Genomic DNA, 137,541 nt, shown 5'->3' on the forward strand with positions numbered 1-137,541 from the left:
CGTATTCTAAGTAGTCGCTGCAAAAGAGCTAACTGATCTGGGCCTTGACGCATTGTTTCTGTAAGAAAAATAACATCTTGAAACGAGCGATAGATTGCATAGCCAGCAAAGTTGATTGTCGAATCATCGTGTTTTGGTGGCTGATGTAGATCCAAAGCACGAATTGGTCCAAGCTGACCAAGGTCACCAAAGAAATTGACAGCTGGTACACCACCATAATAATTATCAAAGTCTCCCGTAGCCTCCCTTAATCTTTGGCTGCACCAGGCCACAAGAAGCTTCGACTGCATGCTACGTTCATCAATATTAAGTTGAAATAATTTCAGTTCATTGTTTTCATGCATACCTGTATACTTTCTCAGCTTTCTTAGAGATACATCACCCAACGGATAGTCAGAAAGCTGGACAGAATTTAAATTCTTATCTTTTTTCAGTTTGTGTGGTGGTGGAGTAATTGAATGTATAGTGCGACCATTAGGTATGAGGACTGATGCTGCACCAGTTGGGGCCAAGTTCATAACAGCAGAATTTCGCTTAAAAATACGCCGAACGATTCTGGTGAGCGCAGTAATGATGAATGTTTTCCCAACACCAGCTGTTTCTTGTATTAATAAACGTAATGGCTGGGTACCTGTTGGCAAAGTTCCTTTTGCAACTTGCAATAAATGCTGAAGATTTATACCAATGACTGTTCTCTGTAATTCATTAGCATTTAAGATGTTTATTTGGGGTAAGGTACAATCATCAGCCAGCTGCAATTCATTTCTTTCTGCTTCTTCAGATATAGATTGTAACCATGTGTCAGCATTAATTGGCCATTGACTACCAAAACTTTGAATTGCATAATTATTCCAATCAAATGTAGGCCCTCCATTGGGAAGAACTTGTTGTACATCCGGCTCATTGATATCAGCAACATGATGCCTTGCAATATCTCTCATTATCGCTCTGCCTATGTTCATTTGTGCAATGACTGAATTTTGGGAACTTTGAGAACTTGCATCTGTATAATTTTAAATTTATCCGTTTAAGGATATTCACGTTATGATAAGTTTTATTTATCTCATTTGTACCTATTCAATTCATTTTGAATTGCTTTAATATTTATTTTTTAGTGTTGTGTTCTGTCGCTGTTGTATTTTTCTGCCTTTTACGGTCAATGTTTTTAGGAAATTCTTGCAAAAAGGGGGATTTTGCTTTTTTGAAAAATCTCCAGAGGGTTGCAACCTCTAACTATAGTAGAACCAGCTGTCATTAGACAAGAAATATCATTACAGCTAGCTGTTTTGTCACCTCATCATCAATTGTGATGATTGACATGAAGACTGATTATCGGTTTCATTATTGATTACACGAGTGTGACTTTGTTTTCTCTCACTCTTTTTATCGAATGATTGTTTAGCCTCCTTCAATGCATCTATTAATATAGGGGGACAGTTTTCAGTTTGAACAAAGGAAGCCAAAGCAGCAGCAAATGACTCATGTTGTCCCTTCAATTCTTCAGTATTTTGCCACGTTCCAACAAAAAATATAACGAGCATAGCTTTTGCATAGTCCTCAGTAACAGGCCAAACAGGTTTTGTAGATATTCCTGTAAAAACTGGCACGTGATCTACTTTGCAGGTACAATTACATTTCTTGCTCCAGTTCCATAATGATATTTCTGGCTCAGTTTCTCTACGCTTATCGCTCAAGTATTTATCCAATGTGCTATTCTTTGTAACGGTTCCATCTTCACCAGACGTATCCAATGCTCGGAAGCCACTGATACCAATGTATCGAAAATTCCTGGTACATCTAGTCAAACGGCCACCACTATTAATAAAATCTGCCGCAGCACCTGGTACATCTACTAGACCAGCAATTTTTTGAAGTAGTCGTTGAGCCAAATTTTTAACAGTGCTTCCATCAGCAGTGTTTTCAATGAGATGCCGATAAACATGTACCAAATCTTCAGTTGAGGCTGCCCCCTTGCAAGCATAACCAGCAATGTATTTTTGAAGAGCCAGAAGATCCTGATCGATAATGACTTGACTGTCACAATTTGCTAGCCAACTAAGCAGACGTGTTTTAACATGCATCATTAGGCGAGGATGATCGCGTGGTCCCTCATATCTAGGATGTTCCCCTTTTGTTATGACAGCATGAAAAGGATGAATCTCTTTGCCACTTGTTTTTTTGGTTTGTGGATCAAGATCACCAAAATGAAAACGACAGTTCTTTTTTGGAGCAGTATCCTTTTCCTTATTATTCTTACGACGATAACGCAAACAACTGCAATTACAATTATGGAGACCTATTCTATTAACAAGATAAGTATGTTGCTCTCTTATACCACCTTCATGGTTAGCGACATCTGCAAGTTCTTGCGCCAATGGGTTATGGTCTGGAGGAGCTTGACTCCCTTCTGGTGTTGGCCATTGATTTTTGTTTGGAACCCAAGTTCTAATTCCAGAGGTATCTATAATTTCATTCCCCCCAGCAGGATGCAGTGAAGTAAATATGGGTGAAAAAATGTCATCACTGTCTTCATTTGTGGTTTGCAACCAATTTTGAAGTTCTTGTGCAGCAGTTTGGGATGCTTGTGAGTCAGGTACATCATTCGACAATCCATCCATGATTGTTTTGACCTTTTGAGCGTGTTTAGAGGACGATATAATTGCGTGACCATGTATCTCACCTCGACCTTTAGCGAATTCATATCGCCACCAACTATCATTATATTGAAACACTTTCTTGTTGACTGTGGCAAAGTAATTTATAGTCCTTGCATCAAAATACTGTGTGACGATATGAAGATTTTGTAGAATCATTTCCCGCTTGAATTTGCTGTCGTTTTCCATTTGTTGCCGCACAGTATCTTCGTTTAAATTGTTTATTAAGGCATGATACTTAATAAGTAATTCATGTAATGGTTTCCAATGGAATTCTGCACAACTGTTGGTATCAAAATAGCCCGGTAAATCGCCAAACTCCTTTCGTCTGAAAAACAATAGAGCATCCACTTTTTTTTTTTGGTCTCTCCAGTATGGATCAGTATTCACCAGGTTTTTTCCAATACTAATAATTTTTCGTGGAACTGAATCATCGTCATTTTGTAAATTATCTCTCAGTTCAGCAATTGTGAGATGTGCATCATTTAATTGTTGGGAAACAAGAAAGCTACCCTGCTGTAGTGCTTGCATTCGTAAGCTCATATTCAATAAGAAAAATTTTAAGTATGGATGACGCGCTACACGATTATCAGAACAATAATATATATGCTCGATGTATTCTTCAAAGTTAATTTTACTCAACCTTGGAACCGTTAAGTCACAATTTCCATTAATAAAAACAGTTGGGTATGCCATAGTAAAAAAAACAGGAGTTTTTAATTCTCGAATAGGCTGCTCTCGTGTATATTCCAAATTTGCATTCGCAATTGTGCCATGTTCAAGAGCTTGATTAACTGCATCCTCAGAGCCCAAGAGCTTCTGCAGTATTGTTCGCAACTCTTTGTCAGCATCTTTAGATTCAAGTGGACAAACTAAACCAGAACGGGTTATACTTTCATCATCTTGAGGTAAGTTTTCCAGAAATTGATTTTCAGCAGGACCCTTGTCTTCCTCTGGTATAATATGTGGCATTTCAACAACAGGCAAGCCAGGTAATTCAGAACGCATCTCTGGTAAATTTTGAATGCGGTCATATTTTATCGAAACATCCTTATAGTACTCATTCGGTAGGAACTGAAAGTAGCGTCCTTTTAAAGGTTTGTCAATGTGATCAGAGCCATTGTATAGATGTTCACTATTAGTATCTGGATATTCAGTGCCACCTTCTGGGTATCCAAAACACAGCCCTCGTAATGCATTTTCAACTTTACCCCTTTGCACAGTATACTGTTGAACTGAATTTCGAGTTCCTTTTTTTTTAATGACCACTATTCCAACCTGAGATGGTAACGATGGCAATTCTTTAGCAATTTGCATTCTCTGAGGAAAACTGATACAATGTCCTTTTGATGCAAGCATGCCATATCGCAGGAGGTGTATATTCATGATAACAGTGATACGACGAATCAATGCTACTTCCAGTATGGTCAAATTTTGAAGATATGGTGGTACCGGTAAAAAATGCATATCGTTATGGCGGATGTTATCGTGTAATGGGCCCAAATCATCATCATCAACTGACAGTATACCGGAAAATCTAGCAGGTGTTGTTACATTCTTTTTAAAACGACTAAGGCTCTCCCGATGACACCTGTCACACCTTTCATCGCTGAAAATTTTCCAAGGCTTTACCGTAATTGGTTTTGTTTCATTTTCTGCAGTAGGACTGATAGGGGGAGTAGCATGAAATACTGGCCGGGTTTCACGACAAGTTTTACAGGTTGCCAAGCTATGTAACTTCTCACCTTCCTCAAACTGTATTACAGCTGCCACAACATCAGGATTTTGATGAATGGTGGAGGTTTCATTTCCATAAATTTGATCTTGGTCAGTGGTCTGGTTGTCTGTGACAATTGTAGGCACTGACTGTGTGGTTGGTAAATTATTCACCTGGTTGTGTGTAATAATTGGAAGTGTATTAGGTGGCGGGGCACATGTACGTTTACAGGCAGGTGGTTTTTTCAAATTAGCATTTTTCTGCTTATCCATGGCTGTTTTAGAAACGGTTTTTTTGCAGCTATAACTTATTCGCCTGTGTCTGTTTATTGTTTCGATACTTGTTTCATTAACTTTAGGTTCTTCGTATTTAATATTTAACTGAAGACACTTTAGCTTTAAAGCAGGTTCTTTATTATAATTTGGCTTGGGTTTAGGCTTGGGTTTAGGCTTGGATTTAGGCTTAACTCTTGTTGGTATTATAGCAGTAGACATATAAGATTTCATTATTTTCTCTACTAGGAGGTCTTGATTTTGATTCAAAGTAGTAACTTTCTTTTCACCAGGTTTTTGATTGGTTATATTTTCAGGATATTTCGATGATAAACGAGGAATTTTTTTAGATGGACTAAGTGGCGTGGATGATGGAACAGAAGGATTGCTCACATTGTCATCAAAGACCAAGGATTGGTAGTGATTTTCATTAACCCTTCCAAGCAAAATAAAAGCACCAGCAGTGGTACCATCAGTCAATAGATGTGCCATTTGTTGTTCACCAGCAATATTATGTGTTTCATCATGAGTAGGACTAATAAGGGTATATGGGTGCATTGCAGTACTGGTATCAGATGTTATTAAAATGTTGACACCCAGCATTATTGAAGCAGCTCGTATAAAAATTTCTACAACATCAACAGTAGACCTTGACTGAATTTGTAAGTCGCGTTCCCACTCTTCAGGACTTATTGATAAAAAGTCTCTGTTATTTTGAAAAATGCTTAAGTTACTATTTTTGCGAACAAATTTGACCACGGCTGCTCGTAGTTGGAGGTGATTTTGAAAGTGTAGTTCAGGGGAGACAATTTGTCTGATCTCAGGACGATTAAGTTGTTGTACTACTGCTCTATAAAAGCAGTTGCCATCCCCTATTGTCAATTCTCGATATGTTATATTTGACAGACCAATACTTCTAGCATAAGCAACTATATGATCAGCAGAATTTGGCTGATTTAGAAGATGGGTGGCATAAGATTCCTGTAGCGATATTTGGAAGTCAATATCGTTGTTATTAAAGGGTCCAGGATTGCTTTCAACGTCACCAGATAACAATAACATTAATTTCAAAGATGCAAGATTGATATTACAGCTGAGACAACACATGAAAATTACTGAAATAAAAAGTTTCAAAAAACTATTGAAGTTGTTATTATCCACCTTGTCAAAAAGCATTTCTGCATGGTTGTGCAAATTCATTGTTTCATTGTCGAAGCAGCTGAAAGTTAACAGCTTCCTGCAAAGTTTTGTTCCGTTCAGTATCATCTTGCGGGAGACCACGCAATAAACAGGCGTCACGAAATGTTTCAGCAACTTTGCGAATGACAGTCTGTAAGTCTTTAAAAGAAGTTGCACCAGATTTATGCAACAGCAATATTCGTAAATAAAAAAGCTCACCTGCGCGAGGACTTGCACTATACATTCTGGACATAATTCTACCATGACCGCCTTGTCTTGATTTCCAAACTTTGTTTTTATTGAAAACAAAACAAAGAAGAATGTCTGGATACATATATTGGCGAGTATCATGATTCTCTGCATTTAACACAAACCAAGCTATTAATTTTGTAGCCTGATCTGCAGCTCTGTCCAGAACTTCTTCAGCCTGTCCTTGCTGAAAATAAACAAAATGGTTATTTGGCATGTGCACTGGCAATCTATGGACAACATGAGATTGTTGGTGCATGTTAAATTCAAATATAGCCACGTGGCAAGAAACGGTAGCAGCGTTGAAAATTAGTCTATCGCATCTGTGTTTCAATAAGCGGACTCTGACATACTTAATTTTAGCAGGGTTTAATTTCGCAAAAACACCTTTTGTACAAACAACCAAATTTCCATTTCTAAAAAAATTTGCCGAAATCAGAAATTTTTAGGATAGTGTGGTAAGCTGTAAATTTATTGAGCAGAATCAAATATTGTACTTAACACACTCGATATTACACTGGATTTCCGTTGCAGATCAGGGAAAAGTAACATGAATTAAGGTAACGCAAGATCGATAATTAAAATTAACAGGTTTGTTTTAACAGAAGAGTCAAGAAAATATTTTCACTGTAATAAATATAAACAAAATAGAGAGAAACCTTACCTACGTTCGTAGTTTTAACAAAAGACTCGAGTAAGAATTACGTAGTTTTAATAGAAGACTTGAGCAAGAAAATGTGTTCACTCTAATAAGTTATAAACAAAATAGAAAGAAACCTAAATAGCTATGTACGTAGTATTGTTAACAGATGACTTGAGCAAGAAAATGTTATCACTCTGAGTAAATAATAAACAGGTTCTTTTCGTGAATAAATACCAATTTACTTAGTCTTTGCCATGATTTATTATATTTACAAGGTCAAGTTTAATGTTTTAAGTAAAATTCACATTTTCTAGAAGCAGAACGTCCTCTTCTAGCTTGTCGGTATTATTGATGTATTTCTCCACGACTGAACAATCAAAATAACGGTCAGGTGTAATGGTAAGTGTCACCTGTTTATCATCTTTTGCGAGTTCAATTGTCCCTTGAAAACCAGTAGGACATGATCTCAGAAGCATTTTTCTGCTGCACTTAAATTGCAAATTTTTCTCCAGGGACCACATCTACTTAGTTATTGCAACTATCTTTGGTGCATAGTACGTACAGTGAAACCGATATCTTTAAAATATCGGGGCAGCACAAAATGGAATCTTTTTTTTTTCTTCAGCTGTTCATGCTGAAGAAAGTTGGACACATTAACATCATCCCAATTCAAATTAACGCTATCTTTGACTTCTTCTATTGTTGTGGAATGAGTCATGGATAGTTTCAGACCATGATAATTTTTAATTGCTAGCAATGGGAATTGGTACCATAATTTTTCTTTAATTTGGTTTATGAAATTATCCCAGACTGTTAAGCAGATGGTATCTGTGGTATCCATGAGCACGCATTCACGCAGAATAATTTTTCTCGGAAAGTTCAAAGTAGATTTTTCTTGTTTTTCATTGATCCATTTCACACATCCTGTAACAATGAAGTCTTGAACACTTTTTCTCTATAATAATAGCCGTATTCCGTCTGTCCGTTCGTGCATCCAAAGCGACTTGTGTTAACCGCGCACGAAATTGCGCATAGCCCTTTGATCTTTTTGCTACGCTATTTTAAAATTTTATTTTAATTTGTCTTTTGCGTAGTAACTACGGCCAAAGTTGCGGACAATTACTTTGCGTTGTCTATTTCATTGAAAATGTTTTAATTATTCGCGCCTTTTTAAGGAAATTAACAGAAACAAGTGTTTAGTAATGGGAGAACAATAAATTGTAGATTTTGTAAGTGATTTTTTATTTGTTCTAAACATGAATGTGAAATTTATTTTGTAAATTTTGTTTCATCTTCAAACCATTTATATTTTTAATGACAACAATAAACCTGGATGTGCTTATTTTTTTGCTGAAACTTATTGTTTTTTAAACTGAACAAAAAGTGTAAGAAAATGTCAAACTTAGTTTTTTAAAAGCTATTTGCAGGGAGGAGCCTCTTTTTTACATCAAACTCAGGCCGTAAAAATGCACAAATTATTGTTAAATATATGAATTTTACGAGAAAGCAGCGTAACACTACTTCCGATAAACTATACTATAAAAAATAAAAAAGTGTAGTTTACACTGCGTCCGTGTATATTTCCAGAGACCATGACTACTGCAGAGTAATTTCATAACAGATGCGCGAAATAATTTCATAACAGATGCGCGAAATATTTTCATTAACAGATGCGCGAAATATTTTCATTAACAGATGGACTAAATATTTTTATTAACAGATGCGCGAAATAATTACGTCAGCTAATTCCCGTGGATTGTTCCACGGGTTAACGACTAGTTCTTTCATATTCTTTGTAGGTGTATCTACCACATCGTCCATTTTGAAATTAACATTGCAAAAAGCTTCAAAAAATTTTCTGCCTCTATTGGAATTGAAAGTTTCCAGTTTCCATTGCTGATATCTTTGTAAATGTCAGTGGCACGCCAAGGGACTTTTTGGCAATAATGAATTTCGGTGTGATACCTGTGTTTGAATTTGACATGACACGAATCGTTGTGTAATCATCCACATTGGTTTTCAGCTTTACATTGAAGTATTGATTACCAGACTTCGCAGTACTTAATTTAGTCACATGAATGATGTAACCGGCACAATCTGTGAAAAGAAAGGGACCTGGTTTAATAGAATGACAATAGAATGAAATTTGCAAAATTGTATTTTCTAGGGGGAATTTTTCAGTATGTAAGACCTGAAAGAGGTATATGGCGTGAAGGATCGTTCAAGGTTGAATGTTTGTGTGAATCCATTTCGTCCTGGGCAACTTCAAGTTTTATTGAACATTTAGGATCTAAAATATTTTTCCCAGCCTGATAAGGATTCTTAGAGAAAGCCCTGCGTGCATTCGAGATTTTCCAACGTTTTTTCCTTTTCCGCTCACCTCCGCGAAGTAACCTTAACTTGGCCATTATATCATCTAAAAGGTTTTGCATGTTGCTTTTCTCAACTGGGTCAGATGTGCTCTTAAGAGTTCGGTGTAGATTGTTCTGATGCTGCGTAAAGCTCTCCTGTTCAAACCTGATAGATTGTGCTGGGAAAGTGACCTTACACCAAACAGGTAAGACGCATGGTAGTAAATTGTTGATTCCAACAGCTCCACTTTTTTGACAATGGGTAAGAGCCTAGAAGATTGTGGAAAACTGCATCATCAAGGGAATTCCACAATTTTGTGTCAATTGACTTCGGCCAAGCAATAGTTTGTTTTCATTTCATAGTGCTAAGATGGTCAGGTTCTGTTGATTGCTGAGAAAGAACACTGTGGGAGTTATCCGGGTTAGCTTTCAGCAGCCGAGACTTTTCAGTGGAATCAACAGCTAGCACATCTTGCAAAACAACTTTACACGATTTCAATGTCCAATGCTTAGTGGAAGGGAGTAACGAAGAATCACAGGTAGCAGGAAGGACAAAGGAGTTAGTAATAACGAAATCGATATCCGGAGGGGTAGTCCTAATACGGTCAGGGTCTATCTCGTTGGGGGTATTATTGTTTAAAAAATGTAACTCTGTTGTAGACCATAAAAATCCCACGGGCCGGCCTAAGCTTTGTCGGAGCGACAGATAACAATTGGGTTGGGGCTGCCAACTTTTACGCGGGCTAAGCAGGCATGTTTTTCATGCCATCCTACGACTCTACCTATTGACCCCTTGCGTGACAGTACTATCTGTCTATTGCTGAATACTTCACTTATAACTGGTGACTGACAATAGGGAGTGTGATGTTACATGTAACAGAAAAATAACAGAAAAACAACACACATACATACACACACAAAACAAAATGAGCAAATAAATAAGAAAATAATTTACAAAGAGGTGGCAAGCCACCGCAATGATGAACTCAACCTGGTCTTTGGAAATAAGCTAGAGGTTGTACTCCTCTAGAGAAAATGCCTCTAAAAACACAATTCTCCCTTTTTACAAATTAATTTATGAAGTTTCTCTATCTAATTTCACAAAACTAGAGTAAAGATTTTCTGTTTTCATTAGGAAATTGTTAAAGGGAAACTAAGGTCAAAAAAAAATGTTGTTAAAAAAAAATTAAGAACGTTGTATAACATCTAAATAAACCATTGAAAAAAAATTAACTCTTAATTTTCATTATTTAGGCTGTTTTAGCCCATTAAAGTTCTAAGGTTTTCTGAAATTAACCGTGTACTCCATTCACGGTTCCTCGTGAACCATACAGAATTATGACGTATGAGCCGCGAGACTCAAAATCACTTAGACATGGATAGCAGCGAAGAAAGTAGTTGTGCTAGTGAACATAGCGAAGTATATAGTTCTGAAACAGATGAAAGTATTTGCAAAGGGTGTTATGATAACGAACCTGAATATACTGAAAGTCAGTTGAAAAACATTTGTTCATCAAAAACTGCGAATGATATTTCAGACGACGACGAAGATGAGGATTTAGACTCAAGCAGGTTAGAAAACTTACATTGGTGTAAGTGTAAAAAATGTGATATACACGAGTTAATGACTGTTGAAGAATGCAAGTGTTGTTTGGAGTTTACAACTTTACTGGGAGAAAAGCTGGAAGAGAATACATGTATTACCTTGCATAAAGATTTTATTATTCTTTGTTTAAATCGCACGTATTAGAGACAGCAAGCATTAGACATCGCAGATATCAAAATAATTTCAAGGATATAAAATCTTTTCAAAACAAGTAAGCTTATTATTCTACCTTTCAAAACAAATATAAAATATTACTTCATATGCGAAAAAAAAATGCGTTCTTTATCTACATAAAAGTTCGTTTACTGAATGTGAGTCAAAGAATATTTAAAAATATATATACAACATTTTGTAAGGCCTAGGTTCCACAACAACAAAACATATTATATTCTTTTTAGACAACTACGCTTTTCAGCATACAGACAATATACGGCTTGGGTGCATTACTATGAAACACTGGGAAAAGGATGTAGAGTTGTTATACCGGCATGCGTTGTGAAAAAAATTCGTGAAAGTTTCCCAGAAAAAGATGGAAAATATACAGAAAATATACAAGCCAAATTTCCTTGTTCTTATAAAAAAAAGTGTATAACAAACAAATCAAATCTACTTAGAAAATCGTTTTACTTTTTTATTTTTTTCAAGAGTGGTGCCGAACCTTTTCCTTTAGAAACTTGTATAGTTGAGGTGGCAATGATTTTTTTTGTTGTAGGAGACTGGCACGAATAAGTACAATATTTTGCTGATTTACCAGGTGAATCAAATCTTCCATCACCAAGAATGGCGTTGTCCGTACCATTTGATTCAAGACGCGCTTCTTTGATGCATTCTTGGAATTGTTTGTTGACAGTTGGAATAACAAGTGTTCTCTGTATAGAATAAAATGTTGTGTGATTGATGAAATTCATTCCAGCAAATTCTAATGGCTTTCGTATCCTATCATATGTTTCACCAGAAAAGAAAATTGTCGCAGACAATAGCAAATTAAATGCTGGTAGTTTCCCGAGTAGAGGCTGGGTATTCCATTTGAAGACATGAGTGTGCAGCAAACATGTGAATTTACAATGCATACTTGTGCCGACATGGCTTTTTTCAACGGTGACTGAGGAGTTGCATTCAGGACATCGAACAAAACTAAATAGTTGTTCCAACATGCTTTCGTAAACTACAAACTTTTTTGCTTTTATAAGATCTATTTTATCCTCCTCCATGTCGTCTTCAGTTGAGCAATTACCAGGCACATATTCTTTATCCTCCCCAATGGCGTCTTCTAACTGACTACTGTCTGCTGTAAGCGATAGAGAAGTGATAGATATATCTGTGGTAGTTTCCAAAATGTTTACATTATTTACTTCAAAAATGTTCTTTTTGGGAGTTGACGTAGCTTTAACATTTAATTTGTAAGTGGGGTCCAGTTGACAGGTATCTGGTGAATATATCTCTGGGAATTGGGCGCTAAAATCATTTCTTTCTTCACATCCTGTTTGAGCTGCAACATTTGAAACGGCGTTTCTAATACAACACTGAATTCCAATGTCTTTGAAACGCTGTTCAATAGACTAAAATAAAAAAAAAATTACACTTGGATACATCTTTCAATGTCACCAACCTTGTTTCCAGGATTTATATTCTTACCTCATTTTCATTAGAACAAAGATCAATTGTTAGCCCAAGTTGGTTTGTACTTGAATTTTCCGTGACGCATGATGATGTCGGTAATGTCTGTGAAAGTGTGGTTTCTTTGTTTTCACTAAGTAACTTCTTTACGGTCTAGAATAAAAAAATGAAGTGTAGATCAACCCTTATATTTTTCTTCGAAGTCCAGCCAGGTGCGCATGAAAACTTAACCTGGTTTTCATTAACATTGATAACAAAAATAACATATGATAATAAAAAGTAATACCATTCGTGCATTTTTCCAAATTTTATTAAGAATTTTTCATGGAAATTTTTATAAAATTTCCACTTGTTTTCACTACTTAAAAAAAATTACGAAACACATTTATATTTTAATAACAATATAGAAACCAGGCTATCTAATTAAATATGTTCGCTAAAAGAGTTGTACCAGAAAAGGTTGAAATTAAAAAACATGATTTTTGTAACTCACATGTAGGCATTCTTCCTGCATTTTTCTTTTTAAAGATGAATCACGTTTTAATACGGTAGTGCCATCCATGTTAATAGATTCGTAAGTTTCGTGTTTAAAAATAGTTGGAACTGCTCCACAAAGTAGCTCTTTCCGTTTCGATGGTATCCCCGTTAGACGTCCTTTTAAATCATCTTTTATGCAGTCAGGATGGAAGTGGTCTTCACATACAACTTTATTTTTCCCAAATGGAAATGTTTCTACATTCAATCCAGTACCAATATTATGCAACCATTGTGCTGCGCGAAAGTTCTCAGTTGTATTCACTGGCTTTGGGATCATGAAAAAACTTTTTTTAGTAGTTACTCTCCCAGTGGTTTGCGAACATCCATATGCCAGGCAACTTGGCATTTTGAGTAGTAAAGACAAAATGTACAATTATAGTTAAGAAGTAAAATTCATCTTTTATGTCTTCATACATCAAATCAGGCGAACCTTATAGTATGGTTTTACTTACTCACTCGCGGATCATACGTCATTGCTCTCCATCGTAGAGTTTTTTATGTACTCTAACGGAGATGTAAATAATAACCTTTTTACACTAAAATCCTCATAAAAATACATTTTTTTTGAAAAAAAATTTAAGGTATCTTTTTTAAATAGTATAATAAACGTTTTTATGAAAAAAAAATTTTTGACCTTAGTTTCCCTTTAAAACTGCATCATTCAATTTCCAACATTTCCTTATATTCCTCGACATCGCCTTGTCCTCTTCCCCTGAAAAGTCTTGCATCTGTTCTCAAATCTGCCAAAATCAGTGGGCATCTGTTACTAAGAGATTCTGTCGACCCTTGTGTGTCTAAGTGCGTACCAGATTTAAAAGCTGGAAATTGGAAAATTAGTGAGGCAGTTCTTTCGGCGGATAGTCATCTCAATTTCAAAAGGATTTTAGGTTTGCATCAGACTGGTCGAGCTGGCTTAGGGCTCTTAGACCACAAAAATATACCACCGAAAGGCACTTATACTTACCGAAAGCTTGTTTTCAATATCATTGAAAAAAATGAAAATATCTACCATGCCAGAGCTGTACAGTTGCATTTGCAAGGCAATTGCACAAAATAGTGCTCTTATGTGAAAAATGATTTATCTTGGAGAACAATTCTTTCACTGCCACAATATCTAACTTCCTTTTGTATAGGGGCAACCTACGACACCCTTCCCTCTCCAACCAATCTTGTGAGATGGGGAATTGAGAAAGACAAAGTTGCATTCTGTGCAAGAAACCATCCTCAAATATCTCTCACATATTGGGTGCATGTAAGACCTCCCTTACACAGGGTAGATACACATACCGTCATGACTCGGTTTTAATAGTTTTGGTTAAGGCATTAAAAGAGTTTTTGGTATCATATAAGGTTTTCAAGTGCAACAAAATTAATTTTATTCCGGCCGGTCATACAAAGTGTCCAGGCCTTCTTCACCTTGCTTCCGATTGAAAAATACTGTCAGATTTAGATTCCGTTTTAGTTGTTCCACCATACATTGCAATAACACAACTACGCCCAGATTTTAATATATATATATATATATATATATATATATATATATATATATATATATATATATATATATATATATATATATATATATATATATATATATATATATATATATATATATATATATATATATATATATATATATATATATATATATATATATATATATATATATATATATATATATATATATATATATATATATATATATATATATATATATATATATATATATATATATTCACAGGTGGATACATTGCAATGATAGAGCAGTAATTTTCTGTGATAACCGCCTTATTAACAGTCACGAGTCATATGTTTTCTTTTTAGAAGAGCTGAGGTAAGAATATTTTAACGAGTCAGCAAGGGGACTTGACTACACTCAGTCTTGTCTTTGGACAGTGACGACTCCACTTATTACCCCAGTCAAAAATAAAACAAAATCAAATAAAAATTAAGTTAGCAAGGGGGTTTGATCAAACTAGGTCTTGTCTTTGGAGAGTGACGACTCCACTTATTACCCCAGTTAAAAAAAAATATTAGCAGGGGGGTTTGATCACACATGATCTTGTCTTTGGAGAGTTACGACTCCAGTTATTACCTGAGTTAAAAACAAAGAATAGCACAGTTGAACAGAAAGTGGTCAAAGTTTACTTTAGGAAGATAGGGATGTCTAGTTTCTGCTGATGACCTTCCGCGGACCTCTTCGAGGTGACCCAGCTAGACATCCAGGGTACTTAGGTACAGAAATATGGATCGAAACCTACCTGACCTTAGTTAAAGTTCTGTTCATCTTTTCAAATGTGTTGTGTCTTTTTTTTTAATTAATTGTGCTTTTAGAGGCATTTTCTCTAGAGGAGTACAACCTCTAGCTTATTTCCAAAGACCTAACTGGTTGAGTTCATCATTGCGGTGGCTTGCCACCTCTTTGTAAATTATTTTCTCTATGACTGCTTGTGGAGCTGTTGGTGATGAAATAAACAGCGTCCTTTTTGCTGGAGATGGCGACCAAGCACCAGGAGATGGCAGATTGTCTGTTTACCGGTGTTGTTGGTTTTTCTAGTTCCGATACTTTTGTATCTCTCTTTATAGTTTTTACTGGGATTTTTGTGTTGACACTCATTTTAACAACTAGAGAAGAAAAGACAGTCACATAAAACATTAACATATCAGGGAGACATGTGGATGAGGATAATTGGCATAATCAATTGAAACAATTTATTTCAGTTTCATTAACGGTTCACATTTAATTGAATTCAGTATTCAGACTAGTATTCAGGGACTTCCTTCCCTAGCAACCCACCACCCTGCATAACTTTATTAAAAGAAATAAAAAGAAAACAATATTCTTAACTTAACTTTTTGCTCAAAACTGCCTTTATTTGTTTATTTTCTGCCCAATCCTAATATCAATAGCCTCGTGATCTGTAAAAAATACACTTTTGACAAACACTTGCACATCATATTTTAAAAAAAGATTTATTTACATAAACATGGTCTAAAATCGATCCAGCTATGTGTGTTGGCTCTGTAACTAATTGGTTATATTCACCTAAAATGTGATCCAGTTGTGAATTAGGTTTGAGGTTGAAGTCTCCCATGATGAAATCAATTTCATTAGCAATACTAAGATATTGGACAAACTCATAGAATGTTCTTATTTCACAATCAGATTTTCTGTATAAAAGTAATACATTGATATCAATAATATTTGTGGTAATCTTGAAAATTGATGCACCATTTACTTGAAACTCTTTTTCTAAGTTGCAATCAATGTTGCAATATGCTGCAATGCTGGAGTACTTATGAGAACTGTTATTGCACAGGATTGTAAATTTTCAATGGATACATCAGTCTGTTCATTGTCTGTTAATTGAGTTACTGTGCGGAGAATAAGGTCCTTTTCTAGAAAACGAAGATCTGCCTTGATATAGGCATAGTTGATAGACAAAAACCCTGGTTTAGAAATTTCGAGTTTCTCATTCATATCTTATTCAGAACGTTATTCTATTGTTCTTTTTTCTGACCGTGCACAACTCAATATCACATTGCGCATATTAAGCAAAGTTTCATAAGAAGTTGAGAATAGTATATCATTAAAGTTATTATTTTTATGATATAGAAGTATTTTTTAACAAATAAAATGTTTTCGTATAATGAAAAGAGTTATGTGTTATAATGTTACAAAAAAATTAAAACGTAAAGTCCAGCTATTCTCGCATAATTACAAAAAATGTTAAGGGAAAAATGTTTTCGATTTTTCTCGACTGTTCATATATATAATTTAATAACGTGAATAAATTCATTTTTGTGTCTAGGAAACAAGATTATCATGCTTAAGTAAGTGCGGAAATAATAATACTATAACCTATTCCCACATGTAGCTACTGCATTTCGAAATCGCGATGTGCTATAAATCAGTGTGTCAGAACAAAAATTTGTTACCAACATTTGCTATAGGGTAATAGTAAAAACAAATAAAAAGAAAATATAAACCGAAAAGCTTCTGGTAATTTTAACTTCTGTGTTTTTATTTGTTTTTACTAGAACAAAAATTGATTTTCAAGTATCGAGATGCGATAAAATGCCAGGAGATAATTGTTCTATAGTTGGATGTCATACTATTCGAAGAGAAAAGGGGTAGGGATATTTAATTTGCCCTCCGCGAAAGTTAATAGTAAAGAATAGAGAAGGGAGTGGCTGAATGTGATAACAAAAGGTAGGGAGCGCAATGAGAATTTTAAGCTGTAGATAAAAAAACGATCGAGTTAACAACTGCGAAAGATACTTTCATGCGAAAGATATAATTACATGTAAGTAGCGTACCTTGAAAAATTACGAAACATATCATGCGGACCGAAATATAAACTCTTTTTATAATAATATAATATAATAGAATAATTGTAGACTCAGAATCATACAAATTCTAAGATTATTTACTCAGACTCAATAGCCTCAGGATAGAGGCTGTCTAAATTCTTTTTGCAGGAATCAGCTACAATACAAGAAAATCTCTGAACAGTTATGATTGACAAACCGACTTTTTCATTATTTACTGCTGTAGTTTCAACCTACCTTTACTCTTGCAACGTTTTTCTCAAATTCCGCACATAAACGAACCTGGTTCAATCTATAAATGAATAAGAAATTAGCTGGATCTTTTTAAAAACTACAGTTTTATTAACAGAAGTCAGATAAAGTTTTGCTAGCTAGCTTGCTAAGCGTGAATTTATGATAATGCATTTTCTTAAAAATTACAAAAAGTACTTACATTTTCTGCGATAGATTCTTTCATCTTCTGGTATTTCATTTTCTTCTAAAAACTCTAAAATTTCATCAAAATTGTCGTCTAAATAGTAAAAAGTTTCTTCTATATGCAATGTTTTCTCTTGTCGCTCTGCCATTTTTGAATCAGCGTGCACGGTTAGCTTAAAAATGCGCACTTTCAACATCAGCAAAAAATTGATCTTTGGCCCTTTGAAGTTTACCGATTTTCTAAACCAGGGTTTTTGTCCATCAAATATGATATCGGCAACATGTTTACGTAAAGATCTTACGTTGCACAACATCATAGATAATACTTTACTACTTCCATCAAAATGTTCATTGTCTGTTATAAGATTGTGATTTTCCCGCAAATATAGGTATTCATTTTTAACTCTTTCATCAGCAGAAATTGCTTTGTTGCTGAATGTTCCAGTTAAAAATAATCCTTTAAAAGCAGGGACATGGCTAAGAGCAACTTCTGACCACTGTTAAATGATTTTTGTTTAAATAAATCAAAACTCACAACAACTTTGTTTAAACTGAGACCTTTAACTTTATGTACTGCGCATGCCCATGATAATGCAAAAGGAAATTGTGTGCGTTTGATTACAGATGCTGCTTCCTTTTTAGAATATGTTTTTACATCTACTGTGTTGCGTTCAACAGGTACAGCATCAAATCTTCCAGCCATTGGATCAGCTGTGTTTTTTATTATGACCAGCATTTACAGAATCAAAATTTACATAAACCGCTTTAACGTTGTTGTTTTGCCATTGACTGTGAGTAATAGTTCCAATTTGGCCATTGATCAATTTATCCGGTATATCAACATTAGAGGTATGTAACTGAAAAGTGAGTTCATTAGTTTGGCTTTAGCTCAAATTCAATATTTCGTCATAGACATGTTTTGGCACACCTTTTGGAACCTGATCAATGGCCTTGATCTCAACAATTTGATTAATAACTTTCAGTATCATGACGCATTGTGCAGTCTTGCTGGTTCATTTTCTGCAAAAATATGAAGAGCGTCTATTGGATAGTTTTCACTCTTTCTACTCGGGCAACTTACGGACAGTCTCCAAATATTTCGGGAAAAGCACGAGTATACCGCGTTTTATCATAATCTTCTAACGCGTTTTGCTATCTGACGTGTTTTTTGTCGTTTCAAATTGTGAAGAAGACAGGAAGGTGCCGTCATTTTTAAAAATGTATTTTTGTGTTGTTTTTGTGTTGACAGAAGTGGTTGGTTGTATATTTGGCTATCAAGGTATTTGTGATTACACAGAAAAACCAAGGTTGGTCATTATTTTTTATTTATTCTGTATATTTGAACTTTCCTAACTTGGCTATAGCTAGCTAGCTTTAGACAGAATTATATATATAGATAGTTAGCTAGCTATAAACTCTTCGTGTAGTTCTTAGATTACTGCAAATTACTTAGCTAAATAGTTGTGGGTCCTACCTCTGTACAAAAGAGTAGCTTAATTAGAAAAGCATTTTAGCTAGTATTCTTTTGCGTTAGATTGCACAAAATCTGCCACAAAACTGATTGTAAAAGATGATCGTTTTCGAGACTGTTTCGACATACAAAACGAGCTGTTAATTTTAGACTTTTGTAACTTAGAAAGTCAAGCTAATGATGTTGAAAAAGTTTAGTACTTGAGACAAAAACAACATCTCAAATTAATTTGAACTAATCTGATTTAGCTAGCTATATATATTTTCCATTTATAAAAAACTTTTTTTTTTCAAAAGAAACTTCGAACGTTTTTAAACTATAGCTAGCTAGCTATATTCTTCTAAGTTTTGCATATACAACATTATTGTGTATAAAGCCAGTCAAAGAAACAAATACTTAGATATGTTTTTAAGAATATTAATTTCCTTCTTATACCTAGTAATATATATAGTACTAGTCGATAAGGCCGGTGAAAAAATCAACTCAGAAGGAAAAAAATATTCTTTAAGGTGTTTTGCTGTCGTCAGCATAGCATATACAAAAATATTTTTTTGAAATTTGTTTACACGTTGCTTCCAATGTGCAGAGCTTGAAATGCTCATCAAAATAAAGAAAAGGAGATATAAGGGTTTAAAAATTTTGCTGATGTCAGCAATGGCCAGTCAAACCCCCCAAATTTCTGTTTTAGAAATTTGAATACCTGTTGCCTTTAACGTATAGGTCTTTAAAAGCTGATCAAGAAAATGTATCGGATCATGTACTTTTGACAAACGGTTACGGAGATATGGTGGTTTAAATGATTTTTGATGACGTCATCAACCTGTCCATTCCGAAACGGATTCGGGGACCCAGGTTTGGAAAAATTACCCAAATTGGTCATAGATGGTCCCTATTTACCCACGCAGTGAAAAATCATTGACGTCACCACCTCGTTTCGAAGTTATTTGGCCTCAAAGTTTTCAAAGCAAAGGTGCACTGCAATGGTTTCAATAATCTAATATACGATATTGACGTTAAAGTAGTGTTATTGACGTATTTTCCTTTGGTGTTGAGTCAGTTATTTCGATAGCTTGTGTTTTTGACAGTTCTTCCGTTCTACTAATCTCTTTCAATTTTTCAAGTGTGAGATTTTCTTGCTTAAAAAACCTTTTCTTTTAGGCGGATGAGCGACATGTAAATATAAATTAATCACGGACTTCGCTTGTTGCATTTTCGCCAAAATCACATGTTTTAGCCAGAGATTTCAATCGAGTAACATTATTAATGGTTTACTCAGTTCAGGAAATTAAAGCATTCCAATTACTCACTCTGATGATATCTCTTGTGCAATGAACAGTCTACTGTAAAAGTCTGGGTATTTTCTCATTTCTGTTTCTCATGTCTCCAAACCTCGTTTAAATTCATCCAACATCACTTTTGGTTTGTTAAATAGGAAATGAACCATAATGTCTTGAGTAGGGAGGATTCGATTCTTATCCTGAAAAATCAAAAATTTTATTTAATAACCCTTATGTATATATAATATATATCTCTTATAATAATACAGAGAATTCCATATTTTTCAACTAAATTTCAAAGTATTCATATAAGTATATGGACATAGAAAACACTTTTAGAATTCTTTATCTTCTTACTTTTAAAAGATAATCTTGTGCATGGTTATTTGGTACATTGCACCATGAATGTCTCACACCAAGTACTGGTCAATTGCTCTGGAAAGGTTTCCTATACCAATGCCAGTTTGAACAATGGAATGTGCAACAATTTTGCCAGCTGTTTCTAATAAATCACTGCCTGCAATTACTGGATTATAGCATATAACTGCGACTGCGTTTTGATCAATAAACAAAGGTGAAAGCCCTTCTGCACCATCTTCAAAGGCACGAAATATATCGGAATAAAATTCTCTCTTAACACCATCTGCATCTACTCCTGCTTATTTTTTTACACGTAGTGTATAATAAGCATCAAAGTCATGGTGTTTATAATATGCCAAAGCGTCAGTTAAAATGTATTCAGCTTCTACTGTCAAACGCTTTGGACAATCATGTAAAATTTATTTTGCAATTTACTTAGTGATTCATTAAGGCTGCTGCAATGATTATTATTCACGTCATCTTTTTCTTCAGCATTAAACAAATCATTTACCAATTCTTCAAACTCATTTGTAGAAGAAAAATCCTCAGTACTATAAGAATTGCAATTTTCTTGAGGTTCAGCAGCTTATGAGTCTTTAGAGCAACGGGGCATCATGCTATCAGTATCAAGAGCACTACAATGGCCAGTTAAAACCTCAGTATTATCTCTAGTAGCTTGTTCTTCACTGTTTGGTGTTGTCAATGGAAACTTTTATCTAAATAACTTTCTCGATTTTTCTTGAATAGCCATTTCATTATCTTCTGGATTAACATCCAAGTAAACGTTTGCTAATATTATTTCCTCTCGTAATCAACTTTTATCAGATTTGTGCTCCTCTTCATCCAAATGAGCAACGAGAATTACGAGATCTTAGGCTTCGCTAATTTTGTAGGTTTACTTTATTTTTTAGTCGATAATGATGATTAGGTAATCTTTTTGCCTTTTTAACTCTTTTAGAAAATTGAATTGGCGGGGACGCTGAAAGAAAATAGCCAGCTTTATATGCCTACATAACTCAGCCTTTCTAATACAAATAATGTTGATTCAAAAATCAGAGGCACACACAGATGGTATATACTTCGCTTCAAATTTTTTCCTGTAATTAGCAGATTATTTTTGATCATTATCTCTTATCTAAACTAGAAAAGACTTACGTTCTGATAATGTGCTAGCTTCTGTAGCACCATTGTGCCCTCCTGCTTTCTATTCTGTGTTGTTGTTGTGAGAGTGAAAAAGTTCTGTTGTTGTTGATGATTGTAGATTCAACTGTGACGTAGCGTTGCTTATAAGTTGTTGTGTTCTTCCACATATATTTGAAGTTCTTTGTTGGTGCTGGCATATACACTGTGAAAACATGTTGCTTTGATTGGCCGCCATTTTGATAAAGTTATTCATCAAGCAAAATAGTAAACAACACCAGGACCCACGCCCTAAGTCTAAACAATGAGTTTAAAGTCTGAATTTGTGCGAAGTCTGAAGTCTGAATAGACACTCTGAAGTTTGAATTTGTTAGTCTGAAGTCTGAAATTCTGTAAAGTCTGAAGTCTGAAGAATCACCCTAAAGTCTGAGTTTTATAAGTCTGGATATTGCACCATTTGAGCCGCCATATCTTGCTCCCTTTTTTGTTATAAAACTCGTGGCCAATTGTTATGTATTTATTATCACAAACAGAGAGAGGAAGAGCATACAGTAGTTCAACATAACAAAATAGATCTTTTCAAAAAAAACAAATTTGCTCTATACAAAGAAATACAGTGTGTATTTTACAGAACCAATATTTGATATAGCGACATAACAATACGATGTACTGAATTGTTAGTAAATTAACTTGTATTTCAGGGTTTAATGTTATTTACTGGTATATTTTATTCAGTTTGAATATTTGAACAATAATAAATCCTAAGTTTCCATGGATTTTGTTCTTGTTACAAACACATTCACCTGCAAAAAGTTGCAACATGAACAACCATTAGTCAGAATTTTTTTTCTCACCAAAATGTCTTCCCTTAACACTATTCGGTGCGGTTCTCCACTAACGGTTTTTTTTAATAATTCCTTTATGTTATGTTTGATTGCTATGATACTGACTGAGTTTCACTATTTATGTATTAGACACCTGTGTGCCAAATGTTTTGGTCCCATACCTCTTAGGGGCTTTGAAATTGGCTATTACTCGAAACTACCCCTAAAAATCTGTATGAAATACTTATAATCAAAAAAATATAATAACTCTCTTTAGGATTATTCTTAGAACTTGAAACTTACAGCACAACTTTGTTTCATCAAGTAAAATTCTTCTGTACATTATTCCGATTTCCCCATTTTTTCGAATTTTACCCGAAAATCGGGAAAAATCGGAATTTTTAGAATTTTTTAGGCGAACCTTGTAAGAACCGGAATATATGTTAAAAAACTTTTATTTGGCTTGTAGAAACTTCAAACAGAAAGTGAAAATTCACTCTAGAACTAAAGGAACTGAATTTTAACTTGACAGTGGTATTTTGTTTAAATTTCAAGCTTTCGTTATAATACCGCATAGGGTTAAGGTATTTTTTCAAATGCTAATTGACTATTTGTCTTTATGCATTGTTTATTATTGTTTTGAAATATGGTGCGTCTTTGCGACTCCTGTTTATTGTCATTGTATTTTTTTTAAGAGAATCCTTGTAAGAAGTGAAGTTTTTGATACCATGCAGAATCTTCAGAATCTGTATAATCACTAACCACTCGTCATTACACAAGTTTTATGACAACAGCTAACTGTTTTGTCACTTCATTATCAACTTTAGATAGTTATAACAATAACGTAGTTCTACATACTCCACAACTCAAGAATTTATGTGGCTAATCCAGACTGGTATCACTGGGTGCCACATTAGACTCACCAGTAAACACGGCAACAAAAAGAGCACAAACATGTCTCTGGCAAAAGGTATCGTTCGCGGTATTTATATGGTACAAGTTCTACAGTTTTTCCGTTACCAGGGAGATTCACATTTAATAGCGTTAACTCCTTGGACGGTTTGATAACAGAGAACTGTCCAAACGTACGTAATGAATGAGGAAGTATATAACAATGCGCGTTTGATGAAATTATCTGCTTGTGGCGTGTAACAGTAGGTTAATCAAGAAAATAATCAGGGAATTTCCAAGCGTCCTAACTACTGTGTTAGAGCATGATGCAAACGACGTTATTGAATTTTACTTTTAATGAAATCTTGCGTGAAATAAAGAGTTCCAACGAATTTAAAGGGGGGAAAACAATATATGAACTTTCTTTATTTCTTTTAGTTTAAACATTTTCACAGGAACACAAAAAATATCGTCTTTTTAAGTGCGAAACGTTGTGTACATGTTTCTTTTATAAAATGCGAACAGACAACTATTAAATTTTTTTGGAAAGTTTCTTAATTTCTATACAAAAAAAAAGATTAAATAATGCCTTCGTTTTTTATTCATCATTTAAAATTGTGTCTTTTTCGTTGAAATCGTCAATTTTCAGTTAGTTTTTCGACAGACTAACCTACACGATATTCGTCTGTTTGTAATTTCTCAACAACATGTGGTAAAAGAGATGTCTTCTTTCGAGATATATTTACTACCGCCGTAGCTATACAAGTTTTTTTCAACTTAAGGTCACGTCGTATAAAAACAAAACATATTTACAAACATGGCCAATTATCTTGTTATGGCAGGTGATAATACCTAAAGATGTTTTTGGAAGACGTGCACAACTCAATTTCACATTGCGCATATTAATCAAAGTTTCATAAGAAGTTTAGAATAGTAATCATTAAAGCAGCGACCGCGGCGCGATTTGTAAAGTGGTCGGACCACATAATATAGTGACTAAGGAGGCGGCACCTTGGTTGGCGCCGACGGGCCGAGAAAATTTTTACTATAAAGACCCTTCAGATTGGCTAAAACAAGCATCTTTAGCTATAAGCTACAGCAGAAATGTATGTCAAAATAAACTCTTTGCAGAGGAATAATAATTTTTTCTCACAGAATATCAATAAAAATCTATTTTACATTTTTCATAAAAAGTAATAAAAACGTTACAAATCGCTTTCTGTAAAAATACCAAAAACATTTTGCCTAGATGGATGAGCCCTTACAAACTCATTGGCAATATCTATTAAAGAAATCGTATCTAAGATTTCCTTGTGTACGTTCAACAATGACAAATCGTTGAACCTTTTCTGATTCATGCTAGAACGTATCCAGGTTTTCAACCGTCTCATCGTAGAAAATGATCGTTCCGGAGTAGCGGATGTAGCTCCCATTGTTAAAACCAATCGTATGATGATGACTACATTTTTTATCAATTTTCGTTTTTCGGTTGATAACGACTGTACAACATCTACCACATCGCTGAAGTTGACAGGACTGGATTCACGAAAGATAGTTGGTAGCAACTCTAATTCACACAACAACGATTGATCGTCAAAGTCATCACAGAAACTTGCATTAACGGTCTTCATTTCTTCTTCGGCTCCAATTCTTTACCGCTGATTGCTGACATTTTTTCTTTCTGAAGTGTTATGGACAGATTATCTGTGTGAGCATAAAGCTTGCGTCCTATATTCAGACCAAAATAGAATGAAAATGACTCCATCTGCTTTTTACACCCATTAATCCTCGACTTCGTTTCAGCGTCTAGCTTCTCATTTACACTCTCGTTCCACAACGCCATCAGTGGTTCGTAGTTTTCGATGATCTTCTTGAAACAGTTCGCCCGAATTGTCCACCTTGTTGTACTCAGCTTATCCAGCTTTCCTGCATGTTTATCAGTTCCTAGGGTTCCTTCAACATTTGCAGTCAGCTTACCAAACATGTTCTCCCGTTTCGGTGAATACTTCACTAAAACACAAATTTCACCAGCAGTTCCCATTGTATCTCGGAGGATCTGACACTCTTTAGTCATCGATTTGACAGCAAGGCTTAAGGAATGTCCTTGGCAATGGGTCGCGATGGCTTTTGGCTGCTCCTCTTTGATAATGGCCCCATTATGTTGCTTGCCCCGTCATAGGTTTGGCCTCGACAATCAGATAGGTTCAATGAGCACCTCAGCAAAATATCTTTGATGGCCTTGACGATAGTTGCGCTTCGAGTATTGTCAAAAGCCCAAAAAATCTTCATTCACATTTAAATCGTCATTCGCTGATCGTACACAAAACGAAAGTTGTTCGGCATTACTTACATCAGTGCTCTCATCTGCCATCATAGAATAAAACCTGCGCTCTCGAACGGTATCTAACTTTTTCCGCAATGCTTGAGAAGCCATCAAATTCAAGAGTTCATTTTGCACATCATGGTGATTGTACTTATGTCCAATTTTTCCATTGATATGATCCATTACGCTTGAATCTCTACTTCCGAGGAGATAAAGAAGTTGGGTGAAGTTGTCATTGTTATCGTCTCCTTGAAGAGCAATGCCTTGTCGGCCAAGGTAGCGTAAACATCTAATGACATCAAGGAGGTACTTTCGTTCAACCTGTCTCTCGTCGGTGAGAATGTTGTCCATCAACTCGCCAACGTCTGCACAGTGTGGTAGAACCAAGTGCTACGAGGAAGCGGTTTTGTGGCATGATGAGCTTTGATGACCTCGGAAACTATCAAGAGCATTCTTCCAATTTGAAAATCCTTTTAAGGTGAAGGCTGTGTCCTTGTTTGTTTGATCCTTCAAGTTTCCACGCTTTTCTTGAGTATGGCAATAGAAACACACCACAGCATGTGCGCTAAAACAATAAAAAAGATATTTAGTTGGATGCATTATCAAAAATATAAAATTAATGATTGAAATGATAGTCCGTTTAATTTATAATATGAAAAAATAAAAAGACGCTTACTTTTCAGCATAGTGTAACCAAGGAAAATCTTTAGTCCAATGTGCTTGGAAGCTTCGTTCTCTAGTGCCATATTTTTTCTTAGGAAATGGATAAGTAGCAGGAGGATGGAAAGGTTTATCGGTAGTTATTTCAATTTTTGTCTCTGATACTTCGTTTACATTATGTACGTTGATGGATGTTTGATTTGTAGTAGTTTTGTTAGTATCATCCTTAGAATTTTTAAAATACTTTGTCAACTTATTTTAATTCATTTTTATGCAGAAAATAATCTCCTGTGTTTTTAAATACTCAGTTGCGTGTTTTCACTTTTTCACAATCAATGCGCAATGTAATGTCTTCATATTTCATAGTAATGGAAAAGGTGAAAAAGAAAAGTTTTGCCTTTGTTATAGTTCAATTGTTTATTTTAATTATACAGAAAGACCGTTAATGTAATGCTATTTTATTTGGAACAAGAACTCTCAAATCAGAATGTTCTAGCTAAAAAAAATTATTACTTTTTATGATATAGACGTGTTTTTTAACAAATAAAATGTTTTCGTTATAATGAAGCGAGTTATGTCTTATAATTTTACAAAAAAATTAAAACGTAAAGTCCAGCTATTCTCGCATAATCGCAAAACATGTTAAGGGAAAAATATTTTCGATTTTTCTCGACTCATATATAATTTAATAACTTGAATAAATTCATTTTTGTGTCTAGGACACAAGATTATCATGCTTAAGTAAGTGCGGAAATAATAATACTATAACCTGTTCCCACATGTAGCTACTGCATTTCGAAATCGCGATGTGCTATAAATCAGTGTATCAGAACAAAAATTTATTATCAACATTTGCTATAGGGTAATATTAAAAACAAATAAAAAGAAAATATAAACCGAAAAGCTTCTGGTAATTTTAACTTCTGTGTTTTTATTTGTTTTTACTAGAACAAAAATTGATTTTCAAGTATCGAGATGCGATAAAATGCCAGGAGATAATTGTTCTATAGTTGGATGTCATACTATTCGAAGAGAAAAGGGGTAGGGATATTTAATTTGCCCTCCGCGAAAGTTAATAGTAAAGAATAGAGAAGGGAGTGGCTGAATGTGATAACAAAAGGTAGGGAGCGCAATGAGAATTTTAAGCTGTAGATAAAAAAACGATCGAGTTTACAACTGCGAAAGATATTTTCATGCGAAAGATATAATTACATGTAAGTAGCGTACCTTGAAAAATTACGAAACATATCATGCGGACCGAAATATAAACTCTTTTTATAATAATATAATATAATAGAATAATTGTAGACTCAGAATCATACAAATTCTAAGATTATTTACTCAGACTGCATTTTCTTAAAAATTACAAAAAGTACTTACATTTTCTGCGATAGATTCTTTCATCTTCTGGTATTTCATTTTCTTCTAAAAACTCTAAAATTTCATCAAAATTGTCGTCTAAATAGTAAAAAGTTTCTTCTATATGCAATGTTTTCTCTTGTCGCTCTGCCATTTTTGAATCAGTGTGCACGGTTAGCTTAAAAATGCGCACTTTCAACATCAGCAAAAAATTGATCTTTGGCCCTTTGAAGTTTACCGATTTTCTAAACCAGGGTTTTTGTCCATCAAATATGATATCGGCAACATGTTTACGTAAAGATCTTACGTTGCACAACATCATAGATAATACTTTACTACTTCTATCAAAATGTTCATTGTCTGTTATAAGATTGTGATTTTTCCGCAAATATAGGTATTCATTTTTAACTCTTTCATCAGCAGAAATTGCTTTGTTGCTGAATGTTCCAGTTAAAAATAATCCTTTAAAAGCAGTGACATGGCTAAGAGCAACTTCTGACCACTGTTAAATGATTTTTGTTTAAATAAATCAAAACTCACAACAACTTTGTGAAAACTGAGACCTTTAACTTTATGTACTGCGCATGCCCATGATAATGCAAAAGGAAATTGTGTGCGTTTGATTACAGGTGCTGCTTCCTTTTTAGAATATGTTTTTATATCTACCGTTATGCGTTCAACAGGTACAGCATCAAATCTTCCAGCCATTGGATCAGCTGTGTTTTTTATTATGACCAGCATTTACAGAATCAAAATTTACATAAACCGCTTTAACGTTGTTGTTTTGCCATTGAATGTGAGTAATAGTTCCAATTTGGCAATTGATCAATTTATCCGGTATATCTACATTAGAGGTAAGTAACTGAAAAGTGAGTTCATTGGTTCGGCTTTGACTCAAATTCAATATCTTATCATAGACATGTTTTGGCACACCTTTTGGAAGCTGATCAGTTGCCTTGATCTCAACAATTTGATTATCAACTTTCTTTATCATGAAGGCATTGTGCAGCCTTGCTAATTCATTGGATAAAATTGTATTCTTTGCCATAGTAGGATTATTATATAAAAGAACATATAAAATTTACAATAAACTACACGAAGCTTTTCGTGAATAAAACTTTACATCGTCAGGTAAGTAATAGCTACTGCTAATACAATAAAGCCATTATAATCAAAGGACTGTGAATAATGAGATGAGTAGAATAGAAAATAAAAATAAATTCACGTCGTAATAAGAAATTATATTTTTACGTCACGCCGTTATGGAAAAGTAATAATCTTTTAGATTCAACTTGTTCGTTAAGAACAGGACTTAACGACTTTATATAGAATGCCTCCAAAATTCTCCGCCTTAAACAGTTTTTCGGAGCGCAACTTAAAATTTTCCAACAAAAAGAGTGTCCATCATTCGCGACAACATGATTAGCTGGTTCGGACTTCGAAGACATTTTGTTATGTTCAGACCATCGTGTTTGCGCAATTCGTACTGTTTCACCGATGTAGTTCAAAACGCATGAACAAGTACCTTCGTAGATGACGCATGCTAAGTGCTTTATTTTGTCTTTCAACGGAAAGAGAGACTGGATTTTCTTAGTGCTCCAGAGCACAATGAAAATGAAAATTCTCATTTGTGCAACGATTTAAGTTATTAATAAAACTATTTACGTCTTCTTCATTTTGTTGGCAGTAAGGTAAGGTGAAATAATTCTTTGTTCTTAAAAACTCTTCCTTATCTTTGTTGAAATCTCTTATCACACTATAGACAAAACCATGCCAGCCAGCTTTCTTTAATGTATTCAATTTCTTCTTGAAAATAATCAGAAATTTTATAGGTTCTGTTTAAGTCACCTGGAATCGAATTACGTTTGTAGCGTTTCGGTACAGCCATTCCCAGTGTATAGTTTGTTTTCTTTTCTATGAACTTTCGTTTTGAAACCGTTGCCAAAGTGAATAATTTCAGTATCCAGGAAACGAGGGGGGTCTATCTCCATTGTCAGCTTTATGTTTGGGTGATAATTATTAAGAGACTCAGAAAGAGTATCGGGCACATCTTTTTTACGTTTCGCACAAGTGTCGTCGACATAGCGGTTGTAGAGAGCTGGTTTTACAAGATCAACCACATCTTTTTCCATCTTATTCATGTATATATTGGAAAATACAACAGATATAGGGCCACCCATAATTTGCGGGGACGCTGAAAGAAAATAGCCAGCTTTATATGCCTACATAACTCAGCCTTTCTAATACAAATAATGTTGATTCAAAAATCAGAGGCATTTTTTGTTGTAATCAGGAGATTATTTTTGATCATTATCTCTTATCTAAACTAGAAAAGACTTACGTTCTGATAATGTGCTAGCTTCTGTAGCACCATTGTGCCCTCCTGCTTTCTATTCTGTGTTGTTGTTGTGAGAGTGAAAAAGTTCTGTTGTTGTTGATGATTGTAGATTCAACTGTGACGTAGCGTTGCTTATAAGTTGGTGTGTTCTTTTACATATATTTGAAGTTCTTTGTTGGTGCTTGCATATACACTGTGAAAACATGTTGCTTTGATTGTACGCCATTTTGATAAAGATATTCATCAAGCAAAATAGTAAACAACACCAGGACCCACGCCCTAAGTCTGAACAATGAGTCTAAAGTCTGAATTTGTGCGAAGTCGGAAGTCTAAATAGACACTCTCAAGTCTGAATTTGTTAGTCTGAAGTCTGAAGTCTGAAGAATCACTCTAAATTCTGAATTTTATAAGTCTGGATATTGCACCATTTGAGCTGCCATATCTTGCTCCCTTTTTTGTTCTAAAACTCGTGGCTAATTGTTATGTATTTATTATCACCAACAGAGAGAGAAAGAGCATACAGTAGTTTAACATAACAAAATAGATCTTTTCAAAAAAAACAAATTTGCTCTATACAAAGAAATACAGTGTGTATTTTACAGAACCAATATTTGATATAGCGACATAACAATACGATGTACTGAATTGTTAGTAAATTAACTTGTATTTCAGGGTTTAATGTTATTTACTGGTATATTTTATTCAGTTTGAATATTTGAACAATAATAAATCGTAAGTTTCAATGGATTTTGTTCTTGTTACAAACACATTCACCTGCAAAAAGTTGCAACATGAACAACCATTAGTTAGAATTTTTTTTCTCACCAAAATGTCTTCCCTTAACACTATTCGGTGCGGTTCTCCACTAACGGTTTTTTTTAATAATTCCTTTATATTATGTTTGATTGCTATGATACTGACTGAGTTTCACTATTTATGTATTAGACACCTGTGTGCCAAATGTTTTGGTCCCATACCTCTTAGGGGCTTTGAAATTGGCTATTACTCGAAACTACCCCTAAAAATCTGTATGAAATACTTATAATCAAAAAAATATAATAACTCTCCTTAGGATTATTCTTAGAACTTGAAACGTACAACACAACTTTGTTTTATCAAGTAAAATTCTTCTGTATATTATTCCGATTTCCCCATTTTTTCGAATTTTACCCGAAAATCGGGAAAAATCGGAATTTTTAGAATTTTTTAGGCGAACCTTGTAAGAACCGGAATATATGTTAAAAAACTTTTATTTGGCTTGTAGAAACTTCAAACAGAAAGTGAAAATTCACTCTAGAACTAAAGGAACTGAATTTTAACTTGACAGTGGTATTTTGATCAAATTTCAAGCTTTCGTTGTAATATGTTCAAAAAACCCCGGACCGCATAGGGTTAAGGTATTTTTTCAAATGCTAATTGACTATTTGTCTTTATGCATTGTTTATTATTGTTTTGAAATATGGCGCGTCTTTGCGACTCCTGTTTATTGTCATTGTATTTTTTTTAAGAGAATCCTTGTAAAAAGTGAAGTTTTTGATACCATGCAGAATCTTCAGAGGGTTACAATCTGTATAATCACTAACCACTCGTCATCACACAAGTTTTACGACAACAGCCAACTGTTTTGTCACTTCATTATCAACTTTAGATAGTTATAACAATAACGCAGTTCTACATACGCCACAACTCAAGAATTTATGTCGCTAATCCAGACTGGTATCACTAGGTGCCACATTAGACTCGCCAGTAAACACGGCAACAAAAAGAGCACAAACATGTCTCTGGCAAAAGGTATCATTCGCGGTTATTTATATGGTACAAGCTCTACAGTTTCGCCGTTACCAGGGAGATTCACATTAAATAGCGTTAACTCCTTGGACGGTTTGATAACAGAGAACTGTCCAAATGTACGTAATGAATGAGGAAGTATATAACAATGCGCGTTTGATGAAATTATCTGCTTGTGGTGTGTAACAGTACGTTAATCAAGAAAATAATCAGGGAATTTCCAAGCGTCTTAACTACTGTGTTAGAGTATGATGCAAACGACGTTATTAAATTTTACTTTTAATGAAATCTTGCGTGAAATAAAGAGTTCCTACGAATTTAAAGGGGGGAAAACAATATGAACTTTCTTTAATTCTTTTAGTTTAAACATTTTCACAGGAACACAAAAAATATATCGTCTTTTTAAGTGCGAAACGTTGTGTACATGTTTCTTTTATAAAATGCGAACAGCCAACTATTAAATTTTTTTGGAAAGTTTCTTAATTTCTATACAAAAAAAAAAAGATTAAATAATGCCTTCGTTTTTTATTCATCATTTAAAATTGTGTCTTTTTCGTTGAATCGTCAATTTTCAATTAGTTTTTCGACAGACTAACCTGCTCGATATTCGTCTGTTTGTAATTTCTCAACAACATGTGGTAAAAGAGATGTCTTCTTTCGAGATATATTTACTATCGCCATAGCTATACAAGTTTTTTTCAACTTAAGGTCACGTCGTATAAAAACAAAACATATTTACAAACATGGTCAATTATCTTGTTATGGCAGGTGATAATACCTAAAAATGTTTTTGGAAGACGTCTAGCCAGTTTCTTATAAAGTGATTTCTTATAAACAAAAGTGTACTAACTAAAGCTCGTGAGCTTGTATTAAAACGCAAATGTGTCCTACAAGAATGGAAATTTTAGCCTCTCTGAGCACCGACACGGGAGTCGTCGTGTGTTCGAATCTCATCTTGGTAACTATTTTTACTTTTTTTTTCTTTTTTCTTTTTTAAAAAGATAAGACAAGTTTTCAAAACACTTGTTTAACTAACTAGTAAATAAAGGTGTTTCCACCAAACTTTTTAAAAGTGAATGTAGGCAGAATTAACTGAATTAATGAATTTCGCAAATTTTGGGGTTTGTGGGTTTGTGGTCTTTCTTCTTCCTGTCAGTCAGTTCACCCAAGACGGACCCATCGAAAATTAAAAGTTCAAGGGATTTTCCGTTCAGGAAGGTCTCACAAATCAATTTTTAAAAATAAGTGTGTAACAAATATTATTGCGTATCTGAATAGTAAAATATGTCGTGTCTAACTTCGTAACAAAAATCCCAATTTGATAGACGGCTTTTTGTAAACTTTATTCGCGAGGTTGTTTGCGTATATCATACGTCTTGTTTCTTTTTAAAAAGATAAGTGTTCCAAAGCTTTATTCAACTAACTGGTAAAGTAAAGGTGTTTCCAAGAAAGTTTTCAAAAGTGAATGTATGCAGAAATAAGGTCTTCCCAAATGCCTAAAAAGTAGTCTGCAAAAAATAAAATTTCCACAACAATACGTAACAGAAAAACGAAGACGCTCCACTATATATAAATAATGGCGAGAACGAAATTCTTTTCGCTACGCTAATGACACGCCAACATAGAGAAATATGATTTCGGAAACACTTCGAAAGAACATAATTTTTCTGATTCCGTTCTTGTTATTTGTCTCCGCGCCATAAGTGCACAGGATTCTTTTTACCGAAGTTTGCTGTTTGTGACAATTCTGGTAATATTTTTTAAACTGCAGTTATTTCTTTTTCGAACAATTAAGATTTACTTGTATATTATTTTTTTATTTTGCTTTTTCTCACTGAGTGACTTTCTTATACCCCGTTGTTTTTTTTGTTTGGTTTTTTTTTTTTTTGGGAGGGGGGGTACTGAATTACTGAATTTCGCAGATTTTAGGTGGGACTTGTGGTCTTTCTTCTTCCTGTCAGTCAGTTTACCCCAGACTGACCCATCGAAAATTGACTTTTTGAAGAATTTTCCGTTCAAGAAGATCTCACAAATCAATTTTGAAAAATAATTGCGTAGTGCGTAACAAATATTATTGCCTATTTGAATAGCAAAATATGTCGTGTCTAACTTCGTAACAAAAACACAATTTGATAGACAGTTTTTTGTAAACTTTATTCGCGAGGTTGTTTGCGTATATCATACGTCTTGTTTTCTTTGATTAAGCGACGGTGGTTCTAAATGTTATCCCATGATTTAATTTTTACAATTGTAAATTTAAAATGGCAGGACAATTTCTTCTTAGATAATTGCCCATCCCCCTTCTCACCCAGGATAATCCTGACGTAATCTCCCCAAGAGAGACAGGGTCGAGCGAAACGGCAACTCCAGGACCCTGACAAAAACTACCCCTGGATAATTGTGCTCCCAGCCAATTAGGCTCATCTCTTTAATAATATCTGTATTCCGTCTGTCTGTTTGTGTGCAAGAAAAACGTTGTGTTACGAAAACACGAAATGCGATATATAAAGGACGGGTGACACCGTGGATTTTTCCACGGGCTACCGACAAGTCTCTTTAATAATAGCCGTATTTTTTCTGTCTCTGCGCGGACCCCCTGCTGAGTTACAAAATCGTGCTACGGAAATACGAATATCAAATGCGATATATTTTTATCCACTTTATTGCCACGGGTAAATCTGTCTCTGCGCAAAATGGTACCGCAAGTAGCGAGGAACACAAAATGTGGTATTAAAGAACGGACGAGTGGATTTACCACGGGCCACTGACTAGTTCATTATAACACTCGATCAGCAAAAAGTTATATGAAGAAACAATAGCAAATTGCTTCAAAATTCCAGTAATATAAATATAATATATATGTATCCATGGAAACGCTTACTTACTGTAACATTTTAACTTTTAATTTGTACAAAATATACACTCTGATGATGTCTACTGGAATGTGTAGACGAATATATATTTTTCAAAGAAAATCGTTTAACATCCCTCTGATTTTTACAATGATTAAGCTTCTGGTTATTTTATTTATATTCAAGTTCTATGCCCGAAATGATATTTTCCAACATAATTTTGGCTTTTTCAGGAGTTATTAGGCCTACATCGGCTATATTTTAGTCTTACTAACTGGTTTTTTTTCGATGTATTTTTCAAAATTTATGGAATGTCGGATAAATACTTTTATCTGACGAAATATATCTCTGATTCAGCCCTGAAATTTATGTGATGCTTCTGAGCACGATTAAATTTCACTTAGACAAATATCGTCAACCCTAATCATTCCGTGCTATAGGGGGGCGAGTGTCTCGCCTGTGAAGGGTAGAAACACCCCACCTCACCAACTTTACTTGTGTTGGGTTATGTGTGTTCCAACTTGATGTGTGTCACATGACAATTAAGAAATTTTTGCTGACGTAAGCATTCTTTTTTAAAAATCCAGTTTTCACAGATCTTTGTTTGCCATATATTTTTTATTTGCTTAAAAATATTCAAACTTAAGTAGAACATCGGAAGGACAATAACGGCCTTGGGCGTAAATAGTAGCAAGTTAATAGTAATAGTAGTAGTAGTTAGTAGCAAGGGGCGTAAAGTGGTTGATCTATCTACAATCCACATAAAGACCTAAAATAAAGAAAATACCATGTGGACTTTTATTCAGGCCCGGCGAATTAGTTTTGAAAGGGAGTAGTCTAAACCATATAATGACTTCCTAGTCACCTTGGGGGACTCTACTTTGGCTTAAAATGATTTAAATTCATTTGTTATGAAGCTATTATATTTATGAAAATTCGAAGTTAAATGCCTTTATACTAATTATCACTGAGAACGAAATGAAATAATAAGTAAAACCAAAATTACTTCCCTCTCATCTGGTGCTTTTTATCATTTATTTATTTATTTATTTATTTATTTATTTATTTATTTATTTATTTATTTATTTATTTATTTATTTATTTATTTATTTATTTATTTATTTATTTATTTATTTATAATTAAAATAACTAAAATTAACAAATCTTTTCGAAATAGGCTCGTTGGTAAAAACGTTGGTACAGAGTTTCGTTTGGTGTAGAATTTAAACTAAATAATAAATATATGTGTATTATAATTAGCGCAAGTTTGAATTACTCCTCAAAGCAAGGTAAAAATGCGAAAAAAAGTAAAATGTGACCAGACAACATATAAATGTTGTTAAGGCACAGAATCATCCTGTTTGTAACAGTTTTTTTGAGCAGCACTTTTTGGGCGCAGTTTAATTGCCATGTTTTCCCCATTAACGAACATTTTCACATAACGAATTAATACGAATAAGGTACCCGCTAAGCCACTTTTTTACAAGACTGATATATAAGATTATTTGATCCATCTATTGTTTATTTTGCGTGTTCAAAGGTAAACATAAATATTTTTTCTGATCAATGATTATCTACTTAACATAGACAAAATGGCACGCTATAAATTTACTATTCCAGAAATAATCTAAATATTTTTTTATGTGGCGCGTGGCCTTGTGTTTATGGAGTTCGCTTCGTAATCACAAGGTCCGTGGAGTCCACAGCGCGGGCATGTTTTGCAAGCGCCTTTGCCACAGCTACGGGTCAACCCATGCCATGTGAGGGAAATTGGGTAGAAAATGCCGGTGTAAACTTAATGTATGCATTCTGAAACAATTTAATTTTGTGGAAAAGATTTGTAAAATTTAAAAAAAACACAGCTTAAAACCTGTTTTTACTTAAGGCGATTCCCCTAGAAAAAAGCTATATCGCAGAGGATTGTCTTTTCTGAAGATACTTGGTGAGGATATCATAGTATGTGGCGGGACGACAAAATTAATTCAAAAATTTCATTGATTGGTTGCCATGGTTACCCGTTGCTAGAAGAGGTATAGGCAAAATATGACATTTTGCTGCTCGACGCCTAGCCAAATAACTGAATAACATGCGTTATTTAAAGCGCCTTTTTGGCCGCTTTTGTTCCTCAAGGGTCACGTTTATGGATTGAGTGAAGCGCATTTTCGCAAGGCTGACTTGTCTTCCGGAGTACTGATGCGTTATTTTTTGGACGACAGAAAAGCTAAAACAGGGCGAAACAGGCAATATCTCGACAAAATAACTGAAAGACAAAACTCCGATTTGAAAATAGGTTTCATTTAAACAGTACGTGGTACTAATGCCTGCATCGACAGAAGAAGTTGTAAAGCGTGTGTGCTTCGATCTTGAGAATTCTTGTTTCGCGTGGATTCCGAGCTTAAACGGCAAAAAACTTGTTTAAAAATTATTTATGGACATTCTTGACTTGAGTCTAATTGATGACGAGTAAACTCTGACGAGGTCACTTCGGAGCATGCATCGATAAGACAGCTTTCTGACTGCGTTTGGAATACCACATTTAATATTCAGAACTGTCATATATTGCCTTAGGAGGCCCTAAGTATCATCTAGCTATTGCGAAGAATTAAACATCGAGAGAGGGGCAAGAAAGCCGTCTAAAAATGCAAAAATGGTTGCTATGGGCGTTGCTATGCATCTATATTTGCCGTCGGTTGAAAAAAGTGCCAGAATGCGCAATACAAACCTAAATTTGTCATAAGCACTACTTGCCACGGTATTCTAAGATGAATTTGCTGTCAGAAAACAGCTAAAAGACAATTCTTGAAATTTAGAATTTTTTTCTAGGGGACCGCCTTAACAACATTGTTTTATTTTACGAGAAAAGTTCCCGTAAAAGTTCAAAAATTAATCGTAACGCCAGGCTGAGCGCTTAGTACTGGCCATTCAGCATATCCGTATGGCCGTAATACCCTTATCTATAAAAATTTTATCTCAACTTTGGTTTAAAAAAAAATACAGGAAAAAGCCTGTTGTTACCCCATCCAGCTAAAACAATAACGGAGTAATTTTATTTGTAAAATAAGTTTTCATGACAATAATAAAAGGTATAGCTACCTTACTGCATTTAGCATAAGAATACTAATTAAGAATTTCTGGGTACCGCGGATCGAATCCCGCTCGCTGCTTGGCAGTATGTTAGTGATGACTAAAGTAGTTCTTCTTCAATATGACTTACACGCATTATACTCGCCTGTCATGATCAGAGGTCTGATCGGGCTGTTGAGAATGAAATACGGATGTGCTATGATAAATATTCACCTACATGTAAAAACACCATCCGGATAAACTATCTGAGTTCATCATTAACATATTGCTGCACGTAGTGTAGTGGGTTCGTCTGCGGCTCACAGTTCTCGGGACCGCAGGTCGAAACCCGCTCGCTGCTGGGCAGTATGTTAGTGATCAGCAAAGTAGTTCTTCTTCACTAAGAATTTCAGTGTAGTTAAACTGCATTTGATTACTTTTAAATTAAAGCCACATATAAAAACACAACTAGTTGGATAGTCACAAAAAAAAGAAATTTGACTAGGATAAGGAGCTCTTATACCTTGCTAACTGAATAACAAATTTAAAAGATTAGCAATAATTTAGACTACAAACCTTCAAAATGGACACTATTACATTAGATCGTCCACCAAGCACGCCCGTCATTGATAGAACTTACGGAGGGTGACGGAGGTTCATAATTGAAATGACGTTCATATTTCACGATTTTTAAATTTTGTTTTTTGTTTTTGATAACACGCGTATTTTTTTAAAAAAACGTTAACTGTAACTATTTTTTTTTTAATTAATGAAAAAATAAAATAAATAGCACACTAACATATAACAAAATGAAATGATGCGTATACGGATAGTCCATCAAATTCAAAACACACCTTTTTTTTCCCTTGCTTTTCTCTTCCACCTCTTTGCTACTAATGATGAACATCCTAGGTTTCTTGATGGTTTGGTCTAAGAAAGTCTATATTATTATTAATTATTATACTGCTAAATTCGAAGTCCGTTAATTCGAACAGTTTTTTTCGATCCACCGGCTAAAAAACGCTCGCTAACTCGAACATTTGCGCACTCATAATCCAATATTGTAATAAAAATAAAGACTTTTTTTTACATTAATAGTGGTCTATAATTTCTTTAACTTTTTAATAAATTCTACATTTCCAGTAAAATGGAGTTTACAAGGTACCTGGAGTTTAACTTTAAACATTGTAACATATTCTTCTAGTCCTCAGTAAAGAATTTTGAGAAAATATATCCGAATTCTAATTTCTTCCCTATTATCTGATAATTCGAACACTCGCTTGGGTTAACAGGCAACCTCATTGTTTAAAGAAAAAATCTTCCAAAGCTAGCCGTTGACTTTTGACTAATGGTTATTTCATACGCAATTCATTTTGTGTTTTCGTCTTTGCCGATATAAGTCAAATAATTAGACTGCATTCTTGAAATTTGACGATGTCACGTCATGATCGTTTTTGGCGTAACAGCGACATTTTGTTGCTAGGGCTTGTTGCTAGGGCGGACTCCATCCAGTGAATAGAAAAACAACTTTATGTTAATTAAAAAACATTTTTATCTTTTCAAAAGATGTGAATAAACAATTACGTGTGTGAAGTTTCTAGCAAAATACTTTATTTATAAAATCTAAATAAGAAAATATCCTAAAAAAAGAGAATAAAAATTTGTTTTGTATATTAGGAGCCTAAGTTATATAGCCGGATTTTCACTCGGACAGAACGTAATAGATATAGTGCTAGCTTTTAATTGGTCAATTTCCTAATTTTTCATTTTTATCTGAATATTTTTAACCAATTAGCTTAATTCTCATCAGAACAACCAATCAGGGCGAAGCAAAAAAACTTACTAACCAATCAGGTTCTGTTCTATGAGTGAAAATGAGGCTTGATAATTTGCTTTCTCTATACCTGTCTGTACTTTTTAAACTAAAGCGAAGTGTTGGAAAAGTTCCTCTCTCTTAGTATATCGAGGTGTCGTGGCGAAAAAGCTTACAAAAATTCAAAGAGTGAAACATCACCGTGTTGTTACCGTCTTTAAAACAATTAAAAGAACGCGCTTGGCAGAAATTGCAAAAGTTACAACCGATATACAGCTAGCTAGCAATGTGTGTATGACAGTGCAAAAAATTTAAAAAATGCACATTAATAAAAGGGAAATAATTTTTTTGCGAGTAGTAATTTTCGCGAGTTTAAATAAGTTTATTTCGCAAATTAATATAAAATAGTTTCCTCATAAATTCAAATGCATGCTCAGAAAAAGTAAGGCATGGAAATTTAAATATAAAACCATCAATTTTCACGAAGTGCACTTTTAAAAAAAAATATATCAAACACAAAATTTCGCAAATTTCAATTTTAGCGAAAATTAATTCCCTTAAAATGACAATCATAAATAATCAAGCCTAGGCACACTAATCCAAACTAATTAAGCCGTTAGAAAGCTAGTCACTAACATTGTTAATGTTAAAAAACCTTACCCTTTTTATACTAATTCTTCTTGAATTCGCGCAGTAAGTTGATTCCCTAACCGTTGCAGTCACATTCTTTTTTCGCTTTTTTTGATCCTGCGCGAAAATTAATAGGCGCAAAAATTAGTATAAAAAAGGAATTAAGTATCTACCAAGTCTAAATAGTTACCGACAACAGCATACATAAGATTTTGTTCAAACGCCCACATCCAAAAGATTTTTAAACGCTAAAACACAGCCACTATATCCTAAGTATATTTCTTTTTGTTTCGATAAATATCTCTTTTTTCTTTCGCTTTTTTTTATAAATACCCAAAGACCAACATAAAATCACCAAGCATGTTATTCTCTTCCAGTTACCACGCGCTGGAAATGAATAAATCCCAGAATGTTCCTTTAGTTCGGCAAATTATGCACAACCAGGTAGTCATGGTAATACATCATAATGGCCATAGGCTGGCCGATTATCAGAGACAGCCACACGACTATGTTACCCCACGGGTTCTTCATGTAAGATGTCATCACAGCCAGTGGAACTTGCATAAGCATTGACATGAAAGCCCAGGGTTTTAACATTCTTAGTGGAATGCTCACGATGTACTAGAAAAGACAAAATACAAATGTTAAAAAATAAAGAAATTAAAATCTAAAGAAAATTATCTACTAGTGCAAGTAATTTTACTTGGTTTCAAATGGATGTGTCATCTTAGAATGAATCCAATGTGAGATTACCCTACTGCTCCTACCTTCCGGGTACTAATTTTCGCGAAGGGTATCTTGAGGTATTTCTATTTCACAACTTTGGCCAAAATCCGCAAAAAAACTACGTGCGAAAAATTAGTGACATTTTAGGCAATCTTTAGCAAATTTATTCAATACAAATGGTAATGAACTTTTGTTGTAACAAAAAAGTATTGTAAAGGCGGGTATTCACTGAACCGGAATTGGTCGAAACGAGAATTACTTCCTACTTTTGCATCGATCAACTCCACAATTTTCGTTTAACTCGTCTCAAGGTGTTTAGCTAGCGCACAAGGAGTCTACAATATTCTTTAAAAAACCTAAAAAAATCGTCAGATAAAAAGAAAGTTGAATTTCTTTCATACCTCGTGAAAGAAAGCACTGATGAAAAACACAAACAAACTGGCTTGTATCTTGGTGTAGCCATTGCGAAGAAGTGGAGCATAAACATGTCTAAAAGTTAAGAAAAACAAAGCTGATACAAAACGTCTGGGAGAACTATGCTGCTGTAATTTGATAAAAACGTAAGCTGATGCGAAATTTCTGAGAGAACAGTGTGGTTATCATCCGATAAGAAAACATACCTTTTTGCCCATCTGTGGATTGGTATATTCCAATTTTGCCAAAAATAGGTGATGTTTGGTGAATTCCTAAAACACACGAATTTTCATATTGAGCGATGCCTGTTGGTTGAAACGTGCTGTAATCCACTGCGCCGTCTGTTTTAATGAGGCACATTTGTTAGGACTCCTCGCATTGTTATTGATATGGCTGGTTTAAAAGCTAACCTTATTTTGATGTTGTTTCCTAATGTTTGAAAAGTGCCTTTTTCTAGACTCTGTAGGAAGCAAATTGGCATCACAGCAAAGGCGGAATGCTAAAATGTTGTTTGTTAGCCAGAACTCGTAATAACTCAACTTTATAGATATTATATGAAAGATAATTAAATTCCCCACCCGGCAGTGCCCAGGTTCACGTACGTTGCGGTAGCAGGTAGGCAGAAATCGGGTTCAAAATCGAGTCAAAGAGCTAAGGGGGGGGGCTATTTTTGCAATAAGCAAGTGAAGGAAATCTAAGGGGAGCAAGAAATTATCCCACTCATCCAGGGTCTGGCATAAGAAGCTACTCCAGTAAAGGTAATTTCGGTTTAAGAATACATACCACCAGTCTTTATAAAACGTGCGATCACCAAAATAAATGAGTTCCGACACAATGTTGAGAAAACTGTGAAAATACGCGTAGAAAAACATCAACCACAGAAAATGATTCGGAATCTAAAAACAGAAAATATGTTTTCAAATATTGGATTAAAAATCGAACGGTTTGTTTTAAAATACACCCAAACTCTCAAAGACAAGAATTAGATTGCTATTTGTAAATCCTGTTGGTTGAATTAAATTTCCAATATTTCTGATTTAACGTAGCCAGTATTTTTAAAGATAAACATCTCTTTAGTCTATTCGCGATAGGGCTAACTGTGTCGAAAATCAGTACTTGCACCTTTTTAAGCACCTGAGTAAGTCTAGCATGAAAAATCACAAAATGAACTTACAGCCAACTTCATAATTCTTTCGAAAAAACGAGGAAAATCCAATTCCTAGAAGGAAAAAGTAAACATAACACTTCATGCAGCCTCCACGTTCTAAGTAGCACTCACATTTCGGTTAAAAGCAAAAATACGATATTCTAGCAACCCTTTCACCAAAATTTTCTCTCCACCGTTGAGTCAAAAGCTAAATATGCTAAATAAACCTTTCGTCAGTGCACCAACCAAAAAGAAAGGTATTGGATATCGCCCTGAAGAAGAAGACAGGAAAGAAAATAAATCATTATACAATGACGTTACCTGGAAAGGCTTCAAAGAATGTATGACAGTTGGAACAATCCACTAAATAAAAGCAAAAAAGAAGTTTCAATTACAAGCAGAATGAACGGTAAATCCAAAAAAAACCTCTATTGGCCTAATAACACGTTTATGAGTTTATAAAAAGTCAATCAGATAGTTAAAAAATGCATACGAATACATTGATTGAAATAAACGAGGTGATGCATTTGCTGCCTCGCCTAATCCTGACTCCTTAATAAGAATTTACATCCAGATTTTTATAATTACAAATTGTTAGATGAACTATACAGGGAGAACGTAAGTCCAAAATACTTTTTATATATGCACCTACCTGTTGGCCAAGAGCAAGAATCAAAGCATTGAGAAATAGCTACAAAAAATATACAGATAAAATTAACAGGCACAAATTCTCTGTACAGTGTTTAACCGTATTTTATCATTATTAATCACATGGATTTGACATAAAAGATCATCATCAGACACGATTTGAGAAAAAATACACAAACAGATGTCTGTTCGGCGTTGTTACGTAGTCGATAGATGTAAAAACTCAACTTACTGCTTCCAATATTCTCCTCACTAAGAATCGAATTCTTATTTTTGATGTTCGTGGAAAATTCAGTTCATAGCAATATGTGGGCGCCACAACAAAATAGTACATATCTAAATAATTCAAATAAAATAGCGAATAACATATGAGATATTTTTACGTTGAGAGATTTTCGCATTTTCACGTATTTTGCTACAAAATAACATACATGCGAAATTTCAATTAGGCTTTTAACCGCGTAATTCGGTTCTTCTATTAAATTTCTAATCTTTAAATCAAAATTATGATAATCTTTGTGTCATTTTACCTCCGTTAACCCTGAATTTTGCAAGATGAAAATTCTCTTTGTTTTTTCTAAAAATTTCTCCGTCGGTAAGGTACGCTTCTAGCTTTTATTGGCAGCAGTTTCTAACAAATCTCGGTCTCGCATTTTACTGTAAAAAGATCTCAGAAATACGTCAGCCCTCCCACATTGAGGACTGGAGAAGTTTTTTTTCTGACTATCACAATCTGAACGTGCTAGACAGATATGAATTAAAACTTAATTTGACCTCACCTGCTTGTGTGAGATTATTTGGATAGACAACAGGTCCAACAGGTTTTAAATCTGGATCTAAAGAAAACAGCTCAAAGTACATGCTTTTGTGGATACATGACCAAAAAAGTAGGATTTTATTATTTATTTTAACAAAATTAAGAAGCATATACAATAAATATCTGGGTATGACCATGCCATGTCAAGTATTAGGCAACAAAAGTCTGAACAGAAGTTGATGTTTTTATAATCGCGTAAGTCATCACATTTGAAAGTCATTTAATATTTTACTGCATAAGTCACAAACAAAAAAAAAAACACAAAAAAAGCAGAATGCAATATTCGATTTTACCTTTTTGACGTTTCACAATCTTTTCTTCTCTGCACCATCTATTCACTGCCATATAGGATATAAGTTTTAAAAAGATGGAAGTATACCAACATAGAGCGACAGTCGCAAACCCTACAACAAATAACAATAAATAAATTAAAATTTTCCACCTTATGCTTTAACAGACCTTGTGATAAACATCACAGATTGGGAAAAGATCTGGGAATGCACTGGCTAATTGTTGTATCACCAATGAGAGGGAGGTTGACAATTCTGTCCACGGTCAGACTGTCAATAAGCTAGCAAGAAACAAGCAAAGCAAAAATTGTTGTGGATAGACCCCTTACTGCTGATCAATGCATGGTTAAGAAGTGATAGAACCTTTACATAACAGAAGGAGGAAGTATGTTTCAAACATGACACTTCGTATATAAAGGCAAGATCTGTTATACTTTACAAGAGATAAGTACAAAGAGATGTTGATTGATCATTCTTAAAAACATATTAAAATGAAGGAACACATACATGGTAGCGGTTTGAAAATTACAACCACAATAGTCGGTATCACAATTATGCATGCAAGGTTAAACACATGAAGTATAAAACCTGTCCGCTCAGAAATCTTTTCCTGTAAAAGAGAAATAAGGAAAAGATTGGCGAACATATGACAATACAGTTAAACAACAACAAATATGCTGACAGCAAAGCCAATTCTTGAACTTTTCCTTACATATTTCGTATTTTTTAACAGTACTTATAAAGTGAAGAAACAATTAAATGGAGGTGATGCTCACAGGCCTTAAGGAAAGCATACTGGTTTAAAATTCTTTTTTTTTTGTTGAATAGAATTGTATTAAGCATGGGTTAATCATTGGGGTTATAAGGTAGAGTGTGGAACAGGCTGTGGGTAACCATGACACATATTTTTGCACGATACAAAGCTGTCTTTTGTTTGAGGATAGGCTGCAGGTTAGTTAGATAAGAATAATTTCCATCTCTTTCATAATGTTCGACTATACTGGATGCAATGATCAGTTAAACTTTCGGGAGTGAAAATTGGGAAAATGTCAAACTATTTTTCTGCGAATGGTTTTGTACTTGTTAAGAATATTTATACCTTTTCAAGACTTTTTTCCACGTAAAAGGCAATTTGTATAAATATATTGGAAGCTAAAATAAAGCAGTACAGTTTTATTAACAAAAAACTATAATCATTAATTATACTGAACGATTAAAAGATTACCACCATGCAGGGATAAAGAAGGGAACATACCTAGCACTAATGTAGTTGATGGCCAACTGTATGGCTGTTCCATGAAAAGAAAAATAACCTGAGGATCCACCAAAACGCCATATCTGAAGTACAACATTGCATATAGCATGTAAGTGATCTTTCAAATTGATACCAGAAAATTATAATATCACAAATCTTAATATTAGGATTTGTGATATTGCCTTAAGAGGCTAAAAACACAAGCCAAGTCTATAGCCAGACTTGTTAAGTTAACATGATTCTTTTTTACAACCAAAAGAGGTCTCGTTATGTGGATTGTGAAAAGATTTTATAATATTTTACAAAAGCAATCTATAAAACAAATTTTAATTTAAAATTTTTTTTAAAAAATGTAAATAAATTCTACTTTTACCAAAGAATGACTAAAAAAGTCACACAAGAATTTAAAAAATTATTAGTTAAATTTTTTTCGCATTTTGATTGGTTAATGTACATAAAGTATACGATTGATTAATTATCTTCATGAACCTTTTTTTTTCAAGTCAAGTTTTTTATTCACTATTTTTCGAAATAACGTGCCTCAACAAAAAAGTGCTTTAATTGCAACTAAAATTGCATTAAAACAAAGAAAACAAAGTCGACTTACTTTAATACATTATTTAATGCTACTCGGAAATTTGATAACACCTAAAAGTGATGCAACAACAAACTAAATAAACACTTCCAAAAAAACACATTTTAAGCAACATGCACATATACTGAAGATATACTTTAGGGGAAGAAACTGTTGTACTTTATCTTTATAACAAAATTTTTTGGTGGGGAAAATACTTTCCCAGTTCTATGAAATTAAACGTTTTTGCAGAAAAAGAACTTTTGCAGTTCAGGAAAGTGACGAATTTTCCCATAGAAAAAATTTTAGTCCTCACAGAAGTGCTATATATACAACTAATTTCAAGGATCTTGAGCAGTGGCATTCTAAAAGCCCAATTTTAATTGAAACTATTTTGGGAAATTTTTCAGTTTGCCAAAAACAAAGAGTCAATTTTGGAATATAAATCTAGAGGTCAAGTTGTTTTCTCCAGTATTCCACATTGTTTTAAAACCTATATTTCTTTTAAACTAAACTATATATATAGACATGGTGACTTGAGATTATGCTTAGTAACCAAACTCCTAGACACGCTATATTTGTCTGAACTGTCCCAAAATGTTTGTAATTCTGACAAAATCGATATTGGAGACCAAAGTCAATGACACATTCAGACTTGTATATTATACTAAAAAAAGATGCTTGATATTCAACTTCCTCACATAAGGAGGGAAAAATAAAGTTTGTAAAAAAGCAGATACAGTAAATATAACATAATGAAACAACAAAACAGCCTTAAACTTACCAATAAAAGCAGGCATAAATTTATAACTCCTCTGTAGTTATCAAATCCGGAAGAACTTGAGAATAAGGAAGGACTGGTGTGATGCACACTAAAAGAATATAATAGAAAAATAAAACAATTTTGTTTCAAAAAACATCCATAGTTCAGAAAAAACCATTTTTAAATAATGTCATATCAGTCCTGTCTGTACAACTGAGGATATGCTATAGGGTGTTTCAACAAAATGTGTACATATTAAAATAACATGGTGATTAAATTTCTAACTTCTTACCCTAGATTCAGAAAAATGTTACCAATTTTGAATTTTGGTATTCTGGTTTCTACTGAAACATTCAGTGGCGGACAAATTACTTTTCTGTCTCTGGTATGGAAACTTTTCCTACTTTATTTTTGTAGGTAACACAAAACAAAAAATGTACAGAATCATAAATAAATAGAAATTTGTTTTGACCATCAGACTTTGTAAAAAGTACTTCCAAGCCATATGTATGTTTCATAGAAGCAAAAGGTGCAACCGTAATGTGTTCTCACATGCAGTACATTTATTACCAGCAACCTCAGTCTGAAGTATTGTTTAAGGATATTTCACTGAGAAATATATCTTGGTCTTATAAAAATTCATATCAAGCCCTGTTTTCCAACAAAGGGCATGTATATTATAACACACGTGTATTATACGTCTCAGAGTTTCAGAATTTATTATCAAGGGTTGTAAATCTATGTAAATCTTGACTGATATTAAATTAATTTCTTCTTGCAAGTCTACCTAATAGGTTTGTTTTTGCTTTTGGTTTTACTCATTGTTGCTAATAAGATACAGTGAAATTTAAGTAGCTACTATAGAGATACAATAGTAGCATGTAATCTCATTTTTTATCAATTTAAGTTTTTTATTATTAATGTTTTTGTCATCATTAATTAAGTCTTCTTGTATTAAAAAGATATAAAAGGGTTAACTTAAATTGCAGCATAAGAAGATTCGACTTTCAACCGCTCACACAAATTAATTTGCACAAGCGTTTCTAATCAAATGTAGATTACTCAGACAGAGAAGTTTATAATTAAAAACAGATTTTAATGGTCGTTCAGCATTTACGTTTTTCTTAATACTGTAATAAATATTACTTAAAGTATAGTCTGATGAAGACCTCCAATACTGTAAGGAGGTCGAAATCATTCAAAGAGTCGTTCATGTCTGCAATTTAGGGCTCACGGAGTAAATTTTACTGACAAAAACTGCTAGACTGAGATCATTAAGATTTAAGCATAGGATATTTATATAACATAAAATCTGATTGAATAAAACTATGTACAAAACATATATGCATATATATTAAAAGTTAAAAAAAACATTAGAAATAGTGCTAAACTAGTTGTTAGCCCATGGAAAAATCCATGGGTTCGCCCATGTATTTAATATAGATGAAAATCAATCAAATGTTAAAAATTCAAGATTAACAAGCAATACTGAACATATATTGATTTTCTTTGCCTCATTCTCACATTAATTACATTTTTGCTTTGTAATCTGCAAAAACAATTCGAAATTTTGAAAATATTCAGATTTCCTCTGAAATAATCTTTTCCGAAGTAAACTTAGTCAAACACAAACAATATGACCAACACTAAGGAGCAATCAGATACAGTTAATCATAGTGCTGTGTTTTTCCTGCGCACAGAAACAGAGGTTACTTTCCGCTTAGTTTGTTTACATTTTTACCTCCATTTCTGCGCGTGCATTGGGCATTACGTAATCACTTACGTAATGCCCAATTACGTGATTCCATCTATTAAAAACTGGGCTTGAGAAGAGGGTGCCAATAAGCCGCAAACGCCCGCATATATACGGGCAAGTTTGTGCCACTTTTTGAATTAAATTGACAGTTGTCCGCCGAAACCGCTCGCACTTTCCCGAACAAGCCCGGAACATTGCCCAAATGCAACACCTTTTAACATAACATGGCTGACGATAGTTGAAATAATGCGTTTGAAGAGAAAGGAGTTAATAAAGTTTATATATAAGTTATTTATCAGGTAAATCTTATCAAAAAATCATAAAAAAACAGTTCTTTTAAGAACTTCGCTACCACATAGTAAGTTCATTTTAATTTTTATACTTTTTAAAAAAATTCTTCGAGAGTCATTTGTGGTGAATCTTCTTTTTTTTCGGGCATTGTTTGGGACTATGCAGGTTTTTTCAGGCAAGTACCTGATTTTTTTCAAAACACCGAAAACACCCACACTTTTTACGGCGTATGCCGCTTATCGGCACCCTCGTGGGTTGAGTTCAAATCTTTAAAACGTAATTTTGGGATATAGATAGATAAAGAGTTATATATTTTATATGGCTAATTAATTAGTTCCAGGGTGAGTCTTCCAAGATTTATCTGAATGTGTGTATCTCACTAATGGAAATCTGCTAAAAGAGTGGGGGGAGGGGTCTGAATCTTAGTAAAAATATCCCGCTAGCAGGGCCCAACATTTTTTTGAAGGCCCCTAACCATTAATTGGAATGCACTTTTTGCTAGCGGCTTGCCTCCTAGTTAAAATACAAAAAGTGTCATCTCATGAGGCATGTTTTACTCTATTGAGAAATGGGACTCACTTGATCAGGTATAATACCAGCTTAGTTCCAATTTTTCTCTTAGTTAAAATTTTAATTAAATGGCACTTCGCTAACACAAGTCATTAGATTTTTGCCACTATGTTTTTATATATAGGAAGTGGATGATTTAATAATGTGTATAGTAAGTTATGCCAGGACTGCAGTGGCACAAGTTATTTTGTTAAAAGTATATTAAAAAAATAAAGTTAACCTTTTTAATTTGTTAAATAAATTCAGTTTTCTCTCCAACTTAGCTTCCGATTTCTGCTTCTGTATTTGCTTTTTTACATATCCATTTGAGGCACTTGAAGCACCAACACTCATGCTTCTTCCCATTTTGTTACTTCTATCGTCTTCTTTATATTCATTATTATGGCTGAATGACTTCTGGCGTTTTAAACTGGCCATAGTGAGATGCGGTCTGGTACGCTTTCGTTTTCGGAATGTTTAGAAATACAGAAAATACATTTTGTACTTCGACCTGGATAACAAAATATCGGTAGTTTCTTTGCGTATCTTTATCTGATATATGATTTGATGTGGTGTATACCGGCAGATTTTTTTTACTTTTGATATAAATCAGTGCCGTAATAACTGGGGGAGGCAGGGGGCACAGCCCCCCCCTTCCCTAATAATTTTCCTACTGAAAAAAAGAAAGAAAGAAAGAAAGAAAGAAAGAGAGAGAAGAAAAAAGAGAGAAAGATTTAGTGTCATTTCTTCAAAAGTTAGATAACCCAGGAAAGCTACTTTTGTGTGTGACGTTATAAAAGTTGGAATGCCTGCTACAAATGCATTTAGCAAACAATGTTTTTCAGCTTTGAACCGCATTTTCTAAAAAGTGCCAGCACCCCGTAAAATTTCTAGTGTTCTTATCGTTTTTTAAATTATTGTAGTCGTGTAATGTAAATATGTATATATGTCTTTCTACCTTTTGGTTTCTGATGGAAATTTTTATCTACATTTTGAATCCAATAAAACAATGCAACTTTTCTAAATTACAAAAATATCGAAACTTTCATCGTGATTTTTAACTATAAGATCGATGACGCCTTGAATGGTATTTTCCGTCAATAGAGGTGCAAAATTTAAAAATTTCTGGGTAGTCACTATATACTAGCTTTTAATATAAAATGTATGATGTAAAAAAGAAGATGGCAGGAGACAAGCCCCTTGAGTGAGCAAAACATTTACAGTCACTTGATATTCGCTACTCTTAAATATAAAATAAAGTAATAGTATATAATAATTCATTATAATAAGGTAAACTTTTCTTGCATTTTGATTGGTTAATCTACATAAAGTATACGCTATATTTTAATTTTCTACCAGAAATCAATTTCACAGTGCAAAGGTTTATATGTTTACTTTGATTGGCTGAATAGCGTGCGTATTTCTAAGTTATTGTTTTCCTAAAAAAGAGATTTATAACGCCTTGAAGGACTTGTTTGGTTCGATTATTCAAAATAGAGAAATTTATCACGAATTGTATTACACAGTCAAATAATCCTGCAATATTTTTATTTGCTGCTGAACAAAGAAATTTATGAACCGTGACAGAGATTGAACATTAACAACCGAGTATACCAAATACAAAGATTTTTATGATAAACTAGTTATCGAACTCTTTCTCCAAACATATCGCCATATTTTTGGTTTTTAAATTTTCTTAATGCTTCACTCACCTAAGTCTCGTGAAACGAGAATATAAAAAACTCAAAAGAATTATGTTATTACTACGACATAAAAAGTCACAATGTTATTATTTAAAAATATCTTGTGTTGTGACGTGTAGAAGTTCCAATTTCTTCACAGCTTTAAAAAAATTGAATGAAATTATTTATTCTCGTCCCGAGGGTTTGTTGACAATGTCAAAGCCGCTAAGGCTTACTTGACGGCTACTGTCAAAAAGGCAAAAGCCCCTGGGGACGAGGTTGTGAAAATATATTTTATGTTCTTCCACTTAAGAAAACATGCCACAGAAAAGGTCCTCCTGGACTAATCACAAATGTGTACAATATTTTTGATATGGTTGACCCTGGGCGCTTATTTAAGAGGGCGGGACATACTGCAGAGGCCGAGGATGGGAAGGTGTTTTCAAGGAAGTAAGTTTTGAGCAAAATATGCTAAACCCGACATTTTTACTGTCAGTTAATGTTGTTTCAACTTATTTTATACATTCCAATAGTAAGTTTGTCTTGCCAATTATTGTCATACCGTCTCTGCTTTAGAACAATTCATTCAACAACAACATAAACAAGAACCATCATGTTGAAAGAAAGTTGTGTCATTTCTTTTCCATGTCATGTGTTTTTCAGCCTCTAAGCGTCAAAAATGAAAAGTGTATTTTTGATCTCTTTCTTTCACTTTCAGCTTGGTAATAGTTAAATTTGCGACTCCTCGAAAATATTGTTCTGCGCTACTTCAGATATATTCATCAGGTATATACATTTCGTAAGGGACGTCTAACCAGAAGTATATGGCATCAAAACTGTGATTTGACAATGCTAAACCATTCAGTGCCAGAATCGCTTTGAAGGGCCTCTTTTGTAAATGACTTTTAAAAGTTTTTTTTCTTTAAAGTGACCATAAAAATTGGTGGCTGGGTCCACGAGCGAAAAAAAATTGTGCTGCTCAATAAATTTTAAACGTGGTATATCAACTCCTATATCAGTAAAGCTTATGTATGTTCACAATACATGGTAATAAAAATAACGTACCATTGCATCTATCTTCCTTAGTAAATTGTTCGCCGTGCTAATCCAATAAAACATTCAAAAGAAATTTAGTCAGTTTCATATGTTTAAAAAAACTTGAAGTTTTTTTGGAATTTTGTTCTGCGGTGCTGTTCGATTCTTCTTCTTTTGTTGTGGCGTATCTATATTGATGGTGAATACACCAACGATGCGCCTGGACTCAGCCGTTTTAAATTCCGAAATTCCGAATTAGGACCTTGAGCCGGGAAACGTGAAAACAAGCATTGTGCTGAAGCTGTTATCTGTCCTGCCGTTTTGTTGCTCTGCTGTTTGGCATTTGGTGTCAATCCTCTCTTCCTATATAGCTATATACAGGTCATTTCATTCAGTAGGTTAGTTTCTGGTTTTGTTTTTGTTCTTATTATTTATATGGCTGCCTAAATCAGTCCGAATACATTGTCCTGCAGGAATGGAAGTTTTTGCCTCTCTGAGCACTGACACGGGAGTTAGACTGAATTACTGAATTTCGCAAATTTTAGGTGGGGCTTGTGGTCTTTCTTGTTCCTGTCAGTCAGTTTACCCCAGACTGACCCATCGAAAATTGACTTTTCGAGGAATTTTCAATTCTAGAAGATCTCACAAATCAATTTTGAAAAATAACTGCGTAGTGCGTAACAAATATTATTGCCTATCTGAATAGCAAAATATTTTATATTGTCTAGCTCAGCTAAGTAAAGAACAAAAACAAGGACCATAGCCCTGCCGCTGGAACCATTAACTCCTTGCCAGGCGTATAGATGGATTCCAGCATGAAGTCATTTGTTTACTTTTTAGTTGTAAGCTCTTTAGCTCAGGCATTTGTGTGACAGAAAAAATGATGCTAGGATTTGTTGAAGAGGTTTTTTCCTGTGGATTTTTTCTCACAGAAACACTGATGAGATTATAAACAATTATTAAGTGTAGATTGTTGCTATTTTATTTATTTGAATTCATCCAACTTCCTAAGAATCCCTTCGTGGGATGGATAATTACTTTGCTTCACCTAGTGCCCCCATCTTTTTTCCTGCCACGCAAATGTTAAAGCTAAAAGAGATTACCACTGAAAATGCAAACAATGGAATTGTTTATATATATCAGGCCTATCAATAAGGGCCAAGTGATCGCTTTGCACATGCAAAGATGCTCTCGACTCTCAGTACTGTGATAATAGTTGAGCCATCAACTGTTCTTCCAGTTCCACACAAAGGTTGGCTAGCTGAGCAAATTTAATTTCTGAACTTGATACTCTAAGTTTGTTTTTCTTTTAATGGAACTTATTTCAGTTTCAAATTTGAAAAAGGAATTTGAAACAAAATAATGCCTATAATTATATTGCCTGTTCCGCTTGTAAGTGCAGTTGTGTAGACTTGCATCATCCTCATCTCATTGGCATTCACCTCTGCACAAGTAAAGGATTGCATGGCTAGGTATCAACTGTAATCCGCAGTTAAGCCGGTTTTCCACTAGGCGGATTATTCCGTGCGGAGCGTTCAGCGCAGAGGATATTTTCCGTCTCGCAGAACGCATTTTATTTTTCCACTAAGCACGGCGCCATTATGCAAACAACACCATGATGCAAACAACACCATGAAGTTCAGTGGCCGATTAGTTCTTCTTAAAAAAGTTAAACTATTGAAATTGTTGGCATTAGAAAATAATAGGAAATATAAAAAAAGATTCTGGATACGCCAAATTTACCAAGAACGAAAGCAGAAGGGGGAGTTTCATTTACTGATACAGGATTTGAAGCTATATGATCATCAACTGTTTTTCCAATACTTTCGTATGTCTCCTTCTGATTTGGAAACGTTACTGTCTTGGGTAGCTCCCCTTGTTGTAAAGAAAGAAACAAGAATGCGAGAATCGATCAAACCAAGTGAAAGATTATGTGTTACTATGAGATACTTAGTTACTGGAGATGCACAAGTGACAATTGCCTCAAACTTTCGAATGAGCCCAACTGTTGTAGGAAGGATTATCCCTGAAACATGTAGGGCCATATGGGATGCTCTGTCTGACAAAAACTATCTTAAACCTCCAAACTCCCCAGAAGAATGGCAACATGTAGCCCAGGAATTTTATAAAAAATGGAACTTTCCAAATTGCTTGGGCAATCGATGGAAAGCATGTTGTGATGCAGGCCCCAGCAAGATCAGGTTCAGCATTCTTTAATTATAAAAAGCAACACAGTATTGTGCTTATGGCAGTGTGCAGTGCACTTTATAAATTTCTAATGGTAGATATTGGAGATACAGGAAGACAAAGTGATGGTAGTGTGTATGGGAACAGCAATCTTGGTTATAGCATTGAGAATAATCTACTTAATATTCCAAAAGCATCAAAACTACCACAGTCAAATCGTGTGTTGCCTTTTACTTTCATAGGTGATGATGCTTTTGGGCTGAAACCTCACATGATGAAACCGTACCCACTTCAAAACTTGGCAAAAGAAAAGCGAGTATTCAACTATAGGCTCTCAAGAGCGCGGCGAGTAGTAGAAAATGTATTTGGAATTGCTGCAAGCCGCTTTCGAATTCTTCGCCGACCCATCATAAGTAAAGTTGACAAAGTTGTATTAATAACTAAAGCAGTGGTGGCATTACATAACTACTTAATGACTGTTTCCAATGCAAATAATACTTATAATTACTGCCCAGAAAACTATGTTGATAGAGGAAGCCAAAACAATATTATTCCAGGTGAATGGAGAAAAGACTCTAAAAGTATCAGTGGTATTCAGGACAGTTCAAACAATTATTCAAAACAGGCAGCCTTAATTCGGGATGAATTTAAATGCTATTTCAACAATAAAGGAGCAGTAGAATGGCAGTGGGATATTGTCAATAGTACAGGACAAAATAAAAACTGAATAATTTATGTCAACATGTATAGAAAATGTACATCCATACAAATACTGTAAAAAATGTTATGTTATATAAAAAATGTTAAAGAGAAAATTAGTTTCATTCACATGCCTCATCAAACTCAATTTCAAACAACAGCTGCGAAATCTTAATTTTTGCCATTTTGTTCTTCTTGGCAGATAATTTTCTTAAAGTGGGCACTAGGCTACGGCAAAAAAGACTATCTTCACATTCCTCTTTATCACCAGCTTTTAATTCTTTCTCTATTGCATCCAACTCTTTCAAAATTCTATTTCCTTCTGCATTCTCACTACGTTTTCTTTTCTCCCGCTTTGCCGTGACAGTAGCGCTGCCACTGTCCGTAATTTTGTTCAAAATCATAGGAGATTGTGGTGGTGTGAACAAATCTACATCAGGGGGTTGATCAACGCTTTCCTTTGATCACGTTTGTTCTGTATTTTCTTTACTCTGTATCCGTACATTGCTTTCAGTTGGGAAGTTCATAGGTGCTCTTTCATAAAGAAAGGACATCTGTTCAAAATAGTTACATTTTGGTAACGACGAAGCAGCTGCACCTGATTTTGTCATCCTTGTTCTTCTGTCGAGACATTTTTTCAGGTTGTCTTTTAAATATTTTAGTTGTTTTTGAAGGAATTCGCCTACAAATAATAAAAAGCCATATATATATACACGGTATATATTTAATATCAGATTCCAAAAATTATGTGATTTTACTTTCTTTCTGAAAATAAAAACAACAGCAAATATATATGTAGCTATGAGATAGTAGGGGTTTACTTACAATCTTTTTGAAATATTCTTGCCAATTCTTGCAATGCATTATTTTTGATGTTTCTGTCTTTGTAATCAGTGGAATAAGTGTTCCATAGACATGGAAATTTCCGAACCTACAAATGTTTTAAAAATAGTTATTTGACTATGGCAAACAAAAAAACAGATAACCAAGTTTAGCTTTAGAAAAATAAACTAGCTAGCTAGCTAAGCTCTACTTACTTCCTCTATAAACAATTCTTTGTCAAATTCTGTAACTTGACTCTCTACTGGCGTGCATGACATCAAAATCTGACTAGATTCTGCGAAAGACATCTTATTTCCCTTTTTCTTGTCACAATGGTTCACAATGATGCATTCACAGCTACTGCTTCGCTATTTCCTTTCAGCTTTCAGCTATTTTAAATTTTATGTAAAACACACGAAATCAAGCATTTTGATTGGCTCGCGGAATTTACAGTGGCGGAAAAGTCGAGTCCGGTTCAACTTTTAATTCCGCGCGTACCGGAACGCCTTTGGCAGAATTTTCACAAGAACAACAATGGCCGCTCCGCTCCACACGGAATAATCTGCCTAGTGGAAAACCCGCTTTACCACCTGTGAAGGGGCTTTGTTGATGACATCTTAGGCTACCAAATTTTTTTATCTGGGTCAGGAGTTAGTGGATTAGGTATAGGATCTATAGGTTGACTTAAGAGTGCATTTTTCTGAGGAAAGTATAAACAATGGGATTTTAGAAGTAACAATATTACAATCGTCAACGTTGTAATCATTAGCAGCTGTTCATGATTTACATATAAATATTTTTGTTCCACAAGTAATTATTGTTTGTCCCATTCAACATGATCTAGACTGTGTTCTGAAATCAAATTTCTCTGCACAAAGTCTGTCCATTTTCCCTTCTGACAAGCTGAAAAGTTATTGTTATAGTTTTAATAACAATTTTATTGCAACTTATAGGCAAGAAGAAGTATGGTTTTGCAAGATGCTGTTTTCACCTTTCTTCAAGAATTAGTTGTCAAGTCTGGGATCGATAAGGACAAAATACTTGAATGTGTACAAGTTAAAAACTTTGCCTCTGGTGACATAGCTAGTAACCATGACGCAGTTACAGTAAAACTAAAAGAAAATGTCCCAGATATCAATTTGTTTTTAAAGTTTTGCAAAGAAGGCTCAGTGCCAGAATTGTTCAATATTGAAATTTCAACATTTGACAAGGAAGTGGAATTTTATGAAAGGATTTTACCGGCCCTATGTAAATTCGAAGCAGATAAAAAGAAAACTGTGAAGGGAAATGCATCTCTTGCTAATATGTTTTTCAAGTTCTATGGCAGTGGATATGTGAAAGAGAGCTTCTATGTTACACTAGAATGTTTTAGTCCAGATAGTTTTTATGTAACAGCTAAGCATGAATTTCACAGTCCAGAACAAATCAACTCTGTCTTGAAGTCATTAGCTGTGTTTCATTCAACATCCTACTGTATGAAACATCAGTGTAACATCGACTTTTTAAAAGAATACCCTCTCCTTGCTGATAAATGTTTCAATCCAGGACATCATGAGGTGACTGGACCATACTTTGTGGGTACATTCAAACAAAATATTTCGATAATGAAGGCTGTCCTTACAGAGATAAAAAATGGAAATTCCACTCTCCTCGAAAAAGGGTTCAGCCAGATAAACTTTACTGAAGACGCAATTGAACGACTGGAAAAATTGAGTGACATGATTATGTTTATTCTGCATAATACACTAGATTGTGATGATGAATTTAAAGTTGTTTGTCATGGTGATTTTCACATGTGGAATATTGCTTTCCCTAAAAATCCCAATGGCCATCCTAGATTTTTTGACTTTCAAATTATTCGATTTTCATCTGCAATTACTGATGTTCATCAATATCTATCACAAGTATCGACACCAACAATGCGTAAAGAACATCTTCAAGATTTTTTGCAGATATATTACAATGCATTTGTAAGTAGCTGTCAGCAGTTTGATTTAAATGAAGATCTGATGTTTACGTTTGATAAGATGATGAAAGAGTACGAATACACAGCAGCGTGGGGTTTCTTGTATGGTTTTATATTCATCATGCCAAGATTTGTACAGAGTGATTTTTATGCAAGTCTAAAAGATGTTCACAACAGCCATGATATTGTGAAATTGCTGAATGAGAAGGGGAAACCAGATGTGTGGAATGCAATTAATATTTACTCAGACTTTCTTTGTGAGGCAGGGCAACTGAAAACATTTGACTTAATGGAGAAACTATCATTTACTTGAAGGTAGCCCATTAGCACTTGAGAATATTTTTTTTTTTTGCAGCATGCAGGATTTTTAGGAAAGTTTATTATATCAATTATTCTAGGAGTATTATATTTGTTAGGATTTAGGCTTTTTATATGTCATTTTGATGTGTGTTTTATATTTCTAGGACTTTCTTACAACGGCATTTATATGCAACATATGACTGAATCAATTGTAATGTAAAAATTTTTACTTTGACGGGAAAACTAACTGTAGGTTTACATATATTTTAATTTGTATTTGTCTTTCAAAAAATACTTCTATATTGCAGAAATCTTTGTTGTGCGATTTGTTCTGTACACTCAGCTTGTCAAATGCAATTAAACTCACCCCCACCGTGGTAATATAATTATTTGGTTAATTGTTAGACAAAATGCACAAAATACTGATGTGGGAAATATGTACCCCCAGGACCCCCAGTCTGCGTAATTTCTTTACTTCATGTTATTATGTGTGCCAAATTATGAAGGCCCACAAACCTGTGGATTTTTCGATTAGCTACCGACTAGTATCTAAAGATTGCCGAAGAATTTACCATTCCTGACAGCTTTACATCCTTGGTTTAAAATCATTTACACAATCGAGCCTAAGTGTTTGCAAAAATTTATTAGAAGTCTGTTCACATGGTCTATGTTGATTAAATGTTTAGCCCTCATTACAAGCTTTAAAAAAAGACTATCAGATTTTTTTAAATGCAAATAAAGTAAAATTACCTAAGTTTTTTTTACTGCAAAAAAAAATCACAATAAGGCCATTAAAATGATTTGTTTTTTGTCTGTAGGTGGGCAAAAAAGTTCCAATTACATGGCTTTTATAAAACATTCTTCACCATGTTTTTACATTTTCAGAAAGTTTATTGTTGTCCTTTTCGAGATAGTACTCTTTTCCTTTGTTTAGTGAATCAATTTTATTTTTTTAACTTCAACTAATGTTGCATTCCTTTTCACTTTAGCAAAAGTAATTTAAATAACAATGACATCTTTTGAATTTCCATGGCAGTACAGTTTCCCACCTTTTTATACGATCCAACCAAATTCTGATACCAGAGCAAAACAAATCGAAGCATGGAAAAATCTTTTATTGAGTTACTACAAGCATCATAAACTTTATCGACTTGACATTGTGGAGGCGCAAACAGATGTGCTCTTTAATAACAAAGCAATTAACAGGAAACTATCTTTGGAAGGTATTATACAAATTTTGAATTCTTTGGAAAAAACTGGCCATGTTGAATGGGATAATATTAAAGAAAAAAGACGTTGTTATTTAATGTGGCGAACACCGGACGAATGGGCAGATATGATATATAATTGGGTTTCTGCAAATGGCATGACAGACACTGTGTGCACGTTGTTCGAACTGCATTCAGGGGACGATACAACAGGTGAAGAGTTTCATGCCATTGATATAAATGTTTTACGAAAATCGCTACAGGTGTTGGAACGTAGGGGTAAAGCACAAATATTTTCAGCTGAAAATCCACAAGAAGAAGGAGTTAAATTCTTTTCCTAATTTCACTTCTTTTTTATTGATTTTTTGTAACATATTTTCTTTGTTATGTTTTGTTGTTATTGTGCCACTTCCTATCTGGACAAATAAAGCATGTTATCATTTGAATAAACCTTGGATAATTGATTGGAATTGTAAGGGGATTAAGTTTGAGCTGAATTTTTTATTTTATATATTTCGGAAAGCGAAGATTAGTTAAAATATTTGCGTTTTTAGGCAGAACTTAAAAGAAAACTTCAATACTATTTCTAAGTGATGGTTATATTGAAAACCCTGTCTGCAATTGATTAATGTTTGTCATTCTGTGAAAAAAATCTGTCTTTATAACACATCAGTTTTTTTATAAAGCAAGCAGTTATGCTTCGCTTCAAACACTTGAACTATCCTGATATAGTTATAATCTAGTGTTTTATTAGTGTTAACTTTTTAACTGGCAAAAATTTATTTTGAAATGCAGCCCATGTAGCATTAAATAATTTTTTTTTCTTATACAGTGAAGATTGATTATTGTACAGACAATTTTGTATAATTTTACCCTAGTTGTATTCCTTTATGTTGAAAAATTAGGGAGGTGTATATGTGTAAGGGGAGATTATATAGAAGTTCAGTATTTCATTTCTGTGTTTTTGTTTTCCAGATTGTATGTAAAGGATCCTTTATGTGGAAAATGTATTGTATTGTTTTGAATCGTGTTTCCAATGTATTTTTTACAATTCAAATATTTTTAAAATAAATTCACAATATTTGTTTTACAATATTTTTTTGTAAATGTTTTTCGTCAAGGTGTAATCGAGCATTCTCAGTAGCTGTGAAAAGTCAATTTCCTAATTAAGATTTGTATCCTAAACAAATTATGAAACCTTGACCAATTTTTTAGCAATTGTAGAGGAGTATAATTTCATTAATTTATTGATAATTCAAACTACTTGTTGAAGTTTCTATTTAAGTTTTCAGCCACTCTTTTAGATTTCTGGAATATGGTTGTACTCCATACTATAGGCCCATAGTTTGAAAATTGTTAGCATATAAAAATACTTACTGCATGCCAGGGGCAGTGTAATTTAACTTAGATTTAAAATTTACAAAATAAATAAATGTTATTCTTGAAAATTTATTAAGAATTTGACAAGCAATTTTGTTAAGAAGGTGTTGTTAACTAATTTAGACTAATATTAATATAAATTTTAGAAATAAAACCTTAACTATTTCTAACAGCAGATTAATAAAAAACTGTAAAAATTTAAATATACATAAATATAAATGAATATGGAAAACAAAGTCAAAAAATGTAATGCTGTGTTGACGAAACAAAAAAGGTAGGCTTTTTTATTTGAGTTATAATATTTTCTTACATATTGTAATGTTGCATTGTTATATTACATGTAAGAAGTCTATCAAATAATTTAGGATATTCCTTCTTTATTAATTCAGACAAAAAAGTCTTACAGGAAAAATTTTTACAGGAAAAAGAAATTGCTGTTCCACAACATTAGAAACATTTGTAAGAAAAAAAATTTTGTAGTCCAGGACAAACAACAAAATCATTCCTTAAAGTATTCATTGGACAAAACTTACTTTTTTTTAAATATTATTCAGCAATATAATATTGATTCAATCATTCAAGCATAAATTTTTTTAGTTTTAAGCATAAATACTATGCTTGGTTAGTTAGAAAAAGATTTACATGATTAAGGCTGAAATTTTGTTAAGTATCGATTGTGTATATGATACAACATCACATCTATCAACTCTAGGTAAGACAAAATTTCACCTGACAAAACTTGCATATCGTATTGTAGGAACATATCGAAACCAAAGGATGTGCTTAAGACTCCAGGCCAAACAAAGTCTTCACTTCATCGACAAATGTTGGCGCAAAGCAAAAGGTTACAGAGTGTCAGGTATCTATTTTAGTGGAAGTGCACTGAATTTTTGACGTAGAGACACTGTCATTTGACTAAGAGTATACAATTCGGAAGCCTAAGTGTAATATGTTGTTGATATTTTACAGAACAAACATAAATATAACATTTGTATTGATCTGACAATAGGAGTGTAATTTGATTTTTTTTAGTTATCTAACTACACAGAAAATTTAAATAATATCGTTTCCAAGGGCAGAATAACTGGCCCATTTAAATAAGTGCCCCAGGTTACGCATACTTTAATAGTTAACAATAGTTTTTAATAAGCACCCAAGCAAAAGTAAAAGGAAGAAAGGCATACAGTAATCACACTGGGTGTGCCTGGATAACACCATGATTTACTGAGGGGACACGAATTTTAACAATTTATCACCCTACTTGTTTAAGTGACCTGGGGAAGTGTGAAATATAGGCTCCCTGGGGTCAGAAATTTTAAATAAGCCCTCGGGGGTCAAAGATTTTTAGTTCCCAAGACCTACTTTGAATTTTTGTACACAAACATTATTTAAATATTTTTTGTAGTAAAATTTTTCAGCTGGCAAAAACTTTCATCATTCACCTTGTATTGGGGCTAGACCTCTCATATATATGTTCGATGTCATGACCTAAGAAGATGACAAATGGAAACAGAGCAAAGTCTCCTAGACATTCCTTCCCAATGGTGAACTTTCTTAAGTTAATAGTTCACTGCCAACTGGCTTTTTATGGTTCGAGATAAACACATTAGGTCAGGGCATCATTATGTTGTATATCGCAGAAGTTGCCGGTGGCATGCTTCGAAAATGCTTGTCACGGGCACAGTACAACATAAAGCAAAACTGTACAGTAGACTCAATTGTTAGAGTCTTTGCAGAACATCTCTTCTCACAAAACTGAGGACAGGGCTGACGTATTGTCTGCTGTACCGTGTGGGAGAAAGAACTGCTGGATATTTTTTAATACGATATACAATTTTTTTGATTATTATTGGGAATCGAATGGCACAACGCTATTTTAGTAGCTTGAATGATTTTAGTTAGTGGTAATGGCCTAACTTACTGAAAATCGAGTGTTATTATTCTTCAGTCGCAATGAGTGTGAGTAGGTCAAACAATGCCACAATTGTTGTTTTTTCAAAAATTTCACAACAAAATTACGTCAGCAAGCAACTACGGTATCTTCGTATTTTACGTCAGCAATTACGATGGCAGCGCCGAATGCTGATGCAAATTTTAAGTGCTGTTCTGCCTATTGTAGCTGATGAGGGAAAGAATTGTTTAATTTTGCTCAATGAACACAGTTTAACATTTGTCGCACCAACTTCAATATTAAACAATGTTTCTACATACCATAAAACAATGTTTCTAAATACCATAAAACTATTTTTGTTTAGTCTTGTACCAGATGAAGTTTTGTATTATGTATTCAAGTATTTGGATGCTTCAGATCTTCTTCGATGCTGTTGTGTGTCAAAGTTGTGGAAGGAGGTAGCAATTATACCGTAAGTCAGCTAATAAAAACCTCTCACTAAAATTTAACCCTATTCGGTCCGGGGGGGGGGGGGGGGGGGGGTTTAATAACTCCTGATTGCTTTGTTATATGGCTATGATACTTACTGAGTTTCAACATATATCTATTAGACACCTGCATGCTAATTTTTTAGGTCCCATACCTTTCAGAGGCTTTGATATTGGCCATTACTCGAAACTACCCTTAAAAATCTCTATGAAATCCTTATAATGGGGAAAATATAATAACTCCTGTTAGGATTATCCTTAGAACTTGAAACTTGCAACACATATTTGTTTCATCAAGAAGAATCATTTTGAATAATTTGAACACGTGACTAATCCGATTTCCCTTTTATGACTTTTGTTCCTTTTATGACGTACTATAAGTGTGCCAAGTTTGATTCAATTTGAACAACCCTATGAAAAGTTATTGAGGGGGGACGGAATCCGCCCCCCCCCAGTCATAGTATGTTCGAAAAACCCCGGATCGAATAGGGTTAAGTCCTGTAAATTTCCCTTCATAATTTGTTTAAGTTTCAATCCACTCCATTGTTTTTTTTCTGCTTTTTGTTGTATTGTTCAGTTCTGCAAACACGACACCTTTGTAAAATTTGTGCTTCATCAGAATAAGCTCTCTTACAGAATAAGCTCTCTTACAGAATATTCTCTCATAAATGACACTCAGGACACTTTTGCAAAATATATTCTAACCTGTTCATGTTTACAACTTTCCAAATTTTTTTTAAAAAATTATTTTTTTAGGGCTCATTTTCTTAAACTAAGTAGTAATATGTCTTGCGGCATAAGAACACACCAGAGTTTTTAAGTGCATCTTTTGTTTCACGCATATTTGTTGCGCACAGATCTGCATGTATATATATATATGTTGACGTGCACCGTTTTGAGCATCTAAAAGTTTTTTTCTATGTGAATGTGTTATGTTGTTACTACAAATAATTTCTCAATTTTTATATGTAGTGCTTTATGGGAAAAACTGTTCAAGCAATTGCCAAAATCTTGTCGTGATTTTTCAACCAACGCCAAAACCTGTGGTGCAGTTGATTGGAAAAGAGAATGTTTATTTTGGTTTGTGTTTGTTTACTTTTCATAACCCAAATTCTGCTTCTTCTTTTTATTTACAGTATTATTTTTTTAAACAATTAAACTAATAAAAATATCATTTTAGTCCTCTTTCAGGGTCGTAGCAACCCAGGGGACAGGACCACAGTTCTTTCTTTGATGTTATGTTTATTTTTCAGGAAAGTGCAGGCATATCTCATCTAGCATAATATTTTTTTTAGCGCAAAGGAAAGAAGAAGTGAAAAAGTAAAAAAGCTTCTAAGAGAATCAAATTTAGCTTCTGTCAAGAAAGCAAGACTTGAAGCTACTAGGTATGTATTTTTAATAGAAGACACAATTCTACTTTCTTAATAAATTAAGTTATCTTTTATCAATCATCGTGTTAATACTGGGTACTAGTTTCTTCTATAATTTTGTGTTGTGATTTAGTTTTTCGAATTTGTTTTGTATGTAAAATTAATTAACACCGATAAGGTATTGGTATAAGATTTTGTGAATTGTTTTGCAATTATAGAACACTAAACTTGCATTTTCTGCATTATTTAGAACCTTAAATATTCGTTGGTTACTTGTGTGTGAAAATACGAACTCCCAAATATTTGAAGCACAAGCTGAAGAAGATTTCATCTTTAAAGATGGCGTATCAATACGTTGGAACAATCCACATGTACCAGCTTTGTCTAAAATAAAGTTTGTGAAGCTATATGCTCTTACACCCGTATTTTATGCAAAAGATTGGAAACCTGTTACTTCAAGGTAAATGTTATCAATAGTCCCTGATGACTGTAAAAGATATGGGTATTCTGAAAAAATATAGCATTTTGTCTATGCCCTTTCAACTCGACAAAAATTGTGAATCGACTGCAAATATGTAACTTTGGCCATGTTTGACTATAATGTAATAATTACTTTCTTATATTTTTATTTTTTTGATTATGCAATGAGACATTTATAATGTAGTGTTGTTTTTCACTTGCATTTGTTTTTAACTTTTTAACTAGCATTGAAATGAATCTTCAATTTTTTATCGTCTTAGTGTTTGTACAAGATCATTAATATTCATGCATGAGTTCAAAGGTATGTTTGAAGTTAAGAAATTTTTAAAAAAATGATTCCATTTTGACAATGATTGAAGACTTCACGACACAAGTTATTTCGATTTCATTAGTTCCTTTCGAAAATTTTCAGTTTTCCTTAATAAAAATACCTTTCATGGCTGCCCCTGCATTTTTTGTATAAAATTTTTACCGTTTCAATAGATGAGAGTTTCTTATTCCCTTAAACCTAAATAATCTATATTTGTTTACATTTCGCGAAATTAATTATTACGTTTTGGCACGTTTTCAAAAATTCTGCGATATTAAATATTGCGATTCACAAAGGTAGATTACATTTTTCAACACAAATTATTGCGATTTTGAGCAAAAACTTAAAAATGTTAGATCAACAATATTTGACGTCACAATAATTGATGTCCTTAAGGCAATGTTTAAAAATGATAATAAAAAGATGTCATTTCGATTTAAGAATAACTTTTTAAGGCGAAAGTGAAAAATAAGCAGCATTTTTTTCAGGAGCAGGTTGTTTTACTTTCATAAAGCCGTTACATGGAGATGATCACGTGGACATGTTTGTATTGAGCAAATATATGTACTTTGCAATATGGAAGTCTTCTCTACCAGTAAGTTATGTTTATTTGTGAAGTTGTTACAAGATAAAATTTTAAAGTGTTGTACTCAAACCCAAGAAATGAATGCCAAGCTTTCTCAGATCTGCTACAAAATGAATTTTTCTCAGTCTTCCTCAATTTATATAATTACATGTTGAAGTTTTTAATTTTTTAATTTCTTCTCAAAAGAAGTTTTGAGAAATACAAAAAAGAACAAATATAGTTCATTGCAATCCTTTCAAACCAAGAGATAAAGAAGCAGACTGGTGAGAAGTTACAGTTGCAAATCAACCTGAAAGTTGATATTTTAAAGATTGTTCAGGGAAAACAAATTTTTGGTTTTGGGCTTCGCTGTGCTGCAACTAGTGTTAAACATACTAAAATTGAATTGAAGCGTAAAATTGAATTAAAGGCGTAAAATTGAATTAAAGCGTATTATTAAATTGAAGCGTAAATTTGAATTAAAGGCGTAAAATTGAATTAAAGCATATTATTAAATTGAAGCGTAAATTTGAATTAAAGGCGTAAAATTGAATTAAAGGCGTAAAATTGAATTAAAGCGTAAAATTGAAATAAAGCGTAAAATTGAATTCAAGGCTTAAAATTGAAATTAAGGCGTAAAATTGAATGAAAGGCGTAAAATTGAATTGAAGCGTAAAATTGAATTGAAGCGTAAAATTGAATTAAAGGCGTAAAATTGAATTAAAGGCGTAAAAAATCTGCTTTAACATGGCGTGTTTGAAGTTAAGCTTGATAATTTTTCTCTTCCAGAAAATTGGAGATGTTGCATTTATCGGAGTTACTTTGCCTTTGGATAATTTACTTATGAAGACGCAGAATGGAACTTCACAAAAGTAAGTGTTATGTTGTCCTCTATTTTTGAATAAACTGATTTTTATGATAGTAAGATTTGTATGATCTTAACTGAATAGCAATACATAAAAAACCTACGAGACTTCTTTACGTAAGAGTTTTTAGGCATAATATTTTTGAATCATAACTCATCTGTTTTACAACGCACAGGAAGTTAAGAAATTCAGAAGCTGTGATACTCATACTCACTATCCACCCTCGGCCGGTTAAACCTGGAAGTAACGCGTCCTTCAATTGCGGTAACGTGTCTTTCACTTGCGGTAACGTGTCTTTAACTTGTAAGGTGTCTTTCACGTGCGGTAACGTGTCTTTCACTTGTAACGTGTCTTTCACTTGTAACGTGTCTTTCACTTGCGGTAACGTGTCTTTCACTTGCGGTAACGTGTTTTTCACTTGCGGTAACGTGTTTTTTACTTGCGTTTGTACACATTATCTTGAAAATAATACATCGTTCATTTTTTCATTATACCGATAATTTCGCGAATATAGATTGTCGCAAAAAAAAAATTAAAAAATTGACGATTTAGCAAAATTCGCAAAAAAAAATTTATCAAACATTTCTCAATTGTTTTTCCTCGTAAAACTTCTACCTTTAAAGCAATTCTTTGGTGATATTCGTGTTGATTATAAGAAACAGCGAAGTAAGCTGTTTCTTATAATATTTTGTGCGGATCATTTTTTGACATCTACTTGACACGATGGGTTTTTGCATGCTTCAACTCGGTTTTAACAAAAGAGATATCTTCAATGAAGTATGTTGTCATATGCGTTAGTCTGTGGAAAATACACACAGTTTGTGGTCACACACAAAAAACATTTTAAACTGAGCATTATATTTTTCAGGATTTATCAAAGTCCCCATCACAAACCAGTTATTGATGATGTTGATCCTAATTACGGTAATTGGATATTTATCTTCAAACTGCTTATTCTCACAATACTCCCAAACAGAAAGTTTTTAAAGCGCCTTTTCTTTTGTTAGGAATGCATGGATATAAAGCGTCAATAACTCTTCGAAATTGTCGCAAAATTTATTTTTATGATACTATCAAAGAGTTTAACGATGGTAAGTGGTAACTGTTTTTAAAAAATTATTGTTTGTGTGTGTATTAAAAATTGTTATTACGTATACTAAATGCGACACTGGAATATACAAACTAGTTACTTTGTTTGCACAGTCCTATCTCGAACATCCTGAAAGTTCAAACTTCATTACTATTTGATCACTTAGGTACATCACCATTTATCACTTAGGTACATCACTATTTATCACTTAGGTACATCACTATTTATCACTTAGGTACATCACTATTTATCACTTAGGTACATCACTATTTTATCACTTAGGTATATCGCTATTTTTTATCACTTAGGTACATCACTATTTATCACTTAGGTACATCGCTATTTTTTATCACTTAGGTACATCACTATTTGATCACTTAGGTACATCACTATTTTATCACTTAGGTACATCACTATTTATCACTTAGGTACATCACTATTTATCACTTAGGTACATCACTATTTATCACTTAGGTACATCACTATTTTATCACTTAGGTACATCACTATTTATCACTTAGGTACATCACTATTTTATCACTTAGGTACATCGCTATTTTTTATCACTTAGGTACATCACTATTTGATCACTTAGGTACATCACTATTTTATCACTTAGGTACATCACTATTTTATCACTTAGGTACATCGCTATTTTTTATCAATTAGGCACGTGGAAGGGCAACGAATTAAATGTCCAACACAGACGTTACGATGACTACATTTTTTACGATATAAAAGACGAACTCAACTTTTTGTGGAAAACAGAAGCCATAAAAGGGAAAATTCAAGTAAGACTTTTGTACCTTAACATGCCATCCATGTTGCACGTATAAACTATTTTGGGACCCCTACTTCTTGTACACTTTTCATTATTATTTCTTTGTTAACTACCCTTGCTCGCGCTCTTGAATTTTAATTCGTCTCATTTTTAAAGGTTTTCTCAAAACCCATGTTAGAGAGTATTAGTTTGTTTTTAGCACTTTCATAATTACTATTGTTGGTATAATTGGTGGAAAGAGAATTTGGTGGGGGTTAGCGTTTTTTAACTTTGGCAGGAATTTAAATCGGGTGACAAAATATTTAAAAAGAAATGATAAAATATAATAAAAATATAAAATATAAAAATATTGAAAGTATAAAAAAATATAAAGAAAAGATAAAAAAATATTACTCTTCGAATACTAAAATAAAAAAACACAATCCTTATGTTTTTCTCAATCAATTTTTTTAATTTGCGATACGGAAAAAAAATTGGCGGTAATTTAAATTGGCAAACACGCCAAATTTTCTTCCCGCTAAATTTTCTCCCTTTAAAGTACCAGGAAATTAAATTTCGAGAGTTTTTGTCAATTTTGCGAAAATTAATCCTCGCGAAAATTATTGAAAAACTCGCTATTCACTAAATTCGCAAAAATGATTTCTGTGAAATTTACTTTTTCTGAAAAACGATTTACAATATTTTTTCTTCTGATTTACCTGAGAATCAAAATGTCATCAAATTGCGAGTTACTTTGTCTTTGGATAATTTACTTATAAAGACGCAGAATGGAACTTCACAAAAGTAAGCAAAATTTGCGAACGCAAAAATTAGTGTTTGCAAAAATTAATTCTCTTATGGTACTTTGTATTCCGGTGTAACTCTAAAATGTGCCGGTGTATTTTTAGGATTTCATTTTGTTAGACGTGTGTTTGCATGACAGCAATAATGAAGTGATGTGGAGCTTCAGGTAAGATATTACATTGATGCTTGTGTTGATGTCGTTTCTACGGAGTGAACACCACAGGAACTTCATAGACGAGAAGAAAAACAATTCATTTGTTTACTTGGCAAAACTTTCATTGTTTATCCCGAACTGTTTTAGTTGGCTACACCTCGACTATTTTGTCGACAAGTTAAATTTAAATAAATAATTTGTGTTAAAATGTATTTACAAAACAAAGATTTAACTGTCAACTTAAAACTCTGTTACCCTCCTCAGAATAACATCTAAAACAAGATATACCCCATGTTGAAGATTTGTTGATGTACACCCAGGGTTTGTTTCCTATAAATCAAGTTAAAATCATGCAGTTCGTGTAAGAACGCTAATGCTTTGCTGTTAAACCTTAGTAAAAGGATTTCGATTGGGTAAGTAAGCAGAGCATTTCACTTGCTCAACCAAGTCTAATTAGAAAGTTGAAATGAGTTTTCGGACATATTTTTTTCACGTGCGACCATAAGGTTACTTTTACTTCTCTTGCGTACGTTTTGGTGTACGTCACGTTAATGTTTTAGCATTCCGACAAAGATTACAAAACTTATGAATGAAAAGCGTAAGTGTTTATTCTTGTGTTTTTTTCTTTTATTGTCGTCATGGCAACAACAAAATTTGCCTGTGAAATTGCTCTTTATGAAAGAAATTACAGAAATTGATTTCCTCTGTTTTGATTATCTTTTGCTATTTCCTTTTGTTTTAGACAATTGTTCGTACGAAAATTGTGAACTTTGGGAGTTGGGACATCAAGATGAATTGGGTAATTTAAAAATAGAAGTAATTAAGGTAATTTGTTGCTTTGGTTACATTATTTTTAAGGCGCTAAAAATATTTTTTAAATACTCTCTGGTCACACGTCCTTTTATAAATTTAAAAATGACGTGATTATGTCCACGTTTTTATAAGCAGGTTTAAAATAACCCCAGTACTCAAAAAAAAAAAGTTATATGAATTTGGCGAAAGCCTGCCAAAAATCAATTGTACACGAGAATTAAAAAAAATTGACAAAGCATCAAAATATTCTTCGTAGTCACGTGGAACTACTAGAAATAAAATTAGACCAACATTGTTTATTTTTCAGGCTTCAAACAACTTTTTTGATGAAGTATATAGTATAGGCGGGAAAATTAAACTTTAAAAAGTTACTTCTGTATGGAGAGTTCTTTATTCTGATTATCTTTTTTTTAAAAAATCTCTGAACAACCAGTTCTATATAACTAGTGCGCTAAAAAAATTTCACCCCTTCGACATTTCTCATTCAAGGTAGAGGCCACTCCCTAGCCTCTTAAATGATGGAAAGTTTTATAGTCGTGGGTGTTTGCATGTCATAAACAAGTAATCTCTTGTATTTCGTTTAGAATGGAGCCACAGCTGAATCTACCATTTTGACAGTTACGTTCCAACTTCAGAAATCTTTTGTGAATCAGTGGTTTGGTACGAAATACTAAAACAAATTCTGCGCAGACATTTTAAAACATTTTCCAAAATATTTTCTATTACCGTGAAACGTTAAAGGGGAAATAAGCTCTTTCTAATTTTTATTTAAAAAGACAGTAGCCATAACAACTTGAAATACCTATTTCTTTTCATATAAAAGTTTCCCCAACTTTTGTGAAAATTTATCTTTAATCCGCGTGAAATCGCTCTTTTTTTCTGATCCCTTGGCGATTTTAAAAGGACCCTGTAGCAATTTGATATCACGAATAGAGGTGAAAGGCTTTTATGTCATAAATTGAAATTGAAATAATGTGCAGGGTACCTACTTGACCAATTTTAATAATTTAAAGCAGGTTAAGTATTTATCCAGAAAAAAAAGTTGTACAATTAAAGAAAATAATTAAAATAATTCTATTTATCAAAGTTGTTTTAACTGTATAAAGTTTTTTTAGGCTTTTTTCTAAAACTGTATATATTTATATGTGTATATATCATAGATAAATGTATAATAGTAAAAAAAATAGATAAAAAAAAATAGATGTGTATGTGTTGATAAGAAGTCATAATTTAATTGTACAATTGTGAAATCTCGACTACAACATCTTGTTTAAATATATTTGTTTATTTGTTAAGTTCAGAGAAACTTAGAATGTTCAGTCAGACATTTTTCACATATATACTACTCTACTCTGTTACAGTTGTATTTTGATAAGGTTGTTTTTGTAAAGTTTACTACTTCTGATAGGTATGCTATCTCTTCACTTCGAAGTTAGTGAAGGAGACAATTTTTCAACAGCTGGTACTAAAAACCAACAACTAATTTCCGTGTTTTATCTGTTTTGACTTCATTGCAATTGCAAAAGAATTATGACTCGATTTATAACCTTCAAAATAACTTCATCACCTTTGGTAGTGAAACATTTGAATGAATTTTGAAATATCTGTGCCTGCTTGGTAGTTGAATCTCAGAAAAGGCTGCATAGTCATGTTTTCAGCAAGAGTTATGGGAATTTAATGTCTAAGGACTGGTGTTTTCATATTTCAGAACATCCATGTATTTTTTAGTATATAGCAATTCGCAATTCTTTTTTTCTGCTTTTAGCTAAAAAAAACTTCCAACAATCAAGTGATTACATTGGAAGGGTACATATCTTGCATGGTTAAAAGGTAATTGAAACGCCATTAGCTACTGGTTGTGTTTTTAATTATCAAGTATCTCTATCTTCATGTTGCGTGCACTGCTGTTGAATTTATTATTCACTGGATTTGTTCTCACATCAGCGACCAATAAGAAGAATCCACGTAACAAATATGCTTCGATACCGGAAACCGACACGAATCGAGTTAAAGAAATCTGATCTTGACGATTTTGAACAAAAGCGAACAGAATCGTTGGCGAAAAAACAAGAGCTTGCTGTAAACGACCAATCATCCGACGCTGTCCTTCCGGCAAGTCCAAAATTTCGACAGGCGGAAATTCGCCGACGTCTTGGTTTTACTCCCGACGTCGTGTCAAGCGATGGACCGACAAACATTCAGTACTGACCACCACGTGGTAGATATACTATGTTTGGCAGGAGTAGTATGTGTTCGATGTGGGTGAAACGCACGTGTATTAAGTCACGCATGACGAAGGTGTAAATAATGGGGAAATAATAACTAGTATTTTCCGCCTTAATGTCTTCCTTTGCAGTATGAAAGTTTAATATGGCTGCTTTAAACGTACCAAAACATAACAGATTTCCATTATCAAAATATACCTACAAAGGTTCAGAGTAAGCTGTGTTCGTTCCTAAGCCCTGTCCCTCCTTGGTCATAACTGCAACTTGGCATCTTCCCCATTGTTTACAAAACACAGACTGAATGTATATTTATTTTTTTATTTATTTGCCTAAACTATTCTTTTTTCGACAGTGATTTATTTTCAAACGATACCTCCTAACCGCACAGAAGTGTTTGTGTATTTTTGGTCATACTTTGTATGCACTTACAATGAGCATTGACACTCATGACGTCAACATGTCATCAAAATTTGTAATATTATTTAGTGCTGGTCTCTTGTGTAATAGAAGTAGTATCCAACTGTGAAAACCATGTTAAAATATTTTCATTCATCATTCATAAATATATCACATTTTGTATACTTCCCCATCTAAAAAAAAGTGATGTATTTTAGAACTTGTGCACAGTTGCTTCTGTTTTTATTTTCAAATAAGAATTCCTGTAAATGTTTGTTTACAAGAAATCGCTGATACCGTCCCTCGCTTAGTTATATATCTCACAAAATGGGCGAGATTTGGCGCGAATTTAGCGAGTAGTGAAATACTATTTTTGGCGTGTGTTAGATTCAGCAGATAAATATTTTAAATTTTCTGGGCGTTTAATTTGAAGAGTAATGAACAGGGGTAGAGGTTTGGGAAAATCGAGGCACAGGTGAGAAAGAAAAGAGTGGCGAATGTTCTATCTGTCAAAAGCATGCTCAAAATCTAAAACAACGAATTTAATTTTTACGCATTCAGTCTTCTCTCAAAATCTACATGCACAAAAATTAATTTCACGAGTATTTCTTGAAAATAAATTAACGATCTTGCTAAACTGAAAATAGTATATTTGTATCAGAAAAAAAAATTGTCGCAGGCTTGATTTAGCATGACGAGTTAGTAAATATGGTTGTGGTTTTTGTGTAATAATCGAGTCATGCTAAATGCAGTATACATTGGCGTTCTGTCATCACCTTGCTCCAAGGTGTACCCGTGAAAAAATCGATTTCGCAATAGGTAAAATTTGAAAACGATTAATTTCTTGATTTTTGTCAAAGAGCAGGAATAAATGCGCAACAAACTCAAATCACTCTTAAAATAACTAATTTGAGGGTCTGTGGTGTGTACGCAGACTTATCCTTTTATTTCGGGAACCTTCTGCAAAAAATATTCCGAGCGCAGCGTAAATTTTATGAATTGAGGCGGTATATCATTATTAGGTGTTTGCCGACCCCAACTACTTTGTACCATTCAGCAAAAAATATCAGGGAAGAAACTGCCCGAGTTTTGCGGGATTAAAGTTTGCAAATAGAACCTCCAGAATCGTGCAAAATGCTGAATAAAAATGTCAAAGCGAAAAATGTAAAATAAAAGATTGCGAATGATGTCCCTTGTTTAAAAAGTTAGAAATTAGATTTGTGAGGCAAATACGCATACAATAATTACGGATTATTTTCTAATTACTCTGTTTCGGTAAAAATCAGCACATGGATTCTTAAAATAGAGAAAGCGGGCTGGACTAGGAAGCACATTGTTAAAATGTGTGCATTCAGCGATATTGTAACAAACGCTCAGCATATTCAACGTCAGATCTGATCAAGAAGAAGACCTATTTCTATCCTTCTAGAGGAGGCTAATCATTTTGACTTGGCTTACTAATTTCACAGGTTTTTGTTGGTTGGAAGCTGTTTTAAAATTTATGAATAGGGTTTGGAACAGAAAAGCCAAAATACCGAAAAGTAGTTAGAGCTGTACTAATTTAAGCAAATTATTTTTAGATTTTTTGCAGGAATGCTCATAAATTACTTCCCAAGTATTTTCTATGCTTGCGTTTCAAGGTAGCTTTGGATACACAAAAATATCAATCAACATATGCATAGTAGTAAAATTTTTACGCCTTATCTTTCAGGCTAAACAATAAATTTTTTTCAAGCCTTCCGGCTGTATATACAAGAATACTAAAATATCGAACCTATATAAACAACATGCAGTTACATTGCACGTTGAAAAACAAAAAAATACTGAAAAAAAAATGAGTTTAATTTTTAAGTGTTGTGTTTATTTTGGGACGTCCTTGTAGCAATAAAAAGTCGTTCGTCATAGTTGAGAAATTTAAAGAATGTGAAGAAAAGTCGTACAAACAGGAAGCCGCATCTCATCAAATCAAAATTTAAATACCAGAATAACAATTAATGGGTTAGCCACACTACACTTAAGAATTGAACTGTGTTCACATGCACTAACATAAAAATAACCACATAAATAACGATAAATTTATATCACTAGAAAATGTTAAAAACCACTGAAATTAAACTGTGGCGCGAGGGGATGATGTTAAGACACCAATTTACGTCTAAGGCTATATTAAATAAAATCAAAAAGGTATGAACAAAACGAGAAATCACAAAGAAAGATACAAGTTGTATCAGTCAATAAAAATATTGGTTTTATATTTATGTAAATAAAAAATGTTACTGTTTCGTGTTTGCAAAAGTTAACGGGGCCAACTTTATTCCGGGTAAATATAAAATTGCCAACTTTATTCCGGGTAAATATAAAATTTGATTTATATTGTGAAAAAATTTAATGCTGGAAAAAGATTTAAATAAAGACGTAGAAACAAAGCCAGGTTGGGAAGCAATAGCTGCAAAAAAGTATCTACAACGGGAACCACTTTTCGTGAAAAAATGTCACAGGTGTGAAAATAAATTTACCTAATGACTCACGAGCAACAGGTGTAAAATTGTTTAGCGAATTCTTAACAACAACAAAAAGGGGATGCTATCGAAACAATAAATGGTAGACAAATGAATAAAAACGGCGCCTCTACTCGAGCGGAAGAAACAAAAAATTAAATAACAAAAAAGTTCATTGTATTGAAAAACTGAATGTTTTTAGGGTCGTATGTTTTTAATAGAATAGTATTGAATGAAAAGAGACCTTCTCTTCATTTTAACCACTAATTTGCAGAAAAAAATTAAAAATAACTTCTAGCTATCAGAAATAGATTCCATCATGATTGTGGTATGAATCATCGCTCGTTTTATACAACCTAAGTTTGTAATGCCAACAGAAAAAAAAAATGGATTTATGAAATATATAAGCTGAAGTTGGACTTCAGTGCGTGCAGATATGTGTTCATTTGATGAAGTTTGCTAGACTATTTCTACTTATAAAACAAAAGCTACGTTCACAAACTATATATACAGTTACATCTTTTACATAACGGACGATAACATATACAGCTTTTGCTTATTTGATATATATATTTATATATTTAAACCTAAAACGCTACTTACTAAATATACTGACGTCAGCTATTTTATAATCACTGACATTTTGTTTAATGTAGAATTATGTTTTCGTGTATGTTATACACGAATACAGTCTATACAAAAAAAAAATAGTTATATGGTTTCATGTAAACGATAAAAAAATGTTAAAATTTCATGCTAAAGAAGTCTCTTTTTTTCCCCTTTGAAGGCACTGGAATCGGTGAAAAGTAACAAAAGATGATTTTTCCATTTCACAGGCCCTTTAGGTAATAAACGAAAACCAAAAAATTAAAACAGTATAAACAAAGAGATTGTTAAATCTCAAACAAAAAATTACTGTTCAATATGCTAGCTCTAAATTTTTCATAATTCTCAGTTTTTACTTTTACATCATAAAAATAAGTGGTTAATAATAAGGTGGTGTTATTTTAAAAACAATTCAACTCATTCTCAATAAGTTGGACTAACATAAGAAAACCAGGTTTAAATATATGAGTAATCGTTTTAACGAAGACAGCAGCAGAAGAGAGACATGGTAACCCTGTAAATTTGGAACTGACTTATCGAGAAAAGTAAAGTCTGAAACAGGTTTTTACTTCAGTTAATTTTCTTCTGAATGAAAAAAAATGAATGAAAAATTCTGTATAAACACTTAATGTATGAGAAAGTTGTAAAAAAAATCCACTATGTGGATAGGAAAATGTCTTGCTTGCTTTTCTGTTAAAAAAAATACAAGACCATGATATACTTTAAAAGCACAATTTTTTAAAACTGTGAATAACAACATAAATTCCCTAACGTACTAATGGCGTGCTATAAACACAAAAACTATTTATTTAAAGGATAAATCTTTGCAAGATTCCCAACAAACTATTTAAAAAAAATCTGCAAAAAACATAATTCATTTCACTTAATATTTAAATGTGTTTGTTTGTCCTGAAAAACAGTTTTCATTCATAACTTTTACAATTCGAGCATGTTTTATCAGCAGTTTTAAAAATATTTCTAATTTTAACACCAAAGAAGGCAGATTTAAAAATAACAAATAAAAAACTAATTATCATTTGAAGTTTAAAAACTGTAAATTTTAAATTTTTTTATCACAAGAGATTGCAGATAAACATTAACTGGAACATAAATGCAGGAGACTACAAGACTACAAACTTTTTACTTTTTTCAATTTGGACTAACACTTTAAAATGTTACCATGGTAAAAAATATGATGAAGAGTTTAGTAAACAAGGCCATTCCTTTGGCAAATAGAGGATGTATGGTGTTCATTTACAGAATGAATGAGTCTTAATTTTTTAATATTTTAAATCACAGGATAATTATCAAAAACAATTATCAAAAATAACTCAGAATAATTCCTTTTATTTTGAAATTAATATTTCTACTTTTATTTAAAAAAATATTTTTTTCTAATGTCACATGTTTTGCTTTTGTTTTTTTTAGGAAAAACATAACAACATTTTGAAGAAACAACAGAAGAATTTAATAGTTGTTAGTAAATACTTTGTATGACTCACCATCAACAAAATATGTTAAAGTTATTTTAGAAAAAAATTTGTTAAATGTTTTAGAACATATTATACCAAAACGTTTTTCAGAACAAACATTTAAAGACCAAAAAATAAACTTGAAATAAAACTTTTTAAAATATAAAGGAAATGTATTAAAATGCTTGTATTCGATTATTACCAAAATCAACTATTAAAATCATTCCCTCTGGTGTGACACATAACCCAGATGGTCGATCCAATTGACCAATTCCACTACCATATAATCCAAACTTACACAGAAAATTACCATTTGGCTGGAAAATTTGAATACGATGATTCCTTGAATCTGCAACAATGATATTTCCTTCATGATCTATAGCCACACCTTGAGGTCGCAAAAATTGGCCATTATTACCACCTTCTGTGCCAAGGAATCTTGCTGTTTGAAAATCTTGATGAATAACTAATAAACGGTGGTTATTAAAATCCGTCACAACAATATGACCTTCATGATTAAATGCTACTCCCCTGGGTGAGTCAAAATGTTTCCACAGTGGTCCATCAAAACCATACTTGTTAAGAAATACACCCTCTGCAGAAAACAATTGCACTCTGTGATTTCTTGTATCAGATACAAGGATTTGTTCCTGACTGTTACATGCAGTATCCCAAGGATAAGTAAACTGTCCATTCTTGCTCCCTCTTTCTCCAAACTTTAAAATAAAAGTCCCATCTATCTTAAAAATTTGAACTCTGTGATTATCTTTATCTGCAACAATAACTCGATTTTGACTGTCAACACACACTCCGGCTGGTCGATCAAACTGACCATTTCTTGACCCTGCAGTACCAAATTTGCGAAGAAAATTTCCTTTACAATCAAAAACCTGTATACGGTTATTACTCCGATCTGCAACAATAATATTGCCATCTCTGTCACAACATACTCCCCATGGACGACACAACTGCCCACCATCTTCTCCCTCAGCACCAAACTGAAAGTAAGGCTGGCCAATGTTGTTATAGTTGCGGCCACTCTTTACAGTTAATGAAAAAGGAGAATCCATAATTGGTTGTCCTCTTATGGTCACTCTTACAATATGCCCACCCTCTGAAACAGGACGATAAGTAACAGTATAATTGCCATTTTGACGATCATAAATTTCACCAGTAAGTTGACGACCATCTGGACCGTCAATAACAACATGGACATTATCACCACCAATACATCGATTAGCACCTTGGTGGTCTTTTGCAATTACTGTAAACATGGATACCTTCCCTTTTATACCACGTCGTAAACCTTCACCTATTGCAGTGCAAAGTGGAGGGAATGCACTGCTACTGATAATACCCATTGAGTTCAGTGCTGTTTGTAGTGCAGAGTCAGGAGGTGTAAACAGTATCAAATCCTCTTCATAAGGTTGAAACATGTAACGGCGAGATCTAATGCTTTGAAGTGTGTCCATAACATTGTCCCTTGAATCAGTTATATCCATACCCCTATCAAGTGCAATTTCTGATGAATCAGCAGCTATTTTTAATTTACTTATTGATAATTTAAGATGTTCAAGTTGTATATGCAATGATTTACTTTTAACTTGTCGAATTTTCTCTACCCTATGTAACAGTTCTCGTTCCCTTTCCTCTAAAGCAACCATATGTTTCTTGACAGTAGCCTGTACATCGTTGACAACAGCCTGACTCTTTCTTTCAACACTATCAATCATATTTTCAACACTACTAACAGCATCCTCCATGGCCTTAATCTCTACACGGGAATCTGTGACTATTTTACGCAGTGCTACTTCATTGTTGCTACCAATTGGTGATGTATCAACATTAGGAGAAGTGAGAAAATTAATTGAATGTCCTTTGTGATTATTGTTTACACAGTCTCTACACACTGGTTGTAAACAGAAATTGCAAAATAAAGTATGTTCCCTTGCATGTAGCTCACAAAATAATCGAGATTTTGATGTCTGTGTTGTAGATGGTGCCAATGAAAGTGGGGTAGACTTTAAAGATGAAGCTGGAGTCTGTAAAGGTGCTGTGGTCTCATAAGATGGTAGAGCATCTCGAAGAGGTTGTGTAATACTAGTCCCCAGGTTAAATGAACTGAAAGACAAGGAGCTTACTGGTGACCCAAGTGAAGAAAAACCAGTTTTTGGTACATCTTGTCGATGCTTTAATACAGGACTTTGCGTTTGTGAACTAAAAATATCACGGATTTGATCTCCTCGTAGCTTGATAATTTCATGAACTTTTGTTAAACGTACTCTCTGATGTGCCATAGCACAGTGATCACATAAATATTCATTACAATGACGACATATATAACTGGCGTTTTCACCCTCGTCACAGGCAGTACATTCGATTGAATTTCCTCCACTTCCGAAGCCAAAATTTGGTTGTGAGGAGCGTGAAAAAGAATGTGTTTCTTGCGTGTTTTTATTTATCCATGACAACATTGAACTTGACATTGTTGATAAAGGTTGTGGCTTTGACTGTGTGTCTAATGGATCACCACTATGAGAAACGACAACATCCACGAAATAATCTTGAATTAGAGAGCTTGAAGGCAGCGCTGCTACGCCGCCATCTTCACTCAACTTTACGTCTCGATTGCAAGTCGGACAAGATAAACTAAGCTCTCCGGTCAAAGATCGTAGAACACGGCGTTGTAAACAGCTCGCACAGAATGAATGCAAACACGGTAGTATCTTTAACTCGACGTTCAGAACTTGTGAACCACAATTCTTACATCGAGTGTATTCATTACTACTTGATGTGGGATTGAAAGAAGCCATCACAAGGTTTCATTATGTAGCAATCTGTTGTTGTACCTGTAACAAAACGATACTTTAGTTGTCACAGAATGATTAGCAAAATAATTGCCGCTAACAAAAAGACATTAATATTTTTAATTTCCTTATTTCTCAACTAATAAACGCTCGTGTTGTTTGTGAATTAACTCTTGTGTTCTATTCGATGTTTGTTTCTCAACAACTTAGTTTCAACAATCGGTCTCTTTCACAAACGGCATGCGCTGTAAAAACATAGTACAATGGCGCCATAACACATCAGTACAGGCTGTGGTAGAAGCCCATTCATTCTTTTTATTTATTGCATTTAAAAACATTGTAAACGTCAATCATTTTAATACGACTTAACCAATCAAAATAGAACATTACGTGATTAATAAACGTGTTAACATAAAGTAAATAAAAATGGCGCGAAAGCTTTGGAAATTAAAACGTAACAAGCAACACCAACATTTAACACATTGAAAAGATTTTGAAATATTTACGTAATAAAAAATTGACTTCATTCCAATCATCATTCTTCTCTTGCCTCGTAAGACTAATTAAAAATTGATTTTCAACCTCTTGCGTGATTAAAAATTTTTCTAGTTTCTTTGCTATAGAAAACGACTCATTTTCAGTACGAAAATTTCTATTTTCAGCCCTACCTGCACCACTTGTGCATCTCGAAGTACAACTTCCGCTGCCAGAAAGACGAAATAATTATATACAAAAAGTTTTATGCTTTGCTGTTCATTTTCATTGCTTAACAGAAGAAAAGTTCGCGTTAAAATGTTGCATAGATTACATTGCACAAACGTAAATATTTATGATTTTTAAAACTCTCGTTTATGCACACAAGAAACTTTCTTAATACCCGCTAAAAACAACGCACAATTGAGCGAACTCACATTCGAATAGTATGCTTGGCCACTGCAAATTCTTTTGAATGCTATCGAACATGATCACAAATATGACCGCGTTTTTTGATGGCGTTAAAATGGTAAAAACCTGAAGATTTGAAAAACAAAAATCATGCTGATTAATTTTCTGGTTTAAAGTATTAAATTGGATGTTAATATTTTATTTACGAGTATTTATACTTTAAAATTTAATATTCATATGAAGTAAACCAATTGTCTAAATACGTGAGGGATTTTTGAATAATGTTCGTGGCTTGCCTTTTTTACTGAAACTGCATGCGCAACAGACATATGTGAGGGCGAATGAAATGAAACAAAGATGGCTTTCACCTTGCGTTAAACGCAAACATAAGTTTTGAAATGAAGGCTAAAAAAATTTTATTTTCACCTAAGACACAGTTGAAACTTTCAGAAGCAACAATAGTATAGAGCGAGGGGTGTTTCTCACAAAAACTTATAGTCAGAATACTCGACGTTATATTTCTAAGAATTTAAATATATAAATTTAAGTATCAGGTTAACGTTGAGAAAAAAAATATTTTTTAGTTGCCAAACTAACAAACAAACTTCTCAGATATCAAATAAAAACAGCTACGTTAAAACGTCAGTTGGATACAAAAATAAATCGGACTGGAAACTGAAAACTTTGTTTCACGAAATTGTAAATCACCTTTTTTTCTCGTTTTTATAAGCTACTGGGAAATTTTTTATACACAATAATATAAAAAAAACATTGCATGCTTAACACCTCGCTCTTACATAACTAGAACACAGAACTGAGAAAAACACAAAGATGAAGAAATAAAAAACGCAAAGTACTTTGCAACCTCGTCCCTCTGACCCCTTTCCGCTTTTTTGGAGATAAATTAAGAAGCAAAAAGGGCCCTGGGAAGTAGGTTACACAGTGCGCGTTTTAACAGTGTGTCACGTGGTATCACTTTTGGTCGAGCCAATAATTTTCCTTTATTTCTAAAGTTCCTATTTCACAAGCTGATCCCCAAACCCAAATTTTAAATCCTGTGTAGCAAACATTCTGCCCAGTAACGTTGCTGCTAGTTCTTCTCAAAAATTATGGAGATAATTATGGAGATAATAATATCACGTGCGCAAACGCCATTATCGTTGTCACCTTCGTTTCCACGAAAGTCTCATAATTAGAATAGTTGTATAACTTTGTCATGCAACCCTTGTGGAGGATATAATCTCTGCGACAATCTTTTTTGTTGTGCAGCATCCCACTCACTTTGTTACAACAAGCACCGTGACCCTGACTTCTCAACAACTCTACGTCGTCAGGGTAAACAAGCCGTTATATGATGTGCAGTAAAATGACATAACAAAATATATTAGAAAATAAAAACACAACGTTGGTGTAGATTTACAGATACCTTTCACCAACCACGGAACGATTGATGAGTTCAGAGATCACTATTTTTCAATATTTTCAAGAACGAGTTAACATAGGTTGCTATAAACTATGCTAACTCAGCCTAAATTGTAAAAAGAATTTACCTTACAGATGACATGCTTTTTCTGAAGTGAACGTTTTTTAAAAAACATCGATCTGAACGAACCAAGAGAACCGGCATAGCTACACCGGATGTAAAAACATACGACGCACTCAAAGGCACAATTTTCTTGAAAAACCAGGGAATTTTGCTTTGCATGATCAGCCTAAATTTTCTCCGTTTTTTGTTCTTATTTCTTATTGTTCTTATTAAAATAAAAATGTAAAAAAAAAATTACTTCACGTATTCATTTTTATACGTATCTACTTTCTTGCTTATAAAAGTTTCTTATAAAAAAATGCGTATAATAAAAAATTAAAAAAGATTTTAATGAATTTTGGGAAATTTTTTAAAATAAACGAAACTTACTTACTACGGCTGACATGAACCAAGTGTTCTCTTAAACATACCTCGGCAGCTTTCTACAGCACGTCAATAAGCATGAACAGCTGGCGGTCTTTAGATACTTCCACCACCCATTCTCTTTAGGTGTAAAAAAACATGCTCGCACTATCTACAAAAACAATGCCAATAACACCCTACGGTTTGATTCAGCAAAAAAACCGTTGGATAAGTTCAAAGTAAACGTGACATTAGCTGCCTATCCTAACCCTGGAGCTCCGAAACAGGGTTAGATGACAACAGTAAAAATTTCTTTACAAGTATATTTAGTTTCGCTACCAAAGAGGAAACATAACAATTTACTACAAATAAACACAACTTGTGAAGTTACTAACGAAGGAGATCAAACACTTAACGTAAAAGGGAGGGTGGAAATGGAATAAAATGTTAAAACTGGTAGAATAAACAAAAAATCAAATCATGCTACGATAAAATATGGTCATAAAATCTGTATACTTCATCAGCAGGCCAATGTGCAAGTTTTGATTACAAAACTACATGTGGGGTGTGTTAACCATCAATTTTTTCTAAACCACAATTCATCACACAACCCATGGTTGCCACGATGTAGAACCCAAGGTTGTCATCGGACAACCTTGAACTGTCAACATAAACGTCTAAACCGAGGGCTAAAGGATTAAACCTTGTGTCTTTAACATGCAAGACTGAACCCAGGGCTCTCACATGAAAGATTAAACCCAGGGCTATTACTTTTAGCCAACTGAATGACGATATTTACTCACAAGATACTACAACACGGAAAGAAAATATTTTGAATTCCACATCATTTTCTTATCTAATTTGGTATTATCAAGACAAAACCACATCTTCTCTCCACCGCAGAGATTAAAGATGAATAAACACAAAGTTGTTTAAAAACCTGAAGTAAAACTTCAATAATAACGTATCAAATTGTATGTTTTTCTTCCTGACAAAAAACTGTGTCCCGTGGCATTGCTATGTTTATTTATTTGTGAAAATGAAAACAAGCAAAATTCTTAGAAAGCTTCTTCGAAGAATTCAAACAATTTTAATTGACTTGTAACTATGATAAACTGATTAACAACGTAATCAATGCGATCCAATCTGGAAAGATAACGGGTTTTGATGACAGATTTATTAATAGCAATAAAATATTCGTAAAAGTCAGATTATGACGCATGCAAACAAATTAATTGCCGTCATGTCAATGCCACACCAGAAATTAACTCATAAAAGATAAGACGTCGACGGAAGCCTGTTTCTAGATGTAAATGAGGTAGAGGTAAATGACCCCCTGCTAAAGAATTCATGACTCAGCAAAAAGACTATGCTGTCAAAAAATATCTTTTAATACTACTTAACTATATCGCCTGTGTGGGCCCTTTAACAAAAAAATTTGATAGAGCTAAAAAATATGTTTATTACCCAACTCAAACCATTACCGCTCTCTCACCATTCCCGGTCACTAAAAGCATTACCGCTTTCTCACCATTCCCGGTCAAGCAATACCGGTTTTTTAAATTTGACTAACTACTGTTTCGCTGCGTTTTCCTCTTTATATTTCCATTTATATAATATTTGGGAAGAAAAGTCAAATATGTTTCTAAATTATCAAAAATAGGGACTAGGTACTAAAACCCACGAGCTTAAAGCGAAAATCTTGGTGTACTCGGTGTTTGCTACAATCCAATCATTCAGGATAAGTAACATTGGAATGACCTAACTTTTCTAATCTTTGCATTGTTTATTTATACAGTCTCTTTCTTCATAATATACTATACTAGCTAACGATTTATTACTTATCTTTATATCTTCATTCACGTACACATTCATACATACGTGAAGTAATGACGGTTGACAACTTCTAATGCTAATCGGTATGGCAGACGTCTTAGGAATGCATCGCACGCACTATGAGTGCACACTATGGGCGCACTAACGCCCTAAAAACTTCTACTATGTGTGCGCCATAATAAGTCGCTACGGTGTCGTCCCCATTTTAAAAAAAAAAACACTCAAAAAGCTATCTTAGAGTAGTAGCAAGAGTAGAGCAAGTAAGATTGTACAAACCAAGTTTTCCACATTCAGTGCGGTATACACGAGGTCTCCACAAACAATGCACGGTCGAAGTGTTTTACGAGCAACGACGTAAATATAAAGTCTAGAGTAGTATGACGTCAAAACCAATGATGTACGTACGAATTTTTCGCAAGCAACAACGTAAATGCAAAGTCGTTACGATCAGATGTACATACGAATTCTTCAAAAGCAACCACGTTACTGCAAAGTTGTTACAATCAATTGTACGTACGAATTCTTCACAAGTGACGACGCAAATGCAAAGTCCTTACGATCAGATGTACATACGAATTCTTCACAAGCAACCACGTAAATGCAAAGTCGTTACAATCAATTGTACGTACGAATTTTTCGCAAGCAACAACGTAAATGCAAAGTCGCTACGATCAGATGTACATACGAATTCTTCACAAGCAACCACGTAAATGCAAAGTCGTTACAATCAATTGTACGTACGAATTCTTCACAAGTGACGACGCAAAGGCAAAGTCTTTACAATCAGATGTACATACGAATTCTTCCCAAATAACGACGTAAATGCGATGTCTTTACGATGAGATGTACGTATGAATTCTTAAAACACGAATAAGAGTCTTCAAAACCAATGATGAAGCTACACACGAAGTCTTTGTAAAGGGATGGCAGGTACATCAAGCAGTAACCAATACACCACGTCGAGTCTTGATATTGATATTGCATATGGGAATCTTAAAAAAAAATCATATGAATTAGTTTAGTTTTTTGTGAATTATAAAGAAGTACAGACATTATTGCAAATCAGTTTTTCAGTGTGGACGCCAACTTTTTTCAAATTAATGGGGAATGATGCACGCCGATTGGTTCGTTCTAAAAGTGTCGAATAATATCTCAATGTCGAGTAATATCTCAATGTCGAGTAAATATACCATTTATTAACATCTGATTTGAACTGCATTAAGAATCCTCACTCTAGAAGTAATGAAACAGAGATGAAATTTTGATTAACACTTTAAAGACTTTTCCTTCATTCACTTATCCAGTCACTCATTCACCCAAGATAGTTTTATTTATTTATTTATTTATTATTTGTTTTATTTCATCTTTATATTCTTTTACATCCTTCAGTTCAGATAAACAAAAGGCAGTGCCATTTTGGTAACAACTTCGTACTTATTCTTCCAGAGTACTTTCTTAAGAAAAAAGCACTTGTCTTAAAGAAATAGCTAACCATCAGGGCAAATGTTTGTTAAACCAATCACATACGCTGAATGTAAGTTGGTCAGTAATTGGAGTATATTTTGTTACATTCCAAATGCTCGACCATATCGTGGCTAAAAAAATAAGAACGCATGGTATAGTTAAACACAAGGAATCATGAACATGGTATAGTTGTACAAAGTACTGCGAACATGGTGTAGTTGTATACAAAGTGCTGAGACCGTCTTACATTTGTACGCAAGGTACTAAGGACGTAGTATAGTTGTACGCAAAGTACTGAGGACGTAGTATAGTTGTACATAATGTGCTTAGACATCGGCTATTTTCCTGTATAGATCTAAGTGTCTTCACGTTTCAGCATGGTTAAATACTCACCTTACATGGACCACCTTTTCGATGTCCGAACGTATTAACCTTGTATTTGACATAGCGCGGATGATAAAGAACACATAGAGTGTTTATTTTTGTTTTTATTAAAAAAAAATGTTGAAGTTACACCCTGTTCTTACCATCAAACTATAACGACATCAGAAAATCAGATCTGTGTAAAAACTGCACGAAACATCTCTTAATACATCACACCAAATGTAAGCACTATAGACAGTAAAAATAAAATAAAAATTTAAAACATTTCTTTCATAAAATATAACGACATTACAAATACCCTTCTCTAATTTTCTGTATTGTATCACGAGAATGACGTCATCGTGCAACAGTAGATACAACAGAAAATCTGTGAAAAATCTCTTCCTATGTGGAGAAGATCTTACTAAAAAAAACAATTAAAAAACTCTTTAAATGAAAGATCTCCACAAGAAATACTTTTCCGATATTATCTCCACAAGAAATAACTTTTCACAGATATCTCCACAATAAATTGTTCAAGAAATGCATGTACTCGTCACAAGATATTTTGCTTGTCTTAGTAGGTTCTGTTCACAATAAAAAAAACAGTTTCATGCAACATATGTTTTATACACCAAAGATGGTCCGTGCAATTTTCAAATCCCTTTGTTTTTGTAGTGTCGTCATAATGACCGTTGCTAATCACCTTACGCCATCTTTTGCGATATAAACGAATGAGTAAGACACTGACTGACGCTAATTCGTTTCGCTGGATCCAACATAAGCATTTTGTCTAGAAGGTCACGAAGCTGCGTAACTTTGCGTTTTGATTCTTCATTCAGTCGATGTTTTCCAACCAGCAGGGACAATAAATCTTTCGTGGGGTTTGTGTAGTTGATTAACGTCAGTTTTTCCTGATTGTTTACAAGTTGAAAAGAATTGAAAAATACATACCGAATTGATGAGGAGAAAGCAGCGTAAAATGAAGATATAAAAGAAAAAGAAAAAAAGAATTAGCAAAATATAAGCAATAAATTGATTTGTCTCTGTAAAATTGGACACAATCAAATTTAACGAAACTGTTCCATGTTACAATAAATTCTTCGCACAACTCATTGTTTTATTTAAAACTGATTTCAGCCTGTTTTTTTGTATCCTTATATTCGCTTATATTTTCTTATTTATTTTGCACCCAATGTTCCGTTCAGTGGGAAACCGATTAATTAGCCTATATAAGGGAAAATATTTTTAAATTAGTCCAATCAGAAAAAAAAATTATATTACAAATTAACGAGTTAAACACACAAAAAAAAACTATCGAATCCTGATGAAAAATCACCGAGATTCATCCATTTTTCTTCCTTTAGGAATTTTTGATTCAATCTAAAATTAATCTTTTTTAATACAGGCTGGTTTTCACTTAAACAAAGTAGGAAGCAGACCCTACTTTTGGATTGATTGATGTCGATCGATTTTAACAATTTTGTTTCAGTGAAAACCTGTCGTAACCCTATTGGGGTAAACGGTGGAACACGTTTGGATACGAAAAACATGGTAAACGTTTCAGATACACTTGATAAGCATAGTAAAAATGCTAAAATGGGGCTGAAAACAAAAAAAAATTATTTTTGACCTTCTGTTAACCCAGAGTCACCATAGCAACAAACGTGACGTCATACTAATTCTTTTTGCAGTAAAATGGGAAATAGTTTTTTAGCGTTCCCCACCCCCGCCACCGCCTGACTTGCGGTAGTTCTTGTCTGATGTGACAAAAGAACGACAAAAGTATCCCTCCGTAACTAAATAAAATCTACTATTTGCAATATGATAAAAGGATTGTGGGTTTTATTTTTAACAAATCCGAAAAATTGCAAATTAACGCAAGAAATGTTTTCTACAAATGAAATATTACGCTTGCTCAGCGAAAAAACAACAAAAGTACAAAGAGAGATTACACTTGACATTTCACGACAACTCGTTTTTCTAAACATTATTTTTCGCAAGAATACATCATTTACTAAGGTTAATTTTAGCTACCACTTACTACCCTAAGCAGTCTGTAAGCAAAAAAGTTTCAATTTTGCAGTTAACTAAAATTTTTTATTTACCTTATCAGTTAAAATTTCGTCGGTGAAAAGCGACAAAATTCGAAAAAAACATTTCGTCACCGACGAAATTTTATAACCGATGAAATGTTTTTACCGACGAAATTTTATAACCAACTAAAAATTTTGACCGACGAAATTTTTTACCAAAATTGAATTTTCTATTTTACGTGTTTTTATTCGTGTTTGAAGACTTTTAAAGTCATATTTGAAGCCATAAAAAGGAGGTATTAGGAGGAAGGATAAGAAAGCTAAAATTTCAAAAAAGATAAGTAAGTTTTCTCTCGAAGAAAGCAAAGAATGTGTTGAAAATGAAGAAAAAACACTTGTATTACTATTGATTATGATTTGTTCTGAAAGGGGGTTAAAACTTTTCGTCGGTAAAAGAAGTGACGAAATTTCAGAACAATTTCGTCACTTTTCACGGGCGAAATTTTATAACTGACGAAAAATTTTGACCGACAAAATTTTAACCGATACGGTAACTGTAAAAGTTTTAGTTTTCGCCGTAATGTGTTTTCATTATCGACAAAAAAATCAAAAACATCTTTTGATATGCAACCTTCAAGCTCGCAGTGTGTTATATTTTTAGAATTCAGCGAATATAAATTTAATTTTGCGTACGAACGATTTTAAATTTTTTTTTGCGTGAGTTCCTAATTTCGTGTATCGAACAAAAACTGCAAAATCCGCAAAATTTAGTTTTTGCAAAAAAATTGGTCCCTTGAGATGTTTAAAATTAACATTAAAAAAAATACTAACCTTTTGAGTGATTTTATCCAATTCGACATACATGAAATTAAAACTTTCATCAAAATGTTTATCCCTGAACATAGCCTTCCTAATGAACCTGTTCGGCATCCTTCCTTTGACATCCATCATCAATTTGAGCATCTCATTGTTTGTCTTCCCAGAGAACATAATCTTTCCTGTGTATAGCTCAAACAAAGTACAAGCGACAGACCACAAATCCAACATTGTATCGTACTTCTGACCAATAACTGAAAAGTAAAATGATATGATAATAAAGGAATTGTAGTTTCACGCAACTTTTATATTTGATACACGCCTTTTTAAAGTAAAACATAAAAAAAATGAAAATGACAAAGGTCTTTCAAATTAAAATCTTACAATACAAGATTAAAAGTTTCGAATAATGAAAATCTTTCACAACAGTCGTACAGCAGACACTGTTACGACATTATTGTAAACACACACATGTTGTATAACAAAGTGACACAAGTGAGTTTGTATAAAAAAAATTGTGGAGATATATTTGGTAAGTCTCTGCAACAGTGCCACAACAATTACCGACTTTAAAGCCTAAAAATTGACTCGCAAACACTTCTCATTTTAAGAGCTTCAAGCAGTTGAGATGTATATGAGTGCTTTAGACATGGTTTTGAACTTACTGATTTCTGGAGCTCTGTAAAAGCGACTGACAAGATACGGTGTGATCTCGTTATCTGCAACAGGAGATGCTGATCCAAAATCACACAGCTTCAGCAGCATCTTGGATTCGTTGACCTAAATATTTAGGTGCGTGGTAAATACAAAAAGAAAACAATATGTAACTCTTTTAACTATGATAAAATTCCTAACATTACTATATTCTGAATTCAGGTACCCTGATTTTTCTAGCATTAACTAACTTGCTTTATTGATGTAAAGATCGGTCGCTGGTTCGAAAAAGTACAATAACTTACTAATATATTGTCTGGTTTGATGTCTGCATGGATGATATCACATTTCTTCAACAACCGCAAAGCCAGTAATAACTGCTGCGCATATGAACGAACTGCTTTCACATGAAGACCAACATTACTTCCATATTTCTTTAAAACTTCTCTCAAGTTCATACTAAAACCAAACGTGGAAATGTAAAACTCCTTTAGGCATGGATTATACCAGAGAGGTGAGCACATCTTCTGTAATGTGTAGGATTATAGAATCAGAAAAAAGGTGAGGGCTTGTCTTAGTTTGAAATAGCAAAAAAAATAGTAACTTGCAACACAACATTCAGTAAAAGACAGAGTAGGTTGATAACATACGAATCGGGTGGTTGCGAGACACAGATAGAATACTTCCAGATAAGAAAGTCAGACAAGGAGGTAATGAAGAATGTGAATTTTATGTCGGGAAGAGTGTGTTTCCCACCATAGGCAGCTGGTTTGTAATTTGTTTTAAAAAGTGTGCAAGAAGCCAAGGAGAACTTCAGGTCCCAATAGAAAAAGCTAAGAAGAGATTGTACCAAGACAATTTAACGCAAAAGTTGGCTCAGAATAATGAATGGGATCGTGAGGATGTTGAAAGTACTTGGACAACTTAAAGAATTGTCTTTTAGAAGCTTTTGATGATACCTGTGGGTATTATCAAAAGCTTCTAGAAGAAAATTAGAAGAAAGAACTACCAAAACATATGCAGACCTGGTGGTGAAATAATACGGTTCACAAGCGAAAAAGAGAAAACTTGGGTAAAGAGTGGAAGTCAGGTCGTAGGAAGAATATCTACCGAGAAACTAAGCGTTGTGTTCTTACACCTGATAAAGAAATAGATTGGCAGATGTGTTGAGAAGGGAATACTAACGCAGTGAAGTGTTCGTGATAGCAAAGCAAATGAAGAAGACTAATCAAGATGTTGGAGGTGAGAAGTGTATACGTTACGATAAAGGTGTCTTGGCTAGCACATTGGAGGAGAGAAAGTTAGCTTGGAAGAGTTATTATCAAAGGTTGCTTAACACTAATTGGATTGCGATAATTTAGAGGGTAAGTTGTTTGATGATGATGATAAATTTGATGCAGTAAAGGGGCCAGTCATGAAAATCAAGACAGAATGGGTAGTAGATTCAAATAGAAAAATGAAGACAGACAGGGCTGCCGGAGTAACAAGTGTCGAAGCTACCTGATTTGACTTTTTTATATATAAGAATGGTGTTATTCCGAGTAACTTGTAGTCGAGTGTGATACCTTATAAAGAGGTAATTATAAAGGGTTGAAGTTGCTTAGGCAATGCAAGTTATTAAAAGAATGATTGATAAATTACTTAGAGAAAGAACTGATATAGATAGGATGCAATTTAGTTCTGTTCCAGGGCGTGGCACTTCAGATGCAAATCGCAAGTCTAAGAAAGAATCTCTATTTTGCGTTTGTAGATTTGTAAAACGATTTGATGTGTAGATGAGTGGCTAAGATGATAGACTCTGTATATAGCAATGTTAAAAAAATTGTGTCAGGATTAAAGATTAAGTTAGTGTAAATGTATGTGTACATCAGTACTTAGTTGTTTGTTTTTGTCTTAGAAACGATGATGGAGTTCGCAGAGTGTCCATGGGAGCTGTATGCAGATGAGTTGGTTCTCATAGTGAATTTGAGAGAGAAAGGGTTGAGATAAATGCAGCCAAGTGTAAAGTCATTATAAGTAGAAGTGAAGCTAAGTTTAACTATGTAGTTGGAAAGCCACCTTGTAGAGTTCGCTCGAAAGAGGTTGGCAGTGACTTAATTTTTTTTAGACATGTAAACATTGGGTACATAAGAAGCACAGTAGTATTGCAGGGAGGTTAGACTACGGAATATGCTGGAAATACTTTAATGATATACCACAATGGCTCGTTCGAGAGAGTTAAGAAATTCTGTTACTGAGGTGATATTTTTGGTAGAGAAGGGGGTGTTAAAAGAAGTGTTACTTGCAAAACAAGTGATGGAAAAAGTTCACAGTTACTTCCTTTGTTGACTAGCAGTCTTTTTGAGTGTAGAGACTTGATAGGGCCTGGGACAAAAGTATACTGAAACAAAAGTATACTGAAAAAAAGACTTAGCAGGACAGACTTGATGTAGAGGAATTTTAGTTTAGAACAAGTCTAAATCAGATTAGAAGAAGGTCATCAATATACCCCACCCAGCTCATGCTAGCATGCAAAATGGACGTTGAGCTGAAAATGATTGTGATCGCGATGGTGAAAGGGACGAAAATAATACGTTTAGAGTTTTGAACAACATCGTACCAAAAATAACATTTGCTTAGAAATACTCTCCATAATATATATCTCAGAAATACACAGTTCATATAAAAAGTCAACAATTGTTTCACCTGAGACATTCAAACACCAGACACAAATGCTGCTTATGATCAAAATGACGAAACATTCGCAAACAATGGTACTTGTCATCAGGATCAGCTTCGTTTAAACGCTGCAATATCTTCATTTCTTGCCGACCTTGCTTCTCCCTACAAAACGCAGAAAAATAAAAGTTTAACAAACGTTAAGAATTTGAATGAAAATACATTGTTCAGTTCTCTTTCCTACTTTGTTTACTTGATTACATGGAGTATACATCAAGTCCGAACCATAAGTGATTACAACGTCTCCAATCAACATTTCACTATTATTTTTATTTTTGTTGCAACTATAATTCAGTTTATTTTTATTTTGTATCTTTTGAGGTTTAACATGTTCTGTTTAATAAGTTAACATGTGAACGTTGCATGTGTAAGATTGAAAGTCAAATTTAAAAAATAACCTGGGACCATGCTTTGGCAAAATAGTTTGATGAAGTTTGCCACCCTTACAGGACGTATGGCGTATATCGCTTACTAAAATCGTAGTATGAAAATCATTATGAAAAACTGAAGTCTAAATCTTGCTTTTAAACTGAACGTTAGTAATGAATTATTGCTATTTTTATAGCCATTAAACATTAACATAAGGCTTGCATTATCTTCACAAATATTTTATAAGTTTAGACTAATATATATCAGACCTAAAAACATTATGAAAAATTCACAAAGACATCTATAATGAAATTTTACAGATATATTTAAATCTCTCACTTACATAAGTTCATTGTTTCTCATAATTTTGATAGCGACATCTGTGTTGTCTTTCATCGTGTCACGTGCTCGCACCACATTACTAAACACACCATGCCCTGTGTATCCATACACATTATATCTTTTGTCCATAGTCTCACCAATCCTTGTTTCTACAAACAGAAGACAGATTCTACAGAGTTCAGTTAATATCTTTGTAAAGTTATTTGGTCTGAAACTTAAAAGTATAATGCAATGACTGCACTAATCTTAAAAATAAGTTTTGTAAATTACAGAACAGTTTTCTACGAATAAAGAAATTTAAAATAAACAGAACTTACTGTAATATCCTTCTGCATCATCCCAATTATCGGTTAAGTTTGGGTTGTTTCCTTCTTGTGTAGTGTGTGTGTTTGTACTGCCGGTCATGGGACTCTAAAGACGGTTTCACAAAATGGTGAATTTACATAATTGAGACAAAAAAAATGATCTTTGCACTTAGCTGTTACAATTTTATTTTAAATGAGTCTTGCCAAAATACTTTACTTTACGTTTTTGTGTTTAAAAAATTATTTCGAAACAAAACTTAAAACTGCCTACTCCATACTTTTTTCTGGTAGTCCTGACATTTTTCTATTTTTTCCAGCTATTTTTGGCAGGAATTTCATACTTATTGGGACTCTGGATTACTCTAAAAAATAATAAAACAGACTGAAAAATTTAACTCATTTCTGATTGGCCCCACTTAAACATATGAAATAAATAACTAGTATTTCTGGCTGCTGACATTTTGGACAATACTTTGCAACTTCGAGACAATTCCTGTCAGAGTTGACACATTGTAGTTGCACAGAAAAAAAGATGTTATACCTCAAATTTTTCCGAAAACATATTGTGTTGTCCATCCTCTGCAAACATGTCCAAACCATCCTTTATTTCTTTTTCATCTTCACCTGAACTCGCATTTTCTTTCTTTTGCTGAATTTCTTCTGCAATGGTCTCTGCCTCAGTTTCTAAGTTTGTACTAGACTTGCGTGGTCTCTTATTTGCAGTAACAGAACTCTCATTTACATCATTGTTTGTGCGTTTTTTATCAGAAAAATTTATAGACGTTTCGCTGCTTTTTTCATTTACATGACTTTCTTGGGGTGTATTACTTGAAGCAGTTTCAACGACGCTAGCATTTTCTTTAATATTTTCCTCCCTGTCAGTTATTCTTTGAGACTCCTTTTTTTCTTTTTCCCTACGTTTTCCCTTCTTACGTAATTTTTCACGCAAGTCTCTTTCTTTCTGTCTTAACTTTTCTGCCTCTCTTCTCTTTACGCGTTCCTCTTCTTTTGTTTTTTCTTTCTGTATTTGTCTTTCCACCTTCTTTAACCTCTCTCCATATTTTTCCTTGTCCTTTCGCTTTTCTTTCTCACTTAAATCGCTCGATTTTTCAATACTTTTGAGCTTATCCTTTAATTTGGCCTGGTCTTTCTCCATGCGATGAATAGTTTTTTCAAATTCTCTTTTACGTAGTTTGTCTTTCTCTTCTTCAAGTTTTCTTTGTAATACCAATTCCCGTTTACTATGTTTCTTAGAAGAGTCATCTGAATCACTGGATTCATCAGTTGAACTTGACGTGTCAGAAGAGCTTGACTCAATGTCTTCATCACTGCTTTTATCGTCATTAGTATTGTCCATATTGTGCTTTTGGTTTTGAATCCCATTTACGCTTTCCACCTGCTCTTCCACAGATGGTTTTGTAGATGTATCTTTGGCTTGTATAACCACAGGTGGCTCAGGCGGTGGAGTAGGTTCTGGAGTTATTTGAAATTTTGCTAATAATGCCTTTCGTTCCTGCCTACGCTTCTCTATAAGTTCATCTTCGTCAACTTCCATTTTTTCTGCCAAATCGTCAAGGTTGATGCTAAAATAGAAAATTTTTAGCATAGGTCAAAATGCAACAAAAATGTGTATACAGAAAAAAAAGCATATAATATGTAATGATGAAAATATACAATAGCTTACAACTAATACGAGGTTTATTACAAAAAATATTCTATATATATGCCTCAACTTACTCTTCATCAGAGCTCTCAGCCTTCTTACTTTCTTCTTTGCCAGCATGCCTATCTTTTGACCTACTCCGCCTTCTCCGATCTCTATCATTAGTATATCTACTATTTCTGTTATCATGACCTCTATCACGCTGGTATCTGTCATTACTACTCCTGTATCTTCGGCTTTCCTCAGTATCTCTACTTCTATTGCGTCTATCTGAATCAAATCTGTCACGCCCATATTTATCAGGATCTCTCATGTGTCTATCTGTTGTTGATTTGTCCCGTTCATTTCGTTCTTTTTCTCTAGTTTTATTCTCGTTATCCCGTCTAGAGTTATCACTTTCATGGTGAGATCTGTCACGACTATCTCTTCTAGGATATTTATCAGAATCTTGTTTTCTTTCGTAATCTCTATCTCTTTGTTTTGACCTGCTTCTTTCTCTTGGCGATCTTTTACGACTGTGTCTGGAACTTGAATGATCTCTGTCACGTGATCTTCTTGCATCCTTACGACTTGAGTGATACTTTTCAGCTGATTTGTGAGATGATTCTGTATCGATCTCACTTTTACTGTCTTTTTTATTATCATTGTTGCTTTTATTGCTTTGTTGTAATGCCTCTCTTTTACAATCTTCAATTAATTGAGCAACTTCTGCATCATTTGCTGTTAAATCTTTCATTATTTCAGAATAAGCATTTTCGCTTTTATCACCATCCTTCTTTCCTGCTGTTTCTTCCAGTTGTTGTTGTAATAATCGCTTGCGATGCTCTAACTGGTCAAGATCAGCCATATCTATAAGCATGGACACCATGTCACTTTCTGCAGATTTGTCTTCTTTGTTGTGTTTGTGCTTCTTTTTGTGTTTATGTTTTTTCTTGTCCTTCTTCTTTTTCTTTGAATGTCTGGACTCATAATGTTGATCATCCTGGTCATGCATTCCCTCTTTATATTTTCTTTTGATGCTCGAATCATGCTCTTCACTACTACCAGATGAACTAAAACACAAAAGTTCAGAATTTATTTAACTATATCTTGTTCTTGTTTATTTGTAGGACCTCATGACAAAAAAATAAAAAGATTTCTGAAGTTTCCAGGATTTTTGTGTTAAATTTTTACCATTTGTAATAAAAACTTGACTACTGTCCATGTCAATCTAAACTTACAAATTTAATAATCTAAAAAATAACCCTCTGTTTTTAGTTTTTATTTATGAGGCATGCAGCTAAACTATTACGTACCTGGTGAACCAAAAACTGTAAGCAGTTTTTGTGTTTTTCTTAATATATATTAAAAGGTCATAATTGTCATTCACAACTGCCATAACTGTGGTCAAATCAAGCAATAGAATAAAGTAGAATAGAATACTAATGTCAGTTCTTTATCAGCTATTTGATTAGTTTTTATTTATTTATTTTCATTTAAATCTTAAATGTTCCAGTCAGCCTCTTTTGTGTGTTAATGTGCTTACAGACTGAACATTGAAAGGTGTTTCGGCCACAACTGTTAACTGGTATTATTTGCCAGACTTACATAATATGAAGATTAAGTAACCTATAAGTAACTCAACCAGGCAAATAAGAAAAACGTAACATGTGGTTTATGCCAAGAGGCGAAAGGGAATAAATAGTACATTAAAAAATAAATTATGTTTGAAGGGTTTTTTAAGTTTTCTCTTTGCAAGATTCTTGCAAAAGATTCTTTTATATATATAACATCCATCCATGTTAAAAGATATATTGCTTAAGGATATTTCATGAATATTATGCATTTTAAATACACTATCAGACCCCTTAACTTAGAAAATTTTTTTTACAAAACCTGTAACTTGTTTATGTTGTTCAGGAAAAATGACTGAACAGATAAGTGGTAATATTATGTCAAAAACAAACAGCTACAGCTGTCATCAACAGGGAATGATCGAAATCAACACATCAGAACACAGGAATTAAAGTAATTAACTTTCTTTACGAACCTGGATGGAAGCAATATATTGATTAAAATATTTCAATTTTTTGCTAAAAATTCTTTAAAAATAAGAACAACCAGCCATTAAACACATTTTATTGGCTCTTAAACAAATATTGTACTCAATTTTAAGAACATATATTGTGGCTAAAAGTTCTAAATCAGAAAAATTATTATATATAATCATTTACATTTGCGTTTTTAGATGACATTGTTGATTTTTAGTAGCGGTTGTTGTTTTGTTTTTTAACATTTGTAACAGGTACTGAGGATGAGTTTGTAACAGGTATATACTGAAGATAAGTAAACACTTGTTTTTTTGCTTCACTTTTCTTAGTTTTGAAGTTTCGGCCAGTGAAAAGTCTACAAAACCTGGCAGTGAATCAGACTCTAGCTGTGAAAGCTGTTATGAGGATAAGGAATGGAAGTGGAAGCAATAGCTTAGTAGTGAACCGTGACATTTTTCGTTGTTCCGATGCCCGATGAGATTGGCTCTTTCCGACTTGTGTAGAGACTTGAAGAAATGCCCACAGAGACGAGTCGCTGCACCAGGAAGTATATTTAAAAGTAAAAAAGAAGCTATTAGGGAGCAAACCATGGCGGACAGAGCAAACCTTGGCAGACAAAATTTTACCCCCTCTCCCCCACATTAAATGCCGCTCTGCGATCCCTAAGAGTTTTTAGAAGAGTTAGACTCAGAAAGCAATTTTAACTTAGAAGATTAGTAGGAAACTTCATTCTGTAGCTATAGACTATTGGTAGCGTTAATAATCACGACCATGTTAACATAGAAAGAACAGGTGCAAGCTAAAACACAGCCCTGGGCTTACTATAATAACAATTCAAGCAACCTCGATCCCCAGGGCCTATAGTGTTCTTTGATATGAGGATGAATCGCAACACGAAAAATAAATCAAAATAGATTATGCGATTCCAATTTAATTAGTTGTTCTATGGGCGAAGTCGATAGTAACTTACGGTCGGTAGGCAAAATAAAAATAATTTTACCAAGAATGTATGGTCAGAAGAACAAAAAAATAATAAAAAATAACAACGGAGGGTGTTACAACAACAATTTTTTTCTATGTATTTTCGCATAATCTTTTTGCATGTGATTTTGAATAACAATAGTTTGTCTCACTAACAAATATGTAACTAGTTCTCAAGGTGAAAAGATCAAAATACTTGCATGATCAAAAACTTGTTTTTAAAAGTTATGCAGCAAGAATTTTTCTTGTGTTGTTTTGAAAATTATACAGCAAGAATTATTCTTGTGCTGTTTTAAAAGTTGTGCAAAATATACTTGTATTGTTTTGAAATATAAACAGAGAGTTATACTTGCACTGTTTCGAAACTTATACAGCAAGTTATTCTTCTCCTACTTAAAATAATAAAACAAACAATTTTAGTGCTCTTTTAATGTTTTTTGCACAGTTTTATAGGAAAATCTAAATTTAAGTGCAATTTCTTTTTCGGACTATGGTTGTTTTGTTGAGAATATTTAAAGTCTTTTGCAGCGTTAAAACCATTTCTTTAAAATTCATAACGGAGGATGGTGTTACGACAAGCCTATTCTATCTTGTTTTAATTATTTTTCCAAAAGGGTATGGACGAAACTCTTGCTGTATTTCGGTTTAGCCAGCGTATTTTTAAACATATATATTAATCATAACGATGAAGGGTGTTACAACAATAATCTGTCTTGTTTTTCACTTGTCTTAGCAAAAGTAGCTAATTTTTGTTACAAATCACATAAAAAAAATTTAAACCTCTTTTTTACCACGTAACTATTTTAGTGCACCGCGCATTTTAGTTTTATCACAACAAATTACGAGGAACAAAGAATCAACTTCTACTGGCCTTACCAATGGTGGTCCTAAAGAATGTTATTGATTCACCTTGTTTAGTATAATTGTAGATGGTCATTTAACAAACAAAAAATAACATCATTGATATCTTCTATGCTCATTATATTTTCACGAGATGGGATGAGAAAAAGTTTGTTTTTTTTTCATGTTTTTTTTCTTTAAAACTTTTTTGCTTGTTATTATTATTTTTTGTGAAAATTAGGGTCGGCCGAGCCCGTAGAACAAATAATTAAATTGGAGTCCCCTTACAAAAAAAAAGAAAGAAAGAAAGAAGAAACAACAACGCGCGTAGGACAAAATAAAATCCCTTAAATCCCTGCAGTGTACCACAATATGATTCTTAGAGGCAATGTAGAAGAAGAGCACATGGCTTAATGCAAAGACAAGTGGACAGAGATTTAGAATTGCCAAACCCTTTTTGTCAGCGTTGATCAAACATTCTAGTGATCAAAACTCGACTTTGAAAGGGTACCAACTCTGTTAAATGAGTACATGTAGCTCGTGGTTTCTTGCCTTCTGAAAGAGTGGCAAAGGAATGCTTTCCAGGGCTACTTCTATTATTCTTATTCAAAAAAGACATATCAAAAAACACATTTTATAATTATTAACAAAATTAATCTTAGTTACAATAATTTACTCTTCTTCTTTTTCTCTTAGTTATCCTTTTACGGCAACTTGTTCAGGGGGCATTTTTTTTCCATGGGATGACCTCAAAACTGGGTTTAATCCGAAAAAAAATTATCACAAATTGGCAGCTTTCAAAAAGGAAGCATGCTGTAAACACAAGAAAATGTGGCTTTATATTAGCTTTATCATTTCGATTTTTACTTAATAAATGTTAAATTACAAATTCTCAACATATTATAAGCAGAATAAGACGAACTTTTTTTGAAGTGGGAGGTCAGCCCTAAGTTCTTTCTTTTTTTAATTTTGATGTTGAAATGTCTTGCACACGTTGGTTGACAAGTCATTTCTTGACATACTTCACTTTAATAGTTGGCAATTTTCTGTAATATATTTTTAATCTCATTTATATTGAATGCAAAATGATGCAAACTAAAATCTTGACTGGTACATGAAACAAGTAGAGGTTAAGACCATTAATGTATAGAAAGTTATGAGCCAAAATAGTGCACATAAGTTCAAACAAATAAAGCAAAAATATTGCTCCTGAGGTTCTTATTTAAATATGATTGTTGGAAAATTGGTCGTATTTTTGGAGAAAGATTGTACTCATTCCTTATCAACCAGAGTCATTTTTGCTTTGTTATAATTTATATCATGTTTAACATTAGAAACCTATTTTGGAAATATTACAAAATTGTATTATTTTTAAAGGCTAAAAACATTGCATGTTTTCCTCTTGAACTTGTGTATAGCATATTTTCCAACTGCATTAAATTATAACTTACATCATGTGAGCAAGTTCACCATTATGATTGGAGTTATTGAATTCATCATCCACACCAGATATAGTTTCAATACTTGCAAAGTTCTTTTGAGGCGGGAGTTCCCTTTGATGGTAAACATAACTAGGTATTTACGAAGCTAGCAAGTGTATTCTGTCCTTATTATGTGATTATCTAAGCAAACGGCTGTAGAAACAATCTAGCAACTAAACTTTATGATATTGACTATTAAAAAAATTTTCCAAAAATGCCAGTAAATGGGGCGGGGTTAAGTCCTGTGAGTTTATGTCAACATTCTTCAGTGCTGACCTAAAAGCCAAGCTACATTGATTCAAGGACAACGACCTTGTTTTGAAGGATGTGAAAAAAAATACTTTGCCAAAAAAAGATGTTTTAAATACATCGCTTGTTGCAGATAAAGGAAAATCACTTCACACTATTTTAATCTGTTACAACGAAGAAACCGCATCAAGTTATTTTAGACCTTGGAATATCGACTTTGCCACTCTAAGGGGAACAATGTCAAAATTATAGTGTCGAACACCTGCTCGATAGTGCTCAGTTTTAGTACTTAATTCACAGGGTTGAATCGGTTGAAATATCCTAGTTGAATGACTTACATCTCAATTTCATAGAGTTTATATGTTTAGTAATAATAATCGAAAAAATGTATATCGTATTAAAAAGAAGTCCAGAAGTTCTGTCTCCCACACAACACAGCAGGGAATAAGTCAGCCCTGCCCTCGGTTTTGTGAGAAAAGATGTTCTGCGAAGACTCTAACAATTGAGTCTTCTGTACAGTTTTGCTTTGCATTGAACTGTGCCTGTGACAAGCATTTTCGAAGCATGTCACCGGCTACTTTTGCGATATTTAACTTAATGATGCCCTGACCTTCAGTTCGTTAATAACATGTGTACAACTTACTTCCTAATCAGTTTATCTTAAAACATAGAGAGCTAGTTGGGACAGAACTATTAACTTAAGAAATACACCATCGGGAAGGTAGGTTAATAGGACTTGTACTTCATTTCCATTTGTCATCGTCTTAAGGAGAGCAATACAAGGTTAATGACGAAATTTTTTGCCAGCTAAAAAACAAAAAAAATATTGTCGACGCAATACAGACGCAAACAATTGAAATGTATCTCACGTCAGCAATTTTAATGAAGGTGGGTATTTAATAGAAATACATTTTAGAGATACATTTTAACACGGAAGAACAATTATGTATTGGGTAAAGTCTGGGTAAGGGATTACTCTAAAATAGCTCAGTTCTGCTTGGCGTGTGTATGAAGTAGAACAAGGCGTGTGATAAAGACCACGCCCGAAGTTCACATGGCGTGTGCATTCATGACCAAGACTGATTTTAAATTGGCCATTATAAAGAAAAACAATATGTCCAGGAATGATCCTATTCTGACCCAAGTCAGAACACAGCCCATCTATAGCCTATAGACGAGCTGTGTTTGGACCATCTTATTAGGCCAGGACCAACTTGCCACATGACTCTAAAATGTATTTGCATACACCAAGACCTTGTACTTAACAAAAAGTAACAGCAATAAAGTAAAAAAACTGAAATGCTGCAACTTTTTATGGCGTATTGTTGTACATAGCTAGCTGAGATTACATCGATTCATGCATTTCAAGTTTGTTGTTGGTAGCAAAAACAACATTACTTGGCAACTCTTGGTGCAAGATCAGATCAATGATTTTTTTTCATAATACAGCTGACAAGATCGTAAACGTATTTTTTAAAGTTTAGAGACTTTCTTGTTGCATGATGGAGATGTTTTTAAGTAGACTGCTGTGTGCATAATGACTATAGCTAAATAATTATGATTTGGATATCAAGATATAACATTCAGCTCAGCGTAACGTAATGTTATATATAACAGCTAGCTAGCTATTTATTTTTTTAAGTTATTTATGCTTATGTTTCCAGATAATCTTCAATGGAATTATTAAAAGTTGAACTACAGTACTACCCAAGGTCTGTGGGGGCAGCCACAATTAAAGTTTTTTATAACATGAAATGTGGTAAGTCTCACCAGAGCGATACACGTTTTCTTTGTTTGCTGATTCCAGGTTTCTTAATTTTTTGCTGACGATCTCATAACTTGGGATCTGCATGTCGGTTTGCAATCGAATTTTGTTAGTAAAACCAAAGCAAGTTGCAGATCCTGAGTTATTGAGTCATCAGCAAAAAATAAGAGGCCTGGGACGAGCAAGCGAGTGTCATTTTAGCAAAAAAATTTATGTTGATCAATTAACCTTTATAATATCTATGCATTGATAAAGTTTGAATGCACACCTCTTAACAGGTCTAAAATTACTGATGAAAGAAAAGGCCAAATTTGCAATTACTGAAATATGACATCATAATTCATGCAGCATAATTAAATCTGAAATTCTTTACATGTGAATATCTTGAGAACGAAAAGAGCTTTTTAAAAAATTTAAAAAGACTTTTTAAGCTCTATAATATAAGTCCAACATCATTTTATACCTTGGGTTCCCTTTAAAGCTCCCATTTGAGCTACAGACCCCTTTTTTAGAATTCTTGTAAACTAGACAACATCCTTATGTGTAGATCAAACCCACAACCACTTGGACATTAAACGTCTTACCGACTGAGCTACTAATCCCTATTTATCAAATTTATTTGTCAATTTATGTCTGTCCTTGCTCAATTTTGGAGAAAAGCAAAAAATTTATGACATGTTATTTATATTGATCGTTAGTTTTTAGCTATATATGTAATATGTTATATTTTAAGAGTTCATGATTTTGTCTCTTCCTTTATCATCTGCTTTAGTCCTCATCTATAAACAATGCATTTGTCCACAGTTGAGCCTGGCCTGTCTTTATTTTAATTTAAATTTGAAACAGTGTGTGGTAATTATTATAGGTCTAACCCATCTTACAATGTTTAACTTTAGTCTGGCAGTCTTCAGACTGACCCATGTTGTGGCTGTCTCTAAAAAGTGTCCAATAGTTGTTGGTCCTGTTCCATCTTATGACACAGTGTTTTAAAAAGTGTGAGAATTATTTGCTAATTGCCCTGTTTACAGTTGGGTTTGTCCTATCAGATATCACAGTTTTTAAAACTACAAGATTTCGTTCTCAATAGTTAGGCCTGTACCAATTTCAGACCAATTACCAGGGTGCCGATAACCCGCATACGATGTATAAAGTGCAGTATTCACCCAAAAAACCCAGCATAGGACCCAAACAATGCCTGAAAAAATACAGATTCACCACAAAAACACTCCAAAGATTCACCACAAATGATTCTAAAAACTATAGAAATTAAATAATAAACTTGCTATGTTGTAGCGAAGTTTTTAAAAGAACTGTTTTTGTTATGATTTACTTGATAAATAACTTAGCTATATATAAACTTTATTAACTCTTTTCTCTTCAAGCGCCTTCTTCCAACTGTCATATGCATGGTATGTTACAAGAAGTGCAACTTCTTTCAGGAATGCTCCAGGCGAGTTCAGGAAAGTTAGGGCGGTTTTGAAGGACAACCGCAAATTTAATTAAAAAAGTCGCCCACCCTCTTGACCAATATACATACATTTCTCAAAGTTTGGACCAGCCTGTATGGAATATCCCAACTGCGAACGCACCAACCCGCCTAAAGTTGGACCAGCATCCGTAGTTGCGTCACAACAATTCAGTCTTTAAATGAAGTTAATTGGAGTTCAACAAAACAATAAGAACGTTAAGTTTCTTTTATTGACTGAATTTATTAAAGGAAATATTTTACACTGGCATTTCAGGATACTCATTTGGCATGGCTAAATATGTTTTTGAAAAAAATCCTTATTTGCTTAGTGGTAAGAGTAGCTACCAGCCACTTTTCCAATCAGGTTTCTTAATGAGAAAGGAGCAGAGAGTTGTCAGCAATAGCTATATAGCTAGGCTAAAAAGCATTAAGCAAAAAAGATACAGGCTCCAATGTTTTTTACCATGCATAATTGTTTCTTTAAATATATACATAGCTTAAAATAACAGTACGTAGCAGTATATTAAACATCCTTTGTAATTTACTCACCTCATAATATCACCAGAGACAGATTTTTTTTTGGTACCACGATATTTCGAAGCTTCCACCACCATATTGAATGTCGGATATACGCAAACCAGATCCCTGGCGTCGAAAGTATGGGGCGCTAACATTGACAATATTGCCCCCAAATGGCCATATATAAAGTGCATAAAAATGATCGAATATACTTTTATAATATATATAAGCTGTTAAATAATGTTATGATTAGCAAGCTTAGTATACTAAAGTGTGTCATCGGAGGGTATTTATATCCCGCCTAGTGAAAATCGCTTGATTAGACGGAGTGTTATCCGCATATAGCGGTCAGTTTGAGCATCTTTGTTATTCCATATTTTTTTGCTCCCTTTTCCTTTTTTATATTCGCGTATTAAGAACGCGCAAGAAAGCATGGATAAATAAAAACACTTATTTCATGCGTTTTTGTCTAAAACTTAATTTCTCGTGAAATAATAAAGACACATGAGAGATTCATAAGAAACGTTGAACTCCATGCTATCTCTTTCTCCTAGCTTTCTAATGTGTGGCTGACACAAAGAAACAGACGACATAAGTGAATTTCCGTGCGATTGCATGCTATTTCTTGTTATTGTTATTGTTTTTTTTTTTGTTTTTCGTGTTTCCATGCGACGATTTTTATGTCAATGGAGATGGCATTTTTAACATACATAATTCGGAAGCAAACTGTGAAACTAAATAATGAAACATTTGAACCTGAGTCAGTAACCGGTGGTGTACCGCAAGGATCGATTTTAGGTCCCTTTTATTCTTAATTACCTTCAATGACATTGGCAGCGTCCTTTCAAACTGTAAAATACTGACATAGGCTGATGACACTGTCATTTATGTTTCTGGTAAAACAAAAGATAGCATCGAAAAATTGTTGACTGATGACTTTAATCGTGTTGCAGACTGGCTCGAAATGAACGATCTTGTTATAAATATGAAAAAGGGAAAACGGAATGCATGCTGTTTGGCACTACTCAACGTATCAAAAATAAGACCTTGGATATAGATTATCGGCATCAATCACTCTCTTTCACCAACTCCTACAAGTATCTTGGTGTAAAATTGGACCAAACTCTTTCACTATGTGAGCACATCGAGTCGACATACAAGAAAGTTAAAGGGAGATTATACTTGCTTCAGATAATCAGACCTCAGTCAACCATCGAGACTGCAACAACAATTTGCATCTCCAAGATACCAGTTTTCACGTATTGTTCAGTCATTACATGTTATTCTACCAAGACGTATCAGCTAAAGTTGGAAAATTTAGAAAAGCGAGCAAGTCGTATTATATTCAAGGAGAACGTGCCAAGAAAATCTAAACCAGCATCAATTAAAGATCTGTTAAGGAAACGTCTTTGCCTTCAAGTTTTCAAGTGTGTTCATGGAGACGTGTGTGAAACATTTGTATATTATTCGAAAAAATGACAAACAACACAAGAAATAAAAATCATTTACTACGACTTCCTAAGATTAAGCTGGAATCAAGTAGGAAAAGTTTCTTTTTTAATGGCGCAAAAACTTTTAACGAGCTTCCTCTGAAAATACGTGCTGGGAAACAGGACCAATGGAAGAACAGAAATTTTGTAATTATATATATTTTGTATATTTTACTAATTTTTGAATGGAAAAATCCTGTATAAATATTCGTTATAAATAAATAAATAAATAAATTGCATCGTTTTTAGATAATATAAAAGATCCATGTCGCAAATTTTTTATTCCGCAATGTAAAATATATCGACAGGTCTACGCTATGCTTTTGCTTAATATGGGGCTATTGCAATACCTGTTGGAAAAATCAACGGAAATTCGCCTGCCGCTGCTCAAAGCTACCATCTTGATTTGAAAATTGGGTATTATAATATGGAGAGACGAAAAGGTTCATATAAATGGGTTAGTTAAATATATAAAAAAGGCATGAAGGGAGAAAGAGGCTGTTTTTTAACCTCATCTCATCTTGTTACATTTTTAAGAACGAGGTTGGCTTTTTCTACATCTATGAGAAACTTTCCGAGGAATAGAAATTTAAAAATAAGCAACATAATGTTTTACAGCGATTTGCAATGGCGGCTCATAAGCTAATACAACATAAAAAAATACACGGCTTCATTCCTCCTCGACGTTTTTTTCAAGCATTCGCCTGTCGAATTCTTCACATATTCATTGCAACTTCCATCATACGGTCATCTGTTGTTTATATTTTCTACCTACAGAAGTTCTTGCGCATGTGCAAAAAAACCGCAAACTTTTTAACTTTTGTAAACATTGGCAAGTCATCTATAGGTCATCTATAGGTAGAGCGATAGGGCGAAAACTAGGCGAATTTAGACGGGTTGCAATACTAAATAATAACTGGAGAAGTTGATAAATATAAACAAAAGCTCCTTTGATCGTTTTTTATATTTTAAATGCAGACTAAGCTGAGCATTTGTTTATTGTTTTAGGGAAAAAATGATAAACATTTAGGGTACCGTTTTATCGAATTAAGCTTTTATCCAACTCTTCAGTTTTCACATACACCTGAGATTTAACTACAACTTGCAATTCCCAGCCATACATACCTTGCTACATACGTTACGGAATATATTATAATGCAAGAAAGGTTACAAATTAAAAATTGGATACATAGAAGACAGGCAAGTGAAAACCACAACAAAAGAAGTTCAACATTTGTCTTTGTTTTCACAGACAACAAAATTTCCACACAAATGCTTACAATAAGTTCCGAAGCCAAACATACGTTACATTATTAAATATCGAACTCACTAACACATTTGTGTGTCGCATGAAAAAAACTATGCTTGTGAAAGGATCAGTCGTCTTAATTCTGTTGTTGTGTTTGGCGACATTAGCTGAAGCAAGTAAGAATTATATTTTATTATGTTATTCAAAATTCAACTATGTTATCGAGGTGATTTCGGTGACACTCTATAACGTGCTACATTACAATAGCAAGCACCTTAAAAGTATGTACTTTTTAAACTCTAGAACGATGCTTACATACAGTATGCAGTTCAAACCAAAATAATACAATTCGAGGATGTGATAGACAAGGTTGTGGTTACCATGGTGCCAAAAGGTACGCTGTGTTGTTTCAAAGTATAGGTTTTAGGACAGTAAAGTTACAAAAGTTATTGTCGCAATGTGTTATATGAACGCTTGCTTTTTTGTGTTTGTCGCTATAAGACATCCAACACTTCTAAAAGGTCCTTCCCTTTCAGCTCCCTTACAGCACTTTCAGGATCCAACTATACGCATATCTTAGTGAACACCTTTTTTATCATTGCAATAAAATCGTGACACAGTTTACCATGAATAAAAAGTTAGTGGACATGAACTATTAATAACTCCACAATAAAAGGAACTAAATACTAGAAAAGCATTCTATATGTGCGAATACTTTTGAACTGGTATTAATATTCATTATTCGAACTGTGTGGTCGATATATTTGCAATATGCTGCAGCAACATTGTTGACCATAATTATTTCTCATAAACAGGTTATTTAGATTTTTTTGTATAAGTTTATAAGGATTTAAATGTAAAAATACATCAGAATTTGAGTTTTTTTCCCACTTTTTTGTTTATGCGCGAATAGTCAGGGCGCTATCGGCCATAAAACTAGACGAGTACTCGTAGTTTTTGGGGAAAAATCAAAACATGTCCCTACTACACAAAGAAACAGATTTTCTTTACTTGCTCTTTCAATTATTCTCGTGTGGTGGAATGATAACAAAAGCATTCACATAAAACGTGAAAACAAATTCTCACATCAAAGACGCCATCTTTTAACACCACGGAAGACCGTTTTATTTTTAACTGCATTACTTAATTTGAATCAGGGGATATAATAAAAATATTTACAAATTTTATAATTTCGAAAAGCTCAAAAAATACTGCAATTTTAATACAGAATTACATAAACAAAAACAAGTAAAACGTACAAGCTACTTATACTTTTAATAAAACACAAGGTAAAATATTAAAGCTTTTAAATTTACATAGATATTACATAGTCAGATATTGTTCGGCAAACTTTGACGCAATCTTTGTCGAGCACTTCCTGCACTTCATACATTTACCGGGAACAATTACACCAGTACGTTTCACGGTATAGGAACGGGGAAAGCCTTTAAAATCCTTAAGAAATCCATGGAGTTTCAAAGCGTGTTGAATCGGAGACACATTGACGTTTGATGCAACACTGTTTCCAACAATTGAAACATTGTCAGCTTGTATCAGCTGTATGGCATTAACTGCAACAACACCAACGAAACGCGTTACAATACGTTTTACAGTAAGAACAAAACACCAGAGCCCCAACAACTTCCACCAACACGTGACGCTCTGTTGTGTCACTGTAAAATAGTGACGTACGCAACAGCTTATTGCCGCGTGGCCTTGTGGTTATGGAGTTTGCTTCGCAATCACAAGGTCCGTGGTTTGGTCCACAGAGCGGGTGTGTTTAGCAAGTGTCTTTACCACAGCTACGGGTCAACCCATGCCATGTGAGGGAAATTAGGTAGGCAATGCCGAGATATACCTAATGTATATATTCCGAACACAGGATCCACATTGATAACAGTGTTTCAAACACTGAAGTGGCTATATCCTGTATAAATATTCATAATAATAATAACAATCATCATAAAATTACTTCAGCAATTCCCGCAGGTGCCTTATCCTAATGGATAGCGTTGGATTTTGCAAGATGGGGCTTTAATTATCCAGTGGATGTTGAGAAGAGCAACACTAGAGGATATCTTGATCTTATCTCTTGTGACTGTCGAAGTTCACTGTGTCGCACCAACCAGTGCATATGTAAATCGCACGGTCTTAATTGTAGCGATTTTTCTGGATTTATTATATACTACAAGTGTATAAAAGTCTTTATCTCTGTAACTTCGTACGCAGTCAAAAATTTAACGATTCCTATTGGCCAGGAAAAACATAAAAAAATCTTCCCTACGAACAATATGTCTCTTTATAGATTCGTTTTGCAGAGCTTAGAATTTATACTGAAATAGTGTTTATAGTTCATTCATAGTGTTTAGACATTTTTTTATTACTCTTTACATCATTTTTTCATATAATCAGATTATTTAAAAAAATAATATCATCAAATTTTTTTCCTACTCAGTGACGTCACCAAAATCTATAAACGCCCTGGTTTGGCAATTTAGCCACCTGAAGTTCGTTTGTCTTTTGGATTGCCTCCAACCTCGATCCCAGGGCCTGTAGCGTTTTTTTGATATCCTCATATAACAAAAAAACGCTAAAGGCCCTGGGATCGAGGTTGCATTGCCTCTTGCAAAGATTATGAACTAAACTTCATATTTTTTAATCTTTGCAAAACTTTTTTATTATTTCTGTTTGAAATTTCTGTTTGAAACAGTGCGATATTTCACATAGGTTTTCCGCTTTCCTTTTTCTTCAATAGGGGACGTAGAAAACATAATGGTGTAGATATCATCTGTACACCAGAGAGCATAGTGTACTCACCTTTTAACGCCACTATTGTCAGAAGAAGTACACCCTATAGCAAGGGCGGTAGTTATAACAATGGCTTAATGATGGCAGGGTCTGGGAAGTGGAAGGGTGAGATTATTGTGTTGATATGGCGTTAAAGCCGCTAATTTTCCTTATTGTCTGTATGTATGTCTGTTAGGGCGTGAAAAAATTCGTGTTACGTACTCATCAAAAAGCAAATGTGACATTTGTAAGAGAAGAGGATTTTCGTGAATCCTTCCACGGACTAACAACTAGTAATTTTAGTGTTAGTTAATCAATTTATTTGTTTATAGGTTTTACAATCAAACTGTGGTATTTCAAACCGTTCAAAACAAAAGGTTTTGTGGTTGCAGGAACAAAAATTGGAATATCTAGATCACTACCGTACGTGGGAATAACACAACATTTGCATTTGCGACTGCTGAAGAACGGAATTTTTGTCAATCCTTCTAATTATATATGTTAGCATTTATGCACGAACATATAAAGTGAAAAATACGTTCAAAATATGCATTGTGCTTCTCAACTAGGGGGATAGTTCTCAACGACATCGCGTTTTAAATATGTATTTTAGTTCACAGGTACTCTCTTTAACTAAGTTACGAAGTTAGGTCAATTTACACAAAAAAATCGGAAAATACATTCGACTTTTTAATTATTTAATTATATCTTATTGGAGAGTTCAGTAATTTTAACCAAGAAGTGTGAAAAACAGAATGTTTGTTGAAATGCTTTGTCGACTACTCTGAGTTGATTGCTCAAAGCTGAGCTTTAACACTCCTGCAAAAAATTGTTGGGAAAATGTGATAAGAAAATCAAGCCTTTTTATTATTTATGACGTTAGAATCTCTTTACTGTTTCCTCCCCTTTCCCCTAAAGGTAATGTTACTTATCTTTAAGGTTCATGGAGTGCTTCTGTTAGTATCAGCCAAGCATTTTCAAAATTCAACATTGATTTTTGGTAAAGGGAGAGCTCAAAAAAAAATTCCCCGGCAAGCGACGGATCATCGCCATTTTCTCTATATTTAATTGGCACCTTGTGATCAATGTGCCACTCTCCATAATTGTCCCAGGTCATAACCTCAGAGAACTGAGCCTCGATATGGACCCAGAGCGTAGCTATGTCGCACCCGAGATACTCCTGGGAACTGAGCCCCTTGTTTCCCCGCAGAGCCTTGCGGGTTCGGGTACTTACGACATCGGCGAGATGGCTAACAGGGTAGCAAATGGGGCACCAGGATCTTAGCTTTTGATGATGGCAAATCTGACTCCCGCCACATTCTTTATACTGGGATCTCCGCTTTTCATGGTGGCAGATTTGACTTCCCCTGCAGTCCTTACAGCGAGATCTTATCCTTTCACTTCCCTTGCAGTCTTTGCACTGGGCCCTCTGTTTTTCATGGGGCAGATCTGACTCCCAACACACCCTTTACATTGACCCCTCTGCCTTTGATGCGGGCACCTATTACGTTCCTGTGACGCCTTCTTTTTATCCAGGCATTTGATGCACATTTTTGTCCGTTGGCTATTACTCCTAATCCTGAATTTTTCTAAAGAAAGAGTATTTGCAGTTTGAGCATTTCTTAGCCTCCTCCATGTTGATTTGTATTTGTCTCCACGACAAACACAAATTTTACTAGACGGTCTGTTTTAGAGGTATCAGGGAACATTTATACCACCCTTGTTTTATCGCGTAGTCGTCGAATAAGATCGCTCCCGTCATATAACCGGCAAGTTTTAAATCGTCCTCCATGTCAATCTTAGCCCCTGGCCTAGAACCCCCCAGCGTCTTTTTTGCACCCAGGACGATCAGGATCGTGTACGATACCAGCCTGACCGACTCCCACAGGGAATCAATAACCTGCGTTTCGTGGGAGTTATGTTGCTTGCGTGAGGTGTAGCTTTACTTATTTATTTAGTGCAAATTTTTTTTTGAAAAAATTAATGCATCCTGAAAATGTCAATTTTAGGCTGGTCCTGTTGAGGCTCAGGGGCGGGCTTGTGAGATTTACCTCCAAATTTGTACAACCACACCCAAACCCCTATGGCAAGCACCGCAAGTGTGCCTACCCCGTAAATGTAGACCGGCTATACGGAAGTGGCCCCAGAAGAGGTCTTGACTGTAGGATCTACGGTACCCTCTTGTTGCCTAAGTTGTTCCTTTCTCTTCTTCATCAGTGCCGCTAACTTGTGTCCCTGGGCAACTCTTCCCGGATGCTTTACTGGTCTTGTGATCACCTTCTCTTCTTGTCTCGGTTCATCACTCATTTCTTATAAGTCTTATGGCTTATAAGAAATTTAACTGCCTGATCCTCAGGGAGCTTTCTCTTTAGTCCCCATCCCATCCTCTTTTTTGTTCATATGCCGGGCTGTATGCCCAACCACTAAGATAGGCGCTAAACACCTGCCAATTGTACAGTACGCGAGGACTCCGAGGTCCGTCATGGCATCCTTGATGATGGGGTCCTCTTCAATGTCCTTACGTAAATCCTCGACACTGTCGATGTTGACGAAATTTCCAATCATGTTAGCATAGGGGTTAACCACATGGGTAGACAATTCCCTAGTTGTTTTCTCCCCCTTCTCTTGTAATTCACGTTGTACGTACTCGGCATAGACCTTTTCAATGGCCTCATCGGGAGCCTTGTCGATAAAGCCTTCTGTACATTTATTCGGTAAGAGATCTTTGCCTTTGCGTAGAGCCTCATTCAAAGCTTGACGTTTGTCGGTGGGTTTTTCGATATGTTCAAAGGCTTGTGCGAAGTCGAATACTTGTGCAAGCTCTGACATTCCCTTTTTAGATGTTAAAATTTTAGATAGAATAGTAGTATTATCACATAAGGTAAGATTACCACAATATACAAACACACTTTCATTTAAGCAAGTGTGTTTGATCAACCGCGCATCACTGCATTCTACTCGGAGATTGATTTTGCCTTCGTATGCTCCTGGGGTCTCGGTGGTCCTAGTAGGTGGTAAATAAGCCTTACTCCAAAACTCACCATCCTCCAGATCGAGACGCCTCATCTCATATTCTTTAATGGGCGCTTCAATTTCCGCTATACTTGACAGCGACATGAAGCTCTTAGTTTTGTGGTCATCAGACACGCCACCTCCACCCTTGTAAATACCACAGCTGAAGCTCTACACAACCCTAACGCACATTTCTATATAGGGTTCAATTTTTTGCATAATGGCGTCCTTTAGAGGCTGGTTCAAATGCTTGTTGAACCGCCATATTTTTATCGTATTTCCGTCTTCCAACATTTGGATATCGTCTTCAATACCCTGATAGTCCTCCGTGTAGTCTTCCCGTGCTTCCTCTTCCATCTCGTCATGAAGCGTTGTCCCTCCCAAAATTTGTTCCTTTGCCTTATTGTAGTAGAAGGCAACGGTATCCCGCACACTCTGTAATCGATCGGTAAGAGCGTCGCGAGTTGCTACCACTGGTGCCGACACGGTGCTATATAGTTTGCTGATTGCATTCCTAAACCAACTCATTTATATATAAACATTTCAACAACATCAGAAGATTGCCGAGTATGTTGTTGAAGGTTTTGAGCATGCGTTGATGATCAGCGGATTTTTGTTGATGATCAGCGGATTTTGTCGTGATGAGGTGTGATGAAAATCTGTGACGTCACAAGTTAAATTGTGTATGTTAATTTTTTGAGAGTTTGACCGTGGTTTTTGGAAAAGTGTGGTTTGAACGGCTCCCTACTACTACTCATCGAAGAATACTAATAAGGTAATAGCGTGTTTTGCAGAACCGTTTCGGCTTCTTGTTTTTGTTCAAAAATGCGTCAAAGATGTAACAATGTAGACATAAATATCATAATTTTTAAAAATTTAATAATCATAAATTTTTAAACTTTAGAAACTCAACTTGCGTACGTGAGATACCTTTTTGTTGTTTGCTTGAATATACCAAAAATAGCAAAACGAAAATACATCACGAGATGTTTAACTTTAGGGTGTACAAAGGGCGTTATGACATTGGTACTACCCTTCTAATAACAGAAAAGATGCCTTAGAGAAGGATGGTGTGTTTCTTATGGGCGTGATAACTTTGTATTAATACAAAGATCTTCTTGTATAAACACCATATCCTTTGACATGTGATTCTCCAATATAATAATGCTTCCGCCCAAGTCTTTTGCTTTCAGCTTACATTTACAGAAAGGGAGTGGGGAGAGAGTGGAAGTTTTACAAACATGATCGTTTCATTTTAGAGATAATGTTGTTCCAGACAAACATGATGAAAGCAAATATGGTTTACGGAGGATAAATTTAACACCCCCTCCCTCTTTCCCCATAAATAGAAAAACCAAAAATAGCCCATGAAATATGGCTAAGTCACAAATAGACAACCATCACAGCCATTTTCTACTCATTTGCTCTCCTCGTTGGATCATGTTTTATTTGTTTGCTATTCTCACTAAGGTCCTATTTTTTAGAATAATCAGATGATACCCTATTTATGTTTGTGTTTGCTTTTATATTCTATATTACGTATAGTATTTTTGTATTTATAATTTTGAAAATTAACAGATTTTAGATTAATTAAAAGTTGCTTTTTTAAAATATTTTAGGGCGGATTCCGCCCCCTACTGGTTTTTTTATAATAATTCTTTGTGTTATCTTACAAGGCTATGATAATTACTGAGTTTTTATATAAAATGATTAGACCAAGTTTTAGGCGCCACCTTGTAGAGCTTTAGGTATTTGCCATTACTTGAAACTTCTCCTCAACTTTTTATGAAACCTATATAATCAGGAAAATATAAAAACGTTACGATTATCCTCAGAACAGAAACTTGAAACAAATACGACTTAAAACAAACACGACTTAAAACAAACCCGATTTGGCGTCTTAGAAAAATTGCTGACATAAACAAAATTAGTATCTGCTAAATACATGCCAAATAAATGCCAAGTTTTATTTTATTTTTGAAAAACCTGTCAAACGTTTTGGAGAGGGCAGAATCCGCTCCTCACTGGTCATAATATGTTTGAAATTCCCCGGACTTAATAGAATTGGGAACATTTATTCATCGTTCTTAACATAGTTAATATATGCGTTTTATACAAATATTCAACACTATCCATTGAAATATTACGCAGTTGAAAACTAAACAACCGTTACTGGCTATTCAGCTTGAATAAAAAACCACGTTTTTTTTCGCTATTTCAAAACAAGAATGAAAAAAAGAAGCCTTAAAGCCAAAGGAAAATACGAAGATAAAAATAGAGATAGAGAAATGTAGCACAGTGGCGCATCGCGCACACGCGCTCGCATGGTTAAACACAACAAAATCGCCATCATCCAATACCTAGTGGGGTAAGTCCCTAATATGCAATGCTGAGTCATACATATCAAGATAAAGTCACTAGTATACAGTGTTTAGTAATGCCTATCAAAAATCAATGCGGGAAATAAGTAAAAAGAGTTCTAGCACACTTAGAGGTAAATTCCCCTGCACATCCGCTAATAATCATCAAAAATCAACACATGCGCAGTAACGCTTAACATATAGACCACCCTTCAAGGTTGAATTGTGTATGTAAAACGAAAAGCAATCTTCGGACCTTGTTTGAATTTCAATAAACAGGATGCTAAAACTTGAAGAAGAAATTGTCAAACCTAAAATTTTCTACTCATTTGCTGCTACCTTTACTGACATCAATGATATCAACGTGGACTATCTAACAGTGTCAGATTCTATTCCCGCCAACGGTGGCAAGGATAATCGATATATTAAAGGCTACCACGAGACCTCGTGGTTGCTTTAAGGGTAAAAACACCAAAAATATGGTCCCCACGTGGAGTTAGCCGATACAACGCCAGTGCAGTACCGGTGACGAGTCTTGATTTCGAAGAGTACCCTGATTGGGTTGAGAAGTATCTCCAAATATGGAATAAAATAGAAGAGCTGATATCTGAACAATTGACGATGGAACCTGTGAAAAAGACCGTTACATGAACGCCAAGATTAAAAACTACAAGGACGCAATCACAACTAAATTCCACGGGATGCCAGTACCTTATGATGAGCCATGCCAAGTCAGTGCCATCCTGGCTATTTCATCGGTGTATGTGCAAGGTAAAAACTACTACCCTCAGGTACATGTTGTGGAATGTCGATATAAGGACTTCAAAAAAGAATGGTAGCTGAATGAGGATTAAAAAAAAACCATATATTTTCTAGGCCCTACAAGACCTATAAAATATATAAAATTAAAGTTTGTAAACAGGTGTAGACTCTACGTAGCGCTGACATACTGTACAGATTGCAGTTTTTTAAAATCTCATCCTTTCCCTCTTGTCTTCCTTTCGCAACTAGCTGAGCACGCTCCTGTGCATTGATGGGGTCAACAATACGGTTAAACCGCTGCCTCATCTGTTGTTTCAATAGCATATACTTTTGCTTTTCTTGTATGATTAGACTAATTTCATAGTCGCTGATAACCTCATTTTCTACAGCTGTTGAGATAAGATCAACGATGGAATTCAGCTTTGATTCCGCGAGTAGCCTAATACCCTCGTGCTTCTTACTCTTAACCCCAAGCCTTTTTGAAGCGTTTCTAAGATCGGCTTGTCCTACACCTACAGCTATTGTGATACCGCCTATGGCAATACAGAGAGGAGCCCCCAACCCGTGGCTAACGCCCCGACCCCAACGCCCGGGGTAATGATGCTAATACTCAGCAGCCCATGATCACAGAAGAGTACCCACGTGCCATGCATCTTGAATTTCTTGGCAAGCCTGTCCCGCTCCTTGATCTCATTTCGCAGATACTGTTCTATTTCCTCAATTTTTTTTAGTCTGTATACCTGTCTTTCCTCAGGCATGTGGACGCTTTGTGCACGTGCACTCGTTAAATTTGGGTACAGCTTCATTCATTTATTCTATCAGTGAGCACAACGTAATACTGGTGAAGGATACATTTTTGTCATGGTGATATTCGTCTGTTAGCATGAACTCCAAACGATCCGTGGAGCCCTTCAAAGGTAGGTAGAACGAAGTGTCAAAACTCCAGGTCAGCATATCCCTCAAGCGTTTAGCTCCTTGTTGGGAAGCAAAGCGAGAATTTCAGACTTGCAATTGTCTATGAATCACCACCGTATACCCGTTACTGACACGGAGTCTACAGAGTCCATTTTTCAGGACAAACAGTTTGATCTTGTCCTCTGCCTGACTATTCACAATAGTCGCTAAATCCTCGATCTTGTACAGACCGTTCATAATGGTGATCTGAGTCACCCTCTGATCAGGCCCTACCTTACGGATTGTAAAGTCGTTGTTGCTATAAATGTTCAACCATGTAGGTCGAATACTGATAGATTTTAAGGCTATGCGAGTGTCCTGTCCCAGGTAATCCTCAAATATCGTAGGTTTGTCAATATCAGTGATGTAGAGTTGCTTCATCCTTTCTTCTAAGAAAGGATGAACATGTATTCATACAACCCCAAGACAAGGTACAAGTAAAATAGAGGAGAATGGGCACTTGTATCAAGAACCTGGAGCATCAGGACTTTTATGTCTCCATAGAATCTCACATTTCCGTGGTATTCCCCGAATTTACAAAATATGCCATAAAAATCCCCACCAATCTGCTAAATCACACTGTCAGAGTGGGTTGGACAGGACAGGCCTTGGATTACTGGAACGTGCAGCTTAACCTCGCTGCCCACTGCGCAACTACGGCCCTGGGAATATCATCTAAGCACATGACGGTCTCCGTACCCCTTGTAAACTCGATCAAATTTCGCGTCTATTACCACATGCGCCGCATTCTTACCAGGATGAAGGTACCCATGCCGTATGACGATTACTTTCATCAATATAAAACTCCTTATTCCACATCCGGGTATGCACAAATATGCCGTAAATACGGTGCGGATCCCAATAGCGTGTACAAATTCAAGGCTGTAATGTCCTCTCTGACAAACGGTTCATGGTGGCCCCTGGTCGATGATGATTGGGCAAAATCCATAATGCCAACCTCCCAAGGCCTAACGTCGGAGGGTCTGACCAAGTTAAGTGAAAGTATCAAGGTTTACGTGGTCTTGTTGCTTGGGTCGCAGGTAGGGGCCAAGGCATCCTTAATCGGATCCGGCGCGGACAACTATACGGCAAGGCAAAATCTATTACAAAAATTTGAAGCCATGGTACAACGTCAGGAGAATGTAGGAAATGACATCACACAATTCCAAAAAGTGCTTCAATATGCTAAAACGCCGATGAATTTTGCCGTCATGCCCAGCGTATACATGTTGCCCTCAGACACGAACCTACGTATCGGTAAAATTGAGGGATATAACAACAACATTTTGATCGCACCCGCCAATGTAAGCGTTGGTGTGAATAACAAGCCTATTATGAAGCATACAGAGAGGGCTATCAAACCACCTCCACAAAGTACTATCAAAACACCTATACATACCACACCTCCTACGCAGGCTATCAAACCAACAACACACAGGGGGGTGAAACAACATATACAGAAGGAGCATACCATACCTCCCCTCCTCAAGGAAGGTCAAAACCAACATGAGGATACCAAAACAGTGTTGATCACGACAGGGGTAGGCCTCATAATAGCGTACATATGGCTTAAAAAATAGTTCATATTAGGCCTTTTTCGTCTTACCAACATATACCACGACAAACCTAACGGCAGCAGCGATTTCCATGTACAGGTGTTTGGCTGCGTATTCAACGATCGTTGCCTCTACTCCGAAAAAGAACGAGACTACGGTACCAATAATCTCTGGTAATGCAGCACCTGCTTTACCTGCCAAATATTTGAGGAATTTTTCAAGCTTTTCAAGCTGCTTCTCTACAAAGTCTTTTCCCGCATCCGTAGTGGCACCTCCTCTTGCAGCACCCACCGCGGCATTCACCCCGTAACTGCGAGTACAATGGTGCTTATCAGTAGACCAACAGTCGACACGATACTCGCTATGGTCAGACGCTGCTCTTAGAACAAAATTTTAAGCTTCTCAAGCAGGGACGTGTCATCTGCAGCACTTTTCATCAACGTTTCCTTGATATGTCTCAACTGGCTGTAAATTTCACGCTTGAGTTCTTTCACCTTTTGTTGGAGGTGAATTTAGTGAATGAAGTATCTTGTATAAGGCTTTTTGTATCATGTACAACTGTCCTGATATTATCTAACGATTTCATCGGGATGATCTCATCAGGAGCCTTCTCTTCACCCTTTTTCACAATGGCATCAACCTCTAGCGCAAGTTTCTAGGCCCTTGCTTTACTACCTTTGTTGGGGGTAGTGACATAGTCGGGAAAACCCAGGGCTCGCTCGGTTTCTGCCAGCAATCTTTTCAATATCTCTTCGGCGCTTCTTAAGCCCATACCCCTCTCCTTGTAAATTAATTCGGTAATATCTTCATCCTTGAAAAAAAGACGATCCCCTTTCAACCTAAAATCAAGGTAATCTTTTGTAAAGAGATTCCCAAGCCTCTTATCACTTATAATTTTCGCGTACAGATCGTCGTCCAGTTGGCCTCGTCCGCGATATACCCTTGTATTACGGTGTTTTCCACTTGTCTTTTTGGATCCCGGTGTTGATGGGTGTTTTGACATTGATTGCGTAGTATCATCCTCCTCCTCCTTCTCTTTCTCCTCCTCCTCAATATCGTGTTCATATCCCTTATTCGTTGCCATTTATTTAAACAAATTTCATCCTAAATGAATGAGTGTATTCGGATCTACTCTAGACCCCTATGCAGAAACAAAGCAGCTCTTCGGTATAAAAGGACGCCGTCAACGTGTTCAGATATCTAATATACCCTCTACAATCAATCAGAATGAGGACCTCTACGTGGATTTCCCCAACATGCGAGAAAACGAGATTATTTTTCCCGGAAGCATCAAGCTACTGTTTGACCTGGAAGTTATGGCCACCAACATGAAACGTACCATCGTCTCTAATATTGGCAAAAGCCTGGTGTGGGACTTACGTGTTACCCTGAACGGCAACGAGGTTCAAAAATCTGATTTCAACACCTTTGCAGTCTACAAAGACCTCTGGCTACCCAAATTTGACAGGGAAAACAACCTCATTTTGGAGGGGATCAACCCCAACGACGGGACCATCCGGGCTCTGTAAGTCAAGGCTACTAATCATACCGGGACAGATGAGGAGAAGGCCATTGTTGCAGCCTATGGCAACACGTTCTGTATACCCCTCGGAAAGATATTTGAACTCGCCGGAGACTCACCTTTTTGATCCAGCGGGCTTTCATGACAGGCTACAGTTTGTTCTGCATTTTGCGTTGCTTAGCGACGTCATCAAAGAGGGGGTACGGCAGCCTCTTGATCTACGGCAGCCGTGGCGGCAGATGCTGCATACAAGATCACCAATATCAAGCAAGAATTTGACAAAATGGGCCATGAAGACCTAGCAAGTGCCATGATGTCAAGGTATGCAAGACTAGCACTACCCTATGAAGGGATACTCCGTAGCAAGGTGGTAACGATAAAAAACCAGGACACAAGCTACAATCTCCAAATATTGTTTGTGGACCCGGGAAAAGTTAAGGCCTATTCGGGCATAATTGAGGTCTTCTACAACCCCAAGATTGAGCAAATTAGTGTCACCGTTGAGGGGGGGCCTAACGAGTTATACTCACATGCCATGCTCCCCAAAGACCACCTAGAGCAAGTTGTGAACCTCTTCGGCAGTCACGATAGTAATGTAACCATAGGACAGTTCATGAGAGCCTCTCCTGATCATACCCTACATGGTAGTGGTAGACCTCTACAACGCCTTAGCGACGGCATTACCCTCCATATGACCAAGAAAGCCGACGGAACTGGGGATTCCAGATGTTACGTCTATTTGATGATGGACGCGCAGTTAAACATCCTGGACGGGCGTTATCATAGTGTTGAGTACTAATAAATGGCAACCTTGGCAATCATGGCAGGGGGAGCTCTAATCAAAGCACTCGCGTTCAGTGGCACAAACGTCTTATTTTTTAAGCTCTCAGGACACGGAGAAACGGAGAGGAAAAGGCATGACCAGGCAATGGAGAAACTCCAAAATGCTCAAGCACAGTGGGTTCGTAGGCGCCAGGCTAAGCTGGACTGGTTCAACAAACAACGAGAATTACAAATAAAGGCCGGTAAGAGTCTTCGTAAGCTTGACGACGACATGTACAAGTACTACATCGCATCCAACGATAAAGTCCCGAAAATTTCGGATTACAATACGCCTTCTCATAAGCAAAAAGATGGGGAACTCACGTTCATTGTTGGATCATTTTCTCTTCTGGGATTTGTAGCATACAAGTATCTGTAGAACGTTTCTGACATGTATAATAAACAGACATGTTAAAAGCATCACATAGTGTTACCGAAGAGGAGGAGGAAAAATTAAGCCAAATTTACTATACCCCAGAAGATCTCTGGACTGGACGCAAGGCTATCAAGTTGCTCACGAAGGAGAGCGGCCTCTCAAAAAAGAAGGTCACCCACTGGTTGTCTCGTCAACTGCTCTGGCTCCGACATATTCGGGGTCCAAAACATATCGATTACCCCCATTTTACGATTACGAGTCCTAATGAGATGAATCAGTTTGCTTTACTGTACATGCCCCACGATAGGGGATATGGTAGCACCTATAAGTACATTCTCACGGGTATTGACGTGGCTTCAAGGTACAAGGTAGCTAGGCCATTGCGTACCAAAAAGGCCGGCGAGGTCACGGAGATGATCAGGGACATTTATAAGGCTGGACCTTTACAATACCCTAAAACCTTCCAGTGTGATAATGGCTCTGAATTCAAGTCAGGTGTAACAAAGTTTCTAGAGGATAAGAGAGTGGAGATTAAGCCGGCTACTACTAAATATCACCATACGTTCACGGCCTTTGTAGAGTCTTATAACAAGGTACTCGCTGAAAGGCTCTTTAAACCTCAAGATGCGCAGGAGCTGGTCTCTGAGGAGACTAGCAGTATTTGGGTGAACCATTTGTATACAATAGTAAAAAATCTCAACAATACCAAGACTGCCATCATTGAGATGAAACCTAACAAGGCGATTAAACTGGATGAGGTACCGCTCGCGAAAGGTCAATAATACCCGGAAAAGAGGCCATTAGCTGAGGATAGTTTGTGTCTCTATCTGCTACAGCCGGGGGGAGGGGCATGACGATTCAAAAAGACGCGCCACTGAGGTCTTTTGGAGTAGGAAAACGTATAGACTGGATCGTATAGCAGCAGGTAGTCGTGTGCTGTATTATTTGAAAGATGGGCCTGATCGTAGCTTTGTGTCAGAAGAGTTGATACTTATTCCCGAGGACGTTCAGGTACCTCCAGAGGATGTGAAGGATAGGTAAAGAGTAATTTCAGGAGTACCCCTAAAGGTTCATCTTCCAACTCTTTACTCGGATCTCTTACATAAAGCAAAGGAGGCTCAGTATAGAACGGGTACCCATAAACGATACCTCTGATAACATCAGGTTCAATATCAAGGTCAATATCAACCAATCGTCTATCTGGTATAGGAAAACTAAGGATATCACCTATTGTTGTCAAGTCAGCTAAATCCGATAGCTTCAAGTCCTTATCCTTGATGACCTGATAACTGATTGCGCCATAGTTATTCTCTTTAACAACAACAATATGGAGCCCTAGGCTTTGAATATCGGCCTCTAGATCCTCTTCGATCTCGCTCCCTGCAAATGTTGCCCATGCTTTTTTTTCTGACGCTACCCTGTTTAAAAGGTCTTCGTCATTTTGGTGCTCAAAACCTTCATGGTATTCTCCATTTCTACACCTAAAATTTTCCACACATTGGGGACAATAGCGGGTCACAGACGCTGCCTTTATACAGCATCGCAGTACAGGTATGTGGATATTATAATCCCTTGTATATTGTTGTTTTTGTACATAGGCTTCCATCTTTGATATTTCAATACCTCGTATCTCGAAGCCAAACGGGTCAATATGACATTCAATAGAGGAAGGGTTTAAGGTCCCTCCTCTATTGAGGCCTTTGATGCTATATGATGTGGGTAGAAAAATTAGTGTCCGTTTAAGTCATATTATTCCGCGAGCTACAGGAGACGCTCATGTGTGTAGTGTTCACCAAGCTAAAAATGTCTCACACGCTCTGGGTTGACTTCAATACATCCGCGCTCCCTGAGCCAGTTATAATGTACAATGGCATTTGAAGTCTCTGTTAGTACGACAATCTCACCTTTGGGGTAGTCAACAAGCTTTTTACGAATCTTTTGCGCTACATAACCTGTTGACCACAAATGGCAAGGTATGGGAAGTGGTCGCTGTTTTTTTTCTGGATAATGACCATACCGTTATCTTTTCCAGGATCTTTGAGGTAAGGCACGGTACGTTGCTGTAATGTTCTTACTTGGTCTTGAAGCTCCTCAATCTCATCCCCCAGTACCATGACCTGGTTATCCCTATCCTCAATCTCGTCCCCGAGGAATGCCGGAGCCATATCTCTGCCCTCGATGGTCCGGCGATGCTCTTTAATTACATCTTGTAGTTTTTGGACACCTGCCCTGGCCAGCCATTTGATTACCCCTACAGCCTTTAATTTCCTGGAACGACGAATGATCTCCAAGGCACCGTCAAGTGTAGCGAATACATCATGTTGGTTTTTCCCTCCTCCTCGCATACCTGATCGAGGGGCCCATAGGATGGGTCCCCTTGGACCCTACTATTTCGGATCTGGTAGATAGGAATATTGAAGGTATCACCATATTTTTAATCTTTTCAATACCCAAAAACCTACCAAGATCAGCGCGTTTTAACATGGGTTAATCCTGTTTGTTAGACAGGGTCTCGATGGCTCCTGCGTTGAACATAACTTGCGACGACATTTTCTAATATATCAACGTAAGCCAGAAGATTTCAAAATTGCGTCTGGTTGGGTGTACTCAGATCTGAGTACACCTTGGAGACCAGCGAAAGCAATAAACTGGCCGCATTTTGTATGGTCGCTCGAGAACCCTAAAAGTCCTAGGGTGCTCCAATCTCACATACAGGCACGCGTGCTTGAACTTTTTCAGTTGAGTCTTGATCTTGCACCAGTCGGATTTCATGTTTGTCTCTTAGTCGATAAGTCTTAGATCGCTCCTCTTATGGGGGTACCAGAAAAAGATTTGCTTCTTCTGCCTTCTCAATTTTTTTGGGAGAGCTGTATAAGACTGCGTTAAGAGCCACAAGCTGTGCTTTCTATGTCTACCTGAAATAGCCAACTCAAGTAAGGGTTGTCTCCGCTTATCGAGACTTTCATCGGCTATACAATCGTCAACCACAAATAGACTCTCCTCACCCGCCAACAACGATGATAATCTCGCTATCCAGTCAAAGAGTTGTTCTTTAGGATCTAATAGGAACATGTAGTCGTCCCTCCAGAGTGACGCTCTCTCAAGGTAGGTCGTATTCAACCGTATAGTAGGGCACAGTATCACAACATAGTGATAATGTCCCCTATTCTCGATCAAATCCAAAACACGTTGCGTTTTTCCACAACTTGTCGGGCCTGTGAAAATTGCCGTATGGGAGTCTCTTACAACGTCTAACACCATTTATTCATAGCCCCATTTTTTCCTATCTATTTTTGGATATATCGCGGCGCATGCAGAACAAATCAATACGCCTCCGTGATTGTTCACCAAAGACCTCCGGTAGGCAGGGCATAACTTGGTCTTTCGAGTATGATATTCGATGGGTAGCGGAGAATATGTTAATTTTCCCTGTAGGCGTCGCAATGCCTTGCGATACCTTTGATGGGCTGTGCCTTCTCCGGGCTGACATGGTATGACTCAGAGGATGCTCCGATGGGTAACAGTTCGCCATACCGGGCTATAATGTCGTATGTGAATAGGGTATAGAGAAGTAGGTAATCTTCATCCTGTCTAAGTTCTCTAATTTCCCTGTCTATCCTAGTGATATCTACTTCGTCGTAGATATCACGGTCTTTGCATTTGTTTTTGACACGCTGCCCCTTCGCATTATACAGGCAACCCATGCAATAGAAATTTTACTAGACGCTCTATTTTGGCTTGGGGACGATACTCGCGGGAATCCAGCCTTTCTTGACGGCCATTTCACGACTCGCCCTACCTGCTGCAAAATAGGCCACCATCTTAAGAACATCGTTGGTATCCATCTTTGTAGATGGTCTCGTTATACCCAAGAATTTCTTACCTGACATGGCATAAGCGAAGGTGAAACTAAGATCTACGACGGTTTCGTAGAGCATATCCAGGATCTCCTTTTCTTTCGGGGTTACGTTGCTATCCATGTGAGCCTTTGTAGTCATTTATTATATCATTTTAAATATTTCGATCTGGGGATGGGCTTTGCCCTGTTTCCCCTGCTGAAGCTCAGGTGCGGGTTTTTGAGATTTGCCCCCAAACTTATACCATACACCAGCCCCTATCGCAAGCACAGCCAGCGTGCCGACACCATACATGTGTAGATATTGTCCACCGACTTGTGAGGACCTGCGACAGGTTCTTGATCACCTGGTGAAGAACCTTTGCCTACGTTCTTCTGTAAGTCGGCCTTGTTCTTTCGGTTCCATTCAGCAAGTCTCTTTCCGGCAGCAACACGACCCTTGTTCTTCTTGGTTATGACTTGGTTAGTAGACTCCTCATTCATTTGTTACAAGCCCTGATCCTCAATGATCTTCCTTAGTCTCCTCATCCTCTTCTTTTTTGCTCATATGCCTCGCGGTATGCCCTGCTACCAGGATGGGCGCCAGACATCTACCAATGGTGCAGTTTACAAGGATCCCGAGATCTGTCATGCTATCCCTAATTATAGGATCCTCTTTAATGTCTCTACGTAAATCATCGACACTGTCGATATCCACGATATTCCCAATCAGGTTCGCGTATAGGCTGACCACGTGAGTAGACAGTGCCCTGGCGGTTTTCTTTCCCTTCTCCTGTAATTCCCGTTGTACGTACTCGGCATGGACGTTCTCGATGGCCTCATCAGGGGCCTTGTCAACAAATTCCTCTGTACATTTCATGGGTAGGAGATGTTTCTTTACCCTTCCTCAGGGCCTTCTATCAATGAGTTTCTCTAAATGCCCATAAGTTGATTCTATGGAGGCGATATCGAAAAAAACAAAACGCGATCAGGACATACGGTAGAATTACCACAATATACAAAAACATTTCCATTTATTCCCGGGTAGACAGCCGGCGGCAATGCCCACGAGCAAGCGTGCTAATTTGATCAGGTTGTACGAGCCTTTTATCATCTGCCCTATTAAGTGCAAATATGTTCAACTCTTGGGTATAGATTTGGGGGCTCTTGTTTTGAATCAGCTGATATGCACCGCGCCTCTATAGCCCCGTATAGTGGCAATGGTCCCGTACCCTGCGGTTATTCTCATCGTTAAACGGCTTCAAATATATAAGGCATTCTGTGGCCTCGCTGTGTCCACAAACCAGACAGTTCCTCCTTTTCAACAGTGTCCATCTCGGATGGGGGTAATAGCCAGTTGTGCCATTCCCGGATTTTATCCCCTACAACCGAACGATTTTTTAACAGTTCCTGTTGTTCAAATATATCCATAGCCTCCGGTGTTATAGGTCTTACTGGTTGTACATCCTCCAATAAGGCAACCAGTTCGGCCTTGCGTAGCCTGTAATACCCCGTAAGTCCACGGCTTTTAGCAATATCTCGTAGCTAATTGTTTCACAGTGTGCGTGTTCATTCTCTTTATTATATGGATTTTATTTTCTCGGATGATTTCATTTTGCTCAAAACTAACACAGTTCGCATCTTTACTGCGTATGCGTTGATTTTTGATGACGTCAGTATTATGCAGGGGAATTTACCTCCATGTGTGCTAGAACCTTTTTTACTCATTTGCTGCATTGATATGGATAAACACTGTATACTAGGGACTTTATCTTGAACTACATGACTCAGCACCGTATACTAGGGACTTACCCCTCTAGGTAGTGGATGATCAGGGATTTATTGTGGATGACTGGGGCGTGTACGCGTGTGCGTGCGCGACTGTGCTAGAACATACATTTGTCTATCTCTAAAATTAGAGTTTTGTCAACCTCTTTTTTTATGTCTGTGTATATCTTTCAGGTAGCACGTTTTATTACAATTTTATTGCTTCAACAAAGACAGTTGCATAGCGATTTTCGCCAGAATTAAGAAATAAACATCACAAAAGCAGCATATTTTCCTTCGACTGTTACATAATGTCACTGTCCTTTAGTAAACTCACAGATTACTTAAAGGGAAAATATTGTTTGTGGAGGAAAAGATCGAACGAATAAAATTTATGAAATAGTAATTGCGCAAACTGCGGAATAAATGATGGCGAATTAGAATTCAAAAGTATTGTTTCCCTTGTATTTTTTCTTTAAAGTAGATTTTAAATTGAATGCAAAGAAAAAATTGCAAAGGATCTGGAAATAAATAAAATGTAGAAAAAAAGGATTGTGAATCTCCGTCTCTGATAATACCCGCATCAGTCTGTCTGTCTGTTTAAAATGGTACCGCAAGTAGCGAGACACACGAAATGCGGTATATAAAGGACAGGCGATCTATCCACGGGCCACCGACTATAATTGTACATTGATGCGCGTAAAATGTATATTATAGCAGCATTTAGCGAATCCAGTTTGTAGTTTTAAGATTTTTTATAAATTCTAGAAAGTTAAGATATGTTATATTCATACTTTAACAATAAAAGATGAATTATTATTAGTCTGAAAATATTTCTTAGATGAATGGATTTTATTGAAACGCAATGTCTGTTTTGGAGCACGTGCAAACGAATTCGGAACATTTAAAATACCACATGACACAGTAATGACTGACATAAAACTGGTACATGTTGGTGGACCTGGTCTAAGGTGCAAAGAAGACGCACCACTATCAAAGTAGGGATGTGATAGCGTGGTGGCCCCTTCTGTTGTGGAAAATGTTGCAACTGTCATCACAGATGATAAAAACAACCTACTTTATTCATCTGTGAAATATCATAAAGGTTACGGATTCTTTTCTGTACCAGGATACAACGCCAACTCTCCCTACCTCATCTTCAATGCAAAAAATCACCCTGTTCACAAAGGACGGGAGCTGTCGAGATTGCGTTATTGTGACGTTTGGGCTAATGGATAACTTTCTAATAACAGTGGTAAGTCATGTGCAGATATTTATGCGAAGTTTTTTGACGAATAATTTTTTGTTTGTATGATGCAATTTTTTTTAGTCTGAGGTCCTTGTTTGGTGGAACACTATTGTTAAAATAATGAATTTTCTTCTTTAAATTCAAACTAAGGAAAACTGTGTTATTAATTTTAAAGACTCTTCACAATAAAAATTTTATATTAATTTTTTATGTATATACACACAAGATTGAAGGTAGTTATAGCTGCAAATAAAAGCCACTTTTAAATCCATCTATTTTAGTTACAATCTTGTTATTATAAAAGTAACAGCATTCGGAATTATCCCGCTGAACTTTTACCGACGTTTAGCCGAGTCTTAATGTCTTAAGTTAATTGTGATGTCTCATTAAACCGCGCAGTGAAAGAAGCAGGAAAGTTTTTTCGTATTTTGTTGTTTTACCTTTGTGATTCTTCTTTCATTTATTTGGTAGTGCATATTTCTACCAGATATAAAATGTACAGTTTCTTTTTATGTGACTTTAGAAATAATTTATTTAACTTTTAAATCGATTTGCTGAGTATTTAAAACAAATACATTTTACTTTGAACTTTTGTTAGTACTATCAAAAGTTCAACACAGAAAAATAATAAAATTTTAGCAGTTATTGTTCATATTTTGTTTTTATTGTTTAGCCATTCCCCACCGTAATAAAATAACATTTTTAGAACGATTTCTTCTTATTTGGCTCTAAGGAAATGGTAAAGACGCAACTTTGCATTCAACCTCATTTTTTCTTATTTATGGAAATTCTCATAATTTCCAAGAGTTCTTGTTTTTTCCCTTAAACGTTCCCCGAAACTTGTGTTTTTATAAAAATTGGGTGTCGTTGTTGCAGATGCGCCTTTTTTATGCGCTTTTTATTTTTATAAATGAACGCGCCAAATATTTTAAAGTTATTGCACATAAATGGAAAAAAAGAAACGAACACAACACACCAAAGATAATTTTGTGGAAAAAACAGCGAAATTTCAAATATCGTAACGCCAAGCAATCAAGATCGTCGATTCTATCTATAACACGCGCTCAAAAATTTTTAATGTCCACAGCACAATACGCGGGCCGTCCTATAATGTAAACATTGTGTACAATACGCGGGCCGTCCCATAATGTAAATATTGTGCACAATACGCGGGCCATCCTATAATGTAAACATTGTGTAAAGTACAGCTAGGACACTTTCAACTTTAAGGTCAAACTACACACACAGGGTGCTGGCTAATGGATGTAGTTTATCTGTTTTGAGAAATATTCAAAAACGAAAAATTTAAACAAATTAGCCAGTGTTGTAGAATGAAAGCGAGTTTAAAAGATTGTGGTATGACGGGTGTGTCGTATATGAAAAGCTTGCATGTATTTATTATGCATCTATACTTATTATCATGTTAAGCTGCCTTTTGAAACAAAAAACTTACAAAATTTTGGCTTAGTGATGAATCTTGTAGTGGCTTTTTCTAACCAACAAATCATTTTTACCGACATTATGTTTCGCGGGTCTCTTTTAATTTTTTCACTTCTTTGATTTTAGTTCGTAAAAGACTCAGAATAAATGGCTTATAATTATGGATACAAATGCAAACTTCACATTTTTTGTATATTTTAATTATTTAAAGAAAAAGACAGGTCAGTGGCGGATTTAGGGTCAAGCTAGTCGGGTGGAAGTACTTAATTTTCGTCAAAAGCCTAGTTGTTGCAATTTCAAAAAAGTATTTCATTTAAGCACAAAAATCTTCCAGGGTGACTTTCGTAATATGCTCCGGGTTGAATTTCTATAGAATTTCTACCATAATCACACATGCGTGTATTATATAGTTGAGCGCATATTCATCAATTATGTGGCGGAATACGTAAGAAACTGCTTAATTATCCTGCGACTTACTTCGCATGTTGTTTTATTAGGAGGCACAAAATTCAGTTATTTGCTTTAATTTACTGTAAAAATTGTAGCGTATACCCCCTAATTTTATCTCGCTGTACTTCGACTTACTTGTTGTATTAGGGGGTGAAAAATATAAATAATGGTAACATGTGACCGTAAAAAGTATAAACCGACCCCCGTAACTTTAACACAAGTAAGTCAAATAAGGCGAGAATATACATTAAGGGGTAGTGGCTTGTGAAATACCGTTAAAAACCGTTAAAAACAAAAACCAATGATGCTTTACTTCGTCGCACAATAGTTTTTCGCAACAAAAATAAAATAATAAACAACATATTCACTTTTGAAGATTTGTTATCAAGGTCATAAAACAGCAAAGAAAAAAGAACTTGACAAAAATTGTACAACTACCCCCTGATAAATTTATTGCGACTGACTTGTGAATAGATTTCCATGCTGAATTCCCCGTTCCCTCTATACGGCTAATTCGCAATGCATTATGGTAGTTGTATTCCGCGAAAACGTAAACAAACCATTCGTAGTAACAAAAATGGCCGAACAAGTACACTTCATCCTTAATTCTACTCAAAACCAAAGCGATATACAAAATTCTAATCAAGACAACAGTTTTTTTCAAAACTTGGGCTCTCCTGCAAGCATTGGCTCAAACTTTTCATCAAGTTCAAGCTTTTTATTGCAAGCTAAAAGTAAAGGAGGAGGGATAACTTGCTGTGTACCTCTCTGTCAAAACAACTCAAAGAAGAATCCAGACTTATCTTTTTATGTCATTCCTAAAGACTCAGAGCTTCGAAAGAAATGGCTTTTTATGATCAGTAGAAAGGATTTTGTACCTTCTACATCGCATAGAGTTTGCTCTGTTCATTTCACTGGTGGAAAGAAGACATATATGAACAATGTTCCCACAATAGTCCCAAAAACTATCAAACCAACAGCTAGCAAACCAAGAAAAACTCTCAACAGTACAAACTGTAAATTGCAACTATTTTCTCCTGTGAGGGCTACGACAAATGACATTGCTGCAGAATTATCTGTGGAGGAAGAGTTAAAACAAGAGTTGGAAAAATTGAGAGCCGAAATTAGTTGTATGAGAATTCATGAAAAGGAACTTGATCAAACTATTGAAAAACAACAAGCCACTATAAGTGACATAGCATTTTCAATTGACCGGTTTAAACACAATGAAGCACACTTTAAGTTTTATACCGGATTCGAATCTTATAAATTATTCAAAGCAGTTTTAGAATATTTACAACCAGCTGCAAATAAACTAATATATTGGGGTTCAAATACTAACACTGAAAATACAAAAAATATAAACTCTACAAAACGAGGCCGATCACGATCATTGAGCGCAGAAGAAGAATTCTTTATGATACTGGTTCGAATTCGATGTGGACTTTTGTTAGAAGATATGGCTGTTCGATTTAATATGTCGACAAGTCACATAAGCAGAATATTGATTACATGGACAGATTTTTTACATTCACAATTCCGTATGCTTCCAATATGGGCTTCAAAAGAAACAGTACAAAATAGAATGCCGAAATGTTTTCAAAAAAGTTACCCAAATACCCGTGTCATATTAGATTGTACAGAAGTATTTGTGGAAATGCCTACGTCATATCGCACACAGTCCAGTACCTTTTCAAATTACAAACACCATAATACAGCAAAAGGATTAGTCGGAATAGCTCCTGATGGATCAGTGACATTTGTCTCTGATTTGTATGGTGGACGCTTTTCGGATAAACGAATAACAAAAGATAGTGGTATATACGATTTGCTAGAGCCTGGGGATTCTGTGATGGCTGATAGAGGATTTGAGCTCGAGGAAGATTTACCTGATGGAGTAACATTAAATATTCCACCATTTTTAGATGGAAAACCTCAGCTAAGTTTATTAGAGGAAAACGAAACTAGAAGAATAGCATCTGTACGTGTACATGTCGAACGAGCAATCGAACGTATAAAAAATTACCGAATTTTACAAACAGTTTTCAAACTATCAATGGCTGCTGAACTCAATAAGATATGGGTTATTTGTTGTTATTTAGTTAATTTTTTACCACAGTTGGTACCAGATGTAAATACGAATGACTAAAAATTATAAACTTTCGTACACTATATATACCAGTTTACCAGATACCAGTTTAGAGCATTAACTTCATTTTCTAAGCCCCATTTGCAGGCCTCTGATGTAAAGTTTTTATTTTTATTTAGACATTTTTGTAATATGCTTTTTGGATGTATATTTTTTCTTCTATTTATAATAGATCCAAAATTGGATGATGTTATGCGTTTCTTTCTTTCTGTGTACCACATATCACATTTATACTGAGTACATGTGGATTTTTCTATGTCTCGAACTTGTTCGGCATTGACATGAATGAAATTGTTTACAAATGACTTTTGCTCATCTGATAACTCTGCTATTTCTGGTTCAAAGTCAAGAGCCTGCAAAAATAAATTAACTGTCGGACGTAATTCAACTGTTTCACTGTTTGTCTGTTCAAAATTAAATTCTTTTATAGATGTGTCATAAAATGATGATGGTTTATAGTCATTTCCTTGTAATAAATATGCCATTGAAGTTCCTTGCCCTATTTCAAATAAGTCTGTCGCTAATTTTTTGACTTTTTCGGTTGAGGGCTCATGTGCAAACAGTGGTGTAGAACAAAATTTTCTATTTCCTGTGACCAACGGTCTTTTGCGACTTTCATTTGTGTCTTTCGTAAGGTCTGCTTTCTCGAATGCCATTGCAGAAAATTTTATTGGTGCAGAATTTGCACTTTCTCCAGGTACATGCCATTTTTGTAACAAATCTGTGCATGTCTTGTCATCAGGGACAATTTTTAAGTCCAACTGTTTGTATTCAACCAATTGAAATAGAACTGCTGCGACATGCTTACAGCATCCTCCTGCTCCAGCTTTACATAAACATTTCGCATACAAAATATCACCACTTCTTTGACACAGGTGGACATAAACAGAATATTTTTCTCTTTTCATGGAAGCAGCTACAAAACATTTCACAAGAAAAGTTAATTTTTCAGCCATAACATTACTTTTAACTCTCACTTTCTTCACGTAGCTCTCCTTGAATAGTTGGTATCCAAGAATTTTATGCTTTGTAGCACCCTTCGGCTTGCTATCACAGCTATTTCCAAGAACTAAATATTGGTGAATTTTCTCCTGGGTGATCGAAGGCATAGCTGCAAGATCAGTTGACCATTGACTTATATCTTCGTGTGTTCTTTCCTCCACTTCTTCGTCCCTCTCGGCATTTGTTAATTCTTTAAAAACAGGTCTTGGTACCACACAAGAGCTTTGAGAAAAGCTAGGCCCAAGATCTGTAGAGCTTAAAATTATATCTAAATCTGTATCCTTATTTATTACTTCCATTTCGACTTCTTTCACTCCTAAAACCTCACTAACTAACAATATTTAAATGTTTACATCAATAACACGGGTTTTGGATAAGGGAGATAATGATTTTCTTGAGGAGATTTGAAAATTATCACAAACAATAACGGCTTTTTGTTATTATCGCCACAATAAAAAGAATGCTGTTATTTATTTACAAACTCTCGCTTCTGGGAGGGAAAACTGTAGAATACAACTACCATAATGCATTGCGAATTAGCCGTATAGAGGGAACGGGGAATTGAATATGAAACTTTAAAGCCGTAGCTAGCATGTGTGTGGTGTTCGTACAAAGTTTTTTTGTCAGCTGAAGAAAGAAAACGCATGACGTTTTTTTATTAAAGCTTTACTCTTAGTTAAGTTGGATAAAAAAAAGTTGTTGTGCTTGGCAATACGAATTTTCGAATTAAAAGCAGATGGGAAGTGGAATACTCCTTTTTATAAATTCATAATGACGTAATTGCCGTGTCACGGAAACGAGGCAGCCGTTGCTCCAGTTCTTCATAAATAAAAAAATCGCTATGGCGGACAGTGTATCGAAAAAAGGTAAACATAAAAAACCAAGTCTTGGAAAGCAGTGTGCTGCCTGGGGATGTGATAGTAGAGGTTTAGTTGAATTCGAGGGTGAACGTATCACAAGTGCTTTGAGTTTCTTCCAGTTTCCGAAAGATCCCAGTCTTAGAAAAGTGTGGTGTAATCGTATAAAAAGAGTTGATGGAAAAGACAACTTTAGAGTTACTAATTATACTGTTTTGTGCGAGAAACATTTTGAGAAATCTGATATAATTCGTCCTCCTGGTGGCACATTAAGGAAATTAAAAAAAGGAGCAAAACCTATGCTGTTTGAAGCCATGGTAGAACAGCAGGGAAGTAAACGGAAACCTCCTGTCAACAGACCCTCTCCCCGCAAAAAATTTAGAAACACAGTGTCAGATTATGAACCTCCGACAGAGTCATTTATAATAGATATGCCAGATGTTAGTTGTGATATGTCAAGCCAAACAGAAGAAAGTTTTTTTGACTCACAAAGCAAAATCGAAGCATTGCAGAAGGAAAATGAACAACTTAAAAATGATTTGTTGCACAGAACTGTAACTACAAAATGTAAATTTGTTGAACATGTGCTTTTGTCAGACGGAGCATGTAACCACTACACTGGTTTACCAAATGTTAAAGTTTTCAAAGGCATACTAATATTTTTGAACACTGGTGACAATGGAGAAAATGTGGTATTATACAACAACCAACAGGTCAAAGGTGATTCACAGAGAGGGAGACCCCGAATGCTATCCCCTTTAGAAAGTTTTTTGTTGACCCTGGTACGCATTAGAAGAAACTTCGATATTTTTCATTTATCTTATATCTTTCAAGTTTCTGAAGCTACAGTCACCAATACAGTGTTGACTTGGATAAATTATATGTACGTTAAATTTGGATCAATATGCATATGGCCTACCCGACAGCAGGTAAAAGATGTAATGCCAAAATCAATGATGGAAAAATTTCCAAATGTACGGTGCATTATAGACTGTGTCGAATTCAAAATTGCAGTGCCTGCTTCACTTGTTGTCCATAAATTGATGTATTCAGATTACAAAAGTCACACTACAGTAAAAGTTCTGGTTGGAATTGCACCAGGGGGTGGCTTTACTTTTATATCCTCAGCCTTCCCTGGGAGCATATCTGATAAAAATATAGTAGTGAAAAGTGGAATATTATACCCAGAACTCTGGGAGCCTGGTGATGCGATCATGGCAGATCGAGGTTTTTTGATAGCAGAATATGTGAATCCAATCGGTGTGGAGCTGATAATACCATGTTTTTTGAGAGGACGAGATCAGTTCAGTGAAAGCGAAGTTATTCAAAGTTAACAAATTGCCGCTGAAAGAATACATGTCGAAAGAATGATACAGAGATTGAAAACTTTTCACATATTTGATCGAGTTATTCCTGTTAACATGCTAGGTTCTCTTAACCAGATCATCACTGTTTGTGCAATGTTAGCAAATTTTCAAGAACCAATTTTAAAGGTATAGAATGTTGAGAAAAAGAAAATCTTTACAATTATATGCATAAAAATATCTAAAAAGTTTTTTACTGCTACACACACATTATGAGATATACCTCAAGGAGATGATTTTTTCTATAGCTTATTTTTGTGGTAATGTTGCAAACTCGTAAAAATCAATCCTTGCAAAAAATATCACTTTGAAGTATATTTCATATTTTACAAGGTTATGATATGTTTCAAGTACTTATTTATATTTATATATAAAGTATATAAAAATATCTAGATAGGTTCATTCCTCTAATTCCACAATTTCGGGTAACATGTACGTAAAATAAAATTTCAAGATTCGGTGCTGCAATGTATCCCAATATTCTGTGTCAAAGGCAACTCTGTCAATGGCTAATCCTTTCGATGTATAAAATACGAAGTCACACCATGTGCGTGTTGTTATAGCAAGTTGCATTTGTACTTGGTCATAATACGTGTGGTTTTTATTTATAGTAATTTGATTGTTTTCTTTGTTGTAAACTATACACGGGTTTGGTGAAATGTGGCAAATTGTTTTTGGATCAACATCCCTGTACTGTTCGCTGCATTTCACCTCCAATATACCAAAACATCCATCACATATAACTTTACCATCAGGTGTAGCACCCAACACAAAATTGATCGGATCAATGACTAAACCTGATTGTTCTACAGTTATGTTAAAATCCTTCAACTAAATATATCGCTCATAATGTTGGATTGCTATGGGTTCGTAAAATCGACCGTACTCCATTTTCATTTTCATAATCCTGTTCACATTTTTTTTACTCCCTGTCACAATGTTATGGGCTAATGTCTTCGAAGATTTTTCAGTTTTTCGTCCAGTTTTACCCAATTTGTTACATAAAGATGCTGTAAATCTGTTCTTGCGGTATAAAAACCAGTTCGGATCATCAGCTTGATTTCTTGTACTCGTTTCAATCAAGTTAACATCTTCGGAGTGGGATTTTAAATTTTCTAAAATATTGTTTTTCTTTATTTCAACAATATGAATATCCTTAGTAAAAGTGTCTATAACATTTTCCAATGATTGGAATGGAAATTGTGGATATCTTTGATACAATGGGTACTCTTTTCCATCTGATCTGTCAATGCTACAGTATACTGTAAAATCAGGTGGCATAACTGAACACTGATATGAGAGGTACGAACCTGATGGTAAAGTTCCAAATTGTGTCTGTCTGTGATGAACTGGATTGGGATTAAGTAATTTGGTTGCACATATATTTGTTGGTGTTTTA

The 137,541-nt window shown here is 34.8% G+C and overlaps 14 protein-coding genes across 17 annotated transcripts in view; 7 read left to right on the forward strand and 7 right to left on the reverse strand.

Moving 5' to 3' along the window:
- LOC130613568 (uncharacterized) overlaps window positions 1-941 on the reverse strand; it is a 6,064-nt gene extending 5,123 nt beyond the window's left edge. Inside the window, exon 1 of the mRNA XM_057434894.1 lies at window positions 1-941. This exon is cut by the window's left edge and continues 2,697 nt beyond it. Coding sequence (XP_057290877.1) covers window positions 1-941 — 941 coding nt within the window.
- A 4,906-nt stretch (window positions 942-5,847) lies between these two features.
- LOC130613570 (uncharacterized) lies at window positions 5,848-6,970 on the reverse strand. The gene is made up of 2 exons (XM_057434895.1): window positions 6,957-6,970; window positions 5,848-6,487 (listed from the first exon to the last, which is right to left on the reverse strand). The coding sequence occupies exons 1-2, from the start codon at window positions 6,968-6,970 to the stop codon at window positions 5,848-5,850; spliced, it is 654 nt and encodes a 217-aa protein (XP_057290878.1).
- Window positions 6,971-10,297: 3,327 nt separating this feature from the next.
- Window positions 10,298-11,215, forward strand: LOC130614473 (uncharacterized). The gene is made up of 2 exons (XM_057435901.1): window positions 10,298-10,882; window positions 11,070-11,215. Exon 1 carries the CDS (start codon window positions 10,411-10,413, stop codon window positions 10,813-10,815), a length of 405 nt encoding a protein of 134 aa, XP_057291884.1. The 5' UTR covers window positions 10,298-10,410; the 3' UTR covers window positions 10,816-10,882; window positions 11,070-11,215.
- On the reverse strand, window positions 10,978-14,143 carry LOC130614472 (uncharacterized). Its single transcript, XM_057435900.1, has 3 exons — window positions 12,782-14,143; window positions 12,307-12,441; window positions 10,978-12,230 (listed from the first exon to the last, which is right to left on the reverse strand). The coding sequence occupies exons 1-3, from the start codon at window positions 13,169-13,171 to the stop codon at window positions 11,295-11,297; spliced, it is 1,461 nt and encodes a 486-aa protein (XP_057291883.1). The 5' UTR covers window positions 13,172-14,143; the 3' UTR covers window positions 10,978-11,294.
- Window positions 14,144-39,448: 25,305 nt separating this feature from the next.
- On the reverse strand, window positions 39,449-50,102 carry LOC130614222 (diacylglycerol O-acyltransferase 1-like). The gene is made up of 16 exons (XM_057435645.1): window positions 49,835-50,102; window positions 47,019-47,106; window positions 46,268-46,308; window positions 45,661-45,743; window positions 45,505-45,557; window positions 44,913-45,015; window positions 44,409-44,519; window positions 44,078-44,134; window positions 43,531-43,634; window positions 43,303-43,341; window positions 42,972-43,013; window positions 42,678-42,722; window positions 42,287-42,399; window positions 41,710-41,775; window positions 41,491-41,578; window positions 39,449-40,984 (listed from the first exon to the last, which is right to left on the reverse strand). Exons 1-16 carry the CDS (start codon window positions 50,029-50,031, stop codon window positions 40,781-40,783), a joined length of 1,434 nt encoding a protein of 477 aa, XP_057291628.1. The 5' UTR covers window positions 50,032-50,102; the 3' UTR covers window positions 39,449-40,780.
- A 2,450-nt stretch (window positions 50,103-52,552) lies between these two features.
- LOC130614548 (uncharacterized) lies at window positions 52,553-58,595 on the forward strand. The gene is made up of 2 exons (XM_057435972.1): window positions 52,553-52,708; window positions 56,972-58,595. The coding sequence occupies exon 2, from the start codon at window positions 56,984-56,986 to the stop codon at window positions 58,295-58,297; it is 1,314 nt and encodes a 437-aa protein (XP_057291955.1). The 5' UTR covers window positions 52,553-52,708; window positions 56,972-56,983; the 3' UTR covers window positions 58,298-58,595.
- A 657-nt stretch (window positions 58,596-59,252) lies between these two features.
- Window positions 59,253-60,445, forward strand: LOC130614549 (vacuolar protein-sorting-associated protein 25-like). The gene has a single exon (XM_057435973.1). The coding sequence runs from the start codon at window positions 59,294-59,296 to the stop codon at window positions 59,831-59,833; it is 540 nt and encodes a 179-aa protein (XP_057291956.1). The 5' UTR covers window positions 59,253-59,293; the 3' UTR covers window positions 59,834-60,445.
- A 147-nt stretch (window positions 60,446-60,592) lies between these two features.
- On the forward strand, window positions 60,593-71,946 carry LOC130614546 (F-box only protein 15-like). The gene is made up of 16 exons (XM_057435971.1): window positions 60,593-61,146; window positions 61,630-61,731; window positions 63,128-63,235; window positions 64,224-64,331; window positions 64,547-64,636; window positions 64,872-65,081; window positions 65,362-65,402; window positions 65,900-66,006; window positions 66,766-66,848; window positions 67,711-67,766; window positions 67,850-67,933; window positions 68,602-68,723; window positions 69,601-69,662; window positions 70,211-70,248; window positions 70,393-70,475; window positions 71,048-71,946. Exons 1-16 carry the CDS (start codon window positions 61,091-61,093, stop codon window positions 71,135-71,137), a joined length of 1,440 nt encoding a protein of 479 aa, XP_057291954.1. The 5' UTR covers window positions 60,593-61,090; the 3' UTR covers window positions 71,138-71,946.
- A 2,813-nt stretch (window positions 71,947-74,759) lies between these two features.
- LOC130614545 (E3 ubiquitin-protein ligase TRIM71-like) lies at window positions 74,760-83,213 on the reverse strand. Its single transcript, XM_057435970.1, has 2 exons — window positions 81,379-83,213; window positions 74,760-80,509 (listed from the first exon to the last, which is right to left on the reverse strand). The coding sequence occupies exon 2, from the start codon at window positions 80,471-80,473 to the stop codon at window positions 77,837-77,839; it is 2,637 nt and encodes an 878-aa protein (XP_057291953.1). The 5' UTR covers window positions 80,474-80,509; window positions 81,379-83,213; the 3' UTR covers window positions 74,760-77,836.
- Window positions 83,214-84,997: 1,784 nt separating this feature from the next.
- LOC130614544 (serine/threonine-protein kinase PRP4 homolog) lies at window positions 84,998-105,318 on the reverse strand. Of its 4 annotated transcripts, none has more exons than XR_008975904.1 (13): window positions 105,170-105,318; window positions 95,881-96,858; window positions 94,685-95,726; window positions 94,156-94,249; window positions 93,840-93,987; window positions 93,095-93,232; window positions 90,715-90,868; window positions 90,421-90,535; window positions 89,771-90,009; window positions 87,068-87,125; window positions 86,604-86,671; window positions 86,267-86,309; window positions 84,998-86,068 (listed from the first exon to the last, which is right to left on the reverse strand). XR_008975904.1 is itself a non-coding variant. In XM_057435969.1 (10 exons), the coding sequence occupies exons 1-10, from the start codon at window positions 105,292-105,294 to the stop codon at window positions 87,075-87,077; spliced, it is 3,084 nt and encodes a 1,027-aa protein (XP_057291952.1). In that variant the 5' UTR covers window positions 105,295-105,318; the 3' UTR covers window positions 87,013-87,074. The 4 variants fall into 4 exon arrangements, 2 of the variants coding, with proteins under 2 accessions (XP_057291952.1, XP_057291951.1); XR_008975903.1 differs by having other exon boundaries at window positions 86,569-86,671; XM_057435969.1 differs by lacking the exons at window positions 84,998-86,068; window positions 86,267-86,309; window positions 86,604-86,671 and having other exon boundaries at window positions 87,013-87,125.
- Window positions 105,319-107,056: 1,738 nt separating this feature from the next.
- Window positions 107,057-111,860, forward strand: LOC130613571 (uncharacterized). The gene is made up of 7 exons (XM_057434896.1): window positions 107,057-107,086; window positions 107,638-107,660; window positions 107,882-108,054; window positions 108,182-108,272; window positions 110,634-110,815; window positions 110,862-110,912; window positions 110,998-111,860. Exons 1-7 carry the CDS (start codon window positions 107,057-107,059, stop codon window positions 111,168-111,170), a joined length of 723 nt encoding a protein of 240 aa, XP_057290879.1. The 3' UTR covers window positions 111,171-111,860.
- A 20,327-nt stretch (window positions 111,861-132,187) lies between these two features.
- Window positions 132,188-132,919, forward strand: LOC130613572 (uncharacterized). The gene has a single exon (XM_057434897.1). The coding sequence runs from the start codon at window positions 132,188-132,190 to the stop codon at window positions 132,917-132,919; it is 732 nt and encodes a 243-aa protein (XP_057290880.1).
- A 1,843-nt stretch (window positions 132,920-134,762) lies between these two features.
- LOC130613573 (uncharacterized) lies at window positions 134,763-136,112 on the forward strand. The gene has a single exon (XM_057434898.1). The coding sequence runs from the start codon at window positions 134,763-134,765 to the stop codon at window positions 136,110-136,112; it is 1,350 nt and encodes a 449-aa protein (XP_057290881.1).
- Window positions 136,113-136,959: 847 nt separating this feature from the next.
- Window positions 136,960-137,541, reverse strand: part of LOC130613905 (uncharacterized) — a 1,841-nt gene continuing 1,259 nt past the window's right edge. Inside the window, exon 2 of the mRNA XM_057435263.1 lies at window positions 136,960-137,541. This exon is cut by the window's right edge and continues 970 nt beyond it. Coding sequence (XP_057291246.1) covers window positions 136,974-137,541 — 568 coding nt within the window. The 3' untranslated portion in view covers window positions 136,960-136,973.

This window comes from Hydractinia symbiolongicarpus, chromosome 11, assembly GCF_029227915.1.
Source record: "Hydractinia symbiolongicarpus strain clone_291-10 chromosome 11, HSymV2.1, whole genome shotgun sequence".
NCBI lineage: Eukaryota > Metazoa > Cnidaria > Hydrozoa > Anthoathecata > Hydractiniidae > Hydractinia > Hydractinia symbiolongicarpus.

Coding starts and splice junctions, on each gene's coding strand:
- LOC130614472 (XM_057435900.1), bottom strand. CDS start 13,171: ATGCCAAGTTGCCTGGCATATGGATGTTCGCAAACCACTGGGAGAGTA. Junction 12,442..12,781: donor TGCAGGAAGAATGCCTACAT/GTGAGTTACAAA, acceptor TTTTTATTCTAG/ACCGTAAAGAAGTTACTTAG. Junction 12,231..12,306: donor TTTGTTCTAATGAAAATGAG/GTAAGAATATAA, acceptor TTTTTATTTTAG/TCTATTGAACAGCGTTTCAA.
- LOC130614473 (XM_057435901.1), top strand. CDS start 10,411: ATGAGCCGCGAGACTCAAAATCACTTAGACATGGATAGCAGCGAAGAA.
- LOC130613571 (XM_057434896.1), top strand. CDS start 107,057: ATGGAGAGACGAAAAGGTTCATATAAATGG. Junction 107,087..107,637: donor GAAAAGGTTCATATAAATGG/GTTAGTTAAATA, acceptor TTATTGTTTTAG/GGAAAAAATGATAAACATTT. Junction 110,913..110,997: donor AAAAAGCAAATGTGACATTT/GTAAGAGAAGAG, acceptor ATTTGTTTATAG/GTTTTACAATCAAACTGTGG.
- LOC130614544 (XM_057435968.1), bottom strand. CDS start 105,294: ATGTTAGCGCCCCATACTTTCGACGCCAGGGATCTGGTTTGCGTATAT. Junction 93,988..94,155: donor TGATGCAGAAGGATATTACA/GTAAGTTCTGTT, acceptor TTCTGTTTGTAG/AAACAAGGATTGGTGAGACT. Junction 90,010..90,420: donor TTACAGAGCTCCAGAAATCA/GTAAGTTCAAAA, acceptor TTTACTTTTCAG/TTATTGGTCAGAAGTACGAT.
- LOC130614548 (XM_057435972.1), top strand. CDS start 56,984: ATGGTTTTGCAAGATGCTGTTTTCACCTTTCTTCAAGAATTAGTTGTC.
- LOC130613573 (XM_057434898.1), top strand. CDS start 134,763: ATGGCGGACAGTGTATCGAAAAAAGGTAAACATAAAAAACCAAGTCTT.
- LOC130613572 (XM_057434897.1), top strand. CDS start 132,188: ATGATACTGGTTCGAATTCGATGTGGACTTTTGTTAGAAGATATGGCT.
- LOC130614222 (XM_057435645.1), bottom strand. CDS start 50,031: ATGGCCAGTTTAAAACGCCAGAAGTCATTCAGCCATAATAATGAATAT. Junction 44,135..44,408: donor GATTGTGAAACGTCAAAAAG/GTAAAATCGAAT, acceptor TGTTTTCTTTAG/ATCCAGATTTAAAACCTGTT. Junction 43,014..43,302: donor TTCTTGCTCTTGGCCAACAG/GTAGGTGCATAT, acceptor GCTTTTATTTAG/TGGATTGTTCCAACTGTCAT.
- LOC130614545 (XM_057435970.1), bottom strand. CDS start 80,473: ATGGCTTCTTTCAATCCCACATCAAGTAGTAATGAATACACTCGATGT.
- LOC130614546 (XM_057435971.1), top strand. CDS start 61,091: ATGAATATGGAAAACAAAGTCAAAAAATGTAATGCTGTGTTGACGAAA. Junction 61,732..63,127: donor AAAAGGTTACAGAGTGTCAG/GTATCTATTTTA, acceptor ATTTTTGTTTAG/TCTTGTACCAGATGAAGTTT. Junction 64,637..64,871: donor GCAAGACTTGAAGCTACTAG/GTATGTATTTTT, acceptor TGCATTATTTAG/AACCTTAAATATTCGTTGGT.
- LOC130614549 (XM_057435973.1), top strand. CDS start 59,294: ATGACATCTTTTGAATTTCCATGGCAGTACAGTTTCCCACCTTTTTAT.